Source organism: Equus caballus, chromosome 12, assembly GCF_041296265.1.
Source record: "Equus caballus isolate H_3958 breed thoroughbred chromosome 12, TB-T2T, whole genome shotgun sequence".
Taxonomy (NCBI): Eukaryota; Metazoa; Chordata; class Mammalia; order Perissodactyla; family Equidae; genus Equus; species Equus caballus.
The window spans coordinates 49,826,666-49,964,752 of record NC_091695.1 but is presented as its reverse complement, the minus strand read 5'-3'; the positions used below and the strand labels follow the sequence as shown (position 1 = coordinate 49,964,752).

Here is a 138,087-nt window from a genome sequence, read left to right as displayed (position 1 = left end):
CGTTTCTCACTTGTCCTCCCGCACTCAGTGTCTCCTGGGAACCCTTGGCAAAGTGTCCTCGAAGCTGTGCTGCTGACGGGAGACTGGTAGGACGGGGACTCCCTCGCGGTGCCACATAACAGCTCTGCTAGGGAGTGGGCAGGGGGCTGGCGGTAGGCAGGGCTGCCTTTCCTGCTGCAGGTGCTCTGAGACGAGCTGCAGCCTGGAGTGCTCGCCCTCTGCTGCGGGCCTCAGTGCTGGTGTTCTCACCACTGAGCGTCGCTGCCTGATGCTTGCCCACCGAGGCCTCTTCCCCAGGATGCTGGGGGGCTTGCTGCCAGGTCTTGTTGGCACAAGCTAGTCTTGGCTTGGGAGGGGTTCCCTTGGTACAACAAGGCTGTTGTCAGCTCCAGAACCTCCTCTGGGAGGGAGCCATGGTCTTTCCCATGGCCTCTGCCGTGGTTTGGGAAGGTGGATATAGGAGGCCACCTTGGTGGGGACTCCATGTCGATGTCCTGTTTCTCCAGCATTTCCTATGTTGTCCTTGCAGTGGTCCTGGAAACTTAGGCAGGCCAAACCCCATGTCCCTGGTTTTGTCGTGAATGTGCTTGTGTGGCACGTGAGGGAGGCTGAGCCCAGGTGTGGATATGCTGGACCAGGCACCCTCTGGACTTTTGTTGGGTCGTGCATCAGCCCTGGGAGCTAGTCTGGGAGGTGGCCTCGGTCCCCGATGGGGACTTCTGTGTGCCGTTCCTCCTGCCCACGTCAGCCCTGTCCGGAAGAGGAGGTGGCGTGTGCTGTTCCTGCCTGACTTGGCAGGAGTGCCTCCCATTCTTTGTCTTCGCAGTGTTTGTTTTTCTTTCTGCACAGGATTTCTCCTGGATGGAGCACACCCATTGGAGTTCAGTGCTGCTCCCTAGGACAGTGCCTGGGAACGTGGAAGCAGGAACAGTTGAAACTGGAGGATAAAATGTGGAAGCTTAGAGAGAAAAGGAGGAGTTGGTGGCCGGGAAGTCTAGGCCACGTGTGATCCGTGCTACTGTTTTCACTGGAACCGTGTGGCTTTGGGCTGTGGCCATGTGCATGTTGTCACCTCCTGGTTTCCTTCTCTTTGAGGAAGGTTTCCTTTGCTCGCACGAGGGAGCCGATAGGCACAGTTGTCTGGGGTGGAGTGTTTGTTCTGTCCTTGCCTGCAGTCGTGTGTACATCCCAGGAATAACATAGGATGTAGTTACTGCCTGTTACACCTTTTCATTTGCTTGTTTGGACCGTTGCTGCTGTCTTGGGTAGTGGTGGCGATTTGTGGTCAGTGTTGGTTAAGTGTTTTCGTGTGGATGAAGGCAGGGAGCTCCCACAGAGGTATGCAGTTTCTGCCCCGAAAAGGCAGGCTGAAGTTGGAAAGCAGAGAGGCGCACCATCTTCCCCTCAGGGTCGATAGAATCCCCTCCCACTGTCGTGCCAGGCTGGCCCTGGGCCAGCAGCCTGTGCTCCCCGAGGAGCAGCACCTCTGGAGCCTCTTTGTTTCGGTGTTTGGCCTTCATCGCCCGTACCCACTGAGCCCCTACTCTGCTGGGACTGGGCTCCAGAGTGTGGAAAATGCCGGGTGGCCCTGTGGGAGCCAGATGGGCGTGCCTGGGAGTGACCTCTGGGGTGTAAGATGAACTTGGGTGCAGCTTGTCTGTGTCAGCCCTGGGCCTGGGTCCTCTGCTGTGGGGGAGCTGCTCTGGGGTCTCCCTCCCAGCATGCCTTGAATTCCCATGCTGTCACGTGTTCTTCTGGTGTCACGTGCAATAAGGCACTTTGTCATAAATGGTGCTGTGAAGTGTAGAGTGTGAGCCAGAGGCTCTCTGACCTCTGATGTGTGCTGCATACTGTCTGCAGACACTATTCTGAGCACTCAGGAGGCAGCTGTGAACAAAGATGGGGGCCCTTTGCCTGGGGCAGCTGCCGTGCTAAAGGTGGACGGGAAGTAAGGAGTAGGGGTGTGGCAGGTGGAAGCGATGCCGGTGGAAGCGATGCAGGTGGGAGCGGGAGAGCCATTTTAGTAGGGGTCTCTGGAAGGCTCTTTGAGAAGATGCCATTGAGCTAAAACCTAGAGAAGTGAGAGAACTTGCCACGTGGATGTAAGGGGGGTTGACTAGTTGCATCCTAGAAGGAAGTGTGTCCTCTGCCCCCCATATCACCAATGACTTGTGAATTTTTTATTCTTCCAATATTTTACAATCTGTTATGGTCTTGATTATTTTGGGTGTGTGGGTTGTGGGAGCTCGTTTAAGTTGGCTCTTGTGTCAACTGAGTAGAGAAAGAGAGGGAGCAAAACCTAAAAGAGAGCAGGAACAAACGAACCTCACAAGTGTACTGATAACCACAGAGAGAAAAGCACTGTTCTGACCAGCACCTCAAACAGCTGTGACTGCGTGCTGTGTGTGCAAGCGCACATGCGTGTGCAGGCATAGGGAGACTCTAAGGACAGGTTGACTTCTCGGGAGGGTTGTGGTGAAAGTAGTATTGGTGTCGTGACTTGAGAACTAATTTATGAGTATTGTACATTAAAACAAACAAGTATGTCAGTGTCAGCAACAGCCAAGGTTTCGATGTTAAAGAGATACAATGTAAAATAAAACCCTGAGGTTAAATTGGAAATACTACTGTGAACTAATAGTTTTATGTGTATAACTCCTAGCTCTGTCTCTGGACACTTGTATATGCACAGCCCTGCTGGGAGGGGACTCTGTGGCTTCTGCTGCGTGTGGTATGCTTGAATGGTCTGCGCAGCTTGCCCAACCTCCCCGAGACGCGCCCTTTTGAGTGCAAGCCCCAGTGGTGGCCTGATGGGGCCGCGCCATCGCCCGAATGGTCGCCCTGTCAGTCCTGGCAGTAGCGCGGTTGGCTGGGCCAGTTTGCAGGTGTGTGTTCCGCATTGTCCTGGGGGCTTGCGGGCTTGGCCCCACTGGGTCAGATAGACACAGCTCTCTTCGCGGGCTGTCTTAGCAGTTCCTGACCTGGGCTTGGGGAGGCGTCTGTGGCTGTGAAATCATCCACAGATCTCAGTGGCTCCATTGGAGGACCAGGTTGATGGGTGGGGCCTCACGCGGATGGCTGAATTGGCCCCTCGTTTTCCCCATGTGGTCTCTCTCCACATGACTCTTCACAGTCTAGAGCAGGGTTCTCAAGGTTTTTGGTCTCAAGACTCTTTTACATTCTTAAAAATTAATGAGTTTGTATATGGCGTACCCATCAATATTTACCATTTTAGAAATTAAAATCGAGCTCCTGGACTACACTGGGGGGACCGTGGCTCTGGGGCTCTCCCTGTGGCCTCCCTAGCAGGAGAACCTTCACACCAGGCAGGCCACAGTGGAAGTTGCCAGAAGACGAGAGTGTCATTTCTGCCACTGTTGGTCAGACAGGTCACAGAGCCGCCCAGATTCGGGGGTGGGACTGGGGTGATAGGGGACAGACTCTGCCTCTCTCTGGAGGGTCTCATGTGTGGGGAAAGGGAGGGTTGCTGGTAGCCCCATTTGCAGATAGACAGACAAGTGTGGGAACACTGGGTCAGTTGTTACCGAGAGTCCAAGTGTCCATGACAACTCGGGGCCTTTTGTCTGAGTGGCAGGTCAGGTAGTCAAGGTCAAGAGCACAGGTAAACCTATTGTTCTGCACAGACGGTGTTTAAGAGGGTGGGGCATATGGGCCAGATGGTTTGGGGTTGCATCCTGACTCTACAGCTTCGTGAGGCAACCTGCTTCACTTCCCTGAGCCTCAGCATCCTTGTCTGAGAAGCGCACTGAGTTCTTGTGGGATTTTGTGAGATGTCTGCAGGCGGGAGGCTGTTGTGGAGAGGGCCCTCCGTCCCCTCAGGCTGGTCGAGAACTCCTTTCTCTGCCTATAATTCCCTCTTGAAAATGCCTGGGGGAAGTCGTCCTTCTCCTGCCTTCTCCCCCACGCCCCACGTCATGTGTTGGCTGAGCGGCTGCGTGCATGCAGAGTGCCTGCAATAGCAGGAGGGGCAGGTGGTCAGGCAAGGCCTGGAGTACAAGGTGCTCTGCACAGCCCTGGCCCCCTTCCCTCTCACTGAGAACCTCAGCTGTGCTGCAGCCCTGAGCTCATCCAGGCTGTCGTCCTGCCTGTCACCTCACTTTGTCACTGTCACCTCTGCCAGGCTCTTGGAGTGCTGCTGTCGAGAGGGGTTAGCCATTGTGACCTGATCCCTCATGAGAGCCTGGTCTGACGACTCGTCACCACGTAGGAGTGGCTGCTCTCGGCCCTGTGGCGTTGGTGCTTCTCCACAACGTGGTTGGAGGGTGTTTGGTGCTTGGACCACAGCCTGGGGGTTCTATGGCTGGTCTGGCTTTTCAGGGTGACTGCTGGGCAGAGGGCAAGAGGTCAGGGGCTTGGCACTCTCTGGAGGCTGCCTGATCCCATTCCCATGTACACAGTGTCTTCCATCTGTGACCTGCCCGTTCCTGGTCTCGTGGGGCCTAAGCTGGTAGGACATCATGGGGCACGGTTGCCCTCCCCTGCCAGAAGCCCCCCCAAAGCTGAGACTGACCCCAGGGTAGTACTGGCACACCCCATTTGCTCTCCTGCGTGCACCTTTGTGCCGTGGGAGCTGCCAGGCCACCCCTCGTGTCGTCTCCCACATCTGTCCACCCATAGCACCAGGTATCGAAGGCATGACTGCCTTTGTAATCGAAGATGTGGAGTGCTGTGGCCCTACTCTCTGTGGTCTGTTGCCTTCTTTCTTGAGAGTCCGTTCCTGGTACCCGCAGGGGAGTCCCAGAGCAGCTGTGTGGAGGCCGGGCCGGTGCTGGCCTGGCCTCTACCTGAGAGTGGCTTTTTGTTAGCATTGTCATTTTCTCCTAGTGTTTTAAAGGAATGTCCTCCTCCCTCTGGGCGCCTGCCTTGTTCATCTCTCCCTCTCATGAGTTAGGGCAGCCCTCTTTTCCTGGCCCTCCTTCCTCTAACCTTTTTGGTGGAGTATTTTTCCCACAGCAGGGCTCTGATGTGCCTTCTCCTGCTTGAAACGGTGATTGGCTGTTACCTCCCTGCGATGTGGCAGCCCGGAGGTCCAGGCCCTCTGCACACAGATGCACCTTCTCTCTCGGTTCTCATCATGCTTCTCCTTGGGGGACTCCGAGGTGGCTGTCCCATGCCAGGCTCCTGCTCCCAAGTCCCCCTCCCCCAGGAGGCCCTCCTTGGTCACCCCAGGGCCAAGGTCCTGCCTGGCTTCGCCTCCCTTCCCTCAGGGTTTGCCCCTGCATGCTGCTTGTTTCTCCCTGCTGCCTTTCTGTTCCCCTCTGTCTGTTCTTCCCCTCCCTGTCCTGGCTTGCTGCGGGAATCCGGCATGTGATGAGCAGTGCCAGGGTGAGGTGGAAAGGTCTCTGAGCAGAGGCCATGCCTAGTGCCCTTGCCTGCCTGCGGGCGGCCTCTGAAAGGGGACACTTGGCTTTAGAATGAGGCCATGAGCCTGCATGGAGGTGTCTGATCCCAAGTAAGGGGTGCCTGAGGGCACGGTCTCCACAGCTTGGCCCTCCTGCTGGCCGAGCAGTCCACCCAAGCCTGGCTTCGGGATGCACACATGTGCTCTTCACCCTGGGCTTACTCATTTTGGCAGCTTCTCAAGGGAGCAGCGAGGGGTGTTACCATCTGATGTTGGGCTTGTCTTTGATCCTGGCTGACCACTTCTACTGGCCACTTTGCTGTCAGTGCCATAAGCATGGGGCCTGAAGGCTGAGTGGTTTGGGGGCACCTCCTTGCTCGTTCTCCAGCCCCACCCCCCACCAACCATGAGGGCAGTGTGGAAGGACCCAGCGTACTGTAGGCGATTGGTGAAAAGGCAGCAATTTCACAGTGGTGGTTCCAGAAAGGGCTGCCACCTTCTCCCCAGGCAGGCCTTTGCGGAGGCCGTGGAGACGCTGGCCTGTGGCTGCAGTGGGTTGGCCGGTGCCTCAGCCTGATGCTTTGGTTGTTACCAAGCAGGTGGTTTGGCGAGAACCAGGGACACTCTGTGGTGGAGGCTTAGCTCCCTCATGGCTCGTCCACAGGACTTAGAACCAGTGGCCAGCTCAGTCCTCTTGCGGGTCCCCCTCTGATCCACACTTGGGGCCCATCTGTGCGGTCCAGCTCACCAAGTGGGCTCTGGCTTCTGGATGTGACTGTGGCCCCTCCGGCTTGTCCCCTGGGTTCCTCGGGAGCTGGAGGTAGTGGAGAGGAGTGCAGAGGATGACCCCTCCAGAAGGCTGAGGAAGGTGGGGATTTTCACCAGTTCCAGCTACTCATTAACTTGGAGCTTGTAAAACAAACACGCCTCCAGGGGCGGCTGTATTTATTCCAAGGCTGCTCTCTACTGGGGGGCTGTCTGCTCCTTAACTGTCAGCCTGAGGTCCTGGGACAGCTTGGGGCGGGGGGGCCTCTTCCTGCAGGGACGGCCAGGGGCCTGATTTACTCCTCAGCAAATGTGATGCGAGTGCCAGGTCTCCCCGAGGGCATGCAGCCTAGTGCCCATCCGCCTTGGGGGCGAAAACAAGAGCAAGCCTGCCATGGTGGGGAGAGCACCTTCCCTGCCACTCTGGCTCTGGCTCTGCTGTGGGGCTGGAGGCAGAGCTCCATGTTGGGTGTAAGCATGCTCGGTTCTTGATTCTCAAACATGTGTGGCATGTGCCTAGCTGAGTGTGGCCCGTCATGTTCCCAGTTCTTCTTTGTGGGACACCGCCTCACCATGGCTTCACAGCAGTGCTGGTCCTGAAGCCAGGATCTGAACTGGCGATCCGTGGGCTGCTGAAGCAGAGCGCGCAAACCTAACCGCTCTGCCCCCCAGCCGGCCCCTGTGTTACTCTTTTATGAGAACATCTCTGCCTTGTTGACAGTGGTGAATCATCTGCCTGGTCTTTTCTACTGAGTGATTCAGCTTTCTTATGACTGGCTCGAGTCTGTATATTTTGAGGGTATTAATCCAAATATTAAGGTTTCAGAGCTTATTCTTAAATAGACAGGTAAGAACAAAGACAGAAACTGTGGGAGATGCTAGAACCCAAGGAGGTGGCTATCTCCACGGCCTCCCTCCTGGGCTTACTGTGTTTCCTGTGGGCACTCATTCCACAGCGAAGCAGAGAGCAGGTATGGCTGGACCAGGCAACCCAGAGGAGTCAAGGGCCATCTGTATTCCAGGAGACCAGAGTGGTAGCAGTGGGCAGCAAGTGCAGTGGGGTGTGCCCATGTGTGTGGACGTGTGCCTGTGTCCAGGCCGAGAGAGCTCCGGGACCTATTGGGCGGCTCAGGCGCAGTGTGGGGAGGGCCAGAAGAACTGCCCAGAGCTTGATGCTTTTCCTTCCTGGGTGCTATGTGAGGGCTGATCCTCTCTTTGTTCCTTGTTTTCTTCACAGTCTTCACCATCACCACCTAACCTCCACATACACACGTGTGCACATACACACACGAATTGTTGGAACTGTGAGTGCCATTGAGTTCGTTCTCTTGTGAGAAATTTAGCTCCCCTTGGCATTGTGAACTGTTTGGGAGCCCCCACGTGCCTGGTGCCCTGTTGGGTCTGTGTCTGGTCACTGGGGCTGTGGAGACTGTTGAGATGGCAGTGGACACGGGGCCACGTGAAGAGCCTGGAGCAGTTTCTCAAAGTGTCAAGGAACACTTACTTGTCTTCTGAGATGCCCGGATGAATTTAGGCAGCCAGATGAGGGTCCTCATGGGAGCTCAGGGCCCTGAGCAGTCCCGAATCAGAGAACTGTGGTTAACTGCTGCCCAGCGGCTCACACTCTCTGTCCTCTGCCCCCCTGGCGTCCCCGTGGAGCATTGACCCTCACCACCCTCTTCCCAGTCTAGCTGCCCCTGTGTTCTCTCTCGCTGTTGGAGGTGACAAATGAACAAAAAAGGCCCAAAAGCTGTCCAAGGCCGTGGGTCGTCCATAGGCTGTTCTGCCGTGTGATCACTCCTTCCCCATTGCTGAGGGGTGCAGAGGTGACCCCTTCCCAAAGCCTGGCATCCTCTCGGTGGTCCTCTGGAAGTGCCCTTACTTCCTGCGATGGACTGTGGGGTGTTGCCACGCTCACTGACTTTCCTTCCTTGTCCTGGACAGACAATGTGCTGGCCAAGGGCTAGAGGGACTTGAGAGGGTGCACAGGGCCCAAGGCTGCTGAGTTTTCCTGAGGATCACTCATGGGGGGGGTGTGTGTGTGTGCGCGCGCGCACACACAGTTGAGGACCTCCGCTTCAACAGGAGAGCAGGGCAAGTGCCTCTGTCTCCTGGGGCAGCTCTCTCTCCCTCTGTGAGAGGAGCGTGTTCTGCTGGACTGACTTTCCTGTGCCCTGCTCCCCATGATAAATTGTGTTACGCATGCTTCCCTTTTGCAGTGGGCTTCATCTTCTCTCCCCAGATGCGCAGGTAGCTGCTGCTGTACGTGGTGTGGTCAGGGGCAGGGAGCGGGCCCTTAGACTGGAAGAAGGTGGGTGCCAGGGCCCCCTGAGCCTGCTATGCGCAGCTGGCCCCAGTGAAGGCTGGGAGGCATCTGCCCAGCAGGCACTGGTCCTGAGAGGGGGCGCTGGCAAAGAGGCCTGGGCGCCCAGTCAGCATGCATTCTGCAGGTCAGGCAATTTGGAGTCTTGACTGCTCCCTGAGCCTCAGCACAGATTGGGGGAGGGCACTCACAACCCCTGCCCTGCAGAGTGGTTCTGGCTGGGACGTGGTTTCTAGAAGGTGCCTGGTGTTACTGCAGTCAGGTTTGCGGGTTCCAGGGGGACTGATGTGCGTTAGCCCCAGAGAGTATGAGAGGTGCCAAGTGCATGGGGAGTGTGTCCTGTGGTTCGTGCTTGGAGTCATGCAGGCTGTCCTTGCTGCCTCCCTGCCTGGCCTGCTGCCTGCCTCCTGGAAGCAGGGCATCTGGATGAGCTCCATGGCGCCACTTACAGAGGGAACTTGTTTCCAACTTGTGCTTTGGTTCTTGGGATGCTGTTTGCAAAGTGCTTCTCAACCTGACGTCTGCTCCTGCACTGTTGGAGTGGAGACCTGGAGGCTTCTATGGAGATGATTGCTGTCGGTAGGGGCTTAGAAACTCTTCATAAGGAAAATCTTTGTTCTCAAGTACATTCTATTGTTCCTGCTGAGAAGGCCTCCCACCTTTTTGGCTGAATAAGTGCTGGGCTCAGCGGAGTTCTGGTGAGAGTTCTGGCATTTATAATTCATGTAAAAGTAAATATGTCGTCTTGTTGTGACCTTGTTGGCTTTAGTGTCCTTCCTCCAAGGCCAAGTGGAGCAGCTGTTTCTTTATGAGAGTGGTCATCAGTGCCACAGTGCTTCACTCTGGCTTTCTTCACAGGAATGATCCGTAGGAGAGGCAGCCACGGTGTTTGGGGGAAGCTGTGCTTCCTCTTGGGGTGCTTTGCACTCTGTACTGTTTTTCCCATTTATTGTCTCCTTCTCAAGGGACTCTTGGTTTTAAGGAGGAGCATTTGTGGTTTGCTGTCCCCTGAGGTCTGAACTGTCACCAGGAACGCGGCAGGGCCCTTGGTCTACCGACGGATGTTCACTCTCCTGAGATGGCTCTGTGCAAGGGTGCAGACTGCTGCCGTGATGGTGGAGCTGGTGCCCTTGAGGGCCTTGGTGGAGCTCCTGCCCCGCTCACGCAAGGGGCCAGGGCCCTGAGCTGGATTCCCGCCCTGGGCCACGTCATGACCAAGGAGCCAACGGTATACCATGGGAAAGGAAAGGACAGTCTCTTCAGTGAATGGTGTTGGGAAAACTGGACCACTATCTTACACCATACACAAAAATCAACTCAAAGTGGATTAAAGACTTGAATATAAGACCTGAAATCCTATTACTCCTAGAAGAAAATATAGGCAGTAAGTGCCTTGACATCGGTCTTGCAGTTTTTTGGATATAACACCAAAAATACAGGCAACAAGAGCAAAAATAAGTGAGACTGCCTCAAACAAAAAAGCTTCTCTACAGTTAGGGAAACCATCAGCAAAATGAAAAGGCAATCTATGGAATGGGACAAAATATTTGCACCCCATATATTTGATAAAGGATTAATATCCAAAATACAGGAGGAACTAAAATGAGCAAAGACCTGAATAGACATTTTTCCAAAGAAGACATACAGATGGCCAACAGGTATGTGAAAATCTGCTAAACATCACTAATCATCAGGGAAATGCAAATGAAAACCACAATGAGATATCACCTCACACCTATCAGAATGACTGTCATCAAAAAGACAAGAGATAACAAGTGTTGGCGAGGACGTGGAGAAAAGGAAACCCTGTGCACTGTTGGTAGGAGTGTAAACTGGTGCGGCCACTGTGGAAAACAATGTGGAAGCTCTTCAAGAAATTAAAAATAGAACTACCATATGATGCAGCAAACCCACTTCTGCATATGTATACAAATGAAATCATTATCTTGAAGAGATATCTGTACCCTGTGTTCCTTACAACATCATTCACAGCAGCCAGCATATGGAAACAACCTGAGTGTCCATCAACAGATGAGTGGATAAAGAAGATGTGGTCTATATATGCAATGAAATATTATTCAGCCTTTAAAAAGAAAGAAATCCTGTCATTAGTGACGACGTGGATGGACCTTGAGAGCATTATGCCAGGTGAAATAAGCCAGACACAGAAAGACAACTACTGCATGGTATCACTTATATGTGGAATCTAAAAAAAGAATTGACCCCATAGGAACAGAGTAGAAAAGTGGTTGCCAGGGGCTCTGGGGTAGGAGAAATAGGAAGAGGCTGGTAAAAGGGTACAAACTTTCAGGCAAAAAAAAAAAAAAGTTCATCCTGACTTTGCCTCTCCTCCTGTGCCTGCTTTCTTGAGGTCCCTGGATAGCCCCTGGGGAGGATATGGAGCTGCCCTGCTGGCCTGGGACCCCAGGAAAGTGTTGGGAGGCTGAGCCCATCCACTTGCCCTGCACATCCTTGTGACAGCTCCTCGGCTTAGCTGTACCCTAACCATAAAGATTTGAAAACCACTGTTCACATGTTTGACCCAATTTAGAGAATAGTCAACCAAGCAATGGCAGTCTGCACACCCTTTTTAAGCATTCATGGAACATTTACAAAAACTGATGGAAACGTCAGCAATTTCAGCGAACTGAAACCATCCAGAGTATGTTCTTGGCCAAAGTGGAATCAAACCAGAAGTCAACAACAAAGAGATAGGCTAACTCCCTATATTTAGAAATTAGGAGAGACACTTCTAAGTAACAGTGGGACCAAGAAGGATTTGTAATGGAAATTAGAAAATATTTTTAGCTGAAAGATAACAAAAACACCTCCTATCAGGACTTTCGCGATGCAAATAGACCAGAGTAATTTAGAGCCTTCGATGCACGTATCAGAAAAGAAGCAAGCCTCTGAGTCACTAATGGGACAGCAACATAAACCCAGAGAAAGGAGGAGGGAAATAAAGATGTGGGTAGAAGCTACCGAAACAGAAAGTGAGTCTTCAGTAGAGAGACTCAGTAAGGCCAGAGTTTGATTCTTTGAAAATAGGAATAAAGTGAGAGGGGAAAAGAGAAGGTACACATAGCCAGTCTTTGTAATAAATTGTGCCGGGTCAACTGGATATCCATATATTTAAAAAAAATCTTAGCCCATACCTCACACCATGCAAAGAATAGTAGAGCCAGGAAGAATGCAGTTGTCAGTGTGAAAGCTTCTAAAGTGGTGCTGTCCAACACCATGTGTGGTCATGAGCTTGGGGGATGTGCTAAAGTATACAATACACTGGATTTTGAAAAGATGATGTGAAATGTTATTAATGTTTTTATATTCAGTACATGTTGACATGACAATATTCTGGGTTAAACAAAATATATTATTAAAATTAATTTCACCTGTTTCCTTTTCTTCTTTTTGTTCTGGTGAAGGAGATTCGCCCTGAGTTAACATCTGTTGCCAATCTTTCCCTCTCTTTTTTTTGTTATGTGCGCCACTGTCACAGCATGGCCACTGACAGAGGAGTGGTATAGGTACACTCCTGGGAACCGAACCCAGGCTGCTGAGTGGAGCACATCAAACCTTACCATTAGGCTACTGGGCTGGCCTTCTTTTACTTTTTTAATGTGGCTACTAGAAAAATCTAAAATTGCGTACGTGGCTTGCATATATGGCTTGTGCTATTTTCTTCTGGGCAACACTGTTCTATAAGATAACATAGAAGATGCTGTTCTTGACCCTTGAGTTAAGAAAAAATTTCTTAAATAGGACCAGGAAGTACTAATTTTAGAAGAAAAGACAGATGTTTTGGTGTACATGAAAATTAAGAAGCTCTGTTCATCAGGAGAGACCCCTCAGAGAGTGACAGGGCCAGCTGCCCACCGGGCAGTGCACTGCCCATGGCTGATGAAGGTCGCAGCAGGAGGGAGTCCCACAGAGGACCACACAGGAGAGTTGTACAGATGCCTCACAAAAGGGGCCACAGACGGCTCCTAACCAGAGGAGGGGCGCCCTCTGGCACTGCTTATCGCAGTTGGGCCGGGCCGCCCCAGCCTCAGGACCGCACACTGTGTGTCTGTCATGTTTCGGGCTCCAGGCACTGGATTGCACGTCAGCAGCCTTTCTGTTAACCCCCTGCATTTCCTGTGTGGTGCACTTCTTGAGCTGTCAGCCTGGTCCTTGCGTCCGGCTTGTGCCTCTCGGGCCCTGTGGCAGTTTTGCCTTCTCTGTCTTCCTTCCCTTTGAATTTGTGTATTGTCGTTCCTGTCTTCAGTCACCTTCCTCCGTACTCCCTGCCTTCTATTAGAGGGTATTTACGGCATGCGCCCCAAACTGAGGCAGTCTCATGCTCCTTAGTGGCTCTGTCCTCCTCCCTCCTGTCCCCGAGATACTAGGGTACGCAGATGTGTTTACCCTTCCCCTTGAGTTACAGGCAGTGTTGATGTGCTTCTTAATTCTCTGCATTTTGATCCCCCCCCGCCATGTTACCATTGTTTTGTAGACTTGGTATTGATTTAAATTTGCACATTTTCTTCATATAAAATTTCTGTGAATTTACCATTTCTTTGCTTCATAGTTCTCCTGGAATTTTGACTCCCCTCTGTGGCCAGTTTTTCTCTGCCTGAAGGATGTCCTTTCATTTTCTTTCTTTTTTTTTAAAGATTGGCTTTGAGCTAACATGTTGCCAATCTTCCTTTTTTTTCCTTCTTTTACCCAAAGCCCCACAGTACCTGGTTGTATATTCTAGTTGTAGGTCATTCTAGTTCTTCTATGTGGGATGCCACCTCAGCATAGCCTGACGAGTGGTGTTAGGTCCTGACGAGGGTCCAGGATCCAAACCGGTGAAACCCTAGGCTGCCAAAGTGGAGTTTGTGAACTTAACCGCTTGGTCACGGGGTGGCCCTGGGAAATGGTTTTTAGAGACCACATTCCAGGTGCCAGGACTGCCCATTGCTTTGAATGGGCTGTTGTTTCTCGACCACATGGAAAGACTAAAGGCGCCATGGAATCACACAAAGTCTGATTAAGCCAGTGGAGCTTAGGTGCTGTGGGGGGAGGGAGCAGAGCTGGAGATAGATCTCCTGAAGGACAGATGGAGGCCATAGGGCAGGTGAGCAAGAAGCGGGTGACATGAGTGGATGCCCCCCTGCAAGGCTGGAGGGGCGGGTTTCACGTGGCCTCATAGAGTTGAGGTGTTCTCCAAGCATATCGGAAAGCTGTCAGAGGCTCAGCGTGACCAGGCTATTTTCCCAAGGTTACTGCAGGTGCTGCATGGAGAGGACCTGATGAAGGAGGCCAGTTAGGACACCTTCTGGGGTCCCAGCATGTGGCAGTGCCAGCTTGCGGTGACTGAGGTGGAGATGGAGAGGACCAGGTATTGGGCATCCTGAGCTCTGACTGTGACCTGCACTCCTGCTCCCTCCTCACCCCACACCTTGAGGGGTGTTCATTGTGACCCTATTTTATAGCGACAGAAACAGGCACAGAGCAGGTAGGAGGCTGCCTCATGACTGAGAGGCATGGGCTCTGGAGTTGAGCTGGCCCAGTGTGCTCAAGTCTGCTCCGGGGTGCTCTGGTCAGATTTGAGAAATAACCCAGGGGACTGATGGTGGGTTTCACTTTGGGGCGGGAAGTGGTGCAGATGGTGGCCAGGCACAGCATGGACACGAGTGAGCTGGGGGTAATTTTGCTCCTGAGATGCAGGCATGGACGTCCTGATTGCACTTCCAGCACAGGAGCTTGAGGGGCCACGATAGCCCTGGTGGAATGGAGCTGCGAGGTGGGCTGTGGGCATGCTGCCCCAGGAGTTCAGAGAGGCCTGGCGAAGCCAAGGGATGGGGATGGAGGGCAGAGCTGAAGAGCAGGTGCAAGACTGAGCCCCTTGGAGCTCCAAGAAGAGGAGCTGGACCTGGAGCCCAGAGTGGGTGTGGTCCCTCTGGAGGCCCACGGTCAGCCGCATCACAGGTTGGCTTTAAGAACATGGGGCTGAGGGTGACCTTAGCTGGAGCTGTTTTCTTGTGTGGAGGGGCAGGCCTGTGTTTGAACCTCAGGGAAGGTAGAGGTGGAGCCAGAGATTGAAGCCGGAGCTTTCCAGAAGCTTGGCTCTGAGGGAGAGAGGAGAGTGTGGCCTGTTGGATTTGCGCCCCTGCCTGGCCCCCTCAGGCTTCTCCCTTGTTCTTCGGGTGTCGTTTGCGTTTTCTCACATTGGGCTCAGGGACCATGCCGGAGAAGCCACCAGAGGGGGATTTCTTCCTGCTCGATCCTTCACCTGTGCTCACTGTGCAGAACTGCTCCCCTGGGGTGACAGAAGGGTAGTCAGTCGGATGTAGCAGCACCTTGGAGGCAGCCAGTGCTTGGCACCTTCTGTTTACACAGCTCTTGACACTGCATGGCAGAAGGAGTCGACTTTTCTACTCACAGCCACGCTTGCCCGAAGGCTCTCGTTTTCCTCATCACTTCAGTTCTGTTAATTTTGAAAATGAGCCCTCACATCGTTCAGAGGCTCACGGGGCACGTGGCTGCTCACATGGCTGCTCCTGGTGGCCCAGGCTCTCTCCTCTTGGGCAGTACGCCCTCCTGTGCCCATGGGCATCCAGGAGGTGGGCTGGGGTCCTGCGAGAGTGCCAGGGTCTTCTGCTCACTCAGGACACAGCAGACTGGAGGTCAGTGTTCCCATTTTACAGATGGGAAAACAAGGCAAAGGGAGGTCATCGGGTGGCTTCCTGGGGTCCTGAGGCTGGGATGGTGGTGCCAGGATTGCTGTGCCCACTCTCTGCTCTGGAGACCACGGAGCCCGCTCATGAAGGCCTCTCGGGTGTGTATCGGTGCCCCCAAGAAGTGGGCTGACCCCGCCTCCCTGCCCCCTTTAGGACCTCCCACCTCAGGCTCTCGAGCTGGCATGCCGGCCCTGGTACCTAGAGGGCCGAGGGGAAGTGTGTTGTGGGGACAGCAGGTCCAGAGCCATGGCAGGCTTCCCAGAACTCGAGGAGGAGAGAGGGAGGGAGCCTGTCAGGGCTTCAGGATGTGAAGAGCCACCTCCTCTTTCCCCTGTCGCGCTGCAAGTAGGACATGCTGTGTCCACCAGACGGCGCTGCGGACCACACAGGAAGGGCCAAGGGACAGCTCAGTGATCACATTTCAGAAGAACTTTAAGCAGTGCAGGAGAGGCTACTGCATCACAGCGGTGACAAGCCGTTCTGGAGCCTAACCTCGTGGGTGTGGAAGTACAGTCCCTGTGGCTGTGCTGCCCTCACACCACCATGGGCTGCGAGCACTGTGGGTCCGCTGGGTGGATGTGGGCGCCGCACCCGCTGAGTGAGCTCTGGCAGAGGATAGGCCTGACTGGGAGGAACCGATTGCCTGGCGAAGACCAGAGTGGCCGTTCCATCCTAGATGTGCGTGCGCACGTGAGACCTCAGAGCAAGGCCTCTGAGAGCGCGTGACCCCCTAAGGCCATGTATGGTTTATGCGTCCACACCCACTTGCAGGTGCCCCACAAGGTGACCTGCTGCTCTGTGGGCTCCCCGCCGCGGCCACAGGAGCGTGTACTCTCGTCTCTGCAGCGCCAGCGGCATCGGCGTGTCAGCCTCACTGTCTGGTGGGTGAGAAAGGTCTTTTATTGTCTCGAGTGGTCCACTCCTGGCCTCACTTATTTTACCTTCTACCTCATGCTGGAATTTCGTTTGAGGGAACCTAGGCAGTCTGTGACCACACTGCCTTGTGGTACTTGTCAGGGGATGGCCCTTGGGAATGTGTCCATTTTGTGCCCATGTTTGGTTCCTGCCAAGCTCTGAGCTCTGGAGAACAGGCGCGGGTCCCCTGGCCCCAGGCCCAGGACAGGCTGTGTGCGGCTCACATTATGTATTGGTGTTTGAGCACCTTCCCAAAGGGGCACCAGAGGAAGGCTCTGCATTTTGCTGCACAGTTGACCTTAACTATTTACTTCTCAGAGTTTGTTTGGCGTGTGAGGGTGGGGATAGGGAATGAAGGGAGGGGTTCTTCTGAGCTGCTCCTGAGAATTGGGGCAGGGGCTAAGCTGCTCAGGACAGGCTGTCAGGATGCACTTCCTGTGAGGCCAGCGGATCCCACAGTGGAGCGCAGTTCTGTCCAGGCAGGGCAAGGCTCACTTCCATGTGTCTGCCTGAGCTGGGTGGGAATTCCTGCCAACAGATGAGCAGAGCCCCTGATGATGCCAGTGGGCCCTCATGTCCCGGAGACCTCGGGTCCTGCACAAACCAATTGAAAGGCATGGGGCCAGCAGCCGGGCTGCCTTGTGGTACAGCTCAGATGTCCCGCAGTCACCTCTCAGGCAGATAGAGAGGGGATGTGGGCGTCGGTAGGTAGCTGCATGTGAGGGCCTTTAGGAGGGAGAAAGCACAGTGGGCCCTCAATAGAGGGGGAGCCGGGGCCACCTGGCCACACCTGTGGCACACTCAGCCCTGATGCCTGAATAGAGTGGACTGGACTTCTGCATGCAACCTACTCCCTGCCCAGCCCCATGGAATGGCGGCTAAGGGAATTCTGGAGAGGCAAAGACCCACTGGAACAAAGAATGGGAGAGGAGACCGCAGACAGATCTTGGAAGTTGGAAAGCTGATGATCCAGTGGAACACAGACTCAGGGAAGCTGAAACCAGAGCCAGATTTACCTGAGGGACGTCAGAATGGCTCCCAAATTGGTGGCACCTAGGAGCCTCGAAGGGGCCAGCGAGGTCTGGAGGTGTGTTTAAGAGGCCTCTGTATACCCCACCTCCTCCTCAGCCCTGACTCTGAGGATTATTGTTTGAGAGTATGAGTCCCAGGGCTGTGCACTGGGGACACCATCGTGCAGACAGAGAACAGAGGACATCCCGCCTCCATGATGTCGAGCTTCCCTACCCTCCCTTGGTCCCCAGCTCAGCTGCAGCCACTGTCTTGCCTAAGAGAAAAGACCGCTAGACACTGACAGTGCAGGGGGGACAGTGCAGATGGAGCTGTCAGTGAGCTCTTTAGTGACCACTGTAAATACGAGGGGACGGCTGGGGATCACCAGGTGTTCTGAGGGACGCCTGAACACGAGAGACAGACCAAAACCAGTAGAAAAAGAGGAGCCACCTCCAATCAGCTTAATAAGACAGCTGTCACTAGTCTCAGAGATCTGCAGACTCTGGTGCCCCCGAACTCTAAGAGCAGACCGCTGCAAAGAAGGAACATCCAAAGACTGAGCAAGGAAGCTCGGAAATTAGACATGTGATAGCAGATTAAAAACCCAATGAAAAGGATAGGAGATAAAATTGGGTCCATTTCCCAGCAAGTAGAACAAGAAGTCAGAGACAGACACCGGGAGTGCGAGGGTGAGGACGTCAGACCGTCAGCAGAGGGGCCTCTGCAGCGCAGAGGAGTTCCAGAAAGAGTAGGAAAAAGGAGGCAGTTATTAAAGGAGCTCAACTTTTTTCCGGAATCACAGGAAGTGAGTTCAGATTGAACAGGGTCACCCAGCACCATACAATGAATGTTCCCTGTTCCCTCAACAGGGAACACAGAGTGACATTTCAGAACACCAGTGATAGAGAAAGGATTCTAAAGACTTCCAGAGAAAGGAATGAAACAAACCAGAAATCTGAACACAAATCCCAACCCTGGAAACTAGATAGCCGCCTGCAGGGTACTGTCGGAAAGGGGTTTCCAGCAGGGCCTTCCTGTCAGCCAAACCGTCCATCCCTTGAGGGTAGAACAGAAATATTTTCTCGAAGTTCTGAAATCACATTACCTCCCCTGAGCCTGCTTTCAGGAAGCTTCCAAGGAGACCCAGTGCCGAAGGGAGAGGAAGGAGGTCTGAGGATGGGAGGAGAGCAGCCCCGCAGACAGCTGGGTGCAGGTCTGGTCAGAGCTGGTTGCCCTGTGTGTGGGACACCCTCTGCAGCTGCAGAGCCGGGCCTGAGACTTGATTCTGGGGTTAGCGTCAGGGTTAGTTCAGGTTGTTTCAGAGGAGTTTGACCCAGTCATATGTCTTGTTTGTGGCCTGTCCTTACGTTCCTAGTTTCCGAGTTAATAATTCCTGGCTTCAGTTTTTAGGAAGGCCACAGTAAACCTAGTTGCAGGTGATTAGCACGGACGTGCCTGTTGTTGATCGTCAGTGCGGGAGACACGCGTGCCCATATTGCTCCTGCAGCAGCCTTTTTATTCTTCCGCATTGTATACCTAGTGCTTACTTTCTTTTTTTTTTTTTTCTCAAAGATTGGCACCTGAGCTAACAACTGTTGCCAATCTTTTTTTTTTTTTTCCTGCTTTTATCTTCCCAAATCCCGCGTACATATATCTTAGTTGCAGGTCCTTTAGTTGTGGGATGTGGGACGCCGCCTCAATGTGGCCTGAGGAGCTGTGCCGTGTCCGCTCCCAGGATCTGAACCCTGGGCCGCCTCAGTGGAGCGTGCGAACTTAACCGCTTGGCCACGGAGCCAGCCCCAGTGCTTACTTTCTAAAATAACTTTTTGGGAAGAGACGTGAACAGTGGAGGGAGGCTCACCTGTGACCCTGTATCTCATTGTGCAGGAAGTTCTGACAACGTAAGTCATCTCAGCCGGGGCACTTGAACCACCTGTGGTTCACCTGGCGGGAGCAGGATCTGTGCTTGGCACCCCCTCGGCCTCATCTCATCAGCCATCAACCCCTCTCTTGTCTGTGTATGTGTGATCAGTAGTATTGGGGTCTAATTTATATAAACTCCTCCAGTGTGAAGTGTACGGTTCGATGAGTTTTGGCAAAGGTGTAGGTTCGTGTAAACAGCACCTGTAGTATCTTCATCCCTTGGAAGAGCTCCCTCCTCATGCCCTCCCGCAGCTGCCTCTCTGCTCTGACTGTGGTTTTCCTGTCCTAGAATGTTGAGCAAATGGGGCCTGTGGTTCTGCGCGTTGTCTGTCGGGTCGTTCTCTCGGCCTTGCAGTCACTCCCTGCGCTTAGCAGCAGTTCTTTCCTCCTGATTGTGGAGTGTGGTCTGTGGTGTGGCTACTACGATGGTGGACGTGTGGGTGGTCACTCGTCCCTATTATGGCCACAGCTCCTTCGAGCACTAGCAGGTCCTTGTGCGGCCATCTGCTTCTGCACACCTCAGGGAGGTAGTTGGAGGGTGTTGTTAGGAGGGGTGGTGCAAGTGTGTAACTGCCAAATGTTTTGCTGCATCTGATTTTTAGAAGTCTTTATTAGAATATGGGTAGTAACTTCTTTTTTTAATTATAAAAGCAAAATAACTGAAAATTTGGAAACTTGGCGACAAATCACCTATTTTTAGCATTTTCTATCTAGGCCTTTTTATGTGTATCTTTCTCCAAAATTATAATAGCTTTTTTTTCTTCTAATTACAGTACTGATGTATTTTCATATGTAAAATTCCAATAATTAGTAAAATTATAAAGAAAGTAAAATCCACATCAGATCATGGCCCCCACGGAGCTGTTCAAGGTGTACACCTTCCAGGTGTCCTGTGCTGTGGCCTGCCTGTGTCACCGTGTGCCCAACATGGACAGACTTCATCTCTGATGAGCATGTGCGTAACTTATGCACTAGCCCCTGTTGGTGCACCTTGAGGCAGTTTCCAACATTTTATTTTTAAGCAATGCTTCTCTCAGCTTTCTTATTCATAAGTCATTCCGAGTTTGCGTATTCGTGATAAATTCCTAAAAGCAGACTTTCTGGTCAAAGGGCCTTCACATTGTGTGTTCTGGAAGGTTTCGTGAGGCAGCCTTTGGGCAGGGAGTGTGCGCGAGCCTCTCCAGCACTGGCGTCCTCTGCTTTTCTGCCTTCCTTGATCAGAAGAAGAAAAACATCTTGGCTTCAGTGGGGTTGCTTGTAAGTCAGCGAAATCGATCTTCTCTTTTTAGGTTTGTTGACCTTTTGTCATTTTTTTCCTTGTGGATGGTTCATTCCTTGCCCTTTATTGCTTATTTTTTGGGGGAGAGTGGTAACTTTTCTTATTGATTTGCAAATATTCTAATTTGCGTATTAGGAATTCATTCAGAAACATGCCTTATACCACTGCTGATGCTGGACCCTGTTCTCAACCCTGAGGCGGTAATGGAAGCTGATGCGCATGTTTCCTCTCCCAGAGCTAAAGTAGCCGCAGCAGAGCAGGGAGAGGGGATGGTGGCCGGGGTGCTCTGTGAGGTGGAGGGTAGGGGTCTCAGGTGACATTTGGGCTGAGACGTGGAGGAACAAGGGAGGGGTTGGCCTTGAGGCTTTTTGGGGCTGAGGACATAGCAAGGCAGGGGTTCTGAGGTGGCCGTATGCTTGTGTTCCCGAGGCCAGGCTGGTATGGTGGGAGATGGGCAGGGGAGATCACGTGGGGGCCGTGGAGACCTTGAGAGCCCCCGAGGCTTCAGAGCAGGATGGGAGTCCTGGGCGACTTTAAGCCAAGAAATGACAGCAACATGCCTGGGTTTTAGGAAGAGCCCTCTGAGGACTGGGGCCTGGGCCCAGCAGGGTGGCCAGCGGTGGGCCTGGAGGAACTTTCATGTCCAGGAGGCCCCAGGGTGGGAGGCCAGGCTCCTGTCTGGACCCTCCGGCCCAGGCAAGCGCTCTGCTGAGTGTCTCCCCACCGCAGCGGCTCCTCTGGGCCTAAGCTTTGTCCACTCACCAGCTGGGCCTCCCTTGAGGAATCTGACATATGGGCCAGGGCATCTCATGCTCTGGCTTTCCTAAACTCCCACATCTGATGCCTTCCCTCTGATGTCAAAGGAGATAGCAGAATTTCCAGTGGGTGGGGACTGTGCCATGGGGGCTGCTTGCCTGCTTCTGCCCTTGGCGAGCAGGGTGTCCAGGAGAGGAGGACCGGGGTCCCTTCTCCCAGCACGGCTGGCGGCCTCAGTCTTCCTGTCTGTGACCTACTGTGTTCCCGTTACCCCTTGCGAAACAACCAGGGACAGGCCCACCCAGGCCCGATGGCCACGACAGGAAGTGGATGACGCCAGGCCCTGGCCCATCAGGGGGGCTGCTGCCAAAGCTCTTATGTGGACAGAGCTCTTTGGTGATTTTGACTCTCACACCCATGTGAATGCTGTGGCCCAGGTGTGGCTGGATTTTGGTGTGTGTTCGTGCCTGCACAACAGGGAGTGTCGGCCAGCTTGGCACTCGGACGTGCACACGGACACCTTCAAGTCTGTAGTTCTGACAGAGTCACCCCGAACTCTCCCAGACCTGTGAAGGGACGTCCTGGAGCCCTGGGCGCAGCTGACTCCCTGGGGGTGACCCAGGGGCACTCCCAGGGGCCTGTGGGTAGGGGCTGTGGGGCAGGAAGTCCGCTCCTTGGCTTGGGCCTCTCTCAGGCTCCCTCCCTCTCTGGAAGCTTCCCTACCACTGCTCTCCGCAGCGCAGTGACCCTCCTCTATCCCTCTCTGGCATTTTCTAATAAAAGGTTGTTTCTTGCTTGGATTGCAGTGTTTTTTTCTGCCAGAGTACCTGGAGGTGGCCAGACCCATACGAGGGGGAGGGGCAGCCCTGGGAGAAGTCTTAGGGCTCCGCTGGACAGGAGCGGCGTGGACTCCGAACCTCCTCCTGTGGACCGAGCCTGGACACTGGTTACCTGGGCCTGGTACCTGCTGCCTTGAGGGTCACCTGTCCCCTACCATGAGCCCACATGACCTCACAGGAGTGAGTGCACACCGCTGCCCCCACGCCCTTGTTTGTGAGCAGCATGTGTGTCGCTCACCCGGGCCTCGCGTTCAGCAGGCGAGAGCTGGGGCTCTGCCTCTGCAGCACACAGACTTTTTGCCACGTTAAACAAAGGAGTTCTGTTAAGTCAGTGGGTCTCAGCCAGCTTTCCGCCACTGGGCCACCTTGCCTGTGCCCAAGGCCAGCGGGCACTTGTCTGGCAGACGCCAGTGTGGGGGTCAGGAGGGAAGACTTGCCAGAGGTGGCTGCCACGCAGCCTGTACACTCTTGCCCCCCAAGGTCAGTGGTGGCCGGGGGCCAGGCGGGGTGACTAGGGAGGCTCCGACAGCCACTTTAGTTGTTTGAAGTTTGGCTTGACTTAAACTTGAAACAGAACGATTTTGGTGATGTGGTGGTACCTTTCCCTGCCTTCTACATTGGTGCTAAGATGTGGCCCCAGCCCTGTGTAGGGTGCAGCCTGCCTCCCTCCTTCTGTTCCAGGGGGCTCCAGTTCTGCTTGACCTCAGTGCTGCGCCCTGGCGTCCTGGTTATTCCATGGTCACCCTGGTGGCGAGGCTCCAGGAGGGCACTTGACCTCCAGCCTGACCCCTGTGTGTCTTCTCCACCTGCCTCCCAGAGGGTCTTCCCCAACTTCCTCAGCCTGGTTGTTCAGCGGTGTTGGGCCAGCATGCGAGGAATGCAGGGTGAGCCCTGCTGGGCAGTGGGCCCAAGCCCAGCCATGGTTCTCCTCCAGCCTCTGTGTCTGCATTCCTGCCTTGCCACAGCGGACCCTGCTCCCTGGATGGGTGTGCCCAGTGAGCCCTGGGAGGGGTGAGGCCGCCACCACTCCCGTTTCCGTGGGGCCAGCGTGTGAAGGGGATGGTGTTGCACGTTGGGTGTTTCTCCTGGTGTGAGGCTTGTCGGCAGCTTGCTGGGAGCAGTGTGAATTCAGGGCCTGCTCCTTCCACAGGTCTTCCCTCTGCTGACCACGGTGTGGGAGGGAGCAGAGTGATGCTGGCCTTTGGAAGTGGGAGCTGTCTTACCTCCCGAGCCAGCTGCAGGGCTGCTGGTGACAAGGCCACCAAGGGCCTGCTCTGCTCAGGACAGCTGAACTATGGCCGAGCTAGAAATAAACTTCCTTCCCCTCCTTCCAGATGTGCCCGTCCCCTTGTCCCCTCCTGGGGTGGTGGGGGTGGTTAAGGGCAAAGGCTGCCTGTGTTGGATCTTTTGCTCCATCTATGCCTCAGTTTCTTCTTCTGTAAAATGGGAATGTCAAGGTTTAAGTGAGCAAACACAGGAAAGTAGTTGGAGTGTGTTGTGGGGGGACTACCCAGTGCTGTGGACTTGCACGCAGGTGTTACCTCCAGACTCCTGGATGTGGCGTCACCCCCGGACTCCCGTTACTCCCAGACCTGCGCATGTGGTGTCATCCCTGGCATGGTGTTAGTCCCAGACCCCCGGACATGGTATCACCCTCTGATCCCCGGACCCTCAGACATGGTGTCACTCCCAGAACCCTGGACATGGCATTACTCCTGGAATTCTGGACGTGGTGTTACCCCGGGCTGGGCATTACCCATGACATGGCATCACCTGTGGGCTTGGCATCACCTCTGGGCAGCAGAGGTGACAGGAACATGTGGGAGCGCTGAGGCCCAGGAGTTGGGGGTTCTAGGCAGTCAGTCTTCTCTCTCATTCCCGTTTGCATGTGCTCAGGGCTCCTGGCCCAGCGAACTCTCAGGGAGGGATGTGAAGGCTCTTTCCACCCTGCTCAGGATGCTTCAGGTTTGGCGTGATGGCCCGGCCCTTGCTGAGCCTGGGTCCTACCCCTTGCCTGCAGGGGCACCTGCCTAAGTGCACCCAGCCCAAGGGGGTGGTGCAGAAATGGCCTTGGGCTGCCACAGGAGGGATTGCTCCTTTCTCCTCTGACTTGTTGGATGGCACGGAATGAGGGCTTCCGACCTCGGGAGGCTGTTTGGGTCGCTGCACCAGCGGCTCTCACTGCAGAAAAGGGCCGAGTCAGCCATCAGCTCACAGGGCAGGCCCCGCCTTTCTCTGCAGTCTGTCTCCTTGACTCACGTCCTGATGGGCATTTCCTAAGTGCTGTCTCCTTGGGACCAACCTGGTTTATTTGCATGGCAACTCCAGTTTTGCCCTCTCTCTGAGCCAGTGCAGTGACCCCACATGGGCAGTGACCACTAGGACATTGGGGAGGCATCACAGTAACAGAAGTGGCATTCTGCAGGTCGCTCCCAGGACATTTCCAGTAATGGGAATAGTGACTTTACTGCAGTGGGAGATTTTTTTTTCACATTTTAGGGGACAACCGTGTGTTCTCAAGGCCTGAGTTTGGGTTGTGGGGTGTCTGGATGTGCCCCCTGTGGGGGTGGTTTAATTGGGGGATGAGGCTGAGGAGCCCAGCTCTTGGGAGGGGAGCCCAGGGCAGAGGCATGTGGCTGAAGTGGGGGCATGGAGCAGATGTGATCTGCCAGCAGGTTCTCTCTGGGCCCTGAGGATGGTTTGTCAGTACCAGTCGCACTGGGACCCCAGATGAGAGCTTCCAGCCCCTAAAACCTTCCCTTCCCTCCTTTCATCTTTGAAAACACAAAGCTCTCTGTTACTGTGAAGTAGTTCAGTCATACAAAACGGAATTGACAGATCTGTAACAAATACTCTAACCACCATCCAGTGTAAAAATAAGAGAGGTGAGACACCACGAGCACAGTCTTCATCTTTCTTGTAGGCGTTTTTTGAGTGAATAGCTCGTTACAACACAGCATGTGTAGAGAAAGCACAATTCCAAGTGCTGTTGTGTGGGCTTCAGATTAACACACCACGCCACCACCCCACATCACGGGCTGGGAAGGTGGCGGCACGCAGAAGCCCTGTGATGTCCCCTCCCTCCCTCTTCTGGCCCTGTGTGTTGCTTGCCTGCTAGGCTTTATGCAGCTGGAGTCATGTGGTTCCAGCCTTTAGGAATATGGCTCCCCACTCTGTCATGTCTGCCAGGTTCACAAGGGTGTGCCAGACAGGACCCCTGCTCTCTTGTTGGAATGTTGTGTTCTGTGTGTGTGTGTGTGTGTACACGCATGCCTCTGGTCAGCTTGAGGGAGGTATAATTGACATTCAACAAAGTCCACTAACCTCAAGTGTACACTGATGGCATTTGACAGAGTAGGTAGCTGATGGCCACCCTGCAGTGATGATACAGAACATTTGACGGCCCCTCACCACACCCTTGGCCCCTGGCACCCACGGAGCTGCTTTCTCTCATAACCATTTTGTTCTTGCTGGAGTTCGTGTAGATGGGATTATGGAGTGTCAAGCATTTGGGGTCTGTTCTCTCACTGGGCTGGGTGCTTTGAGATTCACCCAGGTGGTTGTGTGTGTCTGCACCTTGTTCCTTTTCTGGATAAGAAGTCATCTCTTATGATAAGACACAGCTTGCTTAGCCATCCACCATGGGTTTAGGTTGTCTCCAGCGTCTGAGGCCCTCAAGTGTCGCTGCTGTTATGCTCACAGTCGGTCTTCATGTGCCCTCTGTCTTCCTCTCTCTAAGACATGGTGGGATTGCTGGATCGAATGGGAAGCAGATGTATGGCTCTGGGAGGCGTTTGCCAGTTCCTCGTGAAGAGCTGTGTCCTCTTCCCTTCCCACCAGCTGCTCTTGCTTCTCCACGTCCTCATCAGCTTGTCGTCACGGCGTCTGATTGTGGCCGTCCTGCTGGGTATGGGGTGCTGTCTCGCTGTGGTTTCAGCATGCGTTTCCCTGCTGACTGATGTGTAGGTCTGTCTCTGTACTTCCCAGCATTCCTTTGTCTTCCTTAGGGAGATGTCTATTAAAGTCTCTTGCCTGTTTTTATTTTGTTTTTTGGGTTTTTTTGCTGAGGAAGATTAGCCCTGAGCTGATATCTGTACCAGTCTTCCTCCACTTTATGTGTGGGATGCCTGCCACAGCATGGCTGATGAGTGGTGTAGGTCCGTGCCCAGGATCCAAACCCGTGAACCCTGGCCACCAAAGCAGAGCATGCCAAACTTAACCACTAGGCCATGGGGCCAGCCCTCTTGCCCATTTTTTAATTGGATTGTTTGTCTTTTTGTTGTTGGGTTTAGGGAGGCCTTCTCTGTTGTGGACATGAGTTCTGTGTCTCTGTGATTTGCAGGTGCTCGTCTCCAGTAAGTGGCTTACTTATCTCTTCATTTTCTCACTAGTGTCTTTTGAGGCACAATTGTCCTGCCTTTGGATGGCATCCAGCATATCAGTCTTTCTCTTCTGTGGACTGTGCTCGTGGTGGCTCGCCATTTCGTGTGCAAGGACTGAGGTTTTGGTCCTGCGGTTTCCCAGCAGAACTTGCAGTTTGGCGCATGCGCCTTTCTGTGCGTCTGCGGCTGGGTCCCTGAGGGTCAGGGTCAGGCAGGGAGGGGCCATAGTTGTGCGTGAGCCCTGCGTCTCTTTTTGTGTCCTCCACTGGAGCTGGCAGTTATCAAAGAGGCAAAGTGGGAAGGCCAGGAGGGTGAGCTCTGGCACCTGCTGTGTCCCTGTGGTCCTAAGACTCGAGGTCCAGCCCTTTCACTAATGTGCTTTGGGCTCTGTGCAGGTATTCTCCAGAACTGCCTCTTTGGGCCTGGATAGTCAGTGGTGGAAACCTCACACCTGTCCAGTGGCCACACTGCCTCCCAGTCAGGAGCCCATGATTGGAGGTCTCCCATCTCTCCCCAGACATCAGAGCTCGTCCAGTGTTTGAAAAGTGTCTTGCTTCTTGTGCCACTTTGACACAAATGCAAGGACAGCAGGCAGACAAGGGCAGGGTGGTCTCAGCACAGTAGTGATGAGGCGTACGGTGCTGACCTTGCCCCTCAGCTGGGAGGCTGTCAGAGCAGGGACGGCTATGCAGATAAGGGTGGTCCAGGGTGCGGGAGGCACAGCATCAAACTCCGTCCAAGAGTTAAGTTTGGAGCTCCAGGGAAGGTGACACTATGAAGCCACAGCTGATGAAGCCAGTTCACTCAAGAAGTCAGAAAGGTCTCGGGTCCCCACTACCTTCCAAGGATCATTGTAAGTATCGGGATGTGGCAACGCCCCATTTTCCTGACCTTAACCCTGGTGGTAGTGATGGGAAGTAACAAGCCACATACGTGCCAGCCAGCATGCTGGGAGGAGAGTGGAGCAGCAGTGGTGAGGGGAGGCATCCTTGGGAGCTGACGCATGCACAGAACCCAAAAGGACATGAGAAAGAGTCTGGAGGAAGAACAGGAGCAGGAGGGCCCGGCCTGAGGTGGGTGTGTGCCCGTGCGCTCTAGTGTGGTTAGGGGCCAGTGTGGCCGAGTGGAGTGTGGTCTGGCCCGGGGAGGCGAGGGAAGAGGAGGGTTAGCAAGATTGCCCAGCAGTTGCACACACACACCCACAGATACACATACTCACAAATTCACACACACACAACTCACGCATCCTCAGACAGAAGCACTTAGATACACACTCACTCTCTCACACACACAGACACACACACACACTACTTTGCAGTGTGCAGCCCCCAGAGGAGTCCATGTGGGCCTGGACAGTCCAGATGCTTGTCTTGCGTAGAGGAAAATTACAAATGGGGGTGGATTGAGTGCCCTCAGTTGGAGGTTGTTGATGTATTCTACATGTGTGCGTGGCACCTGCCCTGTGTACTGCAGTTCAGGGTTCGTGTGGATCTTTTCCATCATCCTTTTCCCATGGGGGACATGGTGTGAGTGTTGCTTGGGTTATCCTGCAGGGTTGGGAGGCCCGTTGAGATGGTACACACAGGGCACGATGTGTGTAATTCTGATGTGGAGATGTTTTGTTACTTGGGCTGGGCTCCTTCTGGGAGCTCTCTGCCAGCTGTTTTAGATTTAAAGAAAGGACTCTGTCTTGCCTTCCAGGCCCCCATTGAGGTTTGGAACTCTCCAGCTTAACTTTTCGGTGTTATAAAGGTTCTTTCTTTTCTTCTGAAAACCCACCCCAAGTGCCAGGGCACTGAGCTGACTATTGCGTCACACCTGCTTGTTTACCAATAAGGCAGGCAGGAAGGTAGGTCTCAAGGGGCCAGGAGAGGATGTCCAAGGCCCTGAGGCCCAGGTGGTCCGAGCGAGTCTGAGGGGCCGCTCTCGGGGGCCAGCTCTTCTTAGGATGCAGCCTGCTCCCTCCTTTGGGCAGGTTGGTAATCTCCCCCCCCGGTGACACTGGCAATAAGCCTTCCCACTGTGCCTGCTCATGAGTCGCTTTCCGGGCAGCAGTGTCTGTGCCCAGCCTCCAGCCACTGGTGGTGGGGTCGGCCTGCTTCAAAGGCCCTGGGAGCCATAGAACGAAGGTCCCAGGCTGTGTGTTTGCTTTCTGAAGTGCCCACTCCTCCTGGTGGGGGCGGCCTCCTTTCCTGCAGGCTCTTTGGTGCTGGAAAGGAGGGAGAGAGCCGCCACTCAGAAAAGTGTGGCAGGCAGGCACGCGCCTCCTTCTTGTAGGGCAAGACGACAGCAGTTTATTCTGGATTTCTTCCCGAGAGTGCTCCCCGTGGGCATGAGGCTGACCAGGAACAGCTCCTACACCCTGACCCTGACTAGGTGCTGCCCTGACCAGTCCTTCCTGGCACCTCTGCTATTCCAGGTACAGTGTTAATTTGGGAGCACAGGGCACAAGCTGGACTCCTGGTGACTCTGTGTTGGTAACAAGAGGGCATCAAGGAGGTGGCTTTGTCCCACTCGGCACTCCTGGCCTGGGTGGGCCAGGCCCCCTGGCTTGGTCCAGTTGTGCATTTGCTGCCGTTGCAGGCGTTTGTAGATGTCTGAGTGTGAGGAAGTATGTGGGGGCGCCCGTGCTCCGGGGGCGGCTTCTTCTTTGGTGTTGGGCCGCCATGGAGAGTCTCACTCGCTGTCGGAACTGCTTGCTGCTGCCAATGTGGGTGCTGCTGCTCTGCACTCGTGGGCATTGTTGGCTAAGCATCCTGTCACAGCCGGGAGGAGCACTAGGGGACATCGCTCAGCTGGTTGGTGCCTGGGGGCTGCCGTGTTTCCATCTCCAGGGTGGAGCAGGGCTCTTGTTTGCGGGTCACTGGACCATGGCAAGGGTTTAATACTCTGCACGGCGACCAGCACATGTCACGTGAGGTGACAGTGCTAGCACAAGTGGTCATGCAGGACATCTAGGCAGGGGTGAGGCAGGCGGCCCAGCGGCTCTTTGGCAGCCTGGCTGCAGTGCTGTCAGCTGAGCCCTGCGCTTGCATCCAGCTCCTGTCCAGGCCTCTCTCGATCTCTCTGCCTCTCCGTCCCCTTGCTGTGACCCAGCCGCCTACTCACCCAGCCCCAGCTCCAGGGCATTTCCGATCACGGCTCACCTACATAAGCCCTTCAGGGCTCTTCCGCCTGCCTCCAGACGGACCCAAACCCGGCCTAGCTGCCCCATCCTCAGCCCTTGCACAGCTCTCTTGGTGGGGAGGTTTTAGAGAGCCCCCTGGTCTCTGTACACTCCCCTTTCCAGGGGTCTGCACATGCTGTTCCCCTAAAAGACTGTCCTCTTCCTTGCCCACCTAAGCCCCGCATCCCTTGGGCCTCACTCATCCCAGACCCTTCCCCACAGCCTGTTGGGGTCAGACACTCATGGGTGCCAAGACTTTGCACTTCACAGCCATGGTTTGGGGCTGTGTTGGGCTCGCTCACGCCCTACCCTGAGTACCTTAGTACACCTTTGTACACCCCTTGTTGAGTGAGTGAAGGGCGCACACAGGCAGGGCCTATGAGATGGGCAGGGAGCTCGCGCTCTCTGTCTCTCACACGTGCACACACACACATAAATGATGCGTGCTCCTCTTGTACAGGGAGCCCCTGTGAGGGTCCCTGAGGAGGTGGCCCCGTTTTCCAGTGAGTAAGCTGACACACAGAGCAGCACTCTGGCCTGAGGCCACACAGCAGGTGTCAGGGAGCCAGGTGGACCCTGGGAAGCCCAGCACTGCCACATGGTCACGTTCTGTTTAGTGCTCAGGGCGCCAGGGGCTGCCTTGGTCCCTCTGCTGGGGCACCCTTGACCTGGCCACACATGAAATGCCTCTAAAAGGTGTTTGCTCATGGAACAATCTCCAAGGGATCAGAACTAACCAGCATTTGCTTTTCAAAGTCAGATGTCCCAGAGCCAGCAGGTCATGCAGCGGGGCGAGGGCCTCCCCTACATTGGTGAGGAGCACACATGCTTTCCTGTCCAACAAGTCGCTCTGCAGCTGGAGGGGTCTGCAGACCCTCATGAGGCTGTTGTTTATCCCAGAGCTGAGCTGTGAGGCCTTCCTCCCTCTGGCAGTCACTGAGGCCCCTGGCCATGGTGGTCCGGAGGACAGGCATTGGTGATGGGCCTGTGGGGCCTCAGCCCAGTGGTGTACAGAATGCACGTGCATTGGGATGGGGACTGGGGTTTTAGTTGCCTGGCAGCAGAGCCCTGATGGGCAGGCGGGTTGGGCTCTTCTCCTGAGTGGCCACATCAAAAAGGCATTCTCCTGTTCTTTCTTCCTTGTTTAATTCCAGTGGGTCTGCCCCCCTCCCTCAGTACATGTTTCTTTAGTGCCCACTGGGTGCGGGTGCACTTCAAAGTGAGGAATGTGGGATGAAGCAGCAGCACAACCCTGGCCCTGCGTTCTGGCATTTCTTGAGGGGCAGGGATCCACCAGTGCAGCTCTCAGCAGCTAAGACTGCCTGGCACAGACTGGCATGTCCTCCACACTTGTCGAGGAAAGGAAGGGATGGAGCCGTGAGCCAGACACTGGACAGCACCCTCACGTCGCTCTCTGTCACTTACCACATTTGCAGTTAGCAGTTAATGTTCCTTCTGTTATGGCTGTGCCTGGATCTCCCATCCTGGGGAAGGCAGTGAGTATAGACAGATAACTGCACGAGGGGCTGACTGCAGCAACAGAGATGCGTCTGGTGATGCTGGCTTGGTGTGGAAAGAGCAGTTGGGGGCACCCGGTGGGGTCCTGCCCAGGCCCTGTCACTTCAGTCCCTGTGAGGGGCACTGTGGGGTCGAGGCCTCTACTGGAAGCAGGGGAGGGGACAGACGTCTAGAGGAGCGTGGAAAGGGCACTGGGGAGCTGTGGGAGCGAGCGAGGCCACAGGGCAGCTCAGGAGGTAGCAGTGTGCAGGTGTGCTGGCAGGACACGCAGGGTGGGGCTCGCAGGCGAGGCTGCAGGCTCTCAGAGCAGTGGTCGTGAAAGTACGCCCTGCCTGGTCCCTGTGCCTGCTGGCTCTCTCAGCTGGGTGCAGGTCGCACTTTAGATGGACAGTGCACCTTTCTCTGGGGACCCCTTACCTGCTGTGGCCACGGGGGCCATGGCCAGAGCTCCATGGGATGCGCCTGAGAAGCAGGAGTGCAGCCTGGCCCCGGGCAGGTGCTGTGGACCACCAGCGCCCCCTGCTGCAGCTGCTGCCCCCGGCGTTGGTGTGGCCGTTTCAGGGGTGTGCTTCTCTTCTAGCCAGGCCTGTGGGTTTACCATTGTCATCACTGTTTGTGTGCGTGATTGAGCACCTGGGGAGCATCATGGGGACAGAACGTACTCTAGAGGTTGCTATGGAATGATGGGTTACAGCTGGGGAGTGTCCACCTTGACTGATGTTCCTGGCCCCAGAGAGTCCGTGATTAGAGCCTGTGGCCCTGAGCTTGACGGAGCCTCAGCCCCGGAGGAGCCCACAGCCCCACAGCTGAGAGCTGTCATCCACCCTGGATGCTGTTCTCGAACCACAGGGCATGGGGCATGGAGAAGGAATAACTTTGGAGAAGGAAGACAGGTTTTTGGTTGGTTGGTGGTTGTGGTTCGCCTTCTTTCTCCACCTGCCTGTGAGTTCTCTCTGCTTTAAGAGCTGCTTTCTGGACCTCGTGCTAATTTAGAGTTTCATTCATTCCTGCGTGCGTTCAGTGAATGTTGACTGCCCTCCCATCCCATTCTTGGTGCTGGAAATATAGTCAGCAAAACAAGACCCCTGCCCTTAGAGACCCTCCACCTAACGGAAGAGATTGCCCTGCCTGAGGCTTGCTGACGGCTGGGTAGAGGAGGGACTCAGGGCAGGGCGATGGGTGAGCGCTGCGTTCACGATAGGACAGTCGGGAAGGCCTCCTTGATAAGCTGCAGTCTGATCCAGAGACCTGCAGGATGCAAGTGACTGGGCTGTGTGGGTGTCTGAGGAAGACTGTTCAGCCAGAGCCAAGAGCTAGTGCAGGAGCCCGAGGCAGGAACAGCAGGAGATGGGCAGGGCTGTAGCGAGGTCAGCTTGAGGGAGGGGGCCTAAAGGGCAGTCAAGGCTCCTGATAGGACTTGGGCTTATTCTCTGGGCGATGTGGAAGCACAGGGACTTCTGAGTGGAGGAGGGATGGATCTGAGCTATATTTGAAGGATCACGCCCACAGTTCTGTGGAGAATTGACTGGAGGGGGCAAGGGAGGAGGGAGGGAGACTTGTCGAGGCCACTTCAGTCCTCAGTGAGAGTGACTGGGGCTGTGGCCAGGGTGGACAGGTGGGAAGACACCCATCTGGATGTGCTCTGTCGATAGGGCCGTGAGGATCACTGATGGGTGGATGTGGGTATGGGAGGGGTGTTAGGAGGACTCGAGGCTTCCCGGGGAACTGGGAGGACAGAGCAAGTGCCTCCTGAGTTGGGGAGGACAGCAGGAGGGCCGCTCTGGAGGGGCTGGCTGAGTTTGAGGTGCCCGTCAGAGTCCTGATGGCGGGCAGGTGGGCAGCTGGATAGGAGTTGAGCAAGGGGGCGTCATAGAAGTTGTCTTTAAGCCTCTACTGCGGTGTGCTTGACACACAATGACTGCACATGTATAAAGGTTCGGTTTAGTACACATTGACGTGAGTCTACACCATGAGCCATCACCGCAGTCAAGGACATGGACATATCATCGCCCCAGAAGTTTCCTCGTGCCTTTTTGTGGCTCTTCTTTCTTGCCCCTCCTCACCCTCTGCCCTGCTCCAGGCAACCACTGGCGTGCTTCTGTCGTTACAGGTTAGTGCCATTTTCTGGAAGTTTGAATGAGTAACATCATGCAGTGTGAGCTCGTTTTCCACTCAGCTTGGTGACGTTGTTGCAAGTGTCTGGAGGCCTTTCCTGTCTCTTGCCAAGTAGGATTCCATGGTGACAGGCCTCGGTCTGTCCGTTGGCTGGTGGCCACCTGTGTTGTTTCCGGATTTTGACCGTTATTGATGAAGCTGGTCTGAACGCTGTGTGCAGGATTTGTATAGACACGTGCTTTCTCTTCTCTTCAGAGTGGATTGCCTGGTCCCACGATATGTGTATGTTTAATATTTTAAGAAATGGCCGATTTGTGTTCTACTATGATTGTGCCCTTTTGCATTTGCACTAACGCGTCAGGGTGCCACGTTGTCCTCTTTGTCAGTGCTGGGCATGCACGGGCCATGGGCCTGTAGTAGTTCTCGTGGGCATGAGCACTCCTTGCAGTTTCAGCCTGCGTTTCTTTGTCATGTGATCTCGAGGGGCTCTTTTCTGCTGACTTTGCTCTTCTGCAGTGAAGGGTCTCTTCAGACCTTCCACTGTCTGCAGTTGTTGTTGAGTTGTAAAAGGTCAGTAAGTATTTGAGATGCAAGTCCTCTATCACATATATGTTTTAAAAAGATGTCCCCAGCCTGGGACTTGTTCTCCAAGCACCCTTTTCAAGGTCACTTTTCCCCTGTTTCATTTTGGATGGCTTCTATTGCCATATCTTCAAGTTTGCTATCTTTGATTTCAAGGTGTTCAATCTGCTGTTAATCCTCTCCAGAGTATTTTTCTTTTTTTTTTCTTTTCTTTTTTTTTTTGGAGGAAGATTAGCCCTCAGCTAACTACTGCCAGTCCTCCTCTTTTTGCTGAGGAAGCCTGGCTCTGAGCTAACATCCGTGCCCATCTTCCTCTAGTTTATACGTGGGACGCCTACCACAGCATGGCTGCCAAGCAGTGCCATGTCCGCACCCGGGATCCGAACCAGCGGACCCCGGGCCGCCGAGAAGCGGAACGTGCGAACTTAACCGCTGCGCCACCGGGCCGGCCCCCAGAGTATTTTTCAAACTCAGATATTTTAGTTTCTATGTCTAGAAGTTCAATTTGGATCTTTAAAAAAATCTTCCATATCTCTGTTTAACATGTCCAGTGTTTCCTCTAGCTTCTGGAACAGATGGGATACAGTTATAATGACTTTTTAATGCCATTGTCTTGTAATTCTGTCATCTGGCCGTTTTTGATTTTTTTCCAATCTATTAATTTGACTCCTCATAATAGATTGCATTTTCTTCCTTCCTTGAAGCCTTGGTAATTTCTGATTAAATGTAAGATATTGTGAACTTTGCCTTGTTTTGTGCTGGATATTTTTGTATGTCTGTGAGGGTTCTTGAGCTTTGTATCTTGGACTCGGTTTGGAAACGATTGATCCCTTTCAGCTCTTGTATTTGTTCTGTTTGGTGGGATTATGGCGATGCTTCATTATGGGCTCATTCTTCTCAGTACTGATGGAAACCTCTCAAGTACTCCTCCTGTGCCTGTAGATTGAGTTTTTCCACTCTGGCTGGTGGAGAAGGAGCTCTTCTAGCCCTGTGTGAGCCTCGAGGACTGTCTCTCTGATCTTCCCTGGTGTTTCCTCCATCCCTTCAGGGATTTCCTTGCACGCACACCTGACCAGTGCTCAGCAGGGACCTGATGAGTCCCCTCAGCACATCTGTGGAGCTCTCTTTCCTCTTGGTGCACTGACCCCTGACCCCTGATGCACTGCCACTGTCCCTGACCTCTGGCTGCTTTGGGCTCCCCAGCCCTTCCTGCTGTGCAGAACACCCCAGGCAAGAGCTGGGCTGTCCATCTCCCCTTGTTTGTTTCTCACGGGACCTCTGTGCTTTGTTTACTGTTGCTCAGTGTCTTGAAAACTGTCACCCATTTTGTCCAATGTCCTGTTGCTTCAAGCAGGAGGTAGAATCTGGTCCCTGTTGCTCCATCTTGCCTGGGAATAGATGTCCCAACTGGAAGTTTTGTTGGGAGAACTTTCTTGTTTAAAAGGTTTCCTTGCTAAAGGTCCCAGTTGTTGCTCCCTGACTATACCATTCTTGTCACGTCCCTCTCCCGTTGTTTGACTGTGAAGTTTAAAGTCTGCACACACTTAGTAAAACTGAGGTTGTGTAATCGCTTCTGTTTCCCCGAGCTGTGTCGTATTTTGCTTTCTCCAGCTTGTGAAAGTGGTGGCTCCTTGGTGGTAGAGAAAGGCCACCCTTAGTGCTGGGAGAGCCCTGGTTCCTTTGCTCCTTCCGTGGCAAGCCCAGTGCCATGTGCTGAGGGGCAGGATGTGTGCTGGCTGCTCCTAACTGTGATCCCGCTGAGCTGCTGCTGTGCCCCAGCTGGCCATCCAGTGGTCAAACTGCCGAGACCTGGCAGGGCTGCTAGGCTCCCACCCTGCGGTGGCTCAGGGTGCCACCACTGGAGCACCCGCACATGTCGGGACCATGGGGGTCTGGGCCCTCCTTGGCAGCACAGGCAGGAAGCAGGACTGGCTCTGGTATGGCCAACTCCACAGGGCACTCACCTCTCTCCTCCTACCTTTGGAGGAATCGAACTGCCTGGCAGGAGCAGAGGTGGGTGTGAGGAACCTGAGGATGTGCATCTTGTGGCCACTGAAAGATGAGTGTCTCAGAGACAGGTGCTCCACAGCCAGGCATGCCCTCCCTGCCCAGAAATTCCATGTAATTCCACTGACGTTGGTGCAGTGGTCACCTGTTGTTATAATTTAGACTTTCGTTTAAAAATAGACATGTGCTTTGAAAGGTTCTCATTTCCTGTTTTGTTGGGAAAGCTGACCATGTTAGCTGTCCAAGCAGGCACACTATGCTTGGAGGATGGCTGAGCTAGCATGCCTGTCCCCAGCCGCGAGCCCCCCGTGTGCCCGTGGACACCCTGCACAAGCTCCCGCACTCACAGCCAGACACTCGCACAAGAGGAACAGCAGCAGCGTCTGGGTGAAATAGGAGGAGGAGGAATGCTTTCTGTCCCTCTTGATGGGATCTGAGGACACGAGGCTCTTCTCACCAGACCTGGCGGAAGCTCTGACAGGAGGGGGTTGTGCACGGGTGAATCACGCTGCCACGTTAGCTTTTCCAGGGACGTCCCCATGGGACTGACCGAGGCGGTGCACTGCAGGCACCTGCCCTCTCTGAGCTCCCGTTCATACCTGTGCACACACGCAGACACATGCACACACGCACTTCGTAAGTCCCAAGTGCTTGTACCTCTGTCGGTCACTTAGAAGAGAGCAGCCGTCGTCTGACGTTGTACTGTTCTCATTGCCCTCTCAGGATCATCCCCACCCTGCTCCCTAGTCTGGGTCTTGGGGCTTGGCCATAAATCCCCACACTCAGGTCGCTCTGGCAGTTTAATGGGAGGGAACCCCAGAGCACTGGAGGAAAGGGGCTGGAGGAGGAGGTCGGGGGAACTCTTCCCGGGAAGCCTGTCTCCAGAGCAACCCTGTGCTGAGCCTGTTTCTCTGATGGGGCCTGATTCACGCCCTGCCTTTAAGGGAAGAGGGTGGTGAGGGAGAGACTGTAGTGGATGTGCTGTTCAAAGCTGTGTTTCCAGTTGACACCAATACAACCCTCATTTTCCTGTTTTCTTTCCTTAACTCTCCAGCAGCCAAATTATTTTGAAGCAAGTTCTGGACATCGTATCATTTCGTCTGTAAATATTTCTGTGTGTACATAAAGGATAGGGATTATTTTCCTTAAATGTAAGACATCTCATTATCATACCAAAAGCAGTAAATTCTTAACAACATCGAGTTTTCAATCAATGTTCATGTTTCTCTAGTTTCTTTGCCTTTTTTCAGTGTTTGGATTCAAGTGAAGTCCTTGTGTTGCAATTAGTTGACAGATTTTTTAATTCTCTCTTTTAACTTTATATTTTGAAATAATTATAAACTTCACAAGAAATTGCAAAAACAGCACAGAGAATTCCATGTCCCCGTCAGCCAGCCCCTGAGTGGTGACATCTCACGCAATTGGAGGGTGAAGTCAGCCAGAGAGAGCTGTTAGCACAGTGCCGTTGACTAGGCTGCAGGCTTTATCCCATGAGTCTCTTAGTCCAAAGCCCCTTCTCTTTTATTTTCTTCCTTGGTCATTTCTTGATGAAACAGGGCAGCTTTTCCTGTGCCTGCATTTTGCTCATTGTGCCCTTATGATTAGTTTCTCATGTTCCTCTGTGTGTCCTGTAAGTTGGTAGCTGTACCTGGACACTGGCTAGATTGCATTCTTTTTATTTGGGGGCAATACTCCTTGGCGGTGGGGGTGTACTTCCAGGAGGAAGTGTGTCTTTTTTGGTTGTTTGCAGCCACTGTTGGCCGCCGCCTAGAATTGTTAATTCATTAGGAATTGCACCAAGGCATCCCTTCTTCATGTATTAGGTGGAATACTTCCATCAAGAAAATCTTCCCCCTTAGACTAATCAGGTGCCTCAAAAGGCAGGATAAATTTTAAGTCCTTCCTTTCATTGACTAGCCTTCAAAATACACATCTGGTCTTTGCCATCCTCCAAAGGTAAACAACGAGGTGTTTTGTAAAAAGTAGGATTGGATGAAGGTTTAAACACCTTTGTGTTTGAAGCCGTTGCTGATGTCCTTATTTGTACTTAAATTACCCCATCCTTGGCCAGGGACTTTCTTCAGTCTGGTCCGGAGTCCTGGTGACAAGGACCCTGTTGGCCTCGGGCAGCAAGGAGCAGACTTGGAATCCGCCTTCAGGAGCCACCTGGCTGCTTGCAGAGGAGGTCTTGTGGAAGTCACATTGGCCCTCAAGCATGCTCTCGGCCTCTGAGCTGGGCATTGTTTCTTGCCTTTTCAGTGGACAGAGGTAGGGAAAGTGTGAGATAGTCCACTGTGAGCTCTTACGGTTACTTCAAAGCCAGGGTCAGGGCCTCACTCACCTTCATCTGCATCTCCACACCGTGAGACCCTTCTCAGCTGTGCTGAACCCCTGCGCTCACCGCACCAGCCGCACCCGCGGAGGAGCACAGAAAACCGCCTGAGAGGTGCTTATGCAGTTTGGGGCCTTTGTGTGTATCCCATTGGGACGTCGTGTCGCCTTGCAGGCTGAGAGAGATACACAGGTTCGTTTGTTTCCTTTTACTTTGAATTTTTAGGAAGAGCCTTTTAAGTTTAATTTTGTTTTGTAATTATGTAAAGTGTTTATTCGCATGGCTCCAAAGTCAGGTTTTAAAGCGAGATGTATTCAAAGAAGTCTCACTGCTGTTCCTTCCATCTATTTCCTCTCTTTTCCATAAGAAACTTATGGAGAAAGTATACTTTTCCTTCTGTTTTTAAAAATAAGCAAAAACATTTAGACAGCAACAAAAAAACAAAGAGCCTGATGCAGAAACAGGCGAAGGACTTGAACAGGTGTTTCTCCAAAGAAGACGTAGGTGCTCGGCGTCACTGGTCATGAGGGAAATGCAAGCTGACACCACAGTGAGATGCCGCCTCACACCCGTCAGGACGGCTGCTCTCAAAACACAGAAAACGACAAGTGTTTCTTGTTGGAGGATGAGGAGAAATTGGGGTGTTGTGTGCTGTTGGTGGGGATGTAAATTTGTATAGCTACTGTGGAAAACAGGGTGGAGGTTCCTCCAAAAATTAAACTCACAATTACTGTGTGATCCAGCAATCCTACTTCTGGGTCTCTCCCCAGAAGAAGTGAAAGCAGGGTCTTCAAGACATACTGCACACCCGTGTTCACAGCAGCATTATTCACAGTAGCCAAGAGGTGGGAGCGAGCCAAGTGTCCACTGACGGATGATGGAGTGTATTTCATCAGCTTTTTCTTTGATAGTAGCGCTTCGTGTGTCCTAAGAAGTCCTCACCTTCTTTGAGCTTGGCAGAGACATCCTCCTCTGCTCGTTTGAGAAGCGCTGTGGTTTTTCTTTTATGCTTCAGTCTCTAATCTGTCTTGAATTGCCTTTGGTTATGGTGTGTGCTGGGGGCTGAGTTATTTTTCATATGGATTTTCAGTTTTCCCAGCACTGTTTATGGAAAACATAAACATCCTTTCCCCATAGAATTGATTTAACGCCTTGTTGAAGTTCACTTGACCATATAACTGTGGATCTGTTTCTGGACTTTATTGCGTTTTATTTATACATCTGTTTATATTGTCAGTAATATAATGTCTTGAATACTATGGCTTTAAAGTAAGTCTTGAAATCAGTGAGTCCAACAACTTGGTTCTTCTTTTGCAGGATTGATTTAATTGTTCTAAGTCCTTTTGCATTTCCATATATGTGTCAGAATCATCCTGTCAATTTCTACAAAAAATTCTGCTGGAATTTTGATAGGATTGGGTTAAATCTTGTTAAATTGGGAAAATTGACGTTGTAACAATACTGAGTCTTCTGATCTCTGACTGTGGTGAATTTCTTCATTTATTTATGTCTTTAATTTCTCTCAGCAGTGCTTTGTACTTTTCAGTCAGATTTTTTACGGTTTTACTTAAATTTATTTTTAAAATTAAAAAATTCTATTGTAAATAACAGTTTTATAAATTATACTTTCTATTTTTTTGTTGCTAGTATATAGGAATAAAATTAGTTTTTGTGTATTGAGCTTGTGGTGTTGCTAAATTTACTTTTTAGCTCTAGGAGACTTTTTGCAGGTTCCCAGGATTTTGTGTGTATACAACCATGTTATTTCCCAAACAAGACGACCTTTTCCTTTGCAGTTTTCGTGTCTTTTGTTTCTGTCTCTGCCTCCTTGCCCCAGCTGAGGCTGGCGTCCAGCGCCGAGTGGAAACCCTGGGAGTGAGTGTCCCGCCTGTTCCTGATCCTCGGGAAAGGTTTTGGGTCTCAGCTGGATGCCTGCAATTGGCTGTAGACTCCTGTCTCGGTCCCTTTCTTGGCTGAGAACATTCTCTTCTACTCCTGGTTTGCCGAGAGTCTTTGTGAGTATTTTGCATGTACTGTTTATGCATCTGATTGAGATGATCATTCCCCTTTATTCTGTCAATGCGGTGGATCATACTGACTGGTTTTCAGATGTTGGCTAAGCTTGGATTCCTGGGGTGAGCCTCCCTTGGTTATGGTCTGTTATTCTTTTTATATGTTACTGGATTCAGTTTGCCGGTGTTTTCTTAGGGAATTTTATGTCTGTGTTCGTGAAGGATATTGTTCTGTAATTTTCCCTGTCTTGTCATGCTCTTATTTTGCCCTCATTGAATTAGTTAGGTAGTGCTTCCTCCCCGTCTCTTTCCTGAAAGCATGTGTGTAATTACGGTCTTTAACCTTCTCAAGTGAAAGGAATCAGCCTCCTTGGAGAAGTGCTGGTTCTAGGACCAGGGCAGGGAATAGAACAAGACAAGCCAAGAAGCTCCTTCGAGTGCTCAGTCATTCCAGCTGCCTGGCCGGCCACGTCCTCCCATCTCAGGGCTTCATGTCTCACCTGTCAGGGCTGCATGGCATCCCGTTGGGGTCTGTGCCCTGGACAGGTGGTGGGAGAGTGTGGTTCCTGAGTTCCTGTTGACACCCAGCTGGCCGTGGGGATGCTGTGCTTTGAGGGCAGAGGGCCTTTGTGCCTGGTCTTCCCGGGTGGGGGAGCTCTGCTGGTGGTGCTCAGCTGTGCCCGGCAGAGGTAGCCTCTCCCTATTGTGTGTTGAGGTGTCCTCTCTGTGGTCTAGAGTTGCTCCTGCAGAGTTGGGTTGAGCCTGGGCAGAGGAAAAGGTAAGCGGGGCCCTTAGTGGGATGTGGCCTCAGGGGCGGAGGGCAGGGCTAAGGCTGGGGCCTGCGGGAAGCAGGGCAGGATATGGGCATGGGGACCTGGCAGACCTGTGGCCGTGCTCCTGACCAGGGGGGCCTCTCAGCGTGGGGACATGCCACCCTGTACTGACAGTGAGCTATCACTGTCACTGTGGTCAGAACTGAGACACCAGGGCTGAGCAGAATGTCATACCAGAAGTTTCATTTTTCAGTACTTTGTGGTCTCCTGTGTGTGGACCAGCTGTGAAGAAGGCCTTGGCCATGCAACTTCTTGCACCCCCACAGGAAGGTGCTCCGGGCGTTTCCGTCAGGGTCTGCTGTCCTCAGCAGCTGTGGGAGCAGCCTCTGCCCAGTGGCAGCTCAGTACCTGCTCTAGACGCCCTGGAAGCTGGCTGTCCTCGTCCTTCCAAGTCTGTCCGAACGGAGGTGTGTCTGCTGCCCGGCCAGGGGCACCCTGCCTGCTGGTTTCTTGTCTTGGAGAGGCTGGGGTCAGGCAAGGGGTGTGTACCAGCCCCAGGACACTGGGCAGAGCTGCTGCCTGCTCAGAAGAGCTTTCCCGGCCATGTCAGAGGGCTTTACAGTGTCACCCTGGGTCCTTCCCGTGGGCTGTCCTGTGCCCACAGCAGTGGCCTTGCCCCACACCAGCGCCCGTGCGGCGCCACTTTGAAAAGGCAGTTCAGACACTCCTCTCTCACTTCACCAGACTTGGCCGGCCTTCGCCTGTCAAAGGAGCAGCTGTTTGTTCCTGCCTGGCCGGGCTGGTTAGCCAGAGAGCCCTTCCTTCCCCCCCCCCGCGTGTCCTTATTGGCTGCCGTCGGCAGGCCCCAGTCAGGGCTGCCCAGCGAGGGAAGGAAGGAGGGCCGTCCCAAGCCGTGGCTCCCAGTTTCCCTCCCCACCCCTGCGCTGCCCCATCATGCTTGGAGACCACAGTGGTCTCCCCGCAGACCGAGCTCTGCTCAGCCAGCCCCCCAAAACTGGACTCCGCTGCAAAATGGTGCTTCAGGCAGTCGGCAAAGTACTCAGGTGACCACGGTTGGGGGGCAGCGGTGGAGGTTGTCTGACTGTCCCTAGACCACCCATGGGTCAGGCTGGGGGGCGTGGCTGTAGGTGTTGTCTGCGTCGATCACATTCCCGGGTCAAGTCGCTATCGTGGGGCATGCAGCTTCCTCTGTGGGCCCCGGAGCGTGATGGGCTCAGGGAGCCTGATTTGGTCAGGAACTTTGTTTGGAGGGAGTTTTCCCTAAATGCCTGCACTTCCTGCGCTGGTGCTCGTGTCGGGGAGCTCTCCCTGTGGGAGATGTGGCCCAAGAGGGTCTGGTGAGAACACGGCCCACTTGTGACCATCTCCGTCTTTCTGGCTAACATGTCTTATGACCACAGCCATCCTGCCTTGTCGCCTCCCAAGCCCACTGGACAGGCCCTTCACCACTGGCAGGGTGTATAGCCTGTTGTCTGTGGCAGGGTGACCAGAGCCTGTCCACGAGTTGCCCCATCTGGAGAATTGATGTGGGCCCCTGCGGTCTGCTGTGGGGCGTGTTGCGGAAAAGCTGATTCTGATGTCCGGCTCTTCCTCCTGACCTGCTGCAGCAGGGCCTCCATGTACCACACACAGGCTGAGAGACCTTCTGCAGCACTGTTTCTGTCTCAGGAGAAGTGTCTTTCAGGAGTGCAGGAGAGTGTGTGTGCACACACGTGTGTGTGGAGGGCGGGGGGCAGGGCATGCTCCGCAGCTGCAGAGGCAGGCTCCTTGGGCCCACAGAGGGGGGCTCCCTGTGGGCCACAGCTCAGCCCCAGCAGTCATCGCTCAGAGGTGTCACAGCTTAGACTCAAATCCAGTTTCCTTCAACGTAATAGTCTTGTATTTGCCTGTCATTTCAGTGGGTCATGCTTTTTAAAATGAAAGTGAGTATCTCTTGCTTTTCCACTTCTGTCTTTAATCATAACCACATCAGCAAGCCTCTTGGTGCGGGTCTGAGATGAGGGCCAAGCCCGACTAGTGGTAGTCCTCGTGGAGTGATTGCTGGGTTCTACAACCTCCAGCCGTCTCTGGGCACCTCTGCTTTCCACCTTCCTCTTCCACAGGGTCCTTCCCCACCGCAGGCTGCCTGCGAGCCCCACAGGAAGGACTCAGAGGAGTTGAAGTGGTAAGCAGGGCTCTGCCCTGTGGCCTGCCGGGTCTGTGATGTGATGTGACAGGGAGGCTTGTTGGCAGAACTCTTCTCCAGGTGTCGGTTCAAATCAGGCATGGTGACCATCGTCGACAGTGTGTGGAGGACCATGTAGTGTGTGTGTGAGTGCTCGTGTGTACACTCCTCTGAGCGTGCCTGCCTGTGTGCATGGAGGGAGAGGGCTGAACGCTGAAACAGGCTCCGCGAAGACGGGAGGCAGGACTGCCCCTGTGAGCTGGCATGTGACTGCAGAAGTCCAGCCGGCCTGTGGGAGAGGAACGGCCGAGGCCGTCCTCCCTGGCAAAGGTGATGTTTCAGCCAGGTGTCAGAGGAAGGGCAGCGCATTTCACAGGCAGAGCGTGGGGGTGAAGCGTGCTCTGAGCAGAGTGCCCCATCGAGGCTGAGATTCTGGGTCAGCAGCACCTGGTGTGCCAGGGCATTGGGTCCAGGGTGTCTGCCTGCCTTTCTCAGTTGGCATTGGCTCTTTCCCTCTCAATGGGTCTCTTATTTTGCAGGGGACACAAAGGCTTGTGAAAGCATGCTTTGTTTGGGGGTGCTGACCGCCAGGCAGTTAAACCCACAAGAGAAATGACCTGCATGTCCCTCTCTGCACTGCCTGGCTGGCCGCAGCCTGTGGGGATCTGACTGGATCCAGCAGGGGTCCTGTTGGGGGGGTCTTCCAACCCTCAGCTTCCCAGGCTCTGTGACAGGAAGGGGGTGTGGCAGCGCCAGGACCAGTTACGATGGGGGAGGACGTGGTCCAGGTGGGCATCTCCCGGTGTCACAAGTGCAGTTTCAGGCCCACATGGGCCCGCTGCATCAGGAACTTGGTTGGGTGCCCTGTGTTTTCACCAGCACTGGGGGCGGGATGTTCACAGAAGATGAGAGCCCTAGGTCAGGGTCCCATTCATGTCTGGCCTGCTGTGCTGTGGGGGTGACAGGGCTGACCCTGTAGCAGCCCAGGGTGTGGCCTGCACAGCCCTGTCAGTGATTCCCCTGCCCAGCCTGTGCCCTTGTCACCTTCCCCAGGAAGGTCGGTAAAGGCTGGACCTTGGGCTGTGTGTGTGTGGGCCTGGGCACAGGAGCTGAGCTGCTGAGCGCCTCCTGCCCGGGGAGCCTGGAGTGAGGAGGGTCCTCCAGGCACCCTCTCCATGGGCCCCTCCTTTCTCAGACCCCAACAGTGCCCGCCAAGCGTTCCGGGGAGCATGTTGGTGGGGCCTCCCTGTGCCTGGGCGCTTTGGGTGCACTGTTCACTCATCGTAGGTTCCCAAAAACCCTGCTTCCCCATCTCCAGCCCTTTGACCTCCTCTGTCCATGAGGCTGTCTCCAGACAGAGCTACCTCCAGTGCCTGCCCACCCTCCTGCAGGGTCTCTGTGCTTCCCACAGCTTCCCATGGGGGCCGCCTCCCAAGTCTGCCGTGCGTCCCTCTCCCGGTGAGAACCTTAGTGGGCCTGACAGCCGGGCAGGCATCTGGGGGGCACGCAGCTGGGCTCAGCATTGGGCGAGTGCAGAACCACCAGTCCCCCGCCCAGCAGGACTGGTGCCTCGAGGAGTCATCGTTTTCGAAACCTGAAGTTACTTGTTGCTCCTTGGAGGGGTACCATGCCAGCCGGGGCCTCATTGTAGTGGCCCAGGGGCTCTCCGTGCCTGGTAACCACCTGCTCCTTGGGCCATAATGGGGGCCAGCCGTGTAACTTGTGATGGTGACGGGGAGCTGATGAGGGGGAACCGACTGCTAGTCACATCAGCGTTTGGCACTCAGAGTGTTCCCTCAGCTCCGGCCCACTGCCGAGTGCTCTTGGCCATGTGCAGGCAGGTGGGGGATCCCCGGTGGTGTGTCCATGTTCCTGGGGTGGGACTCCTCTTATAGCACCCAGTTCCTCCGGGGCCTGTCCCAGGGGTCTCCCTCCTGCATGCTCAGATCCCCTCACTTGGCCCAGATTGGGCCACATGTCTGTAGGCCACACCAAGCAACCACAGGGGCCTTCCTGGTGGGACTGGGTGGTGTGACATTGGACAGGGTCTTGTAGACAGGAAAAGTGCTAGGCCAAGAATATTGGCAGAGGGACCTAGCTGGGTCCATGCGTGGGCTGTGGGGCCCCCACGGCAGTAAAGGTGTCAGGAGCCAGGGAGGTGATGGGTGAGGCTGGGTGGTCCGGCACCCAGTGTGGAGACAGTAGGAAGGGGTTTCCACTGGAGCCTGGGCCCTCCCAAACGGATGGAAGCTGCTAGGCAGGCCCAGTCTTGGAGCCTGTTAGATGGGGGCAGCACTGGGGGCTCTGTTTGGGTTCTCTGCATGTGCCCTCGGCTGGGCTCTTCCTCCCGGGAAGTCACAGCAGGCTCTGGTGGGCTGAGGCCTGGCATCCACCCTCTGGTTCCTTCAGGACATCTCCTTCAGGGCAATTCCATCTGGCCTGTGGCCAAGGCCTTCACACCAGGGACTCCGCCTCTCGCTGGATCGAGCAGTGTGGAAAGAGCCAGAGAGGAGCTCCGCCACAGCCCCTGGGTGGACCTCTGGGCCTGGGCTGGACGGAGCCTGTTTCAGAGCCAGAGCCTATGGGGTGGGGGGCAGAATTCTGTTCTCTCCTCTAGGGTGTCTGTGGGGACAGAGGGCAGGCACCACTGAGGTGTCTTGCAGCAGCCTGTTCCACTTTGAAGGCCATTGTGTGTTTTCTGAAATCTTGAGTCAGCTGCTGCTGGTGGCAAAGGAATGGGGCTGGGCCAGGGCCGCTTCTGCCACTCAAAGGGACCTTCTCTGCCATGTAGGGGACAGAACTTGGGGTCAGAGAGACTCAGGTGTGGCTGGGCTTCTGGGGCCCCTCTTGCACGGGCCCTTCCTGGCGCAGAGGCCCTGTATATCCCCAGACAAGCCCCAGACAGGCTTGTCCCTTGGTCCTGCCACCTTCTGGTCAGTGTCCATTATCTGCTGTCTGCCCTGTGAGACTGAGTGAATGAAGACTCAGTGACCAGGATCCAGAGAGGTCTGGGCTGGCTGACAGGTCATCTCAAATTGTGCCGAGGTCCAGGGGCCCCAGGCCAGCTCTGGGTGATGGGAGTGAAACTCAGGGGAACCAGCTTGTGGAAGCTAAGCTCGGGGGTCCTGGCGTGCGCCTGCCTGTTTGTTGCTGGAGGTGAGGAGGCTGAGACCTTCTGACCACACGGACTGCAGCCCAGGTCCTGGCGCCCACCCGGAGCTTCTGAGGCCCATCTCATGGAGTGTAAACCCACAGGTCCTCCTGGGACTGCCTCACCTGGCCCCTCTGAGAACCGAGGCCTGCAGGGGCTCACGGTCTCCCCTGGAAACAAATGTGCTGGCGTGAGGACATCACACTCTTAATAAGACAGCGTCCTGGAGCAGGCCTGCACACGAGGCCCCGGGATGCCCTGAAGTGATGGCGGTTCCTGCTGGCGCTCTGCCCATGTAGCCACTACTTGCAGGCTGATGCTGACAGGGGTTCCCTGAGTCATTAGGTAACATGGTTCCTAAATGGCAGAGCTGAGGGGAGGGGTGGGTCAGGCAGCCCACTTCACAGCCTGGGCCCCCACCACTCCCCATCCCTACACATGTGATCATAGGCCCCTCCAGACCTGGAGGTTGAGGCTCAGCGTATGTGGCCGGCCAGGAGTGGCCACAGCACAGGCCAGGTGTGCATCAAGGTGAGTTGCGGGCAGGTGTGCACTTAGAGCACAGGTGAGGGAGTCAGGGTCTGCCTGGACCAGGCTCATGGTTGAGAATCTCTCCGGTAGTTGGATACTCAGGAGTGACCGAAGCCGAGGCTGGTATGGGGTTCAAGGCGCACTCTGCAGGCTGGTTCCTCGTGCCTGGGGCTGTGTGCACGGGGAACCTTCCAACCTTCCACTGCATGTGACTCCATAGCAGAGACCCAAGGTCAGGAAAAGGGCTGGGGCAGGCAGCAAAGTGGCCCGCCCATGTCCCAGGGGAGCGTCTGAGGGCGTCAGCAGAGCCCTGGGTGCTCTCACCCCTCTGGGGAAGGCTGAGAGCCTCACTGTCCTGGGCTGAGGGCTGCAGGGCCCCGAGAACCTAATGTCCACACTTCTCCCCAGTGGACACCCCCACCCCCCACCTCTGGGACCCCTGAAGTACCTACTGCATGTGTGCGTGCCTGTGTGGTGTCCACATCTACACTCCAGCCTCAGCCCACTTAAGCAGGGCAGGGAGCCCTGGGTCAGGAGCCCTAGGTCAGGTTCCGTCCCACCCTGTCCCCAGGACACTGCGGTCCTGCCTGGCACTGGCCACTCCCGGCGCTGCACCCAGAGGCCGAGCATACGTCGCCTTTTAAGGCGAAGATCTGCTGTGAGAAGCCAGAAGGAAAACATTTCCCTGGCATTCGGGGAGCATTTTTCCTTCCTGTTTTTTTAAAATAAACCACTAGCAACTTTTCAAAACAGGAGAAAGAAAAGGACAGGGTCAAGGAGCTGCAGAGACCTTTCACCCTCATGCAACAACCTCCCCTCCCCCCAAACGTGGGCCTCACCAGGCCAGCAGGGGATAGGGATGCACAGAGAACCAGACTGCAACAGGTTCTCAGCACAGCCCCGAGGGCCCGTGCCCCACGCAAGGCCCGTAGTGCGTTTTCATCGGGCAGCGTGGCAGCGACAGGCCAGGAGTGGGCAGTTTGCTTCTCCTCCTGTAGGTGCTGAAGACCACAAGGGTGTGAGCTGGTGGGGCCCGGTCACATGCACTGGCTCCTAAGCCCAGGCCCTCAGCCTGCCTGTCCCCTGCTCACCCCCCAACCACAGCCCTCCCTGGTTTGCAGGAGGCTGGGCCAAGGAGAACAGCCCTCAGTGCAGTGGGCCCAAGGCTATCCCGACATTAGTGCCCACTGCTCTGCCCAGCGGGAGTGTGCCCACTGCTGACCCCTCACTACTGCAGGCAGGGAGGCTCTGTAAGAGGGGCTCCTTCCAGGACACACGCAGACCCTGCACTGGGCACGTTGGTCCGATTCTCCCTTGGGGCAGTGCAAGGCCGTGTCCCTCAGGCCTGTGGCTGCTCCTCAGGGCAAGGGGCCTCGCTAGGTGTTCTGTGCCTGCCCTCGGTTGCCCTCCGCCCGGTGAAAGGGGCCGCCTCCTACGTTATGCCCCCTTGAGAGTTTATAACCAAAGGTGGCCTTTTCTGGTCAATGACAGTATTGATTCGAGGTTAGTTTTCTAAAACTCATGATGTGTGTCATTAAAGAATTCAGTTGTTCAGTTAAGAACCAAGAGACTAATCCATGCTGTTAGGGATTTTTTTCCTTCGGTTTCCTCAAACTTTCCCCCAGGAACCCAATTCTAAACTTCAGAATGCTGGAGAACCCCTGTAGGTTGGCGGAGACCACAGCCTGCCCACTGCTGACCGTGGACAGTGAGGGGCCAGCAGAGGCCCCCGCACCATGATATTGGGTGGTCGCTGCTGGGACGGGTGTGTCCGAGATGCGCAGCCCTCTGCAAGACCCACTCACTAAGGGCATGTTTTGTCCGTTGTGGGCTCCCATGTACAACAGACACAGTGACTTGTGTCAAACCCGGCCTAGGCTGGCATTCCCAGCCGCGGGCTCTGGGTTGCTCTGTCAGGCAGTGTACTTCTTGGGGGATGCACTACCTCGTTGGCCTGCCCCGGCTACATGCACCACAGCCCCGGTTCCAGCCTCACGGGCAGCCAGAGGGGGGCTGGTTTTGTGGCTACGGCCTCCCCCACTGTGGAAAGGATGGGCCCCTTCAGCACCCAAGAGCTTTGGTTCATGGGGTTTAGCTACTGATGTTGACTGTATTCTAATGAAAGCAGACATCTCAAAAATATGTATTCATTTGTGTAAAAACATGTATCCGTTTTGTGTTTATAGCAGCATATTTTTATGGAAAAGAACTATTTCCTAAACAAAAAATTTTAGTGAGAAATGCTCCTTTCCGCCACTCTCTGTGACATCCGGCTTCCACCTCCCTCTGCCCCTGCCTGGCAGCCACACTGGTTGCTGGGGGAGCGTGACAGGTGTCCCCCAAGGAAGGGGGGCAAGTGGGACAGGTGTCCAGAGTGAGCCCGGGACCATGATGGTAGGAGGCCTGCAGTGGGGTGAGCCTCGGGGTGTCGGGCACACAGCAAGTGCTGAGTAGGCACGGGCCGCTGGGCCATCTGCACAGAAGGACGCACACCTGCATGGTGGGACTGTGCTCAGAGGCTCAGAGCCCAGGTGAATCATGCCATCCTTGTGTCCTGTGTGGTTGTCCTGCGTTGGGACCCCAGGCTCAAGGCATGGGCTAAGATGGCTGCAGGGCTGTAGTGTCACATGTGGAGCATGGGCTGACTAGTGTGGCTCCCACCCTACCCCTTCAGTGGGCCCAGAGCTGCCTGCCTGCCCTGGGTTCCAGGCTTGGCCCCTTGACTTCAGGCCTCCAGCTGGTGTCCTTACATCTCCTTCTCCCCTCTCAGAGGCAGGATGGCTGGCTCGTTTTGCATAGGTCCTTGGTGACGGTGGGGGAAGGCATGGGCGTAGGGCAGCTTCCTTCCACTTCTGGCACCTGGTGGGAACAGACTTTCCCAGGGTGTTGTCCCTGGAGACCCCCTTGGTGTGCCACTGGCAGGGACAGCCTCGCTTGTCTCCTGGGGCCCGGCCTGTGGCTTCCATGTTTCACTTGCCATGTGGTGATTCCATGCCCCCTTCTCACTGGCAGGAAGTCTAAAGCAAAGCCTAACGGGAAGAAGCCTGCAGCAGAGGAGAAGAAGATGTACCTGGAGCCTGAGTACACCAAGTCCAGGATCACAGACTTCGAATTCAAGGAGCTGGTGGTGCTGCCCCGGGAGATCGACCTCAACGAATGGCTGGCCAGCAACAGTGCGTGTGGGAGGGTCAGCCCATGCATGGCAGATGGCAGTGGGGCGCGGGGCGGGGTGGGGGCACCACAGCTTCTGCAGCTGGCAGGGAAGCAGTGAAGGTGGTCTGCTTCCTCAAGGACTCCCCAAAGCTGGTGATCAGCTCCCCACCCACTGCAGAGATTGTGCGGCCTGAGTGGCCCACTGCTAGGCAATAGCTCCCCAGGCAGGAAGCTGAGGCACAGGATGGCCAGCTGTGCAGTGCACTCGGGGTCCCACAGACAAAGGGGCATCGGTGTGGGTCCTGGATGCACAGAGGATGGGACACCAGTGCCAGGGAGGGACTGTGGGGCAGGAGGGCAGCTGCGAGGCTACCAGTGCTGGGTTGTGGGAAGGCCGCAGCCCATGGGAGAAGACAGCAGATCTCATCCCACCCACTGGGCAGGCCCGGGGCTCAGGGCTCATAGAATGCCACACGGAAGGTCGTGGAACCCACAGGGAGCCATTCTCTGAAGTGGGGTGGGCTTCATGGATGGTGAGCTAGAGTTGCCATCTGCATTAGTCAATGCCAAGGCAGATGTCCCTGATCCACTTGTTGTTTGTAAGAGCAGGGGTGTGGGTCCCAGGGCCCTGACCTCTTGCAGGGTAGGGGGCATGTTGGTCTGCCCCCACCCCTCAGAGAAAGGACTCGGATCTAGATGCCCACCAGCTCTTTGCGCAGCTTGGTGCTGTCCAGGCCCGTGCCCCCCACCCCTTGCATGGTGGCAGCTGGCAGCCAGCACCCAAGGCGAGTGCTCCACGCTGGGGACTTGTCTTGTCTCTGATAAGCGCTGGCTGCCCCAGGGTCCCAGGAAAGCTCTGTTGCTCCCGGGCCTGTGGGCAGTGGAGACAGGAACGATTCCGCGGCAATGGTTTTCATGCCTGGTCCTTCTCTTCTCTACCAGCCACGACATTTTTCCACCATGTCAACCTGCAGTATAGCACCATCTCGGAATTCTGCACAGGAGAGGCGTGCCAGACGATGGCCGTGTGCAACACGTGAGTTGCTGCCTGGTTGTGGCCTGGCCTGTGGGAACTAGGGTGGGCTGTGGGGCCGCAGCCTCTACTGCAGCACCCGTCTTCTTAGACCCCACTCTCACTGTGTCCCATGCGAGGCCTCCCAATGGTGCAAAGCCTTCCTCAACCCTGTCTTCCTGCTCCAACAGGGCCCAGGGCCTGACAGGAAAATAGGACACAGCCCATCAGGGAAGAGACACCCGTGATGGTGTCCCACTGGGACCCGGGACACCAGCAGCCGGCCAGAGACTGACAGGCTGTGTTTCTAGAGGCAGGGATGTTTCCACAGGACATGCCCAGGCTGGTTTCCTAAGACAACAGCACCATGAAGCTGGAAGTGCTTCCCTGCTTCAGTTAATTGTCCAGTCAAGTAACGGCTCTTCCTCAGAGCTCCTGCTTTGTGAGGGAGGGAGGAAGGAAGTGGGTGGTGAGGGCTGGGTGGAGGAGGCCTTCTCCCTTGGCTGGTTTCCTGGAGCTGGGATGCCTTCTTGGTGACTTCCCAACAGACCAGGTGCTGGTCATTCTCTTCTCGAAGCTCGGGCAGATGCATTTCCTCAGGAAGCAGGCATCCCTGAGGGGCTCCAAGGCACCCTGCCAGCTTTGTGGCAGCTCTTTATTTTCTTTTTTAAAGATTTCATTTTTCCTTTTTCTCCCAAACCCTCTGGTACATAGTTGTGTATTTTTAGTTGTGGGTACTTCTAGTTGTGGTATATGGGATGCCGCCTCAGCATGGCTTGATGAGCAGTGCCATGTCCGTACCCAGGATTTGAACCAGCAAAACCCTGGGCTGCCAAAGCAGAGCACACGAACTTAACCACTTGGCCACGGGGCCGGCCCCTCGCAGCAGCTCTTGAGCACGCTGTGGTAGGAAAGCTGCCACATGGCATGGACTTGCCACCAACTCCGAGTAGCATAAGTGATGGAAGATGGCCTCAGGCCAGAGGCTGGGTCTATAGGGGCTCAGCCTGGGGGTGTGTGGCAGAGGAGGAGGCACAGAAGCTCCTTTCTGATGTCTTCTTTTCATTGTGAGGGCCTGCAGGTCAGACACTGATAAAAGTGTATGTGAACTCCCAGCCTCTGCTGGTAAACACACATTTGTGTGTGCCATCCTGGGTTCATCCTGTCCACAGACACTGCTGGCCAGGCTCCAGGCACAGTCCTGGCACAGACCCAGCTTAGACCCTGACAAGCTGAGCTCTGCTCTTGCTGAGAACCCATCAAAAGCCTCAGCACAGGCAGATGGCAGAGGGTGCCCCCTGTTGGCGTTCAGCCCTTCTGGGCACCACTTTCATGGTCCCGATGTGTCACAGGCTGGGGCTGGGTCATGTGGGAGCAAGTGCAGACAACAGTCAGCTCTCCACTCCTTATTCACCCAGAGACAGCTGCTGATGGGATGCTCAGGTGTCACAAGTGTCCCCAGCTAGACACAGCCAGGCATGGCCCAAGGGAGGGTGGGCAGTGCTGGGTGGGCAGTGCTGGCAAGCTCAGGCCAGGAGGATGTTGTGGTGGGACAGAGTGGTCCCTGTGGAGTAGACCTGGAGGCAGATGTAAGGTGGGCGAGAGCGCCTGAGAGCGTTTATGGCATGCTCAGGAGGACTCCTACAGGCTACGCGCCTGGCCAGGCAGTGACAGTGGTGGCCCACAGAGCGGGCAGGTGGGGAAGCTGGGGCTCCCCTGCTGCTCTCTTCCCACGTGCCTTTCAGGATCAGTGTGTTTGAGAAGAGCTTCCTTGACAGAGCATAGGGTTTGGTGTCAGGCAGACCTGTGTCTAGACATTGGCTCTGCCATGTTAAACTTGGAGATGCAGGGAACTTAAATCCTTTCCTACTCCTCCTCCTCTTCGTCTGTAACATACTTCATAGGATTGTTGTAGATTTGTATGAGTGGGTGTATATGGCCTTCCTAGGAGTCATTTGAAATCAAGACGGAAACTCATACAAATTGAGTTAAAGAGAAAAAGGGAGGTTTGTCAGAGGTCCACAGAGCCACTTGCTGTCCCACGACCAGCAAGTCCACCAGGGCCCGGAGTGTGGCTGAGGCCTGTCTCCACCTGGCTGGTGCGTGTAGGACAGAAACCAGAGGGTAATGTTGGAGTTCCAAAAGGAGAGGAGAAAGGGCCATGCCAAAAACATACTTGAAGAAATAATGGCTGGAAACTTCCCAAGTTTCTAAAGACACAAACATACAAATTCAAGAAGCTGAATGAACTCCAAATAGGATAAACCTGATGAATCCACATATGGACATGTCGTGATCAAACTGCTGAAAACAAGAGACCTGAGCAGCAGCAGAGCTGGTGGCACAGCACCTGTGGGGGCAGCAGTGGGAGTGACTGTGCTCTCACCAGAAGCCCTGGGGCCAGGAGGACGCACCATGGTGTTTCCAAAGTGCTGAAAGGAAAGAACCGTCACCCCAGAGTGCTCCATCCAGTGAAAATGCCCTTTGGGAATGAAGTGAAATTAAGCTACTTCTCAGGTGAAGGAGATCTGAGAGAATTCATAGCCAGCAGGCCTGTTCCAAAAGAATTGCTACAGGGAGCTCTTGAGACTAAGGGCAATGACAGCAGAGGGCACGTGGAGCGTGAGAATGGAGGAGGAGCAAGAGAAATGAGGCAGATGCTAGACTGCTTCTCTCCTCTCAAGTTCTCTAAACGCGTTTGGTGGGTGAGCGGAGTCAGAACTCTGCCTCCCGGGCTCAGCGTCTGCAGGGGGAGCACAGAGACAATGCAGCACAGGGTGGGCAGAGGGGCCAGACCGGGGCAGTTTCTGCGTTCCAAAGTGCAACATGTTGGTTCAAGTGCAGCGTGAACAATGAAGTGACTGTTTTATAATCCTTTGAGCAGCCACTAAAAAAGCCACTAAAAATGATATACTGAAAATCATAGATAAAAGGAAATACTAAAAAATAATCCAAAAGAAGGCAGGAAAGAGGAAATCTGAGGAATGAAAAAGGGACAAATAGCAGCATATAATGAATTTAAATTGAAACAGACCAGTGATCACAGGCCACATCCGTGGTGAGAATGTGCCAGTTACAAGACAGAGATTATAGGAACCAATTTGTAACGAGCCAGCCATGCAGCATCTACAGGAAACTCACTTGAGATGCCGTGACATGGGCAGGTTAAAAGGGAAAGGATGAAAAAGGGACACCAACAAAACACTAACTAGAAGAAGCTGAAGGGGCTCTATTAATACCAGACAGAGTAGACTTCAGAGCAAAGAAAATAGCTGGGATACAGAAGAAGATTGCTTATCTACGAAAGGGCCAATTCATCAGCAAGTATTGATCTTGAATGTGTGTGCACTCAACAGCAGAGCTTGTACACAAAGCAGACAGAACTGAAAGGAAAATCAGACAAAGGTCACGTTATAGTTGGAGATTTCAACACCTCTCTCTTAGTAACAGACCTAGCAGACAGAAAATCAGCAAGAGTATAAAGCTAATGCCGTCAGCCAGCTGGGTTGAATTGGCATTTATAGAATACTCCACCCTCATCAGCAAAATACACCTTCTTTTCGAGTGTACAGGGAATATTCACCAAAGTAGATCAGATCCTGGCTCATAAAACAGCCCTGGACAAACTTGAGAGAGTCAGAGTCCTACAAAGTAAGTCATCTACCATAATGGAATTAAACTAGGAATCAGTAACAGAAAGATAAAAGGAAAATCTCCAAACATTTGGAAATTAACTCACTTCTAAATATCCCTGGGTCAGAGAAGATGTCTCAAGGGAAATTAGAGAATGTTTTAAACTGAACACAAATGCAAATACAGCATACCTGAGTTTGTGGATGCAGCTAAAGTGATGGTGAGAGGGAAATTTATAGGATGAAATGCTTATTTAGAAGAAGAAGAAAGGTCGTAAATCAACAATCTAAACTTCCATATTAAGAAACTAGAAAGAGAAGAGCAAAATAAACCCAAATTGAGCAGAAGAAAAGAAAGAATAAGATAAGAGCAGAAATCACTGAAACTGATTTCTGAAAATAATAGGGGAAATCAATGGAACCAAAAGCTGATTCCTTGAAAAGATCAATAAAATTGATAAATCTTGAGCAGGATTATCAGTATAAGGAGTGAAGGGAGGGGGTCAGTATAAACCCAGCAGATAGTAAAAGGATAATAAGGAAAATCACAAAAAGCTCTACGTACATAAATTTGATAGCTTAGATTACCCGGATCAACTGCTTAGAAAGCACAAAATACCAAAATTCACCCAAGATGGGTAATGCAATAAGGCAAGAGAAAGGAATGAAAGGCATCCAAGTTGGAAAAGAGGAAATGAAACTGTCCCTGTTTGCAGACAACATGATTGTTTATGTAGAAAACCCCGAAGATTCTAGCAAAAAGTGGAATAAATGAATAAATTTAGCAAGGCCAACACACAGAAATTAATCATAGTTCTGTATACCAGCAGTGTACGTTGGAACCCAGAACTAATAAAACTGTACCATTTACAAAACAATGACATACTCAGGTATAAACTGTAGGAAATGTGCACAGGATCTGTGTGCTGGAAACTACAAAATGCTGATGGACAAAATCAAAGACAACCTGAGTAGATAGATATTCTGTGTTCGTGGATTAGTAGACTCAACATGCTAAAATGTCAATTCCCCCCAAATTGATCTGTTCATTTAATGCAATCCCAATTGAAATCCTGGTGGAGTTGTGTAGATATCAACAAGCTGGTTGCACAGTTTACATGGAAGGGCAGTCACTGGAATGGCCACAGCAATTCTGAAAAAAGGAACAATGAAGATGGGAGAATCCCACTGCCCAGTTGTAGGACTTCCTGTGGGGCAGTCCTGCCAGGGAGGGAGGGAAGATTCCCTTGTCTTCTCATGAGGAGACACTGAGATGGACTTTGTCTCCTGTCCTCAGATGGTCTGACACGGGGCTGCCCCGTATCATGCCCACGTCAGGCAGGAGGATAGAGCAGAGACCCCTGGAGGGGGGAGGGCGCAGGGGCAGGAGCTCTGGCTGGGGAGCCTTGCTGGATATTTACTTCTGGGGCAGGCAGGAAGTTTTGCAGGCTTCTTAGGGCTTTGCTAGACTCCTTTGCTCATTCCTGAGCCTTGTGGGGCACATGGGACGTGTTGGTGCCTCGTGGTGCCCCGGGGCGGCCCTAGAGCAGATGTGACATGCTGTGGTGGCCGTGCAGGTGCAGTCTGCCATTTGCTGCGTCTGGGTTGCTCCCCAGACCTTCCACATTTAAGTGGGCAGGGCCTGGTGCCTGAGTGGCAGTCAGGGCTATATGGGCGGGCCTGCCCATTAGTGTCGGAGCTGTGCTTTCCCAGTCTTGCAGCCAACCCCCAGCCCTGCCCCTGGCACAAATGAGCTATAGATGCTCAGGGCTGAGAAGAATACCTGGTTCGCACTAGATGGAGGTTGGGATTCTGGGTAGAGGCAGCAGCAGCAGAATTGTCTCCAGGCCGCTCAGCCAGGCCATGCCTTTTCTCTTGGCTGGGGTCAGGCTGGCTGTGGGAGATGGGGCCTCCTGCTGTCCTGGCGACAGGCCTGGCAGGGTAGCAGGAGTGGTGAGCCCTCATGACTGTCACCCAGGGGCACTTCGTGAGCTCAGGAAATCAGGGCCAGATTACTCAGAGCCTCGGGTCCCAGCTCCAGGAGGTGGGGGGACATAGTCTAAGCCAGTTCCAAGGCCGAGTAAAGTCAGATAAATGAGTGGGGTTGGCCGGCAGAGGGAGGGGTCTGTGTGAAGCTCGGGAGGCTGTGCAGCTGGAGGGGGGCCCGGGTCTCTGTGTGGTGCTGTGACCTGCCCTTTCTGCCCCACAGACAGTACTACTGGCACGACGAGCGGGGCAAGAAGGTCAAGTGCACCGCCCCGCAGTACGTCGACTTTGTCATGAGCTCTGTGCAGAAGCTGGTGACTGATGAGGACGTGTTCCCCACGAAATATGGTAGGTCTCTCCTGGCAGAGCGCCCCTGGGCACAGGGTGGGTGTGGCTGCAGCTAAGGAGGTGGGAGGGTATAACCCGGGGAACTGGGCTGTAGTATGAGGCTGGCACCCTCCCGGCCAGGGTCAAGACCCCGCCCACCCCAGGCTCTGGGACCTGTGGCCTCCACTGCCCCCTGCAAGATATGGCTGTCCCAGCCACCTTGCTGGGGCTTGCGGGCTGGCGATCAGCAGCTGTGGCTGTGTCCAGACCTGGCCAGGGTGTGCTCTTGAGCTGCAGAGGGTGGCACCTGGCTGGCAGGAGATTCCCGGGTGCCTCACTTCCTTTCCTCCTCTGCAGCCCAGTCCACATAGGGAGCCACAGAGCATCTGTCAGGGAAACACATGTGACTTTGGGGCCGAGTCCAGGCTTTGGGTGGTGTGTGGCAGGGTTGCAGGCCCCTCTCTCAGAGGCGGCCAGTACAGCTCAGCGAGGACCCACCCTCCAGGCAGCCCACGAGATGCAGCTCTCAGAGGCCAGGCCTGGGGTGACAAGTCACTCAAGTGCCTGCTGATGGCCTTTCAGTAGAGGCTACAGGGTTGGGGGGCAGGCAGCGAGTGGGCCCTCCAGGCTGGTCCTGCAGAAAGTGCCGGGTTCTGGGAGGCTGGAGAAGCCTGTCTGGTCTCCTCGTTCCTGCCTGGTGGGAGCTGGGCAGGCACGTCCTTCCTCGGGCACCCGCCTAGGAGGGGCCTCAGGGACAGAACAGAGTACAGGCTGACACTGCGGCACCTCTCCCTAGGCAGAGAATTCCCCAGCTCCTTCGAGTCTCTGGTGAAGAAGATCTGCAAGTACCTGTTCCACGTGCTGGCACACATCTACTCGTCCCACTTCAAGGAGACCCTGGCCCTCGAGCTGCACGGACACTTGAATACACTCTATGTCCACTTCATCCTCTTTGCCAGGGAGTTCAACCTGCTTGACCCCAAAGAGACCGCCGTCATGGACGACCTCACAGAGGTGCTGTGCAGCAGCGGGGGCCGCGGCGGGGGCAGCGGGGATGGGGCTGGCAGTGGGGGCATGGGGGCACAGAACCACGTGAAGGAGAGGTGAGCCCCCGGCCAGCAGGCGTGCACGTGTGCAGAGAGACGGTGATACGGGTGCTGCGCGTGTCTGCGTGTGCGCACACGTGCTGGCACGCTCGGCTGGAGGTCGGAGGTGATGCTGGCCGCGGGCCAGCTGCACAGAGGGGGGCCCCCCAGAAGCCGGCGGGCACAGCACGTCTGACTCCCCGCCGTGGTTTCCTGTTGGATGGATAAGTGCCGCTTATCACGAAGAACCCTTGGACTTCCTTCACTCGCTCAACAAATGTTCATGGGACTGACGATCTGCGTTTCCTCCTGTGGGGTTCCTTCCTTTGGTCTTCCATGCGGCCCGGCCCCACCTCCCCCCGGGGCTCTGCTGTTTGAGAGAAATCCACCAGGAGGACGGGCTTCCCCAGGAGGCTTGACGTCTGGTTCCACTTGGTTTGGTTTTGTTTTCAGGGGTGGGGTTATTTTTAGAGATTCCTCCCCGGGTCCCCCCACCTCTCTCCTAGCGTAGCCTGGATCTTGGCTTTCAGGAGCTCAGAGAGGGTGGAGAAGGGGAGGCTGGGGGTGCCTGGAGGGGCCCCGAGCCTGTGGCCGTGTCCCCCTCCTCATGCCCCCGCAGCCCAGGAGGGAGCCTCTGGAAGCTGGGCTCAGGACCGAGGTGCCTGGGGCGGGAGGCCTGTGCAGAGACGCAGCTGTCAGCAGAAGGCAGCATCGCTCTCTCGGCCCACCTGTTCAGCGGTAATAAAAAGAATTCTCTCAGGTCAGTGCCTGTGTGTGTCCTCAGCGTCTTGGTGACCCATGCTGAGGGCGCTGGGGCCAGTGTGGGACTGAGGGTGGCCTGGCCCTGCACCCCGAGGCCACTGCCTGCTTCTCTGCCCACCCCACAGGTGGTCCCTGCACACCCCCTGGGGCCAGGCCCTTGCCTGCTGCCTGGGAGGTGTGGAGTTCTCACTGGCATCCAGGGCCCGTGCTGGCCGATGGCAGGCACTGCCCTTCTTGCCAGGGCCAAGCACAGTCTCCCCCTGCTGACCCGTGTCCACAGCGGCCTGCAGGGCCACAGGAAGCCTGGAGCCAGGGAACACACCTGTGTCACAAGTCCCCAGGGGGCTTTGGTCACTCCTCCTGTGCTGTGCCCTCCCCGTGCAGGTAGCAGGGACCCTGGAGTGGGGGCTGGAGTTGGCTAGGGAGTTTTCCTGGCCAGCGTGCTGGAGGGGCTCCACTGCAGGTGCCAGCCCTGGCCAGGACAGCATGGTCCGAGGGTGGCTTAGGGGAGAGCTTGGGGAGGGGGTGAGTGCCTGCAGTGGGGTCAGGGCAGGGCTTGGGGAACAAATGGGGGAGTGAGGCATGAGCTGAACCCTGGAGCTTGTCTAGGTTCCGTGTGGGCAGAGAGGAGGGGGCTCCAGTGGGGACCCCCCCACCCTCCCTGATACCATGCCTGGTGATAGGTCAGCCTTCTCTGGTGGTTGACTCCTGTCCTGCTCACCTCTTGTGCACCCCTTAAATGGCAGGGGCCCTGGGCTCTGTCTCCCAGCTCGTGTGGCCACCAGGTCCTTCCCCCGCCCGCCTTCTCTCCGGACCTCTTCTGTGGCCTCTTCATTGCTCCTGGCATGGCGTCTCCTCCTCCTGCCCCTGAGAGTTGCTCCCCACCTGACAGCCCTGGGGTTCCCCAGAAAATCCAAGTGCACCCTCGGGGGCCCTGTCCTCTTATCTCCCCACCGGGGCCCTGCACCATCTCCCTGACCCCTCCCTGCACCAGAGCAGCTGCACAGTGGTCAACTGGGAGCAGCTTTAAAACTCCCCGTGCTTGAAAACGAAGACCAACCCTGTTGACTCAGTCCCTGGAGATGGAGGGTAGACATCAGAATTTTTTTTTTTTGAGGAAGATTAGCTGTGAGCTAACATCCGCCACCAATCCTCCTCTGAGGATTGCTGAGGAAGACTGGCCCTGAGCTAACATCCATGCCCATCTTCCTCTGCTTTATATTTGGGACACCTGCCACAGCATGGCTTGATGAGCAGTGTGTAGGTCCATACCTGGGATCTGAACTGGCAAACCCTGGGCCACCGAAGCGGAATGTGTGAACTTAACTGCTGCGCCACTGGGCCAGCCCCCAGAATTGTTTTAACATGACTTTAACATGCACAGTTCCAGAAGGTTCCACTCAAATTACCTGCTGAGCTCACTCATGCTCAGAGCCTCTGGGCAAGTGCCACCTTCCCTGCAGGAAGGCTTCTGGGCTCTCCTCTGCCCCTCCGAGCCCATGGCCGCCTTGCCGAGGCTTGTGCCTCTGTTCCCACCTAGCCTGGGCTCAGCAAAGCCAGGCCAGCCTCTTCCCCTGCCTGCCCCCAAGTCACTGGATGCCTCTGGCAGCATCCTGGCTGTGCCTGTCACCAGCTGGGAGGCCTTACCAGTCCCTTTAGCCATGACCCCACAATGAGGCTGGGAGGTGTTGACTCAGCTCCCACTACCCCATTCCCTGCAGGTGCCTCTTGAAAGGATGAGCTCCTGGCTGGCCTGTGTGCAGCCTGCCACCCCACTGCTTCCTAAACCCTGCAGACAAGAGCTCTGTGCCCAGCCAGGGAAGCCACAGCCCCTCCTGGGCAAGGCCTGGCCTGGGAGCCTCCTTCAGGTCACCCCCCTCCATCTGTCATGCCCTCCTTCTTAGTCATCCTGGCCTCACTGTGGACACTCAGCCCACCTGGCTGCACGGGCCCCTTCCCCCGGGTGTGCCTCACCCATGTGTCTTTCCCGTCTCTCTAGTGTATTTTCCACGTGAATTGGACCCCCGAAGTAGAGGTCTCAGGATGCCCGTGGCACTTAACCACAGGGCTAAATGTGGGAGCCAAAGGCAGGGCTCTGGCCTGGCCTGGGGTATCAAGGACCTCCTGAGGCCTGCAGGGAGCAGACCAGGCACACAGGCTGTGTCCCATGTGTGTTTAGGCTGCTGGGTGGAGGCCTGGAGTAGGGAGGTGGTGAAACTGGCCCTGAGGTGGGAGTGGGAGCAGTCCGGCTGGCCGATGTGGGGACTGGAGATGCCAGCAGGACACTGGAATGTCCAAGTCGAGCTGCTGGATGGAGCTGAGATACAGAGCATGTGTAGAGGGGGTGACATTTCCATGAGGAGCCACAGGACATCTGCAGGGAGGTGTCTAGGACACACGTGGTCATGTTGGTCTGACTCAGGAAGGAGCTATGGAATCCCCGGGCATGTGGGTGTCGTGGGCACGGCACTGGTCATTGGGACCTCAGGAAGTCCACCCAGGAAGGGCCAGGTGGCCAGGATGAAGACCAGCACTGGTTGTTCTGGGAGTGCCTCCTGCTGGACTGTGCGCCGGCTGAGCCAACCCACACACCTCCCAAGGGTGAGGACAGTGCCCCGTGCTCTCCACCAGCTGGCTGGCTCCTTGCTGAACGACCTGCAGAGTCCTGGCCCACTCAGATCTTGGGGGAGGCTTCTTGCCTCTGCCTCAGTTTCCCAGCCTGCAGTGAGGTGGCTGCACATGGCTCCTGGGTTTTGCCTGCAGTGAGGCAGTGGGGCGCAGCTTAAGGCATGCAGACTCGGGGCTGAGTCCCAGCTGTGCCCTGATGAACTGTTCGCTTACCCATCCCTGAGTCTTGGATCACCCAGTCCTGTTAGCTCTGTTCTGGACATCCCCCCAAAGGTGTCCGTGTCCTAATCCCTGGGACCTATGAATACACTGCCTTACCTCGCAACGGAGAATTAAAGATGCTGAAGGAGTTACAGTTGCTAATGAGCCAACCTTGAGACAGGAGCATGTCCTGGATTGACCAGGTGGACCTAACGTCATCACAAGGGTCCTCGTACATGGAAGACGGAGGCGGAATAGGGAGTACCAGAGAGAGGCAGCACAAGAAAGATTTGGCCCAATGTGGATAGAAGAAGGGGCCATGAATCAGGGAACTTGGGCCCGTCTAGAAGCTGGAAAGGAAAACAATTTCTCCCTTTCCCCTGGAGCCTCCAGAAGGAACTAGCCCTGCTGACACCTTGATTTTAACCCAGTGAGATCCATTTTGGATTTCTGACTTCCACAACTGTAAGATAACAAACTTATCTTGTCATGAGCCACTAAGTTTATGGTAATTTGTTACAGCAGTGATAGGAAATGAATGCAGATTTTGGTCGCAGGAGTAGGGTGCTACTGTAACAAATACCTAAAAATGTAGAAGTGGCTTTGGGAATAGGCAATGCAGAGGCTGGAGGAATTTTGAAGGGCATGATAGAAAAAGCCTAGATTTCCTTAAACATGTTGTTGGTAGAAGTATGGATGTTAACAACTCTGCTACTGAAGACTCAGAAATAAATGAGGGGCACAGCAAAGGAAACCTAATTCACCACTAAGAATACCAAAAATCATCCTGAACAGCCTGTTAGTAGAAATATGAATGTTAAAGGCATTGTTGGTGAGGCCTGAGGGAGATGAAGACTGTGCCACTGGAAATTGGAGGAAAGGAGGTCCTTGTTATATGGTGATACATAGCAGAAAGACTAGCTGAATTCTGTCCTCCTACAGTTAATGGAAAGCAGGACTTGTAAATAATCAACCTGGATATTTAGCTGAGATTTCCAAGCAAAATTTTGAAGGTGCAGCCTGGTTTCTTGCTGCTTATAGTAAAATGTGAGAGGAAAGAGAAATTGGGGGAGGAGCTGTTAAGCAAAAGGAAACCTGAGTTTGATGATTTGGGGAATTCTCAGGCAAGCCAGATTGCAGAAGACACTAGAATTAGGAGGTTCACTGTCAGGAAAATGTGCTCTGGAGAAAAAGTTGAGAGTGAAGCTGGACAGCCTTCTGCTAATACCTGAGAAGACGAACAAGCTCAGAGTATTCAGTCACAGGGAGGGCTCTTGGAGGAGGTCAAGCGTGTGACTAATAGTTACCACAGTCGTCTCAGGAAAGCCAAAAACAGAAAATTTTCTCTTGGAAGGATCTGGAGGAACACCTTGTCTTATGGAGTGAATCTCCATGACACATACAGGAGATTCACATGGTTCTTGAGAATTTTATACCATCAGAAACCCTGACAGCTTGGACTGAAAGGGTCAGTGAGAGGATGAAGTGAAAGGCTGTTGGACCCCCCAAGATACTATGGGCAGGAAACAGACTGATAAAACCTCAGCTGCAAATGCTTGCTACCTTTCTTTAAAAAGGAAGTCTAAGCCGGAGGGTGGAGCTGGGTATCCAGAGGGCAGAGCCTTGAGCCACAGAGGATTACTCCTAGGCCTGATGGGCGCCTAGCGGAGTTGGCCCAGCTGGGTTTTGAAATTGCTTGGGACTAGTGATACCTATCTCCTCCTTCGTTTCTCCCCTTTTGGATGGAAATGTCCATGACTGGCATCGTATGCCTGTCCTACCATTGTATTTTGGAAGCAGATAGCTTTTCTAGTTTTAAAGGCCCACATATGGAGAGGAATTTTGCAGTAGGATGGATCATACTCAAAGTCTTCACATACCCACACCTGAATCAGATGATTTAGGTGAGATTTGGGCTTTTGAGCTGTTGAGATTTAGATGAGGTTTCGTGTTTGACTTGATACTGTAATGGGTTGAGCCTTTTGGGGACCTTGGAATGGAGTGAGTGTATTTTCCATGTGAATTGGATGTGAAACTTGCTAGAAGGCAGTCTGTGCTTGGCAGAATAATGCCCACCCCCCAGTGTCCACATCCTCACCCCTGGAACTTGTGACTATGCCTGTCACCTCATGTAGCAAAGGGGAATTAAAGTTGCTAATCACTTGAACTTGAGATGGAGAGATTATCTGGGCCCAGTATAATCACAAGATTCCTTAAAACTGGAAGAGGGAGGCAGAGGAGGGAGAATCAGAGAGATGGCAGCGTGCGGACTCAGCTGATGTTCCTGACTCTGCAGACAGAGGAAGGGGCCACGAGCCGAGGATTACAGGTGCCTCCAGAAGCTGGAAAAGGCAAGGAAATGGATTCTCCTCCAGAGGGGATGCAGCCCTGCCAACATCTTGATTTTAGCCCAGTGAGACCCACTTAAGTGAGACTCAGTTCTTGGCCTCCGGTCCAGAACTTAAGATAACAAATTTGTGTTGTTTTAAGCCATTAGGTTTGTGGTAACTTGTTACAGCAACAGTAGGAAACGAATATATCTGTAGGATGGGCCATGGAGCTCTTAGCGCCATTTTGAGGGCATAAGGAGATGATCCATGAAGGCACTTAGCTCAGCGCCTGACTCCAAGGATGTGTGACAGACAGCAGGGCTTGGGCTGGTGACCAACAGCATAGACTCCACAATCCCACCTGAGCCCCAAGGCTGGCACTCAGCTTCCCGGATCAGAGATGCTCCTTCCTTGCCTCTGTCAGTCCTGGCTGCGTTTCTCCTCAAGTAGACATCGCTGTCTTGACATTCACCACCAGTCCTCTCCGTGTCACTGGCTGTCCTCTCTGCTCCCCGCTAAGCTCCGTCTCTTTCTGAATCACACCAAAAGAGACTTGGGTTGGTGGTGGGGAGTGGGGTGGATCCAGGAAACAGAAAGTGTGAAGGGGGAGGGGCTGGCCCTGTGGCTGAGTGGTTAAGTTTGCGTGCTCCGCTGCAGGCGACCCTGTGTTTCGTTGGTTTAAATCCTGGGCTCGGACATGGCACTGCTCATCAAGCCACGCTGAGGCAGCGTCCCGCATGCCACAACTAGAAGGACCCACAACGAAGAATATACAACTGTGTGCCAGGGGGTTTTGGGGGGAAAAAGGAAAAAAATAAAAGCTTTAAAAAAAAAAAAGATATGTTATCTAATATTTAAAAAAAAGTCAGTGAAGAAGGGGGCACTGGACTTGGTGATTCAACTCCTGCTGGCCTTGGGTGAGGGCAGGGGGAGTGGGCACTGAACTACAGGGAGAAGGGAGGGCAGGACTAGGAGGCAGAGCCATCAGCGAGGGCCAGGCCACCTCCAGTGGTGAGCTCCCTGGCAAGGGAGGTACGTCAGCAGGGCTCCTATAGGAAGCCTGAAGCCGGCTGTAGGACTTTGAGGATCCAGCCTGCTTCTCCAAGCTCTGAGGCCTCATGACACCAGGAATTGCTCCTTCTCATAGGTTGGGAGCCTGTGAGGCACTCAGCTGGCGGTGTGGTCAGAGTCCAGGGCAGATTCTTGTCAGAGCAGAGCTAGGGCTGGGCTGCTGCTCGCATTTCCTCCTTTGTGCCTCCACCCTGCCCATGCCACCTGCCAGCACACAGAGCCCCAGGGGAGACATGCATCATGTCCAGCAGTCATCCGTGATTTCTGTGGTAGGCACACCCCAGCCAATGTGCTCATCAGCACCCCAGCTCCCAGGCCAGGCAGTGCCAGGCACCCGAAATGTGCCAGTTGAGTTAGCCACCTGAGAACTCAGAATGGGACATGGGAGGTCATCCCCTCACCAGGTGCTAGACCCACCATCTTTTTGGTTTTTTTACATACCCATTTAATTTCTACTTCATAGAAATAGTCTGAAGACCACTTGGTTTAATGTTCAGTGGAAGGTGCTCAGAATAGTGTCTGGCACATAGTTAAGTCCTTATGTATTGGTTTTTATTTTATATATTTTTTATTTCATATTAGCAAATATTAATACTAACAGTTTTTGGCTTAACTGGCCTTGGTTTCTGTTACTTACAACAAGAGAGACCTTGGTGTCGGAAGTGGGATTGTGGAACACAGAACCTTCCCATGGAAGGGGTGTGGTGGTGGGCAGATGGAAAGCTAGCAGATGTGTCGGGTATTCTGTCCTATTTGGGGGGGGCTCCAATCACGTGCCTGTTAAGGCTGACACTTTAGACTGCAAACCTTTAGAAGACCAGCAGAGGAAGATTGGGAGGTGTCTGTGCGTCAGCTGCTCTTTAGTAAAGCATGTGCAAAACCACAGGTTAAGAAAACTTTTCCTGTGGCCAGCAACCTGGGACCCCAAGAGCCCGATAATCATCATGTGCCTTGCTGAACTGTAGCAACCAAATTCTTTCCTTCAACCTGTTTTTTTAAGCTAAAGTTAACAGAACACTGCAGCCCAGTGATTGCCATAGAGCCTGGTCCTCTCAGCCTCTCCAAGGTACCTTCTGGGTACCCACCTCCCTCAAAGGCGGGGTGATGTTCCAGGGCTGGGCAGAGGAGGAAGACCCCAGCTGCACGTCAGCAGACTTTTTCATGTCCTGGGTCTTGAGCAGAGCTGGAGACAGCTGCCATTCCTGCAGAGCTCCCAAGCTCACAACTAAGCCAGAGAAGCATGGTGCACTTGTGGCTGTCTGCTCCAGCAAGATGGTATAGGAGGTAAGAGTATGAATGCTACAGCCGATTCCGCCCCCCAGGGGATGGTGGCAATGTCTGGGAACAGTTTTGCTTGTCACACGGGGGTGGGGGGGCAGCTAAAGGCATCTAATGGGTAGAGACCAGGAATGATGGTGACATTTGACAACGTGCGGGTGGGGCCACCAGAGAATCGAACCTCAGCAGTGCTGCAGCACAGGATCCTGCCCTGGAGTCAGGCTCTGCCACCGGGCCAAGCGTCTGTGCTTTGCCTGCTCTCCTTCGTGTATGGGGGAGTGTGTGTGTGAGAGAGGCCAGAGGGCTTCGTGGGTGTCCTAGTCTCTGCTTGGACCCCTTGACAAGGATTGCTCCTCGTCTGTCCTCGAGGCTGTGGTGGAATCCCAGGCGCAGCCCTTGTGACATGGGGCTGGGCGGCCCCATGGTTTTCAGGGGGCTGGACCTGTCCTTCACGCTGCAGCAGCAGAGCGGGAGGCTGGCCAGTGCGTGGTCATGGTGCCTACATCCCCAGCTGGTGAGAGTGGTGGGCACGGCTGGGACCATCCCCTACGCTGTGAGAGGCCAGCCTGTGGTCTCCAAGGGCTGCCCGCTAGCCTTGGCCCATTGCTTTCAGGGCGAGGCCACAGTGCTGCATCCTTCTTTTCCCCAGAAAGGAGTGGAAAGAATGTTTGTCCTCCAGGACAAAGCCGAGATGCTGGGATGACCCCTGAGATCCCTGGTAACCGCAATGCTGCAGTGCCAGGCAGGGAGTGGTGCTCACTGGCGCCACCCTCTTCCCACCCCCCAGAGCTCCATGTCAGCCTCGGGGGCCCTTCCCTAGGCCTCCGGCCTCTCCTCCCACCCAGCCCCGCCCAGCATGTGGTCCGCCTCAGGCTGGGGGCAGCCTAAGAGGGCACCTCCCACCCCTGCACAGGGGTCTGTCCTTTTCAGCTGGGGCAGAAGTTAGTGCCATCCACACCTGGCAGAGCCCAGAGGAGCGCATGCTAGGGACAAGAGCCAGTCCCAGGTTGTCCTCCGTCCCTGCCCCGCCCACCCACCTGGACGGAGACTGGCGTCGAGTGTCTTTACTGAAGGAATTTATTGTTCCGGAACTAAAGTTGCTCACAGTTATTGGACAGGGAATACACTGAGTGGGGCTTGTCCGGGTCGTGATGTCTGCGTGTGTCCCAAGTACAAAAGAGGAAGGCGAACAAGAGGTATTGCTTTCGGCGTCCTCTGTCTCTGGAGCAGCCCCTCCCGCTGTACGGCGTGGCTGTTGCTGATATGGGTGTTGAATTTTTCTTACGTGTGGAAATCCCAGCCTGCAGGAGGGGGTCAATGTAATAGAAGCGGTAAAATCCACCCGCAACGGGCGGGGCAGCGGGAGACACCAAAGCAAAATGGACTGACCAAGCCGAGGCATGCATCCCGGCCACCGGGCTGGCCGCACCCACAGAAGAAACTCGAGCAGAAGCGGCCCAGCTGAAGTGTCCCAAGAACACACTGCAGAGAGTGCTGCTCACTTTCTCTTTTGTCCTTTGTTTTCCTTTTTTTTTTTACTTTTTGTCATTTTAGTAAAAAACCGCTGCAGTGCCCCTGCCGTCCTGTGTGTGGGTGAGGCCGGCTCGGGGCCCTCCTCTGCCACCCACTCTCGGACACAGAACAGAGATGGCCCTGGCCTGGGCCTGACGACCTCAGCCGCAGGAGTGACCGCGCAGTCTTTAAATATATATATGTGTGTATGTCTATAGAAAGAACCAAGAGCCAAGACCTGAACACAAAGCCTCACCCTGCCCGGCGGCTCCCACACACCCTTTTCCAAAAAGAACCAAGAAAACGAAGTTTATAAAAATATCTTGCAGGAATTCTTTAAAGTTTACAGTAGTTGCTGGCGCCGCACCCACCGGCCTGCCCCCCGGCACTCCAACGGCTCCGTCCTTGGCCCCTCGGCCCCGGACCCCACCCTGCCCGAGACACACACACACACACACGGACACACACAGACAGACGGCAGGAAGACGCTGCTGCTGCCCCTTCCCTGAACAGAGAAGTAAAGACACTCAATAAGTTAAAACAGCAAATAAATAACACTGATGTGGGCCGGCCCCGGGGCGGGCAGGCGGCTCTGGGGCCTCTGAGGTCTCTCCACCTCAGCCAGGAAGGACGCCAGCGCCCGAGAGAGCGCAGCAGCCCCGCCCCGTGAGTCATGGAGGACTGGGATGCAAACTAGTGGCGGGGGCGGCGCCAAGGTGCTGGGACGAGGAGAGGGTGCGGCGGGGAGGAGAGGTGCCGAGGAGAGGCTGCGGGCAGGCTGGCTGGGCGCCTATGGCCGCTTCGCCCACCACAGGCTGCGCCCTGGAGGTGGCCTGGGCAGGCTGGACCTGCCGAGGGCTCTAGTCACTGCGAGTCCGATCTGCTGGGCTGGAGGTGGCTTCCCCTCGGAGCCAGGTCCTCCTCCCCCTGGCCATGCGGAGCTGAAACGGGGCAGAGCCACCCGCAGGCAGGTGGATGGAGGCGGCGGGTGGGCAGGCCTCGCCGCCCGGCAGGCAGCAGCAGGAGAGGGCAGGTCCACAGCAGCTGCCTTCGGTCAGCTCGTGTCCAGCGCGGAGCACAGAGGATGGCCTCGTGGAGGTGACATGTTAACTTTTCGGGATAATTCCTGGTATCAGAGTGGAAACAGTGACGTTGTAAGAGACAGGCAGAGAGACAGACAGCGAGAGAAGGAGAGAGCGGGCACGGGCAGGCCCAGCCGCACGGTCCCCCTCTCCTTCCCTCCCCGGCTTCACAACAGTCTAGACGGACAGATGGGCGCGGCCCTGGTCCACGCAGGGCGGGCAGCGGGTGGCGAGTGGGCGGTGAGGCGGCCTTGGTGGCCACTGTCAGGGCCGTGCTGGGGGAGGGGCTATGTGTCTAAGGCTGCTCGCGGCGGGCGGCGGGCGGCCCCGTCTTGGCCATGTCCTTGCCCGTTGGGTACTCGGCGTCCCCTCCAGGGCCGGGGCCAGCGGCCGCGGAGTCACCGAGTGGGCTGTGGGCACTCCGCTTGGCGGGCGTGCTGGGGGCCTGGGCCGCCTGCCCGTTCTTCTCGTCTGAAAAAAGTTGTTTAATTACGTCAAAGAAGTTACTCAATGGGCTGCCTGGGTACACAGAACAGAAGACAAAAGAAAAAAAAGAAAAAAGAAAAAAAGGCAGAGAAAGAGGGAGGGAGGGAAGGAGAGAGAAAGAACAAACAAGGAATTGAACGGAAGAGCCTTGACAAAGAAGAAACCCACGAGCTGAGGTCTGAGATGGTGGGGACAGGCGGGGATGGGCGGGCAGCAAGCAGGGTGGGCAGGCGGCCGCGGGTCCCTATGCGCCAGGGGCTGGCAGCAGGGGCTGGTGTGGTAGAACCGGAAGCTGGGACCCCCTTGGCCTCCCAGCTGGGGAGCCAGACCCTAGGCAGGTGGAGAGACCCTCCCCCTCGCAGGCCTGGCCCTAAAGGCCTGGCCACGCCTCCTCCTTAGCCACGCCTCCCCTCATCAGCCCTGTGGCCTTGCCGGCTGGCCAGCCCCACTCTGAAAACGGAGGCACAAAGACCAGGGCTGAGCAGGACCTGGGCCGGTGGCTGGCTCCTTGCACGAGGCTGCAGAGCTTGCTCTGGGCTGAGGAAGCCAGAGCCAGTGCGCCTGCCACACTCCTCCCAGGAGGCCTGGAGCCCGGCCCCTGGCCAGCCCAGCCAGCACAGCGTGGACACAGGTCAGCAGCAGACAGACAGATGGACGGATGGGTGGACAGGCATGGAGAGCTTGGGTGTGGGAGGGCTAGGGGCAGGCAGCCAGAGTGGGGGCCCTGGTCCCAAAGGGCATGTCCTGAGGGCTGGAGGAAGGGGGCAGAAATGGGGCGCCATCCCCCACTAGGTGCCCTGTGCTCACTGTCCAGGTGCACTGACAGGCACCTCAGCTCTATTTCCTAAACCTGATGCCTACCTGGGCCCAGAGCACAGGGGCCCTTCCCTCCCGCAGGTGCAGCAGGAGGCAGTGCATGCGCGTCGAGGGAGCTCACAGCCTCAGCAGGAGTGGGCCCCCCGCCCCGTGCCAGCGGACAGAGGGCCTGACACCAGACCCTGCCCAAGGACTGGAGTCCACCCTGACCCCAGGCCAGAGCCTGCATATGGGGCCCTTGCTGGCCTCCGGGAATGGGGTGCCTTTCTTGCTTGGAGGCTTGGGGTCCCTCCCTGGCCTATGCTGATGCGTGGGCTGGCCTGTGGCGAGTGGCCAAGGCTGCTCCCAGCAGAGGCAGGGGGCTGGGCAGTTGGGGCCTGTGCCGGCCGCGTGTGTGTGCCGGCCCACGTGTACACAGGGACCCCAGGACAGCCCCAGGGGTGGCGGGTGGGGGTGAGCGGTGGGGGTGACAGGCTGGGGGCCCAGGTGAGCGTAAGGGGTTCTTACCACATTTGGAAAGCCTCCCCGTCATCATTTCCATACAGTTAGTGGTGTCTGGAGCACAGAACGGAGAGAGGAGGGGGGAGACGTGTGAAAAAGGCTTTCCACCGGGCCCTCGGGCTGGGCACTGCCCACAGCCTCTGGCCAGGCCCTCAGGGAGGGGGCCGAGTCTGGGGCCCCGGAGGGGGCGGGGCCCAGGGTGGGCGGAGTCCGGAGCAGGTGGGGCTCAGGGAGGGGGCGGGGGCCTGGAGGGGGCGGGGCCCAGGGGAGGGGCGGGGGCTGGAGGGGGATCAAGGAGGGGCGGGGCTCAGAATGTGGGCAGTGGCGGGTCCTGCAGCAACTAGGGCCTGAGGACAGGATGTGACCCTACCCCTTGGATGCCCTGGGCCCAGGACACATGCTGTGGAGCTGAGAAGCCCCTGGGCTCTAGCCGTGCTCTACGATGGCCACCTAGCCACCTACGTGTCCTCACCCTGGGCTCAGGCAGCTGCATGGCTCCCATTTGCTCCTCAACTCATGCATGGCCCCCTTCCCTGACACTCTCCCTCCCTCTGCTGGGCCTGGGAGTGCTGGCAGGGCCTGGGGTTGGGGGCTGCTCCCTCAAGGCCCTCTCTAGGGCCGCGGTGCAGGGTGGGATGTGTCTTCCTGGCCTCCCCTCCCTGGGCTGGTGGCCCCACTCGGGTGGCCACTTGGTCTTTTGGTCTGGAGCCTGAAGGTCCCCCACTTCCACCGCCCTCCTACAGTGGCTCTGGGACTGAGTTCGCTGGATAAGAGCGTCCAGTGTGGGAGGGAGGGTGCTGGGAGGGGCTGGAGTATCAGGGGTCTAGGCATGGGGCCAAGCGATGGGCTGGAGTCCCAGGTTGGGCTCCCTGAAGGAGGGCAGGGGAGACAGGCTTGGGGCCCAGAGTGGGTACCCAAGAGTCTTCAGAACTGATTGCTGGAGCCCTGAGGAAGGTCCCTGTCCACCTTGTTGACTGCTGTGCCGGGGACCTGGCACGGAGGGCACTTGCTGACGGACAGCATGACACCTCTTAGGGTGGGACTCGGGGGCTCTATGCACAGCCCAGCCAGGAGCAGAGAGGGACCACCACCCTGGGTGGTGGCTGCAGGAACAGGTTACCTGGCCTTTGCTTGCCTCCCAGGACAAGTTGTGTCCCTCCCGGGCCTCAGTTTCCCTCTGTCAGCACTGCCTTGCTCTGAGATGGAGGCCTTAAAGGCTCAGGGAGCCAGAGGCACCTGACCCTGCTTGCTCCCTGTCCCCCTGCCACCTGCTCCCAGGGCAGGAGAGGGGGCCCCTCCATGGCGTGAGGGCAGGTGTTGGGGGCACTCCAGCCCCAACCCGCCAATAGGGTGATGAGGCACGTGTTGGGGGAGAGGAGAGGGGTGGGTGAAACAGACGATGGAATGAGGATGGCAGGGCAGAGGACAGAGGGCATTCTGGCCTCTAGGACCCCACACAGAAGCACGGAAGGTGACCCCAACAGCCTGGGGAAGGGCCCACTCAGGCCCCGGCCGGCCACGGGGGGCTCAGAGAAGGAGGGCTTAGGCTGGACGCAGTGCTCCCTGGACCCCAAACCCCAACACAGGCTTTACGGGGACCCTGTGCCTCACTGCTGTCCAGACATGCCCCACACACCCTCACTGACAAGACGGCCACTCGTGCACGTGCCCGCCCAGCCGACTTGGCTCACCCCCACCCACACCCGTGCAGCCCACTCCTGCCAGACACCGAGTGGCATGGACCCTCAGGCTCCAAGGCCCCCAGTGCCTCCAGGCCTGGGCAGCCCCTTCCCTTGTGTGACCCCCTCTAGGCCCAGCTGGGGAGCCCCTGCTTTGACTGGGGCCTCAGGTCCCCTCTGCCCTGCTCAAGGCCAGACAGTCGCAGGCCCGTTATGGGTAGGGTGTTAGGCAGGGTGGGCACCAGGTCAGAGCCCTCACAGGTGCCTCGGGCAGGAGCCCTGAGGGTGCAGGGCTCCCAGGCAGGACATGGCCACTGCTCTCCAGGAGCCTGCTCTCACTGTCCCAGGGCCCGGCTGCCCGTCTCCAGCTGCTCAGCCTGGGGGCCGGGCCTGCACGGCCTGTCCAGGGCCAGGAGCTGGCCACTGGAGGTGTGAGCAGGCACGGGGTGCCTTCTCAGGGCCAGCCTGGCTCTCACCGGAGGCCCTGCCCGCAGCCCCCTCCCCGCCCCAGTGGCGGGGCCGGACACCTTACCTGCCAGCGTCAGAGGCTACTCTCGTAGCTGGTGGCCACCTTCTGGCCCTTAAGCCCAGCACCCCAGCTTAGTCCTGGCGCTGGCGGGGGGGGTTCTACAGTGGACAAGAGGCGCCTTTCAGTGTGGTGTGCTGGGCCCTACCTCCCTGGGTGTGCAGATGCAGCCGGCCCGCTGCGCTGGGAGGGCCCTGCTCCCTGAGGGCGCAGCACAGCTTGGGGTGGGAGTGGGGCACATCGGAGGGGCCAAGCCCCACTTGCCAGCCCGCCGGGCGGCCCGCACTGAGCCCCCGCCTCACCTGACAAATGCTGGGTGGAGGGCTGGTCGTGTGTGCTCAGCAGCTGGGTCTGAATAGTCTCCACGACCCTCTTGAAGCGGCGGCTAGGGCCTGTGGGAGACTGGGGGTTACGCCCGGGCAGGGCTGGCCAGAGCCCATCCCCCGGCCCAGCGGCTCACCTGACAGAAGCGTGAACGTGACAGAGTAGATGCCATTCTCCTTCTGTGCTGCACCCCCCTCAGTGTAGGTGATGTCCACCTGGAACTTGACTGGCTTCTGGAACACCGCTGGGCCCCCCGTTGCCTTGTACTCAGCCCGGAAGCTGGTTTGGGAGATGACGCTGTGGCTGAGGCTGGGGATCTGCAGGGTGGCAGGTGGCGTGAGCGTGGCCCCGGCCCAGCCCAGCATGTGTGCTGTGCACAAGACTGTGCACTGGATGCACTGAGCCAGCCCCCGCCTCATCTGTGAAACAGGCGTAGCCAGATGAGGCCCATCAAGTAGGAGCTGGTCTCCCGCTCCAAGGCCACGCGGCAGAGGCACGTGGAGCCTCCGTGGAGATTTCTCACACGGACTGACAGGAGAGCAGGCCTGGCCTACTAGGCCCACTAGGCAGGGCTCCTGAGAGGAAGGTAACCTGGAGGGGAAGAGGGAGGGCGTAGGGGGCGGGACTGAGGGCGGAGGGGGAGGTGAGTGCAAGGTTGCAGACCCCAGAGAGCAGCAGCGGGGACCGAGCCTCAAGCCTTCGCTGCATGTTGACAAAGTGCTTCTGAGGCTGAGGCCACATGGCCTCGCTGACGACAGTGCCCATCACTCTGCTGGTTCTGGAGTCCAAGCTCTCGGCGCCGGGCCCAGGAGCCTCTGCGTTTTGGGGTTATGCAGCAGCAGGGGGAAAGGCCCATGGGTCACCCCCAGGATAGGGCCCTGCCGCTCAGGAGAGCACAGCGCTGGCCTCATGGTTAGAAGGGCTGACCCATGTCAGGAGACAGAGGCGGGCACTGGCCAGGTCGAGGTCACAGGGGAGGAATTCTTGGTGTCCCACAAGCAGCCAGAGGGGCCTAGGGGGCAGGTGGTCAGGACGGGGTTAGGGGGCCAAACCCGCTCCCAAAGAGGAGAGCAGGCTTCAGAGACAGGGTGCCTGTGTGCAGCGTGAGGCTACTCCCTGCCTGGTGCTGGCTCCTTGGGCCCTGGAGACCTCTAGTGGGCACAGAGCTGTCCCTGCACTCTGAGGGAGGCTGGGCTGCAGCCAAGGCAGCAGGGGTGATGCACTGCCCAGTGGGCCAAGGCTGCCCCGAGTTAGAGAAACCGCCCCGAAGGCTGGGCCTGAACTCGGGCTGCAGAGATGCTGGGATCCCTCTGATACTCCTAAGCTGTGATCCTAGGGAACCTAGCACAAGGCAGGCCCAGGCAGGCTGGGCCCCCTGGCGTGACTCTGGAAGAAAACCTTCAGGGCTTTCTGCTCCGCATGCCCAAGATCCCAGCAAAGACAAGTGGAACGCACTCCAGGCCCCAGCGCGGTCCACCCTCAGAGAGCTGGCAGGGCGAGGGGTGTCTGGAGGGCACACAGGGACCAGAGACAGCCGCTTAGCGACCGTTCCCCAGCCCCCAGGCGCGTCCGCCACACCTCGCAGAGTCTCTGAGTCAAAGCCTCATGTCCCATCCCTGCGAGCTGCTGCGAGGCCGCCTGTGCTTCACCCCGTCTCAGTGAGGGGCCACCCCCAAGGCCTGGCCCTGTCCCCAGTGCCCCTTCCTTCAGAGCCCAGCCCCGGTCTGGGCCTGTGCACAGCACGACTGTGGTTCTGTCAATGCAAGCTCCCTGGGCCCTCCCCAGGCCAGGCCATGGCCTCAGTGATGCTGCGGCCCCAGCGGAGCAGGTGGGAGGCAGTGTCTGCCGAGTGAGGGATGGATGGACCCTCTGTCCGGGGCGAGCGTCCCGAGTGGTGTGAGGCTCACCGACAGGAAGGCGTGGACGATGTCTGCTTTGATGGAGCTCAGCGGCTTGTCCTTGATGACCACGAAGATCTGCTCCTCCTTCTCCAGGTTGATGAAGTTCCCAAACCAGGACTTCTTGGCGAGCCTGGGGGAGGGACGTGGGGCAGAGGGCTGGTTATGTCAGGGTACACTGTGCCATCAGCAGAGCGTCTGGGGACAGGCCTGCCCTTCTCTCCCTTCCAGGCCAGAGGCCAGTTCACTGCCCTAACCTGACCTGCCCTGACCCAGCACTGACCCCACCATCTGGTGATGACACCCCCTGCCCAGGCCCTGCCCCTGAAACCAAAAAGGAAGGAGTTAAAATTTCCCTGGATTAGGCCGAAACCATTGACATGGGAAACAAAGTGACCAAGTTTCTGAGCTTGTTCTGCAGAACAGCAGGGGGACGCTGACACATGGCAGCTTGTTGACCACAACCCCGCCCCCAAGCATCATGCAGGGGCACCAAGAAGCCAGTGACTGAGTGTAAACGTTCAACATCACAGACTAAAATCCACCGCATGCAACATGGAAGACAGTTGCACCTGTGCAGAGGACTCTTAGAACTTCCGCCCCAAGGCCACATGCTCCCCCTCCCCCACTTGAAACCCCCAATAAAAACCCCTGCTTGTAGCTTTTCGGGGAGTTCGGGATTACAGCGTTAGCTGCCCGCTCTCCTTGCTCAGTGCTCTGCAGGAAAATTCCTACTTTGTTCCACTGCGCCCGGCGTCAGAGATTGGCTTGCTGTGCGACGGAAAAGCGAACCTGCTTAAGGTTCAGTAACAACCCCACCATCCTGGCCCCACCCTGCCCCCGCCCCACCCCTGACCCCACCATCCTTGCCCCTGACCTCACATCCCTAATGCTAGTCCCACAGCCCTGGGCCCCACTCCCCCGCCTGCTTGGCCCAGGCAGCACCTGCTGGAATCCCCCAGGAAAGAGCAGAAAGCCCACCCTGCCCCCAGCCTGCTCCTCTCTGTTGAAGCCGCCAAGGTTGGGGATATTTGCTGTGCAGCCATCTGCCCTTGTCCCAGGGCTGTGTGGGGAGCCAGAGAGGGCAGGGATAGGGGGGCAGCAGGGGAACCCTGCAGGGTATGGTGGGGGAGATGGCACAGAGAAGGGGCAGCCTTGGCCCCCCAGTGCCACCCCCTGTACCCCCATCCTCAGGACCAGTGGCTGCCCGAGCCCAGGTCACTGGATCGTGGACTCACGTCAACCCCATGGGCCCAGCTGCTGTGCTAGGCAGGGTGGAGGCTGCATCCCGGGGAGCCCAAGGCTGGCAGCACCCTCCTGCACATGGCCTCTCGCCTCACGGGCACCCAGGGCTTCCCTTCCTTGCTCCGTCTGGTCTTGTCACTCTGTCCTGTGTCTGAGCGCCCCCTGAGGTGGAGCCCTTCCTGCTACAGCACGCAGCAGTGTGGGAGACCCCTGGGTGGCCCCGCCGCCCTGCCTCCTGGATGCCCGTGTGGCCCCCCCTTGGGTGTGGGCAGGGCCTGTGCCTTGCTTCTAACTAGCATGCAGGAAGGTGACAGGTCACTTCCAAGATTGGGTTATAAAGGCTGGGACTTCCATCTTGCTAGCAGGTCTCCACTGAGTCTTGAAGGAGCCAGCTGACGTGATGGTGAGGAACCGAGGCCCTCTGTCCAACAGCCATGAGGACCTGAATCCTGCCAACACCACCTGAGCTTGGCAGCAGATCCTGCTCCAGTTGAGCCTTGAGGTGACCACAGCTGGCTGACACCCTAAAGCAGAGGGGCCAGTCGGGCTGCGTCCAGGCCCTGACCCACGAAGACCTCCACCAATCAAACACGCCCACTCAAACTGGGAGCTAGTGATGCAGAGGCAGGGACCTGGGGGGAGGTGCTGCAGCAGCCACGTGCAGTGTCTGCAGCCAGGGCCGGCCTGGTCTCAGGCCCATGTCTTGCTCCAGCAGCGGTGGCAGGGTGAGCTGTCGGTCTCATGTCAGCAGAGCTCTCTGGGCTGACTCTCAGGCTGGGTTTGGTGGTTTTCATGGCCACGCGACTTTCCTTTCTTCTGCCCATTTCCGGAACTGGGTCTTCGGCCACCATGGCAATTCTGGAGCACCAGCCGCCTGCCGACCCAGCACTTCCTGCTCCCACCCGCAAGAGCCGACCTCCGTGCCCTGCCAGGACTCCCGACAGAAGGCAGAGGTCAAGATATGCAGAATCTTCCTCGCGGACCCCACGCCGGTGCTCAGCCACCTCAGCGTCCTTCCCCACATCCAGCTGCTCTCTGGCCATCGGCTCTGTATCCCACACTCCAGGGTAGGCTGCTACCCCAGCCTGCTCACCGCTGGACCCCAGCACCTGTCCCAGGGCCTGGAGCCCAGGAGGTGCTCAGGGAAGTGGTTCCGGAACCTGCTTCTCCCTTGATGAAAAAGATGGAAGAATAACAATGGAATCTGACTTTTGTACTTTGGAACCCAGGGGTTGGCATCTGACAAAATAGTCCATGTCTGAAAGAAGCCTGGATGAGCTGGCAAGGCCAGTGGAGGGAGATGGTGATGGGCCCGTGATGGTTAACTTCAGGGTCAGCTTGGCTTGCCTGGTCAAACATTGGGTGTTGCTTATTAAAAGATATTTTTTAGACATGGTAATCATTTGACTGAGAAAGCAGGTGACCTTCTCAAACGTGGTGGGCCTCATCCAATCAGCTGATGGCCTTCAGAGCAATGGCTGAGGTTTCCCAGAAAAGGAAGAATTCGCCTCAAGATGGCAGCATGGAGGCCCGCCTGAGTTCCTGCTTGTCTGCCGGCAGGTTTTAGACTTAAGGCTGCAACGTCATGCAAACCTGCACTTCCAGCCTGCCGAGCCTAGTCTCAGGCTCGCCAGCGCCCCCAGTCTCATGAGCCAGTTCCTGAAAACACCAGCCCCGGCGTGCACACCCTGCCAGCTGCTTCTCTGGGAAGCTGGGCTGATGCAGGGTTGCTGGCGGCTGTAGGTAGGATGTCTCAGGTGGGCGAACATGTGGGGGCTACACTCAGGGGTCAACACACAGGAGGGGCGGGTGCTGGCCAGGGCGCTCAGGAGGGGGCAAGGCCTCCACGGGGCTCAGGCTGGGAAGGAGGGGCTGCAGACTGCCCAACCGGCTGAGGCTGCTTGTAGGAGGTTTTCAAGTATCCTTGAAAATATGACGATGACATGCCAAGGATGTTCGCGAGAGCTTCTGACAACAGCAGAAACTTGTGACTGAAGGGACGCCGACAGTGGATTAAAACGCTCCCTAACTCAGCCCCCAGGGCACACGCCGTGCTGGGTGCCACTGGCTTGGCGGCTCGCCCGGCTCCCACCAGTGGTGCCAGGCCCACAGCCTCAGTCGGCGCACAAGACTCGGTAACAGCTTCTTCTCTGGCTCAGGTGACGGCTGGCCCGGTGCCTTGGCGCAGGCTGCCCGCGTGAGGTCACAGCGGCTCTCCAGCACCTTCACCCTTGGCGCCCTGCCTGGCACCCACACCACGTCTTGTGTTCATACCATCAGCCCACAGACTGTGCAATGGAGGTCACCAGGGGGAAGGTGGGGAGAGTGGAGCAGGCGGCGCCTCTCCAGGGTCTTTGCCCCAGACACCGTGTGATCGGGTGACACCACAGAGGAGCATCTCGGTGAGTGGCATCTGCGTGTGTGTGTGTGTGTGTGTGTGTAGCTCTGGGTTCCTGCTGCCTCCCACAGGCCCCTGCTGCTTCCTCTTATGGGACGGGGAGCCGGGGGCTTGGTCTACACCTGCCTTGACCAAGGCCACCCTCCCCTGGACGTGTGTCCCACTGGGCCATTCCATGGCTTTCTTCCTCCCTGGCCAGTGCCATGTCTTCCCCTCGAGGACTCCAATCCGCGAGCCCCCGAGTCTCTGGCCACACTTGGGGGCTCTGCTCTTGGGCAGCCCTGACAGAGGCTCCTGCTGCAGGCGCCACAGGCCAGTACTTCCCACGACCCCAGGTCCGGCACGTCGAGAGACATGAGCCAGCCTGGCTACCAAGGGCTCTCCCAGCATGGAGGCCAGGGCTCCCGGCGGGTGTGGACTGTCACTCTGAGACATGGCTATGCTGTCCATCCCTTGAGTCTGGCCAGCCCTGGGCTCCCCACCCCAGGGTGTGGCTTCCCAGCAGAGCCGGGAAGAGCCAGGCTTTACTCCCCAGCGGCCCTCTCACTGCCCCGGGCCCTGCTCCCCAACTCAGAGCCACGAGCACTGGGGAGGAGGTGGCCAAAGCAGGGGGCAGAGGGCAGGGACCTGGGGGTAAGCCAAGGGCCACAGGGAGACAAGGAGGAGGACCCAAGAGGCTGGGTTGCTCGGCCCTGGAGCCGCCCGTGGCTCCCCCTGGCCTGCTACCTGGAGAGTCCAGCATGACCCTCCCTCATGTGCCTGGCGTCCAGACACCAGGAGGGAGGCTGACGACCTCGGGCAAGGGCCACTTACTCTGGGGACGACTCCGGGGTTAGGTTGGACATCTCCTCTGGCGTTGGAACTGTAGACACAAGCAGGACAAGGAGAGAAGCGTGGTCACTGCACGGCCCTCCCCCAGCAGGGCCCCACCCGCAGGCTGTCACTATCCACAGCACCCAAGGGCACAGGTCAGCCCCAGCTGCCAGGAGCTGTCCTGACCACGGGTGCTGAAACCAGGCCACACCTTCTCTGGCCTGCAGCCAGCCCTCCTGTCCCTCACAGATGGCACTGGCCCTCCATGTCCCACCCATCAGCTGTGCTGTGCGACCCGTGGGCCCAGGAGATGGGCAGTGCCGACTGACCCTCAGCACCCAGCATGCAGGGGTCAGCTGTCAACTGCTGCCCTGGTCCCGAGGGCTTCCTGACCTTCTGCACCCACACCACCCACGTGCTCAGGCAACCCGGCCCAAGGAGGACGAAGGGCTAAGTGAGGAGCAAAGGAGCCAAGAGGGGTCCCAAGGCTGCACCTGCTGGGAGGGCAGTTCTGAGTGGACCCCTGACACACGTGGTGGGCAGGCTCAGGCACACATAGACGTCTGGAGGTGCTGCCCAGGCCTGCGCTGGCCTAGTGGACATGGGCTGCTGTCCAGTGTTGTTGGCAGATGAACCACCAAATGGGGGAGGGGGCAGCCCGTAGCCTACAGCCCCCACCTGCCCCACTGGCTGGACGGCCGGTGCTCCCGCTGTGGCCCTACTCCCCATACACCCTGCCACGTCCGGCCCAAGCGCACCTTGCAGTTTCCGGCGGTGGAAGCGGGGCGACCCCAGGAAGCTGTTCTTGATGGAGTTGAGCCGTGTCCTCCAGGGCACCCCTCCAACGCTGGGACTGGACGGCGGCGTGGGGTTGGGCGTGCCGGCTGGGCTCTCCTTGGGCGTGTGCACGGGCGTCCCCTTGGGGGTGGGGAGGGGACTGCCCCTTGGAGAGGGGTGAGGGGTCACCTGTATGGTGGGGACAGATTTGGTGTTTGGTTCAGTCCCGGCGGGTAGGAGCCGGGCGGGGGCCGGCAGGGTCGGCGAGGCCGGGGGCAGGGCCAGCTGGGGGCCGAGGCCCCCTGGGACAGGGGGCCGGGCCTGGGTGCCGGCTGGGAGCGGGTTAGACTTGGTGCCCTGTAGCGGCTTGTCGGTCAGCTTGGCCTTGCTCGGCAAGGTCTGGGTCTTGGGGTTGGGCCGCGGGGCGGGCTGTGCAGGGAGGACGTGTCCCAGCCGCGAGGCACTCCGACAAGCTTCGGGCTCCATGGAGGTGGCCGTGGGGCAGGCCACGAAGGGGAGCTCCGGGGGTGGGGGGGGCAGAACAAACTTTCTAACAGGCTACAGGGCAGGCGTGGGACAGAGAGTAGAGTAAGGGGTCCAAGGGGTCCGCGAGAGCCAAGCGCCAGCGTGCACACCCCGTCCCGCCCCCCGCATGCACACACAGCACCCGTAGGACCAGAGAGAAGCCGGGACCCCAGGCGGGAGCAGCGGGGACAGGCAGGCGTTGGGGGGGGGGGGAGTGTTTGCCACAAAAGAAAACAAATGACACACGAGAAAACAAACAAGACAGAACAAGAGCGTGCAGTTAGCGAGAGCAGTGGCAGCCACGCGGCAGCCCCAGCCGCAGGCGGGGACCAGGCGAGGCGGGGCCTGCTTCTGTCCACCAGCCTCCCCCCACCCGGCGCCCGCCGGCCGCAGAGGCACGGGCACCTCCCGGAGCCTGCAGAGAGCGGGCGGGTCACTCACCCGAGGGCTGCTGAGAGGGCTGGTGGAGAGGCCTGAGGAGGCGCCGCTGATGGACCTAGACCTGGGGACACAGGCGCAGAAGCAGGTCAGCCTGGGAAAGGGCCACGGGCTCTTGGCCCCTCTCTCCCCCCAGGTAGACTCTGCAAGAGGCCTGGAGCCCTGGCCTGGTGCACGCCCGGCCTGCCCAGGGCCATCCTGCTGTCCCCACCCTGCCTCTCACCAGGCCCAGGAAGGCCCACAGCCCATCTAGGCCCCATCAGAGGCCCAGGGCTGTGGCTGGTGGCCTTGGAGCTCCTCCTCTGCACCACATGACAGCTGTCCCGTGTCCGAGGTGCTAGACCCAGGACAGCAGAGAAGAGCCCTCAGCAAGGGTCTGCCAGGGGCTTAGGTGGACGGAGGGACAAGGGGACGTGGGGGCTCCCTGCGAACTGAATCCATTCCCTGTGCCGGGTCCACTCCATGCCCTGGTTGCCCTGAGCCCGGCCTGACCCCCAAGGCTGAGCTTTCACAGGGCTCTGAATCCTGCACTCGGCCCAGCCCTCATGTCTCTGCATGTGGGCCTCCAGCTGGGCACCAGCCCAGCCACTCCAGACCCATGGCCCACCCGCCCAGCCCAGAGCTGCCCACGGCAGGCCAGCCCACAGCCCTCTCCTCACTCACACTGGGCGGGCCTGGGCAAGACGAGGCTAGGGTGGACACTGGCAGGGACCATGGTCCTTGTCCACCACTGGCCCACATGGCCTGCAGACCTGGCCTGGGCGTGGCCAAAGAGAGCCCACTGGCCCAGTGTGCCTGGCTGAGACACACACACAGCCGTTGCTCCTGTGAGGCTGGAGCTGGACCCCCCAGAGGCCTCTCCACCACACCGACGGCCGGAGGGAAAGTGAACGCCTTCCACCCCTGGGCACCTGCACCTGCCGTCCTGGAGGAGGACACGGGAGGGACTGGGGCGGCCACCTGGGACAGGAGGGCACAAGAGAGTGAGGGCCATTCACCCACCGCCTGGCCTCTGGAGGGGTCTCACCCGCCCACACCACGGCCCGGCCCCTGGGCCTCAGGGAGAAGCTGAGCCCACGCTGGCACCTGTGGGCTGGGGCCCCATGGCGACGAGTGTCCTACTCTTGACCTGACAGCTATGGAGCCGGGGGCGCTGCGGACCCTGCTCCTAGCCCCTAGCCTGACCCCTCGCGGCCAAGATGGTGCTCAGAGCCAGGCCAGGGCTGAAGCTTTCAGATGTTGCATAAGGGAGCTGGGGGCCAGTCGGTCCCAGCTGGTGCCCACCCCAGCAGCCACAGGCTGGCAGAGGCAGCAGCCATGAGCAGACCTCCCACTGAGCCAGCCACGAGCTCGTCGCTTGGCACAAGAAAGCAGAAAAGCAGCAGCGGGTGGGAGCCGCGTCCACACCTGTCCAACCAGGAGGCCCCTGGAAACCAGGCTGGAGCTGCCTGCAATAGGAAGGACGGCACCAGAACCCAGAAAAGGCAGGCGGGGCTGGAGCAGGGGGATGGGGTGAGGCCTGACCACCGGTGCCCACAGGCAGCAGAGCCTACAGGTGCAGGGCCCCGGGGGCTCAGGAGGACTGGCCCCATGCAGAGGCCTCTGGACTGTCCCACCTCCTGCCGCCTCCTTGGGGAGCCTGCAGCCCGCAGGACTCGGGGGGCCAAGCGGCCCTGGTGACGCATCCACTCAGGCCCTTGTGGGCAGCAGGGAGGCCCCAGGACCCAGGGGCCATGCAGAACAGGGAGGGGAGGTTAACCAGGGCCACAGAGGCCCACCGGCCACAGGGCAAGGGCAGGCCAGAAGGGGTCTCACAGCCTGCAGCCACTGGGGTCCCAGGGCAGGGAGAGCACTGTGGGTCTCCTGGCCCCTCGCAGGCTGGCCGTCGGCCTCGCCCCAGCAGCCCTCTCCTCCTGCTGGGCTCTGCCTACCCTGGCCAGGCCCTTCCCCGGCCAAAGGGAGAGAGCCAGACGCGCCTCAGGCCCAGCCCTGCCACCAGGCCCACCGTGGCCATCAGGGCAGGGGGCGGGGGTGGGTGGGCAGGGTGTGTACCTGTCTTCTTTGCTGAATTGGGGGTGGGCTTCAGCGATATCCAGGCTTTTACTGAACATTGCTTTACTACAGCAGGAACAAAGCGAGAGAAGAGAGTTACTGACACAGCCCCGCTGGCAGTCCAGGAGGCCTGCCCACCACACAGCTCTGGGCTGGGCGCAGGCACCTGGCCCCCTGCCAGGGCACACGGACGCCAGGAGCAGTCGGGCAGGAGAGCACCAGGGCCACAGTGCATCCTGCCCTGGTGACCTGCTGGGCAGGGCGGCTGGACAGGCCTTGGAGGATGCCCAGGACCCCTTAGCTCCAGGAGGTGGCCTGCTGTGGCCCAGTGCTAAGTGGCCAAGCCAGAAGAGGCAGCAGAGCCCGGAGCAGCAGCTGGTGGGGAGGAGCCAAGAGGAAAAGGGCTTTACAAAGGTGACCATCGGGATGGTCCACACCTCATCCCAGCACCCTGTTTCCCAGGCAGTGGGGCCTGGAAGGCAGAGCAGGAACCACGGCAGGGTGGGCTCCCACGCCGGGCCCATGCCCCTGCCCCTGCCCCAGGCAGGTGGCGTGGCAGGGCTGCAGGGCAGCTGGTATGGGGAGGCGGTCAGCACTCAGCCTGTCGTGTGGGAAGGCGGGCTGGCGAGAGGTGACCTCTCAGTGAGCCGCTTGGAGGGGGCCACTCTCCCCTGGGGGCCTGCTGGGGGAGGTGCGCCCACCACAAGCAGGACGCCAGGTGTGGTCAGGGCAGGAGCTCAGCCAACAGGACCTTCCTCCTGCTCCTCCTCTCGACCCCCCAATGCAGGAGCCCACGGGCGTGTCCATGGCTGTCTGGAGACCTGGAAGGAGGCCTCAGAGGGCGGGGACCCCAGGTCGGAGGCTGAGCCAGCCAGCCTGGTTCCCTGGGGGAGGGCCTGGGACCACCCGGGGGCTATGGACCACCAGCCCAGTTTCATCCTGATGGGGGCCTTGCTGCCCTGTGGTCCCCATTTACTGCCAAATTCCACAGGAGGCCTGCCTGGCCCAGCACCTAGCGCTAGCTGTCCAGGGGTGGCCAAGGCTGCTGGGACTTCCTGTGGTGCTCCAAGGCCCCAGGGCTGTCCCCAGATGGCTGAAGCCCCCACTGGGCAGGAACATTGGGCCTTGCCCCCAACAGGTCACACTCAGCACCAGGGTGAGGATTTGCCAAGAGCCTCGCCCAGCTGGCTGCCACTCAGCTGAGGTGCTGTGGGGCCCAGACCCTGTCCTTCCTCCAGGGGATCTGTCGGGATAGCCAGACCTGCTCATTGCTCCCAGAATTCCACATCCCTGCACAACACTGCCTGAGGCCAATGTCAAGTGGGGACAGGATAGGACAGCCCAGCCCAGCCCAGTTAAACCCAGCCCAGCTCAGTCCAGTACAGTCCAGCTCAGACTAGTCCACTTCAGATCAGTCCACTCCAGTTCAGTCCATTTCAGCCCAGCCCAGCTCAGCCCAGTCCAGCCCAGTTCAGCCCAGTCTCCTCCAGTCCAGCCCAGTTCAGTCCCGTTCAGCTCAGCCCAGCCCAGTCCAGGCCCTTCCAGTCCCGCCCAGTTCAGTCCCGTTCAGCTCAGTCCAGGCCCCTCCAGTTTAGTCTATCTCAGTCCAGCCCAGCTCAGCCCAGGTCAGTCCAGTCCAGTCCAGCTCAGCCCAGTCCAGCCCAGTGCAGCCCAGTGCAGCCCAGCCCAGCTCAGCCCAGTCCAGCCCAGCCCAGCTCAGCCCAATCCAGCCCAGTTTAGCCCAGTGCAGCCCAACCCAGCTCAGCCCAGCTCAGCCCAGTGCAGCCAGCGCAGTCCAAGCAGCCGAGTCCTCGGCACGGCACAGTCCACCCCGCCCAGTGGCCTCGGCGCAGCCCAGGGCCAGGGGGCAGAGATGAGCTAGGCCAGGCCCAGCCGGCCCATGAGGGTGCTGACACCGACCAGGCCAGGGTACAGGAGCCGGAGCACCGGGTCCTCTGGAAGGCACGCACCTCTGGCCGTGCTGAGCCATCTCGATGGCCCTCCGTGCGGGCACCGGGGAGCCACCGTCCGTCACGCTGAGCACCTCCATGGACTTGCGCTCTGGCCGTCGCTTGCCGTGCCGGTTCAGCATCGGGGAGTCCACACGCTTCCGGGGAGGGTCTGCATGCAGAGGGGGGTCAGGGCCGGGCAGCCCGCGTGGGACCAAAGGGTGGTGTGAGGCTGGGCCCCTGGGGCTGTACCTATTTCATTCCTTGGGGGCAGGTCCTCGTCCTCGTGGCTTGGGTACCTCTCCTTCCGGTCCAGGAGGAGGAAGTAGATCATCTTCTCCTGGTTCTCCCTGCAGCAGGCGAGAGGCGGTGAGGAGGCCTGGCCCCAGGGCACATCAGTTCCTGGGTGATGGTCCCCGGGGCCACTCTGTGTTCCCCCAGGGCACCCACTCCCCACCGCCTCCTACGAACACTCCCGGCTCTGCCGCCCGCCTGGGTGGGTGTCCCCACAGACGCACTCCTCGGACAGCAGGTCCTGCAGCAGCTTGTTGCGGTCGCGGAAGCAGCCCAGCGAGTGCATGCTATCCAGCACATCAGGGTCGATGTCCTCCAGGCTGGGCAGTGAGCGGATCTGCACCTTGCGGGGAATGGGCTGCTCAGGCTCCGGCTCGTTCTTGCCCCCTCTGTGGATGACAGGGCAGCGGCCACTCACCTCTGGCCCAGCGGAGGCTCCTCCACCCCCACCCTGAGGCGGCCAGGAGGGCGGGAAGCCGGGAGGCCCACCCCTTCCTGGGGACCCTGAGTCCTGCTGCTCCCCCTGCGCCAGCCCCTGCACACCTCCTGCATTCTGCCTGTGCCCAGTGCAGGCCAGCCCAGGGGCCCTGAGAGCTGGCCAGGCAGCCAAGGCTGGGGCAGGCCTGCGCTGGGTCCTCCCCCCCGCCTTCCCTAGCAGGCCCTCCAGGCCACAGCCACAGGCAAGCAGGCGAGGAGTGGGAGGAGAAGCTACTTACATATACCATGTGTGTTTCTGAATGTGCTCTAGCTACGAGGAAAGAGAAACAGGGAGTTAGTAGGGGGAAGGAGAGAGCCCACGTTAGGAAGCCAGAGGGAGCAGGAGGGGGAGGCACAGGAGGGGAGGGGGACAGGAGCTGGAGAGAGAGGAGGGGGAGGGGGTGGAGAAGAGAGGATGGAGATGGGGGAGGACAGGAGGGGGAGGGGAGGGGAAGATGAGGGGAGAACAAGGATGAGGAGGAGAGAGGGAGAGGAAGGGGGGGAGGGAGAGAAGGGGAAAGCGGAGAAGGGGCAGGGGAGGGGAAGGATGGGGGAGGGGGAGAAGGGAGAGAGGGTGGATGAGGAGGGGAGGGGGCAAGGGAGGGCGAGGAGTGGGAAGGGGGAGGATGGGAGATGTGGGGCGGGGTGGGGGGCGTAAGGAGGGGGAGGGCTGCATTCCCAGAGGCTCCAGGCTAGCTCCCCTGACCTGCCCTCCCAAGTGAAGAGGAAATGCCAGCCTAGAGAAAGCAAGCAGTTGGGGAGGGGAGGAGTGGGAGCCGCAGGCAGGGGCGGGGGCCTGGTGGCCTATGCTTCGGGTCCCTCTTGGGGCTCTGGGAAGGAGGTGTGAGGGAGGAGAGCAGGGGAAGCAGCCAGGCCCAGCCCATCTGCGTGGGGAGGGGCTGGGGGGAAGGTACAAGCAGGAGGCCCAGGGGCCGAGCCCCCCACCCAGACTCAGGACAGCTTTGCTGGGGAGGGAGGGAGAGGGCGGCTTCTTGGGCACCAGGCCACCCAGGGGAGTCCTACTGCCCTCGCCCTGGGGACCTGCCAACTTGGCAGCAGCTTAGCCCCTTGGCAGGAGACCACAGACAGCTGACCTGGGGCTTCTTTCAGAAGTGGGGGGCTTCCCTCAGACCCTCCCATCCCCCAGCGTGGGAGTCGGTCATGCTGACAGCACTGGCCCAGGAGAAGGGAGCCAGTAACGGTGGACTCTCGCCTCCCAGGCACACCTAGCGCTCCAGAACCACACTCACAGGCAGAGGACTGTGCACATGCCTATGCCCGGCACACGCTCACACCCATGCACACATGCACACATCCATGCCCATGTGCTTGCACACCTGCACATACACGCACACACCCATGCACATGCCCACACACAGCTTCGCATGCACACTCCTATTCTCACACACACTCATGCCTCTGTGCATGTACTGTTACCCATGTGCATGTGCCCATATACCTGTGCACGTGTGCACACTCACAAACCCATGCACACGCCCACACACGCCTGTTCATGCAGTCACACACAGCTGTGCACACACTCTCACATGTGCACGCACACGCCCTCTGCACACCGGCACACTCGCGCACACCCAGGGCTCCGTACACACTCCCGCGCACAGGGCCGTCCCCGTGGGCAGCGCCCCTCGCCCTGGGAGGCGGGTGCAGAGGAGCCTCGCCCGCAGGCGGCGGACGCACCGTGAGGCGCCGCGCGGCGTCCACCTCGATCATGCCACGCAGCAGGCTCTGGCAGTCGGGCGGGATGAAGTGCGGCATGTGGAACACGCCCCGCTTCACCTTCTCCAGCAGCTGCCGCAGGTTGTCGTCGTCGAAGGGCAGCGCCCCCTGCCGGCCGGAAGGGGGTCATCGCGGGAAGGAGGGTGGGCGGTGGCCGGGCGGGGTGGGGCGGGGTGAGGGGCGGGGACAGAGATGGATGGGGGCCGGGACGGGGTCTCACCACCAGCAAGGCGAACAGGATCACCCCGCAGCTCCACACGTCCGCCTTACGGCCGTCATACTTCTCCCCCTGCAGACACAGTGCGGTGGGCGCGGGCGCAGGGCCGGGGCTTGCCGGCGAGGGGCCCGGGCCAGGGTCTGGGAGTCGCCCCGTGGGCTGTCCAAGGACACGTGGACCCTCAGACCTCCCCGAGGGCTGGGGTGGGAGGCCCCTTGGACAGATAGGGCCTGGGGTGGGGGCCGCGGGCAATGGCCACTTACCCGGATCACCTCGGGGCAGGCATAGTGGGGCGACCTGAAGGGAAACCAGCGTCAGGGCTCGAGGCAGCACCACTGTCCGTGGCCTGGGCCTCTGGGCTGCCCCGGACACAAGGTGGGGCCCACATGAGGGGTGGTCCCTGCTCCCTGTCCACTGCCTGGACCTCTGGGCCCCTGGGACACAGGAGGGGCCTGGAGGAGGGGTGCTCCCTGCCCCCTGGGGTGGAGTCCCGCTGGGGCCCTCACGCCTTCCAGGAGGCTCAGGGGGCTCTGGTGCCACCACACCACCACCTAATGCCCTGCATGCTCCCTGGGGGACAACAAGGCCTGGGAGCTGGGGCTCCTCTATGCTCAGGGAAGTCTGCCCATCCCTCCTGGTCCAAGGAGATGGGCGTCAGAGGAAGGACCACGGGGCATGTCCTGGGGTCCCAACTTAGGTCCCTCTGCTAAGGGTGCACAGAGCAGGAAGCTGTGCACCAGCTCCCCCTGCCCCAGGGCAGGCAGCCATGGGGCTGGACCTCCTTCCAGGGCCTGGTGGGAGAGCCGAGGGAGGCTCTGGGCCAGGCGGGCCACCTGCCACCCCTTCACTGAACAGCACACCAGAGCCAGAGCCGGGGGCAGAGCCAGGGGTCCTGCCTCCAGCCCAGGCTGCGGGGGCCTGGAGGGAGGCCCTGGGGCTGCAGGGCCACCTGGCCGGGCAGACACAGAGACCCCACGTGCATCCATGGGCTGGGCTGGGGCAGCAGCATCTGGGCCACCTCTCCGAGCCTGTGTAGAGCTGGCAGGGGTGCAGGGCTGCAGCGGCAGGCAGGGCCGAGGCAGGTATGCACTCACCCACAGCTGGTCTCCAGCAGGCTGTCGCCCACCTGCAGGGAGGCCATCCCGAAGTCCGCGATGCGGATGTTGTTCTTCTCGTCCAGCAGCAAGTTCTCTGGTTTCAGGTCCCTGTGGCTGGAAGGAACCGGGTCAGGCCGAAGGGCCCAGAGCTGTCTCCCCTTCCCTCCCCACCACACAGCATGAGGCCAATGGCAGCTCCTGGTGATGTCACAGGCAGCCCATCTCACGTGGCCTGCCTGGGCTCTGGTCTGTGGGATGGAGGGACAGGCTCTCTTGGGTCGCACTGCTGGCTCTTGTGGCCCCTGGGCAGGCTCTGCTTTGCTCCCTGAGGCCCCATTCCCTTCGCTGCCTCCCCCACACCGCTCTGCGCGGAGGCCAACCTGCGGTCCCCAGACCGAGGACGCCCTGAAAAAGCCGAGGAGAGGCTTCCAACTCTTGGGTGGGCACCTGGCAGAAAATGTCCTGAGGCCCTTGAGGAGTCAGTAAGAGATGTACTGTCTACTCCAAGGGGATAGGGGAATGCAAGAGTCGGGGGAGGCGCTCCTGGGGTGACGGGGGCGCGTACCATATGGAGTGGCTGTGGCAGAAGTCTAGCGCCGAGATGATCTGCCGGAAGAACTTGCGCGCCTCTTTGGGGGTCAGCCTCCCCTTTTTGACCAGGTAGTCGAAGAGCTCACCTCCAGACACGTGTTCTAGCACCAGGTATCTGCGGGGATGGCGGGCGTCAGTGGGCACACACAGCGTGCCCGGCCCACCCCAGGGCCACCCAGCTAGAGCCACCGTCGTGTCCTGGCACCTTCAGCATGAGGCCCCACCTCGAGGGCAGCCTGTTGGAGGCATCTCTGGCGCCTGGGGCCAGGGAGCAGGGCTACATGGCCCCCCAGCTGAGGGATGCTGGCCCGAGGCGAGAGAGGTACTGTGGTTGGACCTTGTGTGAGCCATGGCCTCGGCCCTTCCAGCCCTCCCTGGCCAGCCCAGGCAGAACTTCCCAACAACAGGATGAATCAGACCGTCGGGCCCTCAGGGAGCCCTGGCCAGCAGGACAGACATCAAAAGGGAGTAGGCGAGGGGCTAGTAGGGCGCAGCCGGGGGTGTGGGGAAGCTCTCCCTCAAAGGAGGTCTGGGAAGACAGAGGGGAAGGGGTAGGAGGAGGGCCTGGGTGGGTGTGTCCCAGCTGGCAGGGTGGCAACTGCCCCTGACTTGGCTCAGTGCGGCTGGAGCGGTGCCAGGGGTGGGGACTGGGCTACTGGAGGGACCGGATGCCCCTCTGCTCAGCCTGGCCCTTTGCACCCTCCCCTCAACTGCATCACAGCGCCAAGCAGGGGTCCAGGGACCAAGGACATCTGGGCAGCTGTGCAGGGCTGTGGGGTGGGGGCTGAGACAGGACGGGGAGGTCAGGTGGAGGAAGGTGTCCAGGCTCTGGCTGGGGTGATGGTGGCTGGGGGGACCCGCACCCCTCTGAAAGGGGGGTGAGAAGCGGGCTGTGTGCGAGCTGAGCCTGTGGTGGGGCCTGACCAGGGTGGTTTCTGGGAGAAGTGGCGGGTCCCTGGGACGATGGACTCTGATGCCTGCGGGGCCTCAGGGGAGCCTGGTTGGGACACTGAGCACACTCCCGAGGAGTCACTGGTAGGAACTGGTGAGGGTGGGGTCCCGGGCAGGCTGCAGTGGCTTTTCGGGGGGAGGCATGAGAGGAGAGGATCATGAGAGGAGCCACACAGGACAAGGGCTGGCAGGACCAGGGCCTCAGGGGCGTGCCCGGCGGCCATGGGATCAAAAGTGACCAGCTGTCTCAAGGGCTGGTTTTGCAGGAATTGAGGGGTCAGTGCGCTGGGGGCCCTGGGCACAAGGAGCCTGTCTGTGAGGTGGAGCAGGGCCCCACCTTGGCCCCTGCAATCCCCTGGACCGGCTACCTGTCCGCCTGTGTCCAGGTCCCCCATTCCCGTCACCTTTGCCGAGCTGTGCCCACCTGGCCCCGCCGTCCCAGGCCCCTCCCCAACTGCCTGGCCCCATGTTGGCTTCCTTGAACCTCAGGCTCTGCTGTCGCCTATGTGTCTGCCTCACGAGTGACTCAGCAGCCACAGAGGTGTGAGGTGTCCCATGTACTAGGTGTGCAGGGGGCATGGCCGCACACCCTGCATCCCAAACCCACAGGATGCCACTAAGATACTGCCAGGTGGTTGATCAGGCCAGTGGGGGCGAGGGCAGGAGTGTGGTGTGGCCCCATTGCACCTCATCAAGGCCCTAATGGTGGCCAAGTTCCGCAGTCCACCAGTGTCAGGGCCCAGGCCCGTGGTGACTGAGGTCCCCCATGCAGGGCAGCTCCTGGCACTCCACCCTCATTAAACACTTGGAGTTGGCCATTGTGCTGGCTGGGACCCCAGCTGGCGTAGTGGTGACACCGTCATGCACGAGGAAACTGAGGTGCAGAGAGAGTGAGTAACCTGCCAGGGGGACACTGGGTCCCAAGCCCTCCTGCTCCCCCAGGGCTGCCCTCGCACCGGCCTCCTGCCCCACCTCCACTGCCCAGGGCAGTGCCCAGGGGCTGAGGACGGCCACCTGGGCAGCTGGTCGGCCTGCATCAGGTGCCCAGGGCTCTAGGACGAGGGTGGCTGGGGGTCGGGGTTGTACTCAGGGGTCGAGCCAGCCCTTGTGTCTCATGTCCTCAATCTGCATGTCCCCGAGGAAACTGCAGGAGAGCCCCTCCCTCAGGGACACGGCACAGAGGGCCAGGAGCCTTCCTACAGTCACACATGCAGCAGTGGCAGAGCTGGATGCTCCCCAGAGGTGAGCCTGTGGTGACCGCCGCCTGCAGCCCCAGCGAGCTCGCTGAGCACAGAGGGCTGGTGACCTGGGGGCACCAGGATTCCGACCCAGGTCTGCAGGGGACAGTGAGGTTTCCACTGGCCTCGGCAGCCACGGTGTGACAGGAGGTAAGGCATACTCAGCAGCCCGGGGCCAGGCATCCCCAGGAGGGTTGGTGGGTGGGACAACAGACTGGGTGAGGGGTCTGGGGTGGCGAAAGTACAGTCAGCCAGCCTAGGGTCCCGAGCCCGGTGAGGGAGCAGACGGGGGCTCAGTGTGAGTGGGGAGGGAGAGTGGCAGTCCCCAGCACTGATGGAGTCAAGGCTCGCTGGGGCCAGGGAGAGAGGGTCCCAGAGGCGCCTTCCCCTTGACCCCCACCGGCAGCCCACTCCTCCAGGAAGCCCCACTCCACCTGGTGGCTCAGGCTGGTGGCTCTGCCAGTCTCCAGCAGAGCAGGCCACGGGTCTGGTCAAGAAGCAGTGACCGCCACAGCCTGGGGATCGGCCTTCAGAGCCCCTCCTAAGACGGCTCCCTGCCCAGTTCCACTGCCCAAGGCCCCCAGCCCCACCTCTGGCCACCCCAGCTCTCTGGACCCAGCAATACCTACAAATATTTTTTGTTTTCATAAACGTCGTGCAGCTTTAGGACGTGAGGGTGCTCGATGAGCTTCAGGATGGCAATCTCCCGCTCTACCTGCTCGGGAAGAAGAAAGCACGTCACGGTGGGGGCAGGGGCTCATTCCCTCACAACCCCCACCTCCACCCACTGCCCGTCCCTGCGCTCTGAGGCTCGACGTCTGACGCCGCGTACGGGGCCAGGCTATGGGCAGACACGGACACCGCTGCCCGCCTGCCCTCAGGAGCCTCCCACTGGTGGGAGACTGAGGGGTCTGAGTGGACTGAGCCCCTCGGGATGCCTCAGTGGGCTCAGGGGGCAGCACCGGGCTTTGGAGCGGGGCCAGTCTAGGGTAGGCTTTCCACCCGTGTGGGCCAGCCGTCCATGTCACATTGCACAGGGCCCCACCCCTCCCCCGGCCGCACCTGGTCCCTGCAGGCCGTGGTGGGGTGGGCCCAGTTACAGCCCCAGACCCCCTTCCACTGAGCACCTGTCCCTCCCCTCAGAGACCTCATGGGCAGCACACTGAACCCATGAGTCCCAGTGCCCCAGCCAGAGCCCAGGCCCCAGCCAGGCGCTGTCCAAGGCAGGGTCGCAACCTGCCTGCCCCCTGCTTGCACTGCCCCCACCCATCCAAGGGACCCCCGCCTCCTCTTAAAACCGTCCCATCTCAGGTCCCTGGGGTTTCCCAGTTGGGCCCAAGTCCCTCCCTGCCCCCAGCAGCCAGAGGGGTCCTCATTGTGTCCCTGGCTCTCACCCTGGCCCCCTGCACATCTCCCCCGCCTGGGCAGAGCCCTTATCACGGCCCCACGAGCCAGGAGGCCGCTGCCCTACAGCCCTGAGCAGACGAGTGAATTAACCATGTGGAGGGTCCAAGAGGCGCAGCCCATGGGCGGGGGCTCAGGGGCGCAGCCATTGGTGATGGGGCAGACCCCGCTTGGCCACCCACCTGGGAGGTCTCAGCCACCCACACCCACGTGTGAGCAGGCAGATGGACACCCCGAGGCCTGCGCAGCCCCTCCCCACTGAGTGTCTGGGCAGACCCCAGGAGCCCTCCACCCACATGGAGTCTGCTCCAGCCCCAAGGGGGCCAGACTCCCCCATGAGGCTGCGGGGGGCTCCCAGGACTGGGGGGGCAGTGGGAAGGAGGGAGCCTATCACGTCCTCTTTCTTCCTCAGGGCAGGGGTCTTGTCCTGATTCTAACTGGAAACTGATGCCCAGCCTGCTGTCCCAGCAGGTCAGAACAGCACCTGGCCGTGCCCCAGGCCCCTGGCTGAAGCAGGGAGAAAGGGTGGGTAGGGCTGGAGGGGAGGGGCCCATGTGCTGGGTGGTGATAGACTGACCAGACTGATGGAGGCCAGGAGAGGGAGCCAGCTCTGCTGCCAGCAGGAGAGGGTGTGCAGGGGTGAGGGACGCAAGGAGCAGGCCAGGGCAGGACCCATCTGGGCTGGCTTTGCTGCAGCCCAGCTCTCGGCCCCACCCACGGGGCACCCACCGCAGGGCTACCCCAGGCTGGTCTCAAGGCCCCGCCTGCCCCCCCAGACCCCGGCTTGTGGTTCACCTTCATCAGCACAGACTCGCTGAGCTTCTCCCGGTTGACGATTTTGATGGCCACCTTCTGGCACGTGACACAGTGAACCCCCAGCTTCACGAGGCCTGCGGCGGGGAGAAGCCCATCAGACCCCATCTGGGGCCTCGTGCAGGGCCTGGAGGACTCTCAGCCATGGGCCCCCAACCTCGAAGAGCTTTCCTGGGGGTGGCCGCGGCCTACTCTCCAAGGCCCTGGCTGAGGGTCCCGTCCCCTCCGCCCGCCCGCCCCTGTGTCCTACCCAGCCCCTCACTCAGGGTCTGGATCTGACTCCCCCACCCCCCTGCCAGCGTGCCTGGAGCCTGCCAGACTCCGGCCACTTCTGCTCCATGCTCCTTGGTCACTGCCCAGAACGGCTCCGTGTGGAGCGTCCCTCTGTCCCAAGCCACATGCCTCCTCCCACATACCGGCCCTGAGGCCTCCTTGAGCCCTGGGTCTCAGGCGGACCCTTGCTCCGAGTCCCTCCCCCAGGCCTTCAGCCACCCCCAGCAGGAGGGCCAGGGTGCCCTTGGGTCCAGGGCCACTCCCACCCAGCCCCATGAGGCCCCACACAGACCCCTACCCCCAGGACACCCAGCCTCTGCTACCCTGCGACCCCCACCCATCACCCTCCTTTCAGTCTGCGGACCCTGGACAGAAGCGCCCGACACCTGCACCCAGCTCGGCACTCCCCCCAGGCTGCAGGGACTGCCTGCCTCCCCTGACCCCCACGGGGCAGAAGCTCTGCTGACTCAACTCTGCTTGCCCCACACTTCCAGTCCCCACAGTTCTGGGGCTTGTCACGTGGGCATGGCTGGGCGCCTGCCTCCCCTTCCCTCCCTGGCTGGGAAGCGCCACCGGGGCCACCAGTAGCCCCTCTCCCACTGTGACCTGGCCTGCTGCCCTCTGGCTAGACTGCTTTGTGAACTCGGCCCAGGAGACCTGTGCTCTCCTTCCAGAGCCCCCATCCCAGCGCCCCCAAGGCGCCTTGAATCCCTGATGGGCCTGGGGAGGTCACAATGGTCGGGGCTGCCTCCAGCCTTTGGGGCCTAGGGGGCTGCCACGTGGAGGGTGAGTTGACCAGGGCACCGCAGCCCGACCTCGACCTCTGCTCCGTTGCGAGGGGCGCCCCTTCCGTGAACCCTGAGGGGCGCCCACACACTGCTTCGTCCCATCTCCACCAGGCACCGTGTCCAACTCAGAGCTGGCCGCTGGCACCTGGCCCCGGACTGCTGCCACGTCAGCCTTCACGTGGTGACCGCCTCCTGGGGGTATTCCTGACTTGCAGGAGCCCTTTGACTTTCACGGGAAACGAATCCTTTGTCACATCCATAGAAGACAAGTCCCCTCGCCACTCCCTCACACCTCCTCTCATTCCTAGCACACTAGGTTCTCCCCTGGGGTCGGAGGCCTCCTGGGCCCCTCATGCCCCATCTCGCCCAGCGGCCTGCACAGACTGCCCCGCAGCCAGAGCCTCTGCCATGGGCAGTGAGAAGATGACACTGTGCTCCCTGAGGCAGGAGCAGCTGCAGGCCAGGCTGGGGACAGAGGGCAGGTGGGGCACACAGACCTTGTGGGAGCCTATGCCCAGGGCCTGAGGCTCCCACGCTCTGGGAAGCCCATATGGTGGCGCTGTGCCTGCTGAGCCGGGGCTCCTGCCCTGGGAAGGGCTGCGGGCTCCGGGGCCTCTCACGGCTGCCTTTGATCTGGCGCTCGAACCCTGCGATTCCAGGTGGAAAGGAGCAGAGAGCACAGCATGAGGAACGGGAGGCAGGTGTGATCCAGAGCCTCCGAGCCGGGGCCCAGGGACCCCACGGCCTCCTAGACAGAGTCCAGCCATGGGCAGGACTTGGCCCTGGTTAGAAGCAACACCTCTGTCCTGTCCAGCAAGACCCCAAACAAGGTTCACAGGCCTTGAGGAACGGAGGACACAATGGTGACAGGTGGCAAAGACCACTACTACGAGGGGTACAAGCACCTACAAGTTCTCAAACGCCTGTGACAGATGCCAACATGGTGTCCAGACAGCAGGCAACGGTCCCAGGAAGAGACATCAATGGCCAGAAACACCCACACATGAGCCGGAGAGACCCTACAGGGCAAAGGACGCACTGCCCCAGGACACACCATTGGGGCCGAGCCCTGGGATGGCATTCCTGAGCGCAGGAGGGCCTGCGGCCAGCGGTGCACAGCTGCTCATGTAGCAAAACTGGGGAGTGACCTGGAGACCGCAGGCAGGAGGCAGGAAGGGTGTGTGCCTCAGCCACCAGGGTCCTGAGCAGACCTCCAGAGACCACACCACTAAAGCGCACTGACCAGGACCACACGGCCGCCAGCTGCGGCAGGAATGCACTGTGTGCACATGTCCTGTGCACAAGTCCCGGGGAGGCTGGGGTCATGGATGTGGGGGATCGTGGCCCTGCTTCCGGGGAAGGGAGAAGAGTGGCCTCCAATCAACAGGAGCCTGGCAGCAGCATGGCCAGCTCTCCAGAAGCAGAAAGTTAAATGGATGACACAGCCACTGTGGCCACTGCTGTGAAGAGGACAGCAGTCTGCCAAGCGCTGTGTGCCGTGGGGCCGTCCCCACCCCATCTTATAGTCGAGGAAACAGCAGGTCCCTCACCCACTGGTGCACAGCCACTCAGAAAGGCCAGGAGGACAGTGGGCCCAGTGGACGAGGTCAGGGCACAGGTCTGCTGTCCCCACAGAGCTGCTTGCGGGCCTGTGGGCTGGGGCCTGTGGTGGCCAGGACGCACGGCTGGGGTGCAGGAGGGCTGCCCTGGGCACACCCAGGAACTCTGGTGGCTCCCTCCCTGCCTTCATCTTCCTCCATTTGCCGCCTCTCTGCCCAGAAAATCCTCTACTCTGCAGACTCCTACACACCCCTCAAATCATGGCGTGGAGGTGCCCCTCCTTGGGCAGTGGCTCAGCCCTGGGTTTGAAGGTCTCCCACAGCTCCAGGGTCCTCAGAGCAGGATGTTTGGGTCCCCAGAAGTCCTGCCACCTCCCTGGAGGCAGGGAGTGGAGAGTGTGCCCTCAGGAGCCCTTCTGAGTAGGCTGCAGCCTCCGATGGATGCAGTTTCCGTGGGAAGCCCACGATCGCCCTAGTTATCCAGCTCTCCAACTGCTCAGGCTCATTTTCCAATTGCAACTTTATCTCTACTTACTGTCTTTACAGCAAGGGCAGGCGCATGTCGAGACAGGGTAAGTATACGGTGTCACAGATAACTGTGGGAGCAGCGGTGTGGGAGCGCAGGCAGCTGGGCCCGAGGGTGCCAGGCCTCCGCGCAAGGAGGGGCTGTGGCATGGTGGAGACACAGGGCCATGGAGGGAAGGTATGGTTTAAAGGCCAGGGACCCTGGGCCCCACAGGGCTGCCCCACCTGCGGGCTCCCCACTGCGCCCAGGCTCAGGCACAAACGTGGTGTGCAGTAATACGGGCGCCACCCCCAGGGCCAGGACAGTCACAGGGACGACAGGTATCTGAGAGCAGCCTCTGCACTGGCCCCAAGCGCCGAAGAGTGTGGGGCCCTCCTGACCTGGGCTGGGGCTGGGGCTGCAGAACGGCCTCGTGAGCCCCAACCCGTCCCCTGCGCAGCTACTGGAGCCGTAAGGCCCAGAGGTGGCTGCAGAGCTGGTGGGCAGGGTGCTCTCTGGGCTCCGCTCAGCAGCTCTCGGCAGGCGTGCCCAGCCCTCCTGCCCCTGCCAGCCTCCAGCAGGCAGTCTGGAAGGAGGAAGGAGGCCAGCCCGGTGTGTGCTGGGCCCTGGTGGCTTAAGGGGCCCATAGGGCCAGGGCCAGGAGGACAAGGGTGGCCCTGAGCAGATGCCTTGCCTCCCCAGTTGGCTGTGACTTCCTTTTTCTTCTTGGTCATGGTCCTTCGGAAAAGACCCTGCCAGAGGATTCTGAGCCCTGGGAGCCCCCAGCGTGGGCCCGGACTCCACTGGCCAGAGACTGTCACTGGGGCTGGACCCACTGCCCTCTGGTCTGGGAGGGAGGGGGACACTCTGCGTCCCGGGATCCAGCCCTGCAGCCCAGTGGGTCAGTCAAGGTCAGAAGGCAGCAAGTGGGGGCGGTGGGGCAGCCTAGAGACACCCTTCTCCCCACAGGCACAATGGGGTTTTCAATGAGGCTGGAGCACCAGTGCGTCCTGTGCATTCCAGCCTCAAGTGCTATTTCCAGCCCAGAGCAAGGAGCCTCCAGCGGTGCTCCAGGCCCACCTCATGTGGGGAAGGCCCTGGTCTGACACGGCCCCAGGCCTGCCTCCCAACCTCTCAGGTGGCCCAGCCACAGCCTGCTGACTGCAAGCCCAACCCTTGGGGGTCCTGGGTGCTCCCTCCACCATCTGCCATGAGCCTGCAGACCCCATGGACAGACAGCTCAGCACTGCGGGTGGCTCGTCCACTCTGTTCTCTTTGTGAGGCCGAGAGCTCCCCCTGAAGTCCTTGATCACCCACTTCCCTCCCTCCAGGCACTGGAGCCCCATCAAGCCCACTTCCCTCCTACCAGGCATGTTTGGGAACACCAGATGTGAAGGTCCTGCCCCTCCCTGGAGCCCCTTCCCTCTCTGCCTGTGGCCATAGCGTCTTGAGCCCCCCCAGCTGGCCCCAAGGCATACCACACCTGGCCCATGCCACCTCTCGGGGTGCCCAGCAGCATCCTGCACACCTGGCCTTTTCTGGCCGCCCCATGTGTGGCTGCTGCAGGGGGCTGGGACCAGATGGGGGTCCTACTCCTCTTGGTGATTCTTGAGTGGGTTTCCATCTCTGATACCCTCTATGCCCCACCCACACAATGTCCACATCTTCTGAGACCTGGATGGTGGGAGGCACTGTGGCTTATCCGTCGGCTCCTGCTTTGCTGCACCGGGACCACCCTCCCCAAAGGGATGGCATCTCGCAGAGTGTGCAGGTCCCGTACTTGGTGCCCCTGAATTGACCCTCACATTTGCTCCCCACCCCAGCCCCGGCCAGGCCCTCACCAATGGCCCAGTGGCTTCTCATCACCACAGACCCTTCCCAGCGCATCCCAGCCACCCTGTACCGGGTCCAGGAGGTCTTGAGGCCTAGAGGTCAAGCTAAGGAGGCTGGCTGCGCCGTGAGAGCTCTGCCCACTGTGGGGCCTGGCCTGCGGCCCCTTGCCCAGCCGGCCACTCCACTTAGGCAGACAGCCTCCGCATCACCTCCCTGAGGCTGACGTGTCCCGTCCACTGGGGAAGAAGACTGAGCGGAATAGTGGCCCCGAGCCTTCCCCTGGTGGGGTCCTCTCGGTTTCCACCCCAGCAGCTCTAGCCCCTGTTCACTGGCCACACCTCTGCATGTCTACTACCTGCCAGGCCTCAGTCCAGGCCTGGAAGGTCCCTGCATGGAACCCAGAGATGGGACAGGCACATATGTGCCAGAGCACACACACCACACACGGGTCCCGTGGTGGGACGGCCCTGCCTGCGCCCACCGCGACACAAATCCTGCAGCCTCTGCATGGGCCTGGGACACCACCCTCCCCTTCCCCCCACACCCTGCCCCCACCGCTGGCCCTGGCAGAGTCCCGGGAAGTGCACAGATGGCAAAGCAAGGGGAGAAAGGATCTTCTGTTGTTTCTCATTCAAATTACCAAATCCTAGATCGTGCCTCAGTCTGAGAGCACCCATCCCCAGAGGGAGAAAGAGGTGCCCCTCGGCGTCTGGGGCCCCCAGGAAGGTGCTCAAGACCTAGGCCCCCGTTTCTGACTCAGTTACTCTTGGCAGGTCTGCCCTTTTGGCCCGGCCTGGCCGCTCCCCAGATGGGGTGCTACTGCCCACCCGGCCCTGCCCCCTCCCCACCCCTCCTCCCACACTCCCCAGCCACAAGCCACTCTCCAGAGCCCTGGTGTTTCTGCCCAAAAGGCCCTTCTCGCCTGTGCACCCCACTCAGTGGCAGCTTCGCGGGTCCAGTGCTCCGTCGTCACCTCAGGGCCACCTTGGGGACCCCTCCTCCAGCTTCTGCCACCTCTCCCCTCCCCCAAAAGAGGGCGAGAGTTCAGAGAAAGGACAGGAGTCAGCAGTCTATCTGCAAGGCCCAACCAGGACGTGGGGCAGGAAGACCTGGCAAAGGAGTGTATTACGAGGCTCCAGAAGGAGGGTGAGGAGTGGGGAGTCCCCAAGACTCTGCAGAGCCACTCTGGGGAAGGGTACCTGGGGAGGGGCCATTCTGGGGAGGGCACATTCTGGGGAAGGGGCACCCTGGGGAGGGGGCACTTTGGGGAGGGAGCACCCTGGGCAAGGGTACCCTGAGGAGGGGCACTCTGGGGAGGGGCAGTCTGGGGAAGGGGCACTCTGGGGAGGGGGCACTCTTGGGAGGGGCACCCTAGGGAGGGGGCGCCCTGGGCACGGGGCAGTCTAGGGAGGGAGCGGAAGGCTTTCTGTAAACCAGGACCCTTGCTGCCTGCAGCTCCTGACCACAGGTGACAAAGGGCAGCTGCTGTCCGTGGTGCTGACAGGGCCAGGGGCCCAGGGCCGCTGGGCCTGGCCTGATACCCTAGGCCTTCAGAAGACAGAAAATGGACCGTGAGGGGGAATGAATGGGGACATGCTGCTCACGTGAAACCGGCTGCATGTGCTCACCCTGCCTCCTTGCTGTGCAACACACTGGGGACCTGGGCTGCATGTCTGCCGGTCCTCCGGCAGGGTGACCCAAGAGCAACATCCCCTGTGGGGTCCAGGAAGGAGACTCACGGGGCAGGATGTGTCAGAGCCCAGTTCTGCCCAGCTGCCAGCCCCACCCCTACCTCCCCAGGCTTCTGCTGAGCCAGGAGGAGGAGCAGGGCAGCGCCCGCCAGGCCCCCCCGGGAGTCCCTCGCAGCTCCTCAGGAGAGGCCAGCATTCGGCCACTAATGCTCACAGGACCATGCTGAGGGTCACTAATGCCTGAGACCCTCCTTCCCATAACCGCTGTGCCTCTGGGGCCACGTGGCCAGCTCCCCAGGGCCATGGACACAGCTAATGGTGGCCCATTTTGATGCCTCACTGTGGGGGCTGGACTCGTGGGGCGTGAGTGGGGAGCAGGTCCTGTAGCCAGGTGAGCAAATCCGCCCGTCTTCCTGGAGCAGCCCCTCCCAACTGGGCTCTCCCTGGAGGAGCGTGGGGCAGTGGCACCACACCAGCTCTTGGAAAAGTGAATCAGCAAAGCTGGCCGCCCTGAGCCAGCCCTGCCTCCCCCACCCCGGCTGCCCACAGTGGGCGGGCAGGGTGAGGCACAGCCTGCTGCGGTTGCGGTAACTGAGAAGGCGCCCAGGATTGCAGGCAGGAAGGGGCCGAGTCCCCTGGCCCCACAGGGAACGCATTTTCTGGCATCAGCACACAACGGCCTTCTGCTGAGAGCAGGCTGCCCTGACCATCACCGGGGTGGAGCTTCACCAGGCTCTGCTCCCAAGGGCCAGGGCAGTGGCCTCTCTGGGGGAGGCTCCCGCCATCGCTCCTGGCAACCTCACGGTGCTGCCCTGGCCACTGTACCCACATGTACCACAACCCCACGCCCAGCCCAGGAACCTCCAGCTTGCCCTCAGGAGAGCTTATACACACCCTCCTGATGGCAGGAGAGGGCGGGGGTTCTGGAGGCAGAACTGAAGGGGGAGGGGTGGGGCACAGCAGCTTCCACAGACCAAAAGCTCAACACAGCCAGATACACCCGGGGACGGGCAGCCAGAGGCAGAGGGGCCACAGGACCAGCTGGCCCGAGTGGACTCCTCAGAGAAGCTGAGCCCTGGACAAGGGCAGATTTAGGAGGCTGAGAGGCCCCTCCCCTGCTCCCAGGGAACCCCTGGGCTGGAGCGGCGAGCAAGGAGGCACGGCCTGCTCACTTGCTCAGGACAGGCATTTGCAGGGTTCCAAGCTGCACCTGGCCCTGCAGCCTCTGGCCTCCCAGGCCTGGCTCTTCCTGCCACTTGGTCACCCTGCTGCTCCAGACTGCCATCAAACACTGCAGGTGGCTGCCTCCAAGAGGACGCCTGAGCCCACCTCCTGGAAGCCACCTCCTGGCAGAAAGGATGGATTTGTCCTTCCGAGAGGAGATGATAACAGCACAGCTCCTTCTGGGGTCCCGTTTTAGTGGGCTCACTGCTCTGAGGAGCCCAGCTCCCTTGTCTTGAGGCAGCGCCCTGTGACTTACACCCACATGGCCAGGAACTGGCCTCCAGCCAACAGCCGTGAGCCAGTCTCCAGGAAGCTGTATCCTTCTCCTTTAACACAGGGAAGTTTCTGCCACTGGTGTCACCCTGTCCCATCTCCTGCCCTTCACCTGACACACAGCCCCTCCACTGTCTGCCTGGCTGGGTGGGGGATCCTCAGGGTGGGCTGGAGGTCACACCTCTAGAGCAACAGTTGGGACATCCTCATGCCCACTTGGCTCTCCTCCTATCATGCCCACACTCACCCAGAGCTGGGGGTACCCCTACGGAGGCTGTGGGGAGGGGCCTTGGGTGCCCCAATTAAGACTTCTGGGAAGAGCACCACCTTCCCTCGCCCTCAGGATCAGCTGTGCTCCAGGTCACGGCCTCCGGCTGACCACTGACGGCTCCCAGATCAGCCTGTGCTCCAGGGCACTGCCTCCGGCTGACCACTGATGGCTCCCAGATCAGCTCATACACCAGGTCACGGCCTCCGGCTGACCACTGAGGGCTCCCAGATCAGCTCGTACACCAGGTCACGGCCTCTGGCTGACCACTGAGGGCTCTCAGATCAGCCTGTGCTCCAGGGCACTGCCTCCGGCTGACCACTGAGGGCTTCCAGATCAGCTCATGCACCAGGGCACTGCCTCCAGCTGACCACTGAGGGCTTCCAGATCAGCTCGTACACCAGGGCACTGCCTCCGGCTGACCACTGAGGACTCCCAGCAACCAGCTGAGCTGCTCCTGAGCCTGTGAGCACAAAGCTGTAGTGCAAAACTGGGGATGCCATGGGTTCCACCTGGAGCCCCAAAACAGTGATAGAACGTAGGGGTTGAGTGGTGGCCCCAAGAAGTTGTGTCCAGGTCCTAATACCTGGAACCCACAAATGTGACCGTATTTAGAAAAAGGACCTTTGCAGTGGTGATTAAGTTACAGGTCTCAACACAAGATCTCCTTGCACTTAGAGTGGACCCTAAATCCAATGATAAGCGTTCTCTTAAGACAAAGCAGACAGAGATTAGACACAGACATGGGGGGACGTCACACGAATGTGAAGGCAGCTTCAAGGCGATACATCTACAAGATGGCCAGTGGACCACCACAAGCTGGGGACGGGCCTGGGACAGATTCTCCCTCAGAGACCTTGGGAGGAACCAACCCCCAGACTTCCAGCCTTAGAAGTGAGAAAATGGGGTTCTGCTGTTTCAGTGGCAGGCGGGCGGTGGTTTGCTGGGGCAGACACAGAGAACTGGTGCTAGGCATCCTCAGCTCACACGAGGTTTGCCTGTAGTTTCCTCTCATCACAGCCCTCCTACTATGTTTCAAAAGGGTGTTTGGCTCATTCCACGAGGACTTTATCTTCAACTCATTCACTGTAATGTGAGCTTCTCCCATCCCCACACTCAGCAAGTGTATCTTTGCTCGGAGAGCAGGCTGCTCCTAACAGCACTTGGCACACAGGGTCTCTCAACCCAGCATTGGCCTGGAAACATCCGGGATAGGATTTGGGGGAGGGGTGCTGGGTTCTGCTGCCTCTGTGAGAGCCCACAGCAGTGGCTCAGCTGGTCTCACCATTGCCCTGCCCACACCAAGCGCGGCTCTGGGGGGAGGGGCCCAGGAGGCTACAGACCAGTCACTGGAAGCCGTGGCTGAGGCCCTGGGGCAGGGTGGGCTCTGGGCAGTGGTCAGGCCCAGATGTAGCCACCTGTTCCAGCAGTGCCACTGTCTGGTCAGAACTACGGTTCCCAGGATCTTCCACTTAAACCCAGATCCTCACAGCAGCCCAGCTCCCTTTCTCAGAAGGGGAAACCGAGGCTGGGTGAGGCCTGTGTGACCCGAAGGCCCATTCTCCTGCCACTGCCCATGGGTTCAGGGTGAAGTCTTCCCAGCCCAGCCCCGGGGGCAGGGTTTCCCTGACAGGTGTGGGCACAGCTCCACTCCCAACATCCCCCTGCACAGGCTTGGGGAGTCGAGGGGGTGCTGGCCCAAAAGGTGGGGCGAAACAGAGAGGCTGGAGGGAAATTCGGTCAGTTCCTGGGCTGCCACAGGGGCGGGAAGCTCCCTTTCAGGACCCTGGACAGCGGCCGGCACAGCCCTGCAGGACCCAGGGACAGCAGGTAACTTGCTCCGGGACACACAGCTGGTGCTACACCTTAGCAAGGGTGCCCGTGGAAGCTGGTGGTCAGCGCTCCCAGGGAGCCTCCTCCGGCCACACTCTTGCCCTTCCCGGGTGTGGCCTCGAGGCCTGTCCACACCACGACCTGCGGTGAGCTGTAAACCCGGGACTCCACAGGTGCGCACATCCCTCTCTGCATGGCCCCTCGCTTGTCACACCAGCAGCGATGTCCAGAATTGCTTCCCGGGTTCCGGTACTGGACACTGAGCACACTCAGGGCCACCCTCGCCCACCACAAGGCCCCACATTCCTGGCTGCGAGTTCGGCCTCAGGCCCAAGGAACGGCCCTCGGCAGTGGGAAGAACACCTCCCTCCAATCGTTGGATGGAGAGGTGCTGCAGGAGGCCCCACCCCTGCTGGGAGAGCGCCCCATGCCCGGCATGCTGCAGGCCAGGAGGGAGCGTCCCAGAGAGGGCAGACCCGCCAGGGCTCCCTGTGCACAAACAGGCTCCAAAAAACTGGTGGTAGTAGGGTGGGCCGGAAATGGAGCCTGGTGTGTGGGAGGAGTAGGTGGGGCCCAGGTGGCACCAGCCGGAGAGGTATTGTCGCCGGCTCACGAGTCTCAGAGGCCCGTGCTCAGGGAGGCCTCGAGGTGCCTCCAGCCTCCAGCCTCCAGCGGGATGACCATCACTGTCCGCCTGCACCACCCGCAGTCCGCAGCTGGAAGAGCCCCCAGGGTCCTGGCAGCGCCTCTGCCCTGCACCCCTCTCAAAGCTGTGGTTGGGGGGAATCCCTGGTCTTTTGGCCCAGGCCCACCTCAAAGGCCTGTGTTTCAGGGACCGTGAAGGGAGAGGCCAGCACCTGTGGGAGGTGGGAGTGTGGACTGCACTAAGGCTGCCCCCACCACGATATAACAGTGGCCTGGCGCCCAGCTGCCAGCACCCTCTCCGTCCCACCTGACATTGGGTCCCACCTGACTGTGCTTCCCGGGGCGAGCCCCGTGGTGAGGCTGGGAAAGTCCCGGGACTTCGGTGGCACCTGCACGACCCTGAGGCTCTGAGACCACATGAAGGATGGCCACAGACCCACCCGCCTCCCGCAACCAACAGCCACCCTGTACCTAGATGGGAGACTGGGCCTAGGACGACGGTGCAGGGGCTGCCCCCACCCAGGCCATGCCTTCAGCCTGTCCCCTCCTCTCCCAGGCCTGGTCCAGGGCCACCCGCTCACATCCGGCTTCCAACTCTGCTCCTCGCAGGCAGAGGGCAGGAGGAGCCCTGGGCTGGCGGGTTTGGTCCTTGGGTCCAGGGAGCACACCCCACTGGCCTGGGCTCCTCAGGTCGCATCCCAGGGGCCGCCCCCAGGCCCGGCGGGCCGCTTCAAACACGCGGCAGACTCCACCCCTCGTCCCTCGGGCTTGCTCTGCAGAAGCACGCTGTGGAGAGAGCCGCCCCTCCCCATCCTGGGACGCTGAGCTCGGAGCCCTCGGCAGGAGGGGGCTCTTTGAAGTTGCCACAGACATCAAAGAGCTGCGTTCCCGCAGCCCCCCGACTCGACCTCCTTTTCCGGCCCTGTGTGCCCTCTGCCCCAGCTGCGGGCTCCCTCAGTCTCTCCTCCGGGGGCTCCGAGCTCCCCGAACCCCTCCTCCTCTTCCATTTGGGTGGGACACACCCACCCTGGGCGTACCCACGTTTCCGGGCTCTGCGGAGGCCCTGCTGGCGGCAGCTCCAGGTGGCACCCCACACCCCACCGTCACGCGGCCCGGCCCCTGGTTCACGCCCACGCAGCTCCCCGGGCTGAGAAGGAGGCCCCATGGAGGGAGGCGGAGGGAGCGCCGGGGCGCCGGGCACCCCCAGCTCTGCTCACTCTCAATATAGATTCCACTGTCTCCTTCGCCCACCAGCGCCAGGCAGGCAGGAGGGGGGGCGGCGCGCGTCTCTGGGGAGACAACTGTTCACGCTCCGAAAAGGAACCTCTCAAATTAAATTAATTAAGCCCTGTAATATTTCATAGGTGCTGCAGCCGCTGGGTGCCTCTGCGCAGCCTCCCGCCCTCCCCACCGGCAGCACCCAAACAGGAGGAGGGAGCGCTGCCGCCGGCTGTGTGATGGATTGGAAACGCAGGGGCAGTCCTTGACCCAAAAGAAGGGAGTTGGGGGGCCCACTCCTCACCCATCCCCAGGCATCCCTTCCTGCCTCCGTGGCCATTCTAACTCCTTACATAACCCAGGCACTATTCTGGTACCTGAAGGCCCTTCCCAGATGCGGCCCAGGGTGAGCATCGACGGCTGCCGTCAGGGCCCAGGCTCTGAAGCCTGGCTCCCCATCCTCTCCTGTGGTGGGGGCCCGAGCCTCTCCAGTCTCAGGGTGTCCTAACACTGTCTCCTTCCTGGGTAAAGATTAAATGAGAAGCCCCCATCCACATCTGCAGTCCTCAGCACCCTACACTTGCTCCCCCCAGAGGTGCCCTGCGATTGTACCCACGAAGAGGCCTAGCTGGGGGCTTCTAACCCTCAGCACAGCCAGGAGGTCTCCAGGCTGCTCTACTGCCTGAAGGCAGGCTACAGGGGCCAGGAGCCCTTTCAGTTCCACGGCCACCCCAAAGCTGCCTCTCAGTTCTGCACCCAGTTGGAAGATGCTGATAGGAACCACTAGTTGGAGACCCGGGGTCAAGAAGTCATTGCCAGCACCCAGTCGGAGGGTCAAGGGAGGCATGGCAGCCTTCTTGCGGACAAGACCTCTTCGCACGTGAAACACTGGGGCCAGGGTCCCCAGGTCAAAGCTGAGAAGGGGCAAGATGCTGGGCATATGCTGGGCACCAAGGGGATGCCAAGCACCCAGGCCTCCAGGCTCAGTAACGGGCAGACCCTTCCCACTCCCCCGACCCCCCCCCGTGAGGCCTGCATGGGCTCTGGAAAGAGGTAGGAGTAGAAGCATCACCTCTGGCTGCGAGGGGCCCAGAGGCCTTGCCCAAGCAGCCACGAAGAGGCGCGTGTTCAGAAGGCATCTCCACTGGGGACGGTGATGAATCAGAGAGAGAGGCTGGAGGGAGGAGGACTGGTCCCAGGAGGGCTTTGCTGGCCCAGGTGATGGAGGAGGAGGCAGGGCAAGGTGGAGCTCTGGGGAAGGAAGGGGACGGGGGTCGGGGGGAGGACCCTGGGAGGAGGTCTTGGGTGGGGCCAGTACCTGGAGAGGCACCAGGGCCCTCGTGTTTGCCTACTATTGGCCACACCCTCCGGGTTACAAAAGAGGGAGCCTGGCAGGGGAACAGAGAGAACTCACAGCCTTCCAGGGACCTCTGGAAGGAAGGAGAGGCAGGTGACGGGGAAGAAGACAAGGGCCAGGCCTGCCAGTCTCCAGGGTACCCTAGAGAGGCTCCTGTGTTGGTGTCAGCCAGAGGGCACAAGGCAGGCCTGGGGGTGAGGCTGCAAACACAGATGGGGTGCTTACTGAGGGTGTAGATGCAGGACAGCCTGGGTCGGCATCCCCTGTCCCCAGGCCAAGACCGAGGGACAGCCAGAGACAAAACCCAGTACTACAGGGGCGAGGAGGCTGCACTAAGTACACTGTCCTTGTTCTGACTGGCCTAATGCCCAGGCCCTGCCCACGAGCACGCCTCCAGCAGACACACGACACTGAGCTCTGGGCAGGGGGCCCCCCCGGGGAGACCCGGACAAGAAAATGTTCCTACTTCTCACAGGGGATCCACACCACCACCCAGGCCTCCTAGTTAGTGAACAGCCAAGCACACATTACTGGAGGAAGTCCAGGAAAGGGAACAGAACTGGCCCAGCAGAAATAGGTATCTAACATTTATTTTACTGTGTGTTGCATTGATTTACTAGGATTTAATAAGTTGCTCCATCTGTGAAAAAAGAAATCTACAGAAAGGATGAGAAAACAAGAAAGAGCTCTAAGATGTTAAAAACAATAATAACTGGGGCCCAGCCCCGCGGCCCAGTGGTTAAAGTTCCACACACTCCATTTCGGCAGCCCAGGTTCGCAGGTTTGGATCCTGGGCACAGACCTACTCCATTGAGCAGCCACACTGTGGAGGTGTTCCACATACAAAAAATAGAGGCGGATTGGCACAGATGTTAGCTCCGGGCTAATCTTCCTCAGCAAAACATAATAATAATAATAACAACTGCTAGAACAAGAAGCTGCTGACCTACAGACTGAGAACATGAGAAAATGCCCAATGAGGCAAAAGGCAAAAAGAAAAGATGAAACAATGAGAGATGCTCCACCCGGGAAGCCCCTATTTGACCAAATGGAGTGGCTGAGAGAGGACAGGGGACATCAGGTAAGAACTGATGCCCCAGAGCAGACGGACACATCAGAGCGAAAGGCCCCTGGACCTCGCGTCCATGGAGTGCAAGTGGCCCTGAGATCCCAGGGGCTTGCGCGGGTCATCCATTCACTCAGTCATTTCGACTAGTGATAGCATTCAAAACAACAGAAAGGGGAGAAGTGTCCACACTGTGGGGCTCACACCTTTGAGACACTCGCGGGAGCTGAGCAGAAGCTTGCTGAAGTGGTGCGCTGGTCAGGCCGGCCAGCCCCCCAAACGCCTGCTGGAGGAAAGGGCAACCCCTTTCTGGGAAAATCTTGTTTACTGCAGTCTGAACTGTTCTTTTAAATAAACAATGTCTGGCATACAGTAAAAATGATGACATTCATGAAGGAGGAAAATGTGACCTACTCTCAAGAGAAAAACAGCCAACTGAAGCAGGCCATAGCTGACCCAAACATTAGACATTTCAGAAAAGGATTTTAAGATAATATTATAAATATATATATTTTAATTACAGGAAGAGATGGACAAAAAGAATTCACATGGGCATGATAGAGAAACGATTGGTGAACTCTAAGGCAGGTCAACAGAAACCATCCAAATTGAACTACAGAGAGAGAAAGAATGAAAACACGAACAAACCTGACAGCAAGTCAGAGACCTGGGGACAGCACCCAATGTCCGACATAATTGTGACTGGAGTCCCAGAGAAAGAGGAGAGAGACAGCAGGGCAGAGGACATATTTTAAGAGATGACAGCCATGCATTTTCCCAAATGTATTAAATATATCAGCCCACAGATCCATGAGGCCCACTGAACCAAAAGTAGGACAGAAACAGAAAACCACACCAAGGCTTATCACCCTGAACTGATACAACTGAAAGAGAAAGAGAAAGTCTTAAAAGCGGCCAGAGGAGAAGGGTGCATCCTGTCAGGGGGACATCAGTGACCTCACAGAAGCTGCGTGGCCAGGAGACAACAGCTTAACGTCTCCTCAGTGATGAAGAAAAACCTAGAATTCTATATTCAGGAGGAATGTCCTCCAGGGGCCTCCCCAGGGCTGAGTGGTTAAGTTTGTGACTCCATTTCAGCGGCCCAGGGTTTGCCAGTTTGGATCCTGGGCGCAGACCTACGCGCCACTCATCAGGCCATGCTGAGGCAGCATCCCACATAGAAGAACTAGAACGACTACAACTAGGCTATACAACCATGTACTGAAGCTGTGGGGAGAAAAAAAGAGTAAGATTGGCAACAGATGTTAGCTCAGGGCCAATCTTCCTCACCAAAAAAAAAAAAAAAAAAAAAAGTCCTCCAAAAATAAGGCAAAATAAAGACATTTGTGATTAGACCAAAGCTGAGAGGATGGGTTGTGAATACTACAGAAACAGTGAAGTGAGCCCTTGAGGCTGAAGGAAGTGACCCCTGACAGGAGCCCAGACCATGGCAGGACAGAGGGCACCAATAAGGGACACATAAGGAAACCTAAAAGCTCTATTTGAGAGAGCTTTTCTTGAAAGGATCAACTCTGTAGATCTAACAGCAAAGCACCGGGGGGTCTGCCCCCGGCAGCATCCACGACAGCAGCCCCACGTGGAGGGTGCTGGGCGCTGCAGTCAGAGCTCCTCACCAGTCCAGATGTGGTGTCTGCAGACTCAGGAGCACTGTGCTGAGGCCGCGGCACACTGCGAACATCAGAACGCCTCAAGCCCTTCGGGCTCAGGATGCTCTCAAAATGACTGAGGACGCCCAAGAACTTCTATTTATGCTGTTACATTTACTGATATTTATCATACCAGAAATTAAAACTGAGAAATTTTACCAGTATTTATTAATCCAATAAATACAATAGACCCATTATATATAAATATAAAAGTAATATTTTTATTAAAAATAACCATGTATTTTTTTCAAAACCAAGAAGAACTCGTGAGAAGAATGGCGCTGTTTTACATCTTTGCATATCTCCTTAATATCTGCCCGTAGGGCTGGCCCCACGCCCCAGTGGTTAAAGTTCTGCACAGTCCACTTCAGTGGCCCGGGGTTCACGAGTTCAGATCCTGGGTGTGGACCTGCTCCACTCATCAGCCGTGCTGCACAGGTGACTCACATACAAAGTAGGAGGATTGGCACAGATGTTAGCTCAGGGGTAATCTTCCCAAAAAAGAAAAAAACCTTCCTTCAAAGAAGATATATAGTGAAGTTCTGGAAACTCCACTGTGTTGAGGCAAATTAATAATATCCTATGATAATATCCTGTAACGTATGAAGACAGCTTTTGTCTCATGGACCCCCTGTAAGAATCTGGAAGGGGTCCCTTGTCTAAGACTTTGAGAACAACTGCTCAAGAGTAACCACTAAAGAAATAATACCAAAAAAGTGTAGCTAAAACACTGATAGAAGAAAGAAAGTGGAATAACTAAAAAACACCTGGTTGATGCAAAATAAGACAGGAAAGGAGGAGCGAAAGCACAAAGAACAGACAAATAGAGCAGAGACGTCGCTGCAGGGAGCCACAGCAGTGACCACACAGCAGGGAGCCATCTGGGGAAAAGGACCCAAGACCCCATCGTGGGTTGTCTCCAGGAGACACACTTTCAACATGAGGACATGTGGGTTGAAAGGAAAAGGAGGGTAAGACGGGCACACACAGCCTCAGCACACAGGTGACCACCAACAGCGGAGACCTGAGCTGACCCTGGGGACTCCAACTCTTGGAGGCTGGCAAGACGAGGGGGATCCAGCAGAGCAGGCTGGGGAGGAATGGGGGGGGGGGCAGGGGAAAAAGGGGCAAATGTGGAATTTCATAACCTCAGTGAAGAGAGGAATGAAGGAGAATGTGGAACTGTGTTGAACGCTGCTGCTGGGGCCTGAGAAGTGATCTGACTGGCATTGTGAAGGTCACTGCGTAGGGGGGTGAGGTCAAGAGACAAAGGGAGAAGATGTGGGTTCAACAAGACTAACACTTGTGAGGAGCTTTGATGTAAATGGGGGCGTGGCAAAAGGCAGGTGGCCAGACTGGCTCCTCCTTCCTGTCGGCACCAACTGAGGCTGGGAGCGTCGGAGCAAAGTCTCCAAAGAGCTGGGGGCAGAGCAGACCTGGGAGGACCACGAGTGCACAGAGAAGGGGCTTTTAGACACTCAGACTCAGAACTCTTCTCCCCGGCAACTTCTCCTAGGAAGTCACCTGACAAAATGAGGCGGGAGACCAGAAGGAAGCAATGGATCCCATCCAGAGGGGTCCTGGGGAACCTGAAGGTGGCCTCTCAGAGAAGCACCGCAGTTTGGAGCAGAAGGACACAGGGCTCTTGGAAGGAGGCCACCATGAAACAAGGGGCTTGACACAATGGATGGCCTATTTCTATTTCTAAATGAGTTTCTAATAAATAGTGCAACGGAAAAAGAAAGGCAACTGGGAACTCCAGGAAAATCAAACGGCTTTTTGAGAACTGTGACCCTGATGCCCATGGAATGTGTCACGAATGTAAACATTCGCAGAACCTCAGAAAGAGAATCCACTCAATGGACTCTGAAACCCGATTTTCCCAAATGCATAAAAACCAGGTCTCAGAGCAGAACCACCAGGCACACGGACACAGCCTCCTTCATGCAGGCCACATGATCCAGCCCCGCTGACAAGGAGAAGTAATCCTGGGACACTCCCTCGCCCAGCACGGAACGACAGCCCCACACTGACACTATGGAAACTCTCTTTATAACTTTTCACTTTCAAGAGTCAACCAACAGTCGAAACTCAGAAGGCATGGTATGGCTGAAGACAGACAGAAATGCTATTCTTTAAAAAAAAAAAAAAGGTGAAATTAACTCAGAAAGGAGGATGAGAGGGAAAGAGAGAGGTGCCGACAATATGCTCATCTTGCAGAGGAAGGAGAAGAGATGAAGCTGTGACGAGACAGAACAAGGTTAGTGTGTTATGTGCAAGTACAAGGGACCAGAGGAAGACCGGAGAAGAGCAACAGCTGTCTACACTGAGAGGGGCGGAAGGGAGATGCAGGGGTCACTGGGTATTGCCCAAAGTGACCAGTCAGGACTTCTGAGGTGTGAGCTTACCACCAGAAGCTTTGGACCTGGAAACAGCTCAAAGCAGTGGCATCGGGGGGTGGCGCTCACCGGGTCGCCTATACGTGGCCACGCAGAGCCTGGCCTGAGGTCAGGACCCGCCCTGGTTGCTGCTCCTGATGAGACGGGTACAGCAGTGGAGAACAACATCCAGACACTTTTCCAGCAATTTGACCAAATAACCCCACGTCTGGTGAATCTGGTAAAATACATGGGCTCATGTTGTACAAGGCTTTGGGATTTTTCCCTCACTTCATTTTACACTAAAGTACTAGAGTGGGAATTACAAAAGACTCAGCCCTCACCACGGAGAGGTTGACAGGTGCTATTCTAGACCAGGTGTGATCTGTGCTCCGACAGGTGCATGACCTTGATGAAAATAAACCCAGCTGCAGGGCTCACAGTGCCAGAGATGAGAGCAGCTCCGCAGGGCGGCCACTCACCTCCCAGACACCGTCCAGAAGGTCTGGCTGGCATCTCCCAGCAGGCCACCAGCCCACAGACACGGCGACAGCCCTCCAGGCCCGCCCCAGGCAGAAGGCAGCCCTCTGACCAGCTGTAGCCTCTCCCCCTCACCTGCAGCCTGGCTTCCAAGCCGCTGCCCATCCTCAGCTGGCCAGGGGCAATCCCAGCCCTCAGGGATCACACTGCCCCATCCACTGGAGGGGCCCATGTGCCAGACGAGGCCAAGGCTTGCCATGGGAGCCAGTAATGAACTCTGTCCATCTCGTCGTTCTAGGTCCCAGCTGGCAATGGACTTCAAAACTCTCAACTTGCCCAAATCTGTAAAAACTAAGTCACAGAACAGAACCACGGAGAACGCTGGCTGCCCAAGGCCGGCTGCTCTGGGGCCTCCCACAGCTGCCTTCCCAGGGGACAGTGGCCGAGGGGAGCCGTGAGCCACCACGGAGCTCAGTGCAACCGGGAGGACAGCAGCCCAGAGAGCTCCCCACCAGGACCACCCTGTGAGCGTCACACAGACAACGGGCGAGTCACACCCGTTTCCTCCAAGCCGATGGGGCCTGTGAAGGAAAGAGCAAGAATCCAAGCAGACAGGGGCAGTCGGGCGGGGAGCAGCCCAATGGGTGGGAGGGGGATGAGCGGGTGCCTGGTACACAGAAACTTCAACAACAAAAATAAAACCAACGAAAGTCGGGTCCACTGGAGAGCAGTTTGGCCATTGCTCAAAGTTAAACATGAGTTACCTTTGACCCAGCAATTCCACTCCTGCGTGTGCACCCAAAACGTGAAAATGGACTCAAACACACCCACATTCACAGCAGCCAAAAGGGGAAAACAACCCAGGCGTGTGTGGATGGACGAATGGACACATGAACACGTCCCTCCAAACAATGGACTCCTGCTCAGCCCTAAAGAGGAGGAACCCTGACGCCTCTCCCCATGGCAACCCCTGAGGACACCACGCTGAGCGAGACGGCAAGTCACCAAAGGCCGCACAGCACAAGACCCCATTCATACGAGATATCCAGAGTAGGTAGATCCACAGAAAGAGAAATCAGATTAGTGGTTGCGGGGCTGGGACAGCGGGTCAGGAGCGACTCCTCACGGGAACTGCCTTCCTGTGGGGTGGAAGTGTTTGGGGCTGCACAACCCTGTGAACGACAGCGTGCGCTCTGCAACAGTGCATTTTATGCTGTGTGAACTTCATCTCACTTAAAAAAATCGTCTCCTTTTCATTACCACGTGCCAACAATTCTAAACAATGTCGTCGATAAAATAAACACCCTTCCCAAACACAGTCCTCCATCCATCAGGGCCTGTCCTGCATCAGCGCCGCCAGCACTGCCTTCCCCGCTGGGGTAATTCCTCCCATGCCAGGGACTCTGCCGCCCGACACGTGCCAACGTCTCAGAGGGGAAGTTCCAGTGCCCTGGAAGCCCTGAGAGCACACGGCAGCCAGGACGCAGACGCACAGCCGGGGCTGCGTCAACGCCGTGTCCCCCGACCTCGGAGCTCCTGTTCCCATTTAAAATCCCGAACAAAATGGGATGAACTGTGGGGGGTGACATACTTGGTAAGTGCAAATCTTAGTTCATACATGAAACATCTTAGTTTAGTATCTTTGAATATGAAAGTAAATTCTTGTTTTTAAGTTAATTAAATTAACGATAATTGTTTTAGAACTAAAGAACAGATCAAGAAAAACAGTTACCACTGATTATCACATGATTATTACCAACCACGATTTTGTCGTATAAGGGACTTTAAAGGAAAGCTCACTCTGGGTGTCAGGACAAAGCGGGGTGCCCGGTCCCAGGGATGGGCTCATTCTCCAAGGGAGTCCAGTGGGGACGGGGCAGGGCTACCACGTGTGCCCACAGGTGTCCAGGCGCAGCTGTCGTGGGCAGTCCCACTCACACTCCAGGCCCCAAAGATGAGCCTTTGGTCCCTCGGGTGGCCCCAGTCCTCTGCCCTACAGCACTGGCCTCTGGCTGGGGCTGCCCTTGGCCTCGGTCTCCCCGGCTGAGTCCACCCCAGGTGGCCATGTCCTTCTCCCTGCCTGCAGCCAAGGCTAGGACCAGCACCAGCAGGCCAGGCGGGGCATGCCTACACCTTCCCAGAAGGGTCACAGCCACCTCCCCAGCCTCTCAACCACCGGCGTCCCCAAAAATGGAGTGGAGATAAAGCAGGTCTTGCTGACCCTGAGGCTCAGGTCAGGACCCCTCCTCTTGGCTCTGCCCTGGAAGGCACCGACTTGGATTTGCGGGGTCAGGAGACAGCAGAGGGCAGGACCATGCAGGGGGCCCCCAAGATAGGCTTGGCCTCCCACACCACAGGCCCCAGATGCCCCATGACCGCTTCCTCCTGACCTGGGGGTTCTGTGCTGAGCTTGGGGCTGGGGTCTACATGTTGAGTTGGGGGGCAGACGTCGGCACACCTGGGGGTGGGGGACGACGAGGGGAGGGATGCAGCTGGCAGGAGGAAGACCGCACGGCACTGTGCTGGGGCCCTGGCCTACCTGGCTGCCCCCCATTACTCATTACTCAGTGGCCTCACCCCAAACATCTGCTGGCTTGCGCCTGCCCCAACCCTGCCTTCAGGGAACAGTTTTCTTAAATGAAAACAGTCTAATTAAGTCCACTCAGAAAGTGGGGGCATTTTACCAAACCAGCCACGGAATTCATTTTACTTCTCCACCACTGGTGTGGCAGCCACCCACCCTTTAGTCTCTCATCAATTCTCCAAGGGAGGGGGCATTGTAGACACAGTCCTGGACTCTGGAAATGACCCCTCGGAGAAGGGAGGGGAAGCTGCTCCCACGGCAGGGCCTCTGCTAGCCCAGGGTGCCCTTGATGCTTCCCCAGCACCCGAGGCCTGCAGGAGGGGAAGCAGGGCTCCTGTCCCAGTGCCCAGCCAACCTTACCCACCCAGAAGGGCAGGGGCTGCCCTGAGGCCTGTCTCCATGGGACTTGCTGCCCGCTGCGGGTGGCCCCAGGACTGCAGCCTCGGGAGCAGGCAGAGACCAGCATGGTGCCCCCCACAGGGTCACAGGGAAGAGAGGAGCTCCCACCCTGCCAGCCGGCTGTCCCGGCTCACGCCTCACCCAGGGGGACGGGTCATGCCTGTCACGCTTGTCAGCTCTGAAGCCATCTGTAGGGAAGCTGCCTGGGAAGCGGGTGACACAGGCTGGGGCAGGTCCCCATCAACCCAAGGGGAGGGCTGCAGCATGGGCTGGGCATCACAGGTGGAGGCCAAGCCCACCACACCAGCTACGCTGCCCCCTCCCTTCTGATTAGTGCCGGGCAGGGGGCAAGGGAGGGGTCCGGAGGCCGGACCTTCACAGACATGAACACGCACATGTGCAGGCGCACACGCACACATGCACATGCATAGCGTGGCTTTGCTGCCCTGCCCGTCACCACATGCCTCATTCCCACAGAAAGGTCAGGGAGTCAGCCTGTGGCCTGGGCCCTCTGAGCACCCACTGCTACCAGGGGACCTCGCATGAGGCCCCAGGCCTCCCTGGGGGCTCCATCTCCCCAAGCGCCCCCCAAGGCCCTTGATGGGGAAACCCAGTTGGGGAAAGTGTCCCTCCAGGGCCTCCAAAGGTCAGCGCTGGGTCCTGGAACCAGGGCCTCCCCAGCACCCCCGCAAGGGGCAGAGGCGTGGTCCCCTGGGCTGAGGAGAATGGGTGCTGAGTTCAGGGCACACACGTAGGGAGAAGGGGCAGCCCTGGGGGGTCGTGAGGAAGCTTTTGGGAGGCATCAGGCTGAAGCCTGTGGGGGCCACTGCCAGGGTGTCAGTGATGTGTCAGGGCCCCGGGGTGCTCCTGGAGATCCTGGCTCAGGCCTGTGCCCTGGGAGCTGTGAGACGCCACAGAGAAACCAGCCCATGCCCCCAGTCCTTCCCAGAAAGGCCAGGTGGAGCAGGCTCCTGTCGGGTTGGCTGTAGGTGGGTTCCTAGGACCAGCTGTGTTAAAGGAGGAGGTGCCCTGCGGGTGGGGCAAGAGGAGGGCACCGTCTCTGGGTGCTGGGTGCTTGTTGGGGGGAGGGGGACAACGGCAGGGCCTCAGATGCAGACTGGGTTGGTGAGCCTGCCCCACAGTGGCCTGGGCAGGGCCCCCAAGCCTCGGCAGGTGGCCAGCAGGCTCCTCACCCACAAGGTTAGCAGGGCCAGGTCCAAGGACAGCTCTGGTGTGTGCCCTGCGTCCTGGGAGCCTCACAGCTGGGCCTCACCTGGTGCTGGGGATGGTACACGGGGCCCTTCCCAAGGGGACGGCAACCCTCTCTCACACATGCACACACTTGAACCACACACAGACTCATGCTCTCACACCCGTGCACACGGGGAAACAACCAGGGCGGAGTCTGGGCTGACCTGCAGGGTGGGATGTCGCCTCTGCAGGAAGAGCCAGCCTGGCCTTGAGGAGGCGGCGGTCAGGCTGGTGCAGCGTGAGCACAAGCGAGGGAGCTGGGGGCAGGGTACAGGGGTGCAGGCGTGGGTCCAGGGTCCCTGCCACCAGGTGATGACCCTGGATAGCGTGGCCCCCTCCCCAGGTTGCAGAGGGAGAAGAGAGGAGGGGGTGCAGCCCCAGGGCTGGCTGGGACATGATTGTCCCCAGCGGCACCTAGTGGCAGGCCCTCAGCCCTGGGCTGGGCACCCCTGCGATCAGTGGCTGTACAGTGGTGAGGCCGCTGTGCCCCAGCCTGGCCTTCTCCTCAACACCAGGGCTGGGGGGCAGAGGCGGGGGCAGGGCCATGCCCACTCTGCCCCCTGACCAGGTGGCGGTGTGTCCAGGTGGGGGCGCTGTCCTCTTTCTAATCTGTCACTCTGCCCCAGGGGTGAAGAGGGAGGGAGGGAGGGTGCAAGAGGGGGCCAGCCGGCCAGTGTGAGCAGGGGTGAGGCTGGTGCTCCAGAGACAGGAAGCTCAGATGTGGGTCTGCGTCTAAAGCCCGCCCTGCAGCAAGGTGCTGCTCTGGGGGCGCAGGGCTGGAGCTCCCCCTGCCCCACACCAAGCAGGAAGGATCCCCAGCTGGTCTCTAAACCCCGAGCAGCCCCACACAAAGCCCTCCCCCTCCTCTCTCCTGCCAACCCGCCATCTGTTGCCATGGCAACGGGAGCAGAGAGGCACACAGCGCTGAGCGTCCCGCCCTGCTCTCTTCAGCTGGGCCGGCTCAGCTAGGGCTCCCCAAGCAGCCGCCGCTGCTGCAGCCCCTCAGCTGCAGCCCCTCACCGGCCTCAGAGCCCCTGCCCCCAGCCAGCAGGCCTGGCCTCAGCCCAGCCAACACCTGCCCTCTGCACAAAAGGCCAGGCGGCCCCTCACCCTGTGCTCAGCCCCAGAGCCCCTCTCTGGCCCTGCCACAGTGCCACCATGCCCAGGGCGGGACCTGTCTGGCCCCTGACCCACCTCCCTGCCAGGCCCCCACAAGGAGAACCTGGCATGCTTTGAGCCCACCCCAAGGAGCATCCCCAGGGGGCCAGCTGCCCACTTGGGCCCACCCTGAGGCAGGCGGAGCCCCGGCGAGAGGGTCAGAGGGTTAGAACAGTCCTGGTGAACAGGCGGTGCGCAGCAGACCAGGCCGTAGGCACATAGCAGGCACCTCTGTCTGCAATGCCGCCTCAGATAAACTTGGGACGGACCAAGGAGACCACGGAGAACAAAAGCAACCGCTACACGCTGCAGTCGGAGCTGCCGAGGGCTGCCCCAGGTCACGGCCGTGGCAGTGACGAGAACGGGCACAGCAGCAGCCTCACCGTCGGGTGCTCCATCCATGCCCATCACCATGTCACTGCGCAGTTCTCACCCCTCCACGAGGCAGACACCTCGAGTGCCCTCTGGGAACCAGGGCCCAGGCTCAGAGAGGTCGGGTGAGTCGCCCGGAGGCGCCCAGTGTGAGCCACAGGCCCAGGTGACTGCGCACAGCCGCGGGGCACCATGCTCACGGCTGTTCTCTTTTGCCCTTGAGCCCTGGTTTTCCCTAAAACCCGCTCCTCCACCGTCTGGCTGTCGCAGCTGCTTCCCCACAGCTCTGCGGAGGCATAGCTGCTGACACGGGTGTACGAGTGCCGCTGTGGGCTTCTACCTAGGCATGCAGCTCCAAAACCATCACCACAGGACAGTGGTCGCTGCCTCCACCCCACGTCCTCGCGCCCGTGCCCCTCTGCCCTCAGGAGCAGCTGTGGGCCTGATCACTGTCCACAGCCCACCCTCTCTGGAATTTCACACCAATGGAATCTCCTGGAGCATGAAGGTGTCGTGCAGCCACGCGGGCAGCCACGGAAGTGACTCAGGGCATCCGAATTCCCCCAAGAGAAGGGACAGAGGGGCGGGGGGGGGGGGTGGCGCGGCCCCGACAGCCCCCACAGAAACAGACACCCACCGCACTGTTCTCCAAGGAGCCCAGACGAGAGGGCGGTTCTCAAAGACACAGCCAGTCTCAAGTGAGCTCCAGCCTGGCTGAGGAGAGCGTTGGGACCTTTCCCTGCCCGGCCACAGCCCCACAGGCTCAGGCACAGGGCCGGGGGGTAGGAGCAAGCGGGCACCAGGCAGCTGTGGAGCCGCAGGAGCAGGAGGACACCGGCCCTCCCACGCTGTCCTGATCTGCCTGCCCTGCAGCCCCACATCCGACAGCCAGCTCCCCGAGGGAACAGCAGGGTGGGTGTCGAGAGTCCCTTCCAGCCTGGGGCTGTTGGGGGAAAGCTCCACCACACAGTGTCCACCCAGTTCCTTCCAAGGGCTGCTGCCCCAGGACCCACCCACCAGGATGAGTCTGGGACACTGCACTCCATCCCCCCACAGAGTGGAGACTGGCTCAGGGCTGCGGAAAGAGTGGGGTCAAGGTGGCGGGGGCCGTGGAGAATGGGCCACATGCAGTGTTGTATGGACAGAACCAGGGATACCCAGGCAGCGCACTGTGGGCTCCACGGTGGGAGAGGCCGGAGGGAGGCTGAGGCTGCGCCACATCTCCCCACCTCCTAGGCTGGTGGGACAGAGCGGGGAGGCTGTGGGCAGAGGGGCCGAGACAGCAGGGCGCTTGACGGGGATTGGAGAGCGAGGAGGGGATCCCCTCACTCCTTGGCAGTCACAGGTGCCCAGCCTCAGCAGCACAGTGGTTGCCATGGCAACAAGAGGCAACCAGAGACCAACAGGTGTGTGACATGATGCAACAGGGCACCCCTCACCCCCTCCCCCACCCCACCTGGCTTCCTCTTGGCCCAGTGTGGACCCCAAACAGGAGGGTGGACACTCTGCCCTCGGCAACAGTTGCCTGGCCAACTTGAAGAGCACGGACATGGCCATTCCCACCTCCAGGCCGGGGCTCCGCCAGATGCAGCAGGGCCCACCCAAGCCTCCCTCAGCCCAGGGAAGCCCACCTGCCCAGCCAGTGTACCTGAGGAGCATCCACCTGCTATGTACTCAGCCCCATGTCCTAAGGACAAGAACCCCAGATGTACAGACATCGGACCCGAGAGCCAGGGAAGCCCCTCAGCCAGACATGGCAGGTAGCACCAGCACTTGGGGATTCCCCTCCTCCAGCCCACAGGGCCCATCCACTCTGGCCACAGCCCTGTGGGCGGGATGCCCAAGGGAATTGCAGCCTCGTCTGGGAGCACGAGAGAAGTGAAGCTGTCAGTTCTGGGGGTGCATAGGGTGAAGAGATAGCAAAGAGCTGGCCTGGCCCTTCCTGGGCCCCCTTTGTGCCGTCCCTGCCCAGAACCTCCGCCTGCTCCGTTCTGGGACACCCTTCCCGGGGGCGAGGCTCTCGGAGGCAGGTGAGCAGCGACCGTGTCTCCAGTTCCCACCGTGGTGGAGGACCACATGAGATTTTTATTAACTGGGTTTTCTATTCACTGCTGAGCTCAGTGAACCATTTCGAGTGAATCCAGTAACTATTCAGTAATTCAATCTGGCAAAAGAAGAAGAGGGGTCCAGAGGCTTGTGGGAGCAGGCAGAGAGGGCCCAGGCACATGGGCCACCGTGACAGAAGGGTCGGGTCCGCCACATGAGGAGCCCCCAAATGCGAGGAGGCTGGACTCCAGGAGGACACCCTGAATGACCGGAGGGGCCGCTGCTGGCGGCAGCACCCTGGCCAGCAGCCGTCCAGCCCCAGGGTCGTGTGGGGGTGGAGGGTGGGGCAGACAATGGAGGGACAGGGCGGTGGCGGCCAGCAGGAGCGATTCAGTCAGTGACCAAGTGCCTGGTGGGGGGAGGTGGAGAGGGTCACCAGGAGAGGTGGGAAGGCTGTGGTCCAGACCCCAGCGGGGCCCCAGTAGCAGACGAGGACCCCCGCCTGCCCACCCACCCGCCCAGCAGAGTGCGCAGCCTGGTTTCTTCCTGCCCCACATCTGCCAGGCCCCAGGGATAGTGATGGGGTTGCCGTGGTGACGAGGTCGGGATGCCTGCCCTGGGAAGCCCAAGGGAGTCCCGGGCTGTCATCACGCACAGACACACCAACACAGACACCTGCTGCCTCTCCAGTGGGCAGGCAAAGCCCCATCCACACACACCTGCTGGGCGTGGGGGGCCCTCAGGCACGGAGCCAGACCCCATAGTTGCTCACAAACTAAGCTAGGTGTGGAAATACTCCCTATAAGCCTCCAGGCCTCCCCACAGTGCAGGAGCCATCGGACCAGACTCCAGAGGCCAGGTGCTCTCCATCCCTACCTGCTTCCCAGCTACCACCAGCAACCTGGTTGCACCTCCACCCCCCCCACAGGACACAGTGAAGCCACACGAGGCGAGGCTCCTGCATCTGCCAGCCGGCCGGTGGTCAAGCAGAGGAAGGCAGAGCCCACCAGTCTGTGGCCCCCAGGTGCCCTCAGCCCCTTCGCCCACCACGACTGGGAGGCTGCCTAGGTCGGCTGGAAGCCACGTGGGCACCCGCGGCCCAGTGGGCTAGGGGAAGAAGGAACAGGAGGGCAGAGAGACTGCTGCAGAGCAGGCAAACCCTCTCTGGTCTGCAGCTGGGACCTCCTGTCCCCATGTGGGGTTTCCACCAGGACAGAATGAGAAACTGAGACTGCCTCTGCAGGGGAGTGGGGGCCACTGGCCACTCTGCACTCTGTCACATTTGGATTTAGCATTTAAAAAAAACATAATCCACATTTAAAAACTATCTGCTGACTTGATTTCCCCAACCATTAGGAGGGTCTCGTGTCCCACCCTCCCTGGAGCTCATGGGGCAGGGGCGCTGGGGCCAGAGTCACACCCTGCCCCACACTCCTCCCCAGGAGACCAGCCCTCCGCTCTGCCAGTCAGGGGCCCTGGGCAGGGCAGGGTGCCAGCGTGCGGGCCACTCCCTGCCTAGTCCAGGCTGGGCTGCAGCCCTGGCCCTGGGTGGACGAGAGCAACCCCCCTGGGGGCACCCGGACCCTGCCGGGTCCTCAGCGGTATCTGCTCCCCAGACGGCAGACGGCCAGACCTCACACCCTGCCAACGACACCAGCAGGAAGTGAGGGGAGAGCCCGGCCCGGAAGGGCACCGTGGACGTAATCTCCAGTGTGGGGTAATAATAGAACCTGCTTAGTGGGCAGCGGGCAGCTTGCTTGGAAGGACAGAGAGAAGAGAGGCAGAGACCCGCCTGCCACGCACGTCACCCCATCCTCCCACCTCAGCATCCGTCCCTGAGCTCCCCCACAGCTTCCAGCAGGCTCACCCGCACAGAGCTGTCCACAGTCACAGAGCTGGCCTCCCCCGTCTCGGGGCTGGCACTCCGACTGGCAGCCAGAGGGGCCAGGCACGGGGACCTGCTGCCCAGACGGTGAGAATGAGCACGAGGTCCCAGGATAAGAGTATGTCCGGACAGGATGCAGAGCAGCACCCCCCGAGGTGCCACGCCTGCCAACACACAACCTCAGGCCTGTTGCTCGTGTCCCCAGGGCTGCTGCCCTGACCTCCAGACCCTCTGGCCCCTGAGCCCGGAGCCAGGCCGTGGAGCCTGTCCCACCCCAGCACCCACTGCAGGGAGGCGCTCAGAACACGCACACATCTCCTTTCCACTTGGAAACCAGCAGGTCAGTCAGCTGGCCTGGTTTATCAAGTGCTGTACCCAAATGCCACTGGGAGGCCACCTGTCCTGAGGTCACACACACCAGGAAACCTGCCATCGTCCTGCTCTTGCCCAGCTGGCCAGGACTCCCAGGCAGGGAGAGGAGAGGCACGCCCCATGTTCCCCAAACACTATCAGCACCTGCCCTGTGCCCGCCCAGAACTGGTGGCTCCACCTTGCAGCCCATGCTGTTTCTGAGGCTGCTGGCTCCTGCAGGATAGAGGTCACTTGGTGTCCAAGAGAAGAGGTGGCCCAGGGGGGATGGGCACCAGCCTGCAGCCCCCCAGGACGGCAGGACTCACCCAAGTGGTGAATTCCCAAGGCCCAGCAAGAAAGCGCAGAGATGCTGAGACATAGCTGGGGAGCATGCCTGTGGCTGCCAGCCACTCCCTCGGCCTGGCTCCCCCACGGACTCTCACAGAGCTCACTGAAGGGTCGGCTGCAGAGATGCCAAGGACGTCCCTCAGCAGAGAGGCCCACTGCCGCACTTTGCAGTCCTGCTGAGGGACACAACAGCTCCTGTTCAGTGACAGGGCTCCTGCAGTGGGTGTGGGGCGGGAAGCTGGAGCCCCAGACCCAGCCTGGACTAGGAGACAGGCCCCAGGGCTGGCCTCCCCAGGCCCTGGCTGCCCATTGAGTCTCTGCCCAGGTAAGGACAGAGTCCGGCTGGCTTCCAAGAGGGGCCCTCGGGTCCACTGGCCAGGAGACCAGCAGCTCCCTCAGCAGCATCGAGAGGGCTGCCAGCCAGGCCGCAGGTGGCAGGGGACCTGCGTGAGCCACCTGAGGCACAGTGGGACTGTTGCCCAGAGGCCACGCGACTGGAGCGACTCGGGTGCTGCAGCCCCCTGGATGGAAGGGACAGAGTGAGGCTGTGAGGTCAGGGACCCAGGCCCCCAGGCCCCGCCAGGCCCTGAGCATCTCCAGAGGCCCAGAGTGCTGGCTGCCTCAGGCTTGCTCCCCCAGGCCCTCACCTGGACATGGCCTTCTCCCCTGTGGTCATCTGCCCCCAGTCGTGTTGGGGGCATCATCAGCGTTGCCCTGACAGAGACATAGTCCCCATGGTGACCCATGGACCAGGGACAACGTAGTTTGGGGTGGGGAGCAGCCACCTCTCTGGGTCTCTGGGTGTGGGGACAACCACTGACCCTCAAGTGACCCAGCTGGGCTCCACTTCCCCCTCCTGCAAACCCCAGGGCAGTGCACGGACACCGGAGGAGGGTGTATACTGTGGAGGGGACAGTGCAACACAGATGTCAGAGGCCCCGTGGGTGGCTGACCCCAAAGGTGAGCTGTGGGACACGGGTCTGGGCACCCCAAGGTGGAGGGACAGGGGCGGGGGTGGGACACGGATGTGGGCCTGTCCCTGCCTCCGTGGGGCAGCACCAAGGGCAGCAGCTGAGCTCTCTGGGGACGCTGAGGACATCGCGTGCCCCCGTGGGGCCAGCAGCAATGCTAGAAGTGAATCTGACGGGACGCACCCAGCAGACCCCTGCCAAGCCCCCAGCGTATCCGTCCTGCCACCCAGGCTGACACAGCCACGTCCGTCTGCAAACGCCCTCCGTCGCCTGTGGCATCTGCTGGAGGGTGCCCTATCTGTGCCACTTTATGATTAGTTATAAATCCCTTGGGATTTGGGGCTTAGAGTCAGCAAACCTCCAATCTCAGACGAGCTCTCCGCCTCTAGAGATAAGCCAGTATCTAACCCTCGCCCTCTGTCCAGCCCAGCAGCCGCCCCACCCCCTCCCCGGCAGCAACAGCACACATTCCCTCCTCTACTGCTGAGGCCTCGCTCCTTCCAAATGGCTCCTGTCTCCAGTCATCCCCGCTTGGCCTCCCCACTAGCTAGCCCAGGATGGCAGTTTGGGGTGGGGGGGGTTTGGTGGGGGGCTGGGTTGGGGACCTGGCTTTCCGAGTCCAGGCCCAATTCCCCCCATTGCCCAGGGCCAGGGAGGGGCTGCGGGTGTAGTCTCCAAGGCTCCAGAGGACTCTCCGTGTGTGTGTGAGGGGCTCCATGGGCCAGCCCAAGGTGGGGACAGCAGGAGAGTAGCACCCATCACCTTCATATCCACATCTCTGTCCTCCTGAGGTGGGAGCTCAGGCAGGCAGACCTCTGACTCAGAGGTGACAGCCCAGAGCCCAACCCACAGCTGCCTCCCCACTTGGCCATGCTAAGGCCATCCACTGAGACACCCCAGCATTCTGCAGGAACTTCTGTGTTTCACCCACCTCCAGCCACAGGTCCCCTGAAACAAGGGGACCCAGGAGTGAGTCAGGGGACACAACTGACTGGGGTGGACCAGACCCCTCACAGTCGGCCTATCCCACCCCAGGGGACCTTGATGATGCACCCACAGCCTCCAGAGCATGGGGCCAGGTAGCCAAGGCCTCCTAGGCTGCCTTGTGCCCCCAATGGCACCCACACCTGGGGAAACCCACACCCAGGGAGGCAACCACACTCGGGGGGGAGGGGCACACACACCCAGGGAGCACCCACACGTGGGGGCACGCACACTCGGGGTGAGCACCCATACCCGGGGTGGCAGGCGTCTCCGAGGGAGCCCAGATGGGGGGTTTCCTGCAGCAGCTCCTGTCACCTCGAAGACACAAGTCAAACATCAGAGGGATGCCAGTGGCTGCCCTGAGAAGTCACCTCGAATCAGCCCAGAGTGAGAGAAGGCCCCCTGGTGCCAGTGGCTGTGGAGGATAGTGGCACTCATGCTCACAGCTCTGTGGCGCCCTGGCCTTCCCCTGGCCCCCCGCGAGTCAGTGGCAGCCCCAGGAGAACTGGCCACCCGTTCCTTCTGCCCAAGGAGGGACTGGGAGCTGATGTCTCCCCCAGGAGCCCGCCAGCTAGGGCTGGAGACTCAAGCTGCCATGGAACACGTTCAGCACCAGGCAGCTTCTACCTCCCACCCTTCGTCAGCACGGAACCCAAGTCCCACAGCCAGGAGACAGGTGAGCGGACTTGCAAAGATCCCTAGACCTTCCCACAGGTCCAGCCAGCTACAACAGAGGCTTGAGGACCAACTGCTAACATGGGGAGCAGAAGCTACAGACTTCAGCACAGCCGCACTGGACAGCTCCCTGCCCACAGGCCGCTGGCCTTCCCAGGAAGAGGGACCAGCCCAGCTGGAGGACCAACTCAGGCCCCTCAATCCCCAGCCCCAGGAACGGGGCATAGGACGGGTCTCTCCTAGTCCTGAACGCCTCTGGGTCGGGGTGTGGCCAGAGAGCTGCCCCAGCCTCATCCCCACGTGCCCCCCAGGAAGATGCCCCAGAGATGGGCCACCACCGGAGGATGTGGGGGACTCGGGGAAGGGAGGGCAGGGCGGCTGCTGGCTGCTGGCATGGGCCAGTGAGGGGCCCTCCTGGGAAGACAGTGCAGGGGTCCCAGGCTGCCTGGTTCTCGTTCCAGCTCCCGACAGTCCCTTGTGCATGAGACATGCAGGGAAGCTTCCAGAATGAGCGGACCCGCTGCCCCCAGGTAGGGCCACATCTGTATTTTGCTGTGCCTCATCCCATACCAGCACCAACCAACGAGGACCCATGGACTGAAGAACCAGTCCCACACCGCCATCACACCAGGGTCAGGGGTGGAATGAGGGATGGGACAGGTTACCCCATGCACGGTTCTCTGTCCAAGTGGGGTCCCGCGAGCATCAGCATCACTAGAGAGCTCAGAATGCAGATTCCCCAGGCCCACCCAACCTGCCACGTTAGACACCAAGGGTGAGGGCCTCTGGGAGCAGCCCCCAGCCCAGGACACACCCAGGGCCCAGGGAAACGATGTCTGGGACTTGCCTGCAAGTTGTGAGGGAGTGAAGTGAAACTGGCCACGTGTCACTGAGCCTAGGGCTGGCTTGCGGGGCCCAGGGGACTCTTCTCTCCACTGCTATGTCCGAGACTGCCCGTATGAGAGGAAAACGAGAAACTGGTTCCCACGACCGCCCCAACTGCAGTTCCAGGAGCCAACGTGGGCCCCACCCTAGCTGGGCCCCCAGGACAAAGGAAGCTGCTGGCCAGACAGCAGAAGGCTGGGCGGGAGAGGTCAGCCCACGGGGACCCAGGCAGAGCAGGGCCGCGTCCAGGGCACCTGGCATCGTGTGCAGATGGAAGAGACAGGACGAGCCCCTCCCCAGTCCAGAGCCTGTGGGGTAGGGCGGCCACCAGCTCAAGGCCCCCAGGACTGTGCCCCCCCAAGGGCCCCTCAGCCTGGCGCAGCTGGCCTGGCCTGGCTTCGCAATCCCCATCTGCTCTCCCCACTCACCGCCCCCAAACAAGAGCGCCACAAAATCCCACTGCCGAGGGGGTGAGTGCACACGACGGCCATCTGTCCTGCTCCTCCCCACAGCTCCCCGGACAGGCCAGGCACAGGCCGTGCCCACTCTCAGGCACCTCTGCCCACATGCGACCCAAGGGTGACCCTAGCCACAGCAACCATGCCAGGCCCCCTGCTCAGCCCCGACAAGCACCTTCCCTTGTGGTGTCACCCATCACACCAGAGCCGAAACAGGGAAACTGAGGCATGGAGACACACGACTATCCGACAGCAGTCTGGGTCTTCACCAAACACCCCGTGGGGGCCCTGCCTCAGGAGGGTCTGCACACAGGCTGCCCCAGAGGCCCTGGACAGTCACAAATGCTCGGCGCCCTCTGGCTGACTCCCAGGGGTAGCAGAGCAGGCCTGGACAGGGCGGCCTGCCCAGCTCTTTCCTGACTGCATGGGGCTGACTGCGGACTCCACACGTCTGAATAGCCCTAGGGCACGCCGAGCCCCTCACGCACACCCAGCCACACACCCAAGAGCGGAGACGGCTGCAGCGTTCCAGGCCCTCACCATAGGCATCAGGCCACGCTCGCCCCCTGGGGCTCCCTGCACCCTGTGGGCACCTGCCAAATGCCAGCCCCTTACATTTCAGGAAGGAAACCTGCCCAATGGGGCCACCCAGGCTACAGCCTAGGCCCTTGGCTAGACGGGAGGAGGGAGTCAGGGAGCAAGACCAGCAGAGCCTGTGGCTCCTCACCCAGGGAGGGGGCAGCACCTGGTCTCTGCAGACCCAGGACTGCTCCTGCCCACCTATGCCCCCGCCTCCAGCTTGCAGCGAGTGTCACCACCCAAGGAAGCTGGACACATGAGTCCAATCTGATGCTGGACCCCACGTTTCAGACAGGATGAGCGTAAGTGCCTTGCCCTGCCCAGTGACCTCCTCTGGCCAGCGCCTTTCCTGTCTCAGCTTGGGCCCACCTGAGAGGTCTCCTGCCCAGGGAAACAGCCAACCAGGGCCCAGCTGAGCCCCCAACCAGGCCACCCCAGCTAGCATCCCAGCATCACCCCTACTCTGACCTCATGGACTGTGGCAGTCCAGGCGGAAGCCAGTCACAAGGATGGACCCGTCAGGTTCCCAGGCGGCTGGCCCCCCAGCACATGGGACACACCAGGCACTGCCTCCCCGGCCCCCTCCCATCCTGGTCCTTGGCCCAAGCCAGTGGCTGCTCAGCAACTCTGGAGTCACCCGGGGCACCCCAGCCAAGCCACCCCTCACAGATGCCACATTCCTGGCCGGGCAGCCTCCCGCGGCCCCCACAAACCGCCCACGGCCTTGAGATGGAGCAGCAGCCTGACGTGTCCCCAGCCCCCAGCTACGTCACTCAGGCCACGCAGGCTGCCATCGAGGCTGCCCTCCCACCTCTGCTCTGGGGCAAGGGAGGCCAGCCCTGCCCTCCAGGACCCTCAGGCGCAGCCTGAGCCCACAGTGGGTGGCAGTGTCACGGGTGCCCTGGGGCACCTCCGTCACCACGGCCCAGCCATGAGCCCTGCTCCCAGGAGCCCTCCCCCTCCCAGCCCAGAAACACCAGGCCCCGGAATCTTCAGTTCACCCTCAGCCAGACCCACGGGCAGGGCATGCAGGAGGCTCAGGCGGGGCAACCAGCCCCAGGCCCCTGCGCAGTTGAGGATGCAGCTCCACCCAGAGAAGTGGTTCTGTCCTCACGGGCTGCCCCCCCAGCCATAGTGGATGTCCCCAGGAGGCTGGGCAGTGCTCTTCACGCATGGACCTTTGAGACTCTTACAATCCACCCAAAGGCGCTGCCACGCCAGGGCACAGCCACAGGCCCCTGGGCCCCAGGGAGGAACGCAGGATGAGCAGGAAGCAAAGGGCCGCTCTCTTGAGCCGCGCCTGCGGAGCACCGGCCTGCAGGGCTCCCAGCTGCCCGCCTCCAGAACACTGGCCCCTCAGAGGCTGCGGAACAAGGCCCAGGCTGCCTCTCAGGGCCCACACAATCCCTGCTTTGTCCCTGCGGCCTCTGCCCCGGCCGCGCCTCCATCTGTCCCAAGGCCAAGGCAGCTGGCCTGGGGCAGCCCCGCTTGGCCAGCCAGCACCCCTGGGGCAAGGCTCCGGATGGGCCTGGGAACAGCTCGGTCATCCCTGGCCAGGACCCGGGGCTTTGGGCCAGGTTCACGGAAGCCCTCCCTGGGCCTGCCACCCAGTGCTGTGTGGCCTGGCTACCAGTGGAGCTGACCAGGCCTGGCACTGGGGCAGGCTCCATCGCAGCCACTGTCAGGAGACGCCAGCTCTCTCCACATCTGAGAGGGCTTCCTGCAGAGTCCAGGGCAGCACTAGAGACCACCAACCCCAAGGAACGAGGGGTCCCTCTCCCCTGCTGAGACCCCAGATGGACCTGACAGTCTGACAGATGCTGGCCTGCTGTCCTCCCCGGACCCCGTGCAGATCTGTCCCCAATTGTTCCCAGATGCCAGAGCCCCATGGAAGCTGGGGAAGGCCCGCCCCAGAGATGAGGACCTGAGGGTCCAATCCCTTAGCTACTGAGTACAGGGGCCTGGCGGGCTGTCCCCGGTCTAAGCCTCCAGGACCAGCAGCACAGAACTGCCCCAGGAGGCTCCAAAGCACCACAGAGCTATGGGCCCTGGTTGTGTGGCCAGAGAGGCAAGCCCAGGCAGGGAGAACTTGGGGCCACAGGCGGACAGCGAGGCCCTTCTCCCGCCACAAGGGCTGGAAATGCATGTCGCCCCATACACTCACTCACGTGTGGCAAGAGGTCCTGGAGACCGCCAGCGCCCCCTTCCAAGGAGCCAGACTGCGGAACACTGTCCACCACAGGGGACACCACTGGCAGAGCCCATACCAGTAGGTGCGGCGGTCAGCGGACACAGTGCCTGGCCACCTCCTCTCTGGACACTGCCACCCAGCCGGGCGGCGGACCCCAGGGCAGCCTGACCCTCCCCAGTCCCCAAAGAAGCTGGTTCTGTGTCTGGTGGCCTCAAAGGCACAAGTGCTCTCCAAACCAGAGCACCGGGTGACCTCGAAGTTGGCCCTAATCACTCCTGGAGAGCACCAGCCATGGATCCTCCAACAGTGTGCACGGACACGGGCAGCGTGGCCAACTCGGGCCTCCTCAGCATCCGGCCTCGGCCCTGGGAGGGCCCGTCTGTCTGCTCCAGGCACACAGAAGGCACCAAGCACGGAGCAGGGCTCGTGCTCAGGCAGAGGATGTGGATGGTGCTGCCGTCTGGCCCACACCTGCCTCCGAAATCCTCCCCTCCTCCTTGACCTCCCTCTCTCCTCAACGTGAGGCTCAGCGGTCACCCCACAGACAAATGCCAGAGGTGAAAACCAGGGAAAGAAACAGCGAGAGAAAGGTGCAGAGAAGCGGGGAAGGCACACACTGGCTCAGGCCCACGTCCAGGAGCAGGCCTCGGGCCAGTGATGGCTAGCTGCTGGTGGGAGCAGGGGACCCTAGCGTCCTACAGCACAGTGCTCACTGTTCCACTCAGTCCTTGAGATGGCTGGTCAGGAAGGGGCAGGAGGCAGGGGTGCAGAGAGGGCCAGCCCTGGAGGCCCCAGGCCACACATGCCCCATGCGCACGGCCAAGCCCATCAGCCTCCAGTGGGGATCAGGATGCCCCTGGCCACCAGGGAGGACAGGGGTGGGGCAAGACCTAGGGCCCCTTGGAGGCCATGGCCCCTCTGCTTCTCTGCCCCGAGCATAGTCCAGATTGGTCATCTGTCCAGCAGCCTTCACCTACAGAGCTGTGTGAGGATTTGTTAGAAACAGAGTCCCCTCAGGGCCTGGGGGCTGTGGCCAGTGTCAGCCAAGCTTGTCACGGGAAGTGAGGGCAAGCTCTGGCCTTGCCTCTGCACATGCAGCTGGGAGCACCCCGCTCCCAGATGGTTCTAGAGACAACTCTGCACCCTGGCACATGGCAGGGCAGAAGCCAAGCCACAGATGACTTGCTGTTCCTGCATGATGCTGGGAGCCCTGGGGGTGAGGGGCTGCCAGGCCGTAATGCTTCCTGTGGAACACCCACAATGTAGACAAACCCCCAGCCAGAGCCACGCCCGGGAAGCACCCGCTTCTGCAAAGACCATTTCTCACCTTGCACTTCAGCCCCTGCTGAGCCCTGTGCCTGGCCTGCCCTTCCTGCTACAATCAGCTCCCGGTTCCTGCAGAGCCTGTCGCCGCTGCCAGTGGTAAGGCAGGCGGGACTCGGGAAAACTCGGAGGTGTTCAGAGCCACGGCAGGCCACCGTGGGCAGGGGACTCTGGGACCAGGGTCCTAGGGTTCTGCCCACCCCCAGGTCCCTTCCATCCCTACCTGCAGGAAACTGCCTGACCTCCAGGGCATGACCCCCATTACCCGGCAACCTCTACTTGGAGGTGCCCTTGTCGACAGCCCCGCAGAGGGGCTTCCTGAGGGAGGGTCTGCGCCAGAGGGGGACTGGAGCAGCGTCTGTCCTGCTCAGTCACTGGTGGGGTGCCGAGCAACACCACACAGGCCTTTCCAACCACTCCACAGGGGTTGGGGAGATGGGAGGGGGCTCCCCCCACACCCCCCAGAGCTCTGCCTATAGGTGACTGAGAATAGGATCCTACTACTTGGAACTTTTAGACCAAGCCCCGTGCACGGAGCAGACTGTGGCTCTCCCTCTGTCCCCAGGGAGCTGCTGCCCTGGACCAAACCTCTGGGTTCTGAGCCTGTTTCCTCGCCTGTAAAACGGGCTAGACAGACGGAGGTGGCCTGCTGCACACAGTGCGGAGGCTCTGGACTCACAGCAAGGGCTGATGCGGCCCGCTGGTGGCCCTGACCATCAGACAGACAAGCAGCCCACACGTGGCCACTCTGCGCTGTCCACCTTCGCCCCTTGCCCCAAGCCCAGCACCTCCACCCACGCAGGAAGGCTCACTCCTTCTCCCCTCCTCTGGCACCCCCAGCGGCTCCTCGGCCAGCTCCCGCCCCATCTCCAGGGCCAACACAGTGGCCACTGCTGGCGCACAGACTGCCTTCTTCCGCTCAACTTTCTAAAACCCACTTCATGTTCCAGCTCCCAGGTCCCTCCCCTCCCACCTCTGCCTCTGGCTCTGCCTGCCCATCCTGCTCTGAGCTGGGCTCCCTCCAGCTCTGGGCAGGGGTCACCCCAGGGTCCACCAGACTCTCCCTCCACCACGTCCCCCCTGGCCCCGCTAACCTGTCTCTCCCTCTCTCACCTGTCTCTCCTCCCAGTTCACCTGTCCCGCCCTCTCTCACCTGTGTTCCCACCTCCCCCCAGCTCCCCCTAACCCAGGACTCCTCTCGGCTTGCACCACACATTAACCCTCCTAAAGGTCCCTCGAGAACCTGGGGGAGCCCAGCTCCCTTGGCCAAGCAGCTCAGGTTCTTCCCTGGGCCCACCCCCAGCCTGCGAGCCCCACCAGATAAGCTGCAGGGTGGCCCCCTAACCCCCCTCTTCCCTCTTTAGCCTGACCGACTCCTCACCTGAAAGCGCCACCCCAGCCACCTCCCCTCATCTCCCACCCACCGGATGACAGGCTTCCAAGGGCTGGCTCCACATCCCGCTGTGGACCTGGCTCCGAGAACAGCTCACAGAGCCTGCCGTCCTCCCCCTCCCCTCTGGGCATCCTCCTTCCCCCCAGGGGGTCCTCCTGGCCTCCAGGAGCTGAATCCCACCCAGGCTTGCTGTGCTCTGGTTTGGGCAGGGCTGTGCCCTGCTGTTTCCTAAGGGGGCTGGAAGGATGAAGGCCACACAGCCTTTGCAACACCCCTCCTGCCCTGCTTGGACCCGCCGGGGGTGACACCCGCCCCCCAAGGAAGAAGCCTTTCCAAGATCAGGAAGAAGCCAGAGCCTTGGCAGTGGACTCCACCCTGCACAGTGACACCCTCCCACCAGCAGGCCCTGAAGGCCCCATCCCTCGACCAGAAACCACTCGCAGCCAGGGCAGAGGCCCTCCCAGGGTTGCCTGCAGAGGCGACACCAGGCCGCTGAGGACAGCTGTGCAGAGGAGATGCCCGGGCAGAAGGGAGATGGCTGTGTGACCACAGCCACACCAGCCCCCACCAACATGAGAGACGGAAGCCGCTGGCTGAGCGTGATGCAGCACAAGCAAAAGAGAGCCGCTGGCCGCTGAAAAGATGCGGCAGAAAGTGTCACCTGGACACTGCCAGTCACCAGGGAGGCGGCCAGCCGACTCTGCCCACACCTGCACTCCACACCTGGCAGCAGCCCCGACCCCGCATCTGATGCCCCAAAGGCAGCATTTTGGGGCAGAGCAGGGGTCCCCCCTTCCAAAAGGCCCTGGCTTGGGCCACAGTGACCAGGGTGCCCAGGTCAGACAGATGTGGGCCCAGCTGCAACCACCCAGCCGCCTGGAGGTCTCCCTCCCAACTGCAGGTTCCACTGCACAGGACTTGGGCAGAGTACAAGCGAAGAAGAGCAGGGAGGACGGAGATGAACTATTACCCAGGAGACGAGGAGAGCTGGGCTGGACTTAGGTGCCAATCATGTGGCCCCACCACACCCCAGGCTCACCAGCAGGACAGGATGTCCAGGGAGGGAGGTCGCGCACAGAAATTCAGCAGTACGTTCTTCCACCAAGGTCTCCTGGTAGAAAGCCTGGCCCCCAGATAAGGCCAGACGTTTATCTCTGGAGCGAAAGGACAGGCCTGGGAAATCGCAACTCTCTTGGCATTTGGTGCCGAAGACTAGCCAGCAAACCGAGTGGCCAGGCCTGGGACACACACACCCAGAAGTCCCACAAGGCCACCAAACTCCAGATGATCCTTCAAAAGTAGGGACAGAGAGACGAGTGCCATCAGGACGGCCTCCTCCCCAGCCATCCTGGGAAGCAGGTGCTCCCACCATCGGAATCTTCAGAATCTCGTGTGGCAGCTCGAAGCACTCAACGAGACCAGAAGGAACATAGGAGGACAGATCCCCAAGGAGGGGACCTCAACTAGACCAAGAGCCAATTCCACTCAAAGGGGAGAGGGGCCGGAGGAGAGAGGCTGCTGGTTTGTGCGCACTCAGAGCTGCTGTTGTCTAAACATCACGTGGCAGCATCTTGTTGACACACACACACACGGCACATCCTTTTTATTCATTACTGTTAATTACAGTGGAAACCTCCTGTAATTAACCGTACGACAGTATAACTCAATGAACAGGACGGAGACCAGCCCCTACCCACGGAGACTGGCACACAGAGCTGCATATAATTCATTGCTGTCATCACTTACACACTGATGTTTCCTTATAATAACATTTTATTGGGACGATAATTAGATTATTTCACTGCCTCCCGCATTCTGCTGCCCCAGGCCCCTCCCCCTCTGAGGATTCACCAACTACAGTTGTTCCTCCCAAGACACATGTGTATTTTGAAGTCAGTTGAACACCGGCTGTCTGCCACCTCCTCCTCGAACCTGGGACCAAGCCACCCCCACTCCCAATGGCACTGCCCTACTGCCAGGGGCCCCTCGGGGCCTCAGCTGTTGGCACCGGGGCTGTCTACCCAGAGTGGGAGTGGGGGAGCTCCACCACCGCAGACACCTTCATGCTCTCTGCCTTAGTTACATCACAGCCGCTGCCCTCCCCGGAGAGGCCGGGCCCTGGCCCACTTTCTACCCAAACACCACCTCCGGGCTCCACCTCCGGGCCACGCCGGGAGGGCTTGAGGAGGGCTGCAGCATCCCCGGCCAGAGCAGCCCCCTCCTGGCCCCCACCCTGCACCAGCGCAGTGGGCCCAGCCCTGCCGCACCCTACTCCTCCCCTCCTCGGCTCCTCTGCCTGCTCCAGGTCTAAGAACTTCCCAGAGAAGGAGGGAGAGCAGTCAGTGCCAACTGGACCTCGGGGCTGCCAGGAAAGGCCCATCCTGAGAGAAGAAAGAAAATGGCTGAGCCCAGCCTCCCACAAAGCCACTCTGAGAACGCCTGCCCGGCCAGATAAGGGGACTGGCCACCGGGCTGTCGGCTAACCTGATCACCGGAAAGACAACCAAGACGAGCCAGGAAGCCCCCTCCTCCCGTAGGCGTAGGCCGATCTGGGATCCACCGCCTGAGATCCGCCGCGGCCTGGGATCCGCGGCCGGGCCCAGTACCAGCCTCCCTCTCCCGCCCCCGGGGGAGTGCAGTGTCGCAGACATTCCGAGCAGAGGCCGGAGGAGAGAAAGGCGCTGTCCAGCCCTCTGAGCGGCCCAGCCGCTCTCCCACTCCCACGGTGGAGAGAGGTCTCGGCCCGGTCAGGGTGGCCCGGGGGGCTCGCAAACCTGTGAGGCGGCCTCCCTGCTCGCCAGCCGCCGGGAGCTGGGGGTCGCGGCCGGGGGCGCGCGGCCCGGGGCGCAGCTGCTCGGGCAGCACGCCTATTAGCGCGGCCGCGGCAGACGGCAGATGGGCGCCGCTCGGCCCCCTCCTCCGCGGCACAATGGGCCCCGGCGCCCGGGCGCACAATGCACCTGCACCGGGGACGAGGGGCGCTGGCCGGGCCGGGCCGTGCGCCCCCGTCCGCGCCCGTGTCCTTGGGCCGCGCCCGGCGACCGCAGCCGCGCGGCCTGGGGGCCCCGCGATGACACCCGGCCCCTGCCGCCCATTGTTCGCGCCGCCGGCCGGAGCCGTTGCCGGGCCCGCAGCCCCCGCTCGGGCAGCTCCCCCCGGGCCCGCTCGGCGCGCCGTCGGCACGGCCTCCCCGGCGGGCCCGGACGCCCGGCCCTCCCCTGCACCCCGGTCCCCTCGTGTCCCCTCCGTGTCCCCGCGCCCCTGTGCCCGGCCTCCTCGGTGTCCCGCGCCCCCGCGTCCCCGGCCCGCGCACCTGTCTGCCCCTTGCCCAGCGTCTTCTCCAGCCGGTAGGGCCCCACATACTGCGCGTGCTGCGCCCCGCCGTCCTTCCCCGTCGATGTCATCGCTCCGGGCCGCGCCGGCAGGGTGGGCGCCCCGGCGGGCGGCGGCGGCAGGGAGGGGCCGCGCGTCCGCGTCCGTCCGTCCGTCCGCCCGCCGCTGGCCCGGGTCGGCGGCTCCGGGCTCCGCGCCCCCCGCGCCTCCCCCGCGCCGCCGCCCCCCGCGCCCGCTCTGCTCGCTGCGGCCCGGCCCGCGGCGCTGCCTCCGCCTCTGGAGACGACCGGCGGGCGGGGGACCAGGCTTCCGCCGCCGCCGCCGCCGCCGCCGCCGCCGCCGCCGCCGCCGAGGCCCGCGCCCCGCGCCCCCCGCGCACGCCGCCCGTCCGTCCGCGGCCGCGCAGCCGAGCCGAGCCGAGCTGCTGAGCCGAGCCGGGCCGCCAAGCCGAGCCGAGCCGAGCCGAGCCCGAACGAGCGCAGCCGAGCCGAGCCGAGTCGAGCCGAGCCCGAACGAGCGCAGCCGACAGCGGCGGTGGCGGCGAGTGGCTCCCGTGCCAGCCAATCAGCAGCAAACACCAATCAGCGGCGCCCGCCCTGCCACCCACCCCCCCACCTCTCCGCCCCTTGGCGGCGAGCGCTGGGCGGGGGGGAGCTGGACTCGGGGAGGCGGGGCGAGGCGGGGCGAGGCGGGGCCGGGCGGGGCGGGCTCGGGGCGAGGCCGGGCGGGGCCGGGCGGGGCCGGGCGGCGGCGCTGCGGGCGCGTGGCCGGGCGTGACCCTGCCGTTCTGGACCGTACTGGACGCTCCCTCCTCCGGCGGGTGTCCCGGGTGTCCCCCGCGGGTCACGGCGCTCACCCGGCGGCCGGCCTCACGCGGACCCCCGTGGGGGGGCTGCTCCGCGAGGTCACCTGGGGAGGGGCGGAGGGCCGGTCCCGCGCTCCTCTGGCTGGGGCTGCGGGGCGCGGGTGGGACAGGTGCGGCCGGCACGGGCCCAGACCCCGGGGGGCGGCCACGAGCCCCTGCGCTCCCGCACGTGGCTGGGCAGCGAGCTCCCGGAGCCAGGTCTCACCTGCTGAGAGGTCGTCACCAGAGGCAGGTGACCCTCGTCACCTTCGGGGTCTGCGCTGCACTCCGGCCGCAAGGCCCTCCCTCCGCTCCGTGTGAGCCCTGCCCTGCCACCCTGGGGCGGGCTGTGCGCGCTCAGGAACGCCCACCGGGAGGGCCTGGTCGCGTTTCCTTCTCCCCTGTCTGAGCTCAGGCAGGACACAGCCTCGAAACAACTGCCTGCCGCCCTCGGCCCTTGCGTGTCCCCCCGCCCATTGCATCCCACTCATCTCGTTAAAGGTTATGGATTAAGGGTCTTTAGGTGCTGGGGTCTCAAAAGCTGCTCAAGGCCATTCAGGGCCCTGCCTGTGGGGGACCCTAGCATGAAACAGACCACCGCAGACAGGCGCTCAGCTCCAGGCTGGGGCGGGTGGGGGGATAGATGGATTTAAGTAGCTTCTGGGACCTTGGACTAGAGATATTTTCTGGCAGTGAGGTCTGGTTAGAGTCTGCAGTCGAGGGTGCACATGAGACGGGGGAGGGCCATCTGCAGGCAGAGGAGGGGTGGCCAGCCCAGGTGGTGGAGGAGAGGCACCTACTGGGGACATGGCCTCCACACTCACTCTGCTGAAAGGGTGCCCCCGCGGTCACCAGGGCCTCCCCAGCCTGCAGGACTTGTCATTTCTCTTGTGCCTTCAGTAGCGTTTAGCCCTCGTGGCCATTCTCATCTGGATGCTGCTGAGTTAAAACTCTTGGCCTCAAGACTCCCACTTCCCTACTCCTGCCCCACCCCTGGGCTCCTGGGGCCTTTTCTTCCCTCTCTGGCCACTTCTCAGTCTTCTCCATGTCCGTGCAG

The 138,087-nt window shown here is 59.0% G+C and overlaps 2 protein-coding genes and 1 long non-coding RNA gene across 39 annotated transcripts in view; 2 read left to right on the top strand and 1 right to left on the bottom strand.

Moving 5' to 3' along the window:
• Window positions 1-58,596, top strand: part of MOB2 (MOB kinase activator 2) — a 63,892-nt gene extending 5,296 nt beyond the window's left edge. For 5 of the 8 annotated variants that reach the window (XM_023654825.2, XM_070230360.1, XM_070230361.1 and 2 more), the window contains 4 exons: window positions 49,650-49,810; window positions 50,733-50,826; window positions 56,644-56,768; window positions 57,544-58,596. In XM_023654825.2, coding sequence (XP_023510593.1) covers window positions 49,650-49,810; window positions 50,733-50,826; window positions 56,644-56,768; window positions 57,544-57,854 — 691 coding nt within the window. In that variant the 3' untranslated portion in view covers window positions 57,855-58,596. Of the gene's footprint in view, window positions 87-40,049; window positions 40,121-41,646; window positions 41,835-49,649; window positions 49,811-50,732; window positions 50,827-56,643; window positions 56,769-57,543 lie in introns of those variants that run through there. The other 3 variants (XM_070230363.1, XM_070230359.1, XM_001488276.7) reach the window with 3 other exon arrangements.
• An 8,565-nt stretch (window positions 58,597-67,161) lies between these two features.
• On the bottom strand, window positions 67,162-136,566 carry BRSK2 (BR serine/threonine kinase 2). 30 transcript variants are annotated; one of them, XR_002812054.2, is made up of 22 exons: window positions 136,167-136,404; window positions 93,925-94,019; window positions 92,355-92,440; window positions 89,511-89,651; window positions 88,943-89,059; window positions 88,112-88,145; window positions 87,852-87,920; window positions 87,593-87,739; window positions 86,134-86,165; window positions 85,642-85,806; window positions 85,376-85,473; window positions 85,145-85,295; window positions 83,175-83,240; window positions 81,126-81,186; window positions 80,141-80,348; window positions 79,383-79,431; window positions 74,936-75,059; window positions 73,165-73,345; window positions 73,007-73,096; window positions 72,711-72,805; window positions 70,506-70,553; window positions 67,162-69,215 (listed from the first exon to the last, which is right to left on the bottom strand). XR_002812054.2 is itself a non-coding variant. In XM_023654814.2 (21 exons), exons 1-21 carry the CDS (start codon window positions 136,255-136,257, stop codon window positions 68,992-68,994), a joined length of 2,277 nt encoding a protein of 758 aa, XP_023510582.1. In that variant the 5' UTR covers window positions 136,258-136,566; the 3' UTR covers window positions 67,162-68,991. The 30 variants fall into 30 exon arrangements, 20 of the variants coding, with proteins under 20 accessions (XP_023510582.1, XP_023510583.1, XP_023510587.1 ...); XR_002812053.2 differs by having other exon boundaries at window positions 67,162-69,167; XR_002812052.2 differs by having other exon boundaries at window positions 67,162-68,740.
• Window positions 73,809-77,562, top strand: LOC111776016 (uncharacterized). The gene is made up of 3 exons (XR_002812056.2): window positions 73,809-75,022; window positions 75,158-75,727; window positions 76,537-77,562. It is a non-coding gene; the product is annotated as an uncharacterized lncRNA (long non-coding RNA).
• Window positions 136,567-138,087: the final 1,521 nt, after the last annotated feature.

Bases quoted from the DNA above. Each gene is read 5' to 3' on its own strand.
- BRSK2 (XM_023654814.2), bottom strand. From the start codon at position 136,257: ATGACATCGACGGGGAAGGACGGCGGGGCGCAGCACGCGCAGTATGTG. The intron at 86,166-87,592 runs GTGCGTCCGCCG...CTTTCCTCGTAG, and splicing joins ACGCCGCGCGGCGCCTCACG to CTAGAGCACATTCAGAAACA. The intron at 73,346-74,935 runs GTGAGCCTCACA...GCCACCCTGCAG, and splicing joins TCGTCCACGCCTTCCTGTCG to ATCCCCAGCCTCAGCCACAG.